Source organism: Paramormyrops kingsleyae, chromosome 4 (assembly GCF_048594095.1).
Source record: "Paramormyrops kingsleyae isolate MSU_618 chromosome 4, PKINGS_0.4, whole genome shotgun sequence".
NCBI classification, from domain to species: domain Eukaryota; kingdom Metazoa; phylum Chordata; class Actinopteri; order Osteoglossiformes; family Mormyridae; genus Paramormyrops; species Paramormyrops kingsleyae.
The window spans coordinates 23,038,391-23,182,569 of record NC_132800.1 but is presented as its reverse complement, the minus strand read 5'-3'; the positions used below and the strand labels follow the sequence as shown (position 1 = coordinate 23,182,569).

The 144,179-nt window shown below is 42.5% G+C and overlaps 4 protein-coding genes across 6 annotated transcripts; 3 read left to right on the top strand and 1 right to left on the bottom strand.

Moving 5' to 3' along the window:
* The first annotated feature begins 61,334 nt into the window (after positions 1–61,334).
* LOC111859232 (amyloid beta A4 precursor protein-binding family B member 1-interacting protein-like) lies at positions 61,335–75,536 on the top strand. The gene is made up of 14 exons (XM_023841744.2): positions 61,335–61,474; positions 65,695–65,754; positions 65,976–66,033; positions 66,190–66,419; positions 66,523–66,600; positions 67,085–67,244; positions 67,757–67,878; positions 68,865–68,939; positions 69,156–69,299; positions 69,378–69,488; positions 71,682–71,780; positions 72,108–72,225; positions 73,748–73,833; positions 74,732–75,536. The coding sequence occupies exons 2-14, from the start codon at positions 65,695–65,697 to the stop codon at positions 75,083–75,085; spliced, it is 1,695 nt and encodes a 564-aa protein (XP_023697512.1). The 5' UTR covers positions 61,335–61,474; the 3' UTR covers positions 75,086–75,536.
* A 3,737-nt stretch (positions 75,537–79,273) lies between these two features.
* Positions 79,274–110,951, bottom strand: LOC111859234 (abl interactor 1). Of its 2 annotated transcripts, XM_023841748.2 has the most exons (11): positions 110,720–110,951; positions 100,302–100,469; positions 92,553–92,729; positions 89,296–89,310; positions 88,649–88,752; positions 88,277–88,417; positions 87,411–87,514; positions 85,036–85,248; positions 82,908–82,994; positions 82,244–82,426; positions 79,274–81,538 (listed from the first exon to the last, which is right to left on the bottom strand). In XM_023841748.2, exons 1-11 carry the CDS (start codon positions 110,834–110,836, stop codon positions 81,363–81,365), a joined length of 1,485 nt encoding a protein of 494 aa, XP_023697516.1. In that variant the 5' UTR covers positions 110,837–110,951; the 3' UTR covers positions 79,274–81,362. The 2 variants fall into 2 exon arrangements, with proteins under 2 accessions (XP_023697516.1, XP_023697515.1); XM_023841747.2 differs by lacking the exon at positions 82,908–82,994 and having other exon boundaries at positions 110,720–110,950.
* A 422-nt stretch (positions 110,952–111,373) lies between these two features.
* Positions 111,374–122,194, top strand: LOC111859233 (uncharacterized). Its single transcript, XM_072710892.1, has 9 exons — positions 111,374–112,266; positions 112,749–112,823; positions 112,911–113,049; positions 114,138–114,272; positions 114,729–114,800; positions 118,024–118,152; positions 118,526–118,716; positions 120,473–120,582; positions 121,209–122,194. The coding sequence occupies exons 1-8, from the start codon at positions 112,264–112,266 to the stop codon at positions 120,482–120,484; spliced, it is 756 nt and encodes a 251-aa protein (XP_072566993.1). The 5' UTR covers positions 111,374–112,263; the 3' UTR covers positions 120,485–120,582; positions 121,209–122,194.
* Positions 122,195–123,172: 978 nt separating this feature from the next.
* Positions 123,173–134,091, top strand: LOC111859238 (ATP-dependent zinc metalloprotease YME1L1-like). Of its 2 annotated transcripts, none has more exons than XM_023841752.2 (18): positions 123,173–123,343; positions 123,799–123,921; positions 124,378–124,510; positions 124,662–124,763; positions 124,898–125,007; positions 125,357–125,507; positions 127,832–127,915; positions 128,809–128,961; positions 129,927–130,079; positions 130,187–130,319; positions 130,413–130,475; positions 130,905–131,017; positions 131,129–131,284; positions 131,378–131,529; positions 131,727–131,853; positions 131,941–132,014; positions 132,126–132,212; positions 132,681–134,091. In XM_023841752.2, the coding sequence occupies exons 1-18, from the start codon at positions 123,245–123,247 to the stop codon at positions 132,822–132,824; spliced, it is 2,157 nt and encodes a 718-aa protein (XP_023697520.1). In that variant the 5' UTR covers positions 123,173–123,244; the 3' UTR covers positions 132,825–134,091. The 2 variants fall into 2 exon arrangements, with proteins under 2 accessions (XP_023697520.1, XP_023697519.1); XM_023841751.2 differs by having other exon boundaries at positions 128,788–128,961.
* Positions 134,092–144,179: the final 10,088 nt, after the last annotated feature.

Genomic DNA, 144,179 nt, shown 5'->3' with positions numbered 1-144,179 from the left:
TAATTGAAGTCACAGATTGTTATAAAATGAGTTTCCCCTTGTGGGGGCCAAAGAACTGCTCCCCACAATAAAATAGTTTATTTTTTTAAATCAGGTTTTAAATATATACATAACACACACAGATGGGAAACGAACCTAGAACCTAGAAGTGGTGGTGGGGTACCATGCTACCCCATGTAGAACATTTCTGTCCAGAACCATAAATGTGGGAGTCAATAGCGTCAATTCTCCCGAATCAGGAAGGCGTCCCGGGCTTCTACAACGTAAGTGAATTGGTGCGAGTTCTACATAGATGAAAGGAAATGTATGAGGACAATATTTTGCAGAGTGCTGAATTTATGGGAATGAAGATTGAACAAATTTACAGTTAAATTATTTAAAGAATATTTAAGCTGGTTCATTATAGGAAATGATTTATATTGGAAACTCTTTGGGAAATATTAGAGCTATTAGGAAATGGCTGAGGAAAGAATGCCAGCTGAAGAGTTAATAGCAGGCCAGGCTGATACTCTGCCCTAAACCTCAGCCCTGCATATGAAGCATTTATTTCATGCCCAGATTGCCGCAGTTTGGCGTGAGGGAGTTGGGGAGAGGGTTAGGGTTAGGTTTAGGGTTACTTAAAAGAGGCAAACGACATAGACAGGAAAGTCAAAACGATCCCTGAGTGACAAACATGGTAAGTAACACCCCCCCCCCACACACACACACACACACACCCCTTTGTCAGTTTGGTAGAACAATGTTTAAAAGGTAAATGGCGCTTCACAGCCATGGACAGAGCGGAGAGAACTCGGCCAATAAGGGGCTGAAGAGGTTCACTGCAGGCTGCTGTAGAATGCAGTACTGAGACATTGGGATGGATATATATAGGAGACACAAGCACAGTTCAATTATTTCTTTTATATTTATATACACTCTATTTATATAGTTCATGATAAAAAAGAAACTGTGTTAGACTAAAGAAAGCCCAGAATTTCTAGCATTAAAGCTATGAATGGCTACATTTACACAGCACTTACCTGTAGAGATGTAGGAAGATGGCAGCTGGGGTTTTAGGAAAATTACCCCACTTTCCCCAGTGCTGCAATGTCTTCCCTTTTCACCATTCATCCATCTAACATAACCCCACGTAAATGGCAAAAATAAACCCTGTAGATGTGTAGGTATCATGCATCTTGTCCGATGATGACTTCCACTTCTGTCTCTTGAATGGATACGATGTAACAATGAAGTCAACTGTGAGAGAGCTAAAGCATCTATTTGCAGCTGTTTACTGCTGTGCTTGCAGTTATGGCTATAACTCTCCTCTATTGTTTGAAACCTTTGAAGCACCTCTTTCCCCGAGGTGTGTCATGCGAAGACACTGTGTTTGTGTGCAAATTTCCCACAATTCTTTAACCCTCAATGGTTCCTTGGGGTGCGTTCTGCACCCCATGCCCATTTCTATGGCTACTACCATGTTGTTATTAAAATTACAGCAGTTATCCTCTAGGACATTGTAAGTGCACCAGTTTTACATACAGTCATGCAGAAAATGATAGAAAAAGTGTTGACGTCAATTATCGCTGGCATACTTTCTTCGGGGGTGCAAAATGCACCCCAAAAAAAACTTAATTTATGACAGATGTCTGTGGAGATTCTCAGTTATCCAGGTCATGGTTATCCTAAAAAAGGGTTATGCAATAGCAACTGGACTTTGTTTTTCATAGAAGAAGTGTTGCACTCCATCCAGAGTGCTTTCTCAATTCTGACTGACTGGTTGGCATAGCAGGTTGATGAACCCTGTAGAATCCTCAAGTCGTTAGCACTAGATGGTCACCTGTGGGTTGTTGTTGTTCCCCCTGGCTTTCATGTGTTTCACTGATACCACCTGAGGCTGAGCGTGAACGACTGTGGAAGAGTCTGGGCAAAGTTGAAAGAACTGCATTGTAGGTAGGTGATAGACGTCTTAGGCCACCTCCTCTGTTCAACGACGGTCGTTCATTTGAAGCAGTTGTCCTCCCGGTCCACCTACAATGCAGTTCTTTCAACTTTGCCAAGACGCTTCCAAAGTCGTTCACGCTCGGCCTCAGGTGGTATCAGTTGCTATTACATAACCCTTTTTAGGGTTAATTTATGACATTGATATGATCGACAAATTCCGTTAATTAGTGATAATTGCTACTATAATTTTTTATGTTATTATATTCTAGAACATTTTCGGATATAAAAAAAAGTCAGCCATTTTGTTTTGTTTACATTTCAACTGTTAGAAAAGATATAACACCATGGCTAGGTATTCCACAGCTGAAGCTCTTCGACACATTCTGCAAGAGGATACAGTCGGAATGTGCATTATATGACCAGTCCCCTCTGCTGCCCCCCCCCACTGCCGCAACCCCTTTAACTGCACTATCTCACTGCGTAAGCTGTGCAAGCATCATTCAGTTAACTAATAAATGTATCTTAACTTTAGTTAATTGAATTTGAGCTTGGTACCATTGAATTATATATGCCAATGGATAGGGGTGCAACTTGAACCCCAAGGACCTGGAACGTAACTTTCTGACAAGGACCCATTGAGGGTTAAAACAGTCCAGCGAACCTGATGCTGGCCTATCGCGGCCTCCTTACTCCTCATATCATTCTTTTGCAGGTATGTCAATATATACCACATGATCATACCAGGTTATGCCCAGAATGTGCTGTAGATACTTAATGTGAAAATCTCCCGTCAGTTTGACGAATCCAAGTTCCAATGATCTGATAAACAGCAACCTTAGGGTATAGATAAAGGTCTTTATTTTGAAGCATATTTTTTTCTGAAACTGCTGCAGAAAGTGTGCTTGATCCTGTGATATATTTCCTGATCCTACAGTCTCCTGAGAGGATATGTTCTGGATATTTGAAAGAGGAAACGACTGAGGTAGGCTTCCCATCGCTTGTGAATACATGGACCCGTGACAAGGTGCTCAAATTCGGCTCTGTCTCATTTCGATACAGTGCGAGGGGCTTGTAGGGCTGGTTGTGTTTGTGCCTCACAATTGCAAAGTAATCTGATGTTGCACAAGTATATACACTGGTCTTCGTTAAACTTTGGTCTACTGGTAAATATATTTCCATACAGTCGGTAATCTATCATTACATCTACGCTACCTTTAGTCTTGAGTAGTAATGGGTAGGAAACAGAAAGATGTTAGAGCACTTGTTTAGGTACACTACCCCTCCAAAAACATTAGCGCTTTTTCCAAAGCCTTCAACAGATTAAGAAAACAATGACATGCTGTCATATTGCTCCTGTAATATCATGTCCACTGTGGTGCTGACATCATGATGCATTTTTGGACCACAGTAAACTTAAGACATGGTACGAGGGTCCCACTAAACACACACACACACACCTATATGGACAGAAGTATTGTGATGCACCACTCAGTCATTGAATTTAGGTGTTTCTTTCAGACTCTTTGCTCAGGTGTATAAAATCAAGCACCTGGCCATGCAGTCAGATTTACAAGCATTTGTGAAGGAATGGGTCATTCTGGAGGGCTCAGGGAATTCATGCGTGGTACGGTCATAGAATACCAGCTTTACAATAAGTCAGTTTGTAAATTTTATTCCCTGCTGGATGTTTCAGGGTGAACTGTAGGTTGGAATTATTGAAAAGTGGGAGCATTTAGGAACAACAGAAACTGAGCCACAAAGTGTCAGCCCACATACAGTAACAGAGCAGGTCACCGAGTGCTGAGGCGCAAAGTGTGTAAAAGTCACCAGCAGTCTGACTCAATAACTGCAGAGTTACAAACTTCCTCTGATATTAACTCCAGTACAAAAACTGTGCACCAGTAACTTTATGGAATGGGCTTCCATGGCCGAGCAGCTGCATGCAAGCCTCACATCACCAAGCGTCGGATGGAGTGGTGTAAAGCACACTGCCACTGCACTCTGGAGCAGCGGAAACGTGTTCTGTGGAGTGACGAATCACGCTTCTCTGTCTGGCAGTCTGATGGGTGAGTCTGGGTTTGGTGGACGCCAGGTGAACATTACCTGCCTGACTGCATTGTGCCAACTGTAAAGCTAAACTTTGTTGTAGGGGACGTCCGTTCATTTCTATGAGCATAATCCATATCCCAACATGACGACCTTAACCCCTACCCAGCCCTAACCTCAACCATAAGTAACCATGACGACCTTAACCCCTACCCAGCCCTAACCTCAACCATAAGTAACCAAACAATCAAGACTTCTAACACTTTTAGGTTTTTAATTGTAGCCACAGATTTTAATTAAATTGACTTTCCCACACACACACACACACACACACAATGCCTATGGGCTTATGGGAGGCTGTTATTCCTACGTTAGCAGCATTATGATCAGACTCTGATTCAGAACCAGCTTTATTTGTTCAGTACTTCGCCTGCACGCGACCATTTCGTGTTGCCGGCTGTCGAGGTTAACAAGATCTGATACTGCAGCTACGGCCTTCGTCACTGGCAGCTCAGTAGGCATGTTTAAATTCCTGACTGGCATAATTCTGGATCAGTTTCAGCAAAATGCTGACGTTGGCACTAAATTAGATCTCCTTTGCATGCAATGGAGGCTTCACCTCAGCTGTCCACACTGCCACTAATGACATAAGGTCTCAATTTCCTGAGGTGTTAAAAAGGAGCTTCATATTCATCCATTTTCCAGACACTAATCCTGGTTAGGGACATGGGGGGGTGGAGGCTTTTAGCAGCACAGGGCAGAAGGCAGGGGTACCCCCCAGGTGGGACACTAGTCCATCACAATTCGGCGGTATCCAGTAATATAATGGCAGGTCTTTTCACTGTTGGTGGAATCGTGCATGACGGGCGGAGATCATGCAAACTCCGCACGCAAAGAGTAGGATCCCCCCCCCCCCACTGAGCAGCCATGTCACCCGGCTTCAGAGTGCAAAAAAAAATCAAAGAAACATGTAATGGTACCTCAGCACCAAAAGTGTACCTACAGCTCACGGACCCCCCTAAGTTGCTAGTTACTAGGTGATTCTCTTTCATTTGCATAATCCCCATGACCATATTCAGTATTTGTAGTTAGCTAGTTAACTTTTTTTCCTTTCTGACTTGAATTTAGACAATTTTGATCTACATCTGAATGTTTTCTTTCACTCGCTGATTCTGCTGGGTTCTGGTCCAGAACAATGACAAAAGCATATATCTGGTTTAGAAGCTGTTATCCAATAATGTTCTTTTCTCATCAATAAGTCATTTTTTTCCCTTTTCCATTTAATTGCCAGATTAGTGGAATTATGCATCTCAATGGATCTGCACAGCCTGCTAGAAACAGCACTGTGGAAAACTAAATGAACCAGATATTCACAATCATTCACAATCGATAATGCACTTCCGGTCAGCATAAATAGTATTATACATTAAAGCAAAGTTCTTTGATCCTCTTTAATGCCTGGAATTATTGGATGCACATCTAAGATCGATAACATTACAACAGTCAGCCAGCAGCTATTGACAATCAAAAGAAACTTTGTGCAGAAAAGACAAAGCAGACATCTGAACCAGAATCCGCACCTAGCATAAGGATTTTAAATACCTCCGGTCTCATTTACAAGTGATGATGATGATGATGATGATGAAAACGAACCTAGAACTTCTGAAATGATGTTTCTCTGCTGGGTTGCTGGCCTCACACTCCATGACAGGGTTAGGTTTAGGGTTAGGGGTTCAAAGGCTTGCGGGGGGGACTCCTTTGGCTTGAGAGGAGCCAGATGAGGTGGGACAGGCATCTTAATAGGATGCGACCCCGTCATCTCCCAGAGGAGCTGTCCCGGACATATCCCACCAGCCACGTGCCCTCAGAGCAGGCCCTGGACTAGCTGGAGGGAGCCAGGAGCTGATTAATGCACAGGGATCTGTCCCACCTCGGGACAAATGGAAAGGCTAAACTTACTAAATCTGACCGATTGATCCACCAAGCCAGCAGGCAAATTGTATTACAAGATCCCCCCCAGTCAGTAAAGCTTAATTGTCAGCACCCTGTGGGCTGATTAGTGGGCTGATTAGCAGATTATTGCCACCGCATCATTTTCAATTCTCTCTCATGGCTTCCTCGAGGGGCCTCCTCGACATGTCAGCCTAGGGCCCCCAGAGCAGTTAATCTACCCCTGGGGGGAGCGAATCTCCTACATGACCTGGGAATGTTTAGAGATTCCCCAGAGTAAGACTGAGACTACGGCCACAATAAGGAAGGTCTGGTCAGATCTGCTCAGTATGCAGCCGCTACGACGCTCACCAGGCAGATGAAGATGACATTAACACATATTCATAAACTATTCGCACACAAATAAGCTTTTCAATCAGAAGACACTCTGCAATTGACCTAGCAAATAGTTTAACTGAAGAGGAAGAAATCGATGAATGAAAATCAAGCAAACATCTTCAGAACTCCAGGCAGTTCTCAGGGTACCCAAAAGAGGGTGAAACATCTTCAGTTCCAGAAGGTTCCAAACCATCAAGTTGGATTAGATCATACTTATATTCTGTTTCCTGCCCCTCAAAGTCTCATTGACAGATATCCCACATTAGGCATATTGATTTCACGGAGGCAGAAGAGGGAGTTTGGGTGGGGGGGTGGGGGTTGCTGGCTAGGACTGGATGGTATTACTACAGTATTTTCCTTATAAAACACTCCAACACCCCCTGGGCACCCCCGCTCATTAAATTTTATAAGGGAATATCAGAATAGTATTACTATATACAAAATGTAATCAACAGTCAACATACCACAGCACGCAGTGCAATGTCTGCACGGTGTGATGGTATTTAATTAGATACTGTCCAAGCCTAGTTCATTCTACCACCGCTGAACAGTTGTAGATGTCAGGGAGCTGCTGTTGATTTCTAGAAAATTCCTGGAACTTCCAGGATAGGTGGGATGCCTGCAGTGAGTGTTTTGCTATGTGTTTTAGTGCAACCTACATGTGGAACTATAGACTATTTTGATTTAATGCAAGTCGATCCTTAATCTCCTCTGGTAAGTACTCTTGTGTTCTATCATGTATATTTTTATGTACTTTTTGCTCTCCCCTGTCAAACAGTGCATGGTGTATTTGAACATTTTTCTACTAAAGATTCTCAGTTAGCGATCTGCTGTCACAAAACAGGAGATTTGTTGTTTACAGGTAACATTTCTGCCAATTCTTAATCCTCAGGGCTTACCTTTTTACTTTGCGTGGTCAGCTTGAAGCTTAAGTTTAACCTTGGACACAGATGTAATTTAAAAATGATGTTATTCAGACATGTTCCCTCCAGCGTAGATATATGGACAGACTAAGGCACTTTCTAGCCATTTAAGACACTGAAAAATGAATCCATCTTACGGCATAGCAAGTTAGATTATCAAATCGCACACACCCTAGAGCAAATTAACAGATGTGGCAGCAAGAATTGTAACCATAAGCAGAAAATATGGACGTGCCACACTCGTCCTGATATCCCTGCCCTTGTTTCCTTTTAACTCCTGAGAGAACTTCTAGATTCTCAGAAGGCATTCAAAGGTCAGCTCTCTACTTATCTAGCCGAGTTCATTAATGTGTATAATCCTGCCCCCACTCACAGATCGTACAGTAGGATGCAGGCATTCTTGTAAGACCCTGAATAAATAAACAAAATGTTGGAGGTAAAAGTTTTAGCTATAGGCCTTGTAGTCTACATACTGTACTGATTGGATTAAAGGGTGCTGAAGGGGTAGTTTATTAGCTGTTAAGCTGTATTCTGATTAGACTGTAGTGATATCTTTATATCACTTCTAACTATTTCCATCACCATTTGACTAAAAAATCTCCAATTGTAACCCTAAATGAAATGTTTCAAAAACATTTTTTTTTTTGATTAATGCAGCCTAGGGGAAAGTGAACATAAGCTGGGACAGCCAGAGTCCCCTGAGGCTCTACACGCCTTGAGAACATGTGCAATGAAAGTGATTCTAAAATAGACTGCCTGTCTACAAGCCTCCAATCAGAGACCGTATCTATTACACGAATATGAAACGTAACTTTTACAGCTATGACTCACCGTGTAGGCCTGCAGGATATGCGCAATAAAGGAAAATGCGCAATAACATTGTTCAGTGTTGCGATGATGATATAACTTGCAAAACATAAATATTAATGTGTGCATAGTCGTACTATAATCGTTATTGAAAACAATGCTTATAAGCTACGTCATATTTTAATTCCAATGTTTTTCTGTGATTCTATTGTACTAACATTTTCAAATACAGGAACATACAAAATGCAGGAACTCCATGCTACATATTACAGATAATAACTACTATAAGCATCGAATCCAAGTTTTGTGTGTGTGTTTGATGGATAAAGGAATATTGAATGGGCCTTGAAGTGTGACAACTTCATCTAATACTGAATAATATGTGAGTGAATGAATGAATGAATGAATATGAATAGAACTGTCACGATCATTCGATTAAACTCAAAAACTCGATTATTTAAAGGCATCCTTCTCGATTACACGGAAATGCGGTAGGACAACGACCCCGCCTTCATTGGTCGCTGATGTCATCTTGAATTGGGGACTGGACTGGCAAGGGCGGCTTCAGAACCCACTGCATGGATCCAGGGCGGGACCAAGGATGGGGCGGGACCTCCTTCACCTGTTGGCTGTTGGCTCTAGTACGGGCTTCTGGGCAAAGGCGTCCCCGGTGTCCGTTCTTCCTGCAGTACCAGCAGACAAGCTTCCTATCCCAAAGCCTGCGATCCTTCGCCGACCTCCCCACCAAACAGCATCAACGGCGCCAGCAGAACTCCGTCAAGCATCCCACTTATGACATCAACAAGGAACTTGCCAGACCCAAGCACGGTTGTAACAGAACTGGGATAAATCTGGCTCCTTTTTTTTTCTTGTAAACCTTACAAAATCTAAACACAGACACAATGAGGAAACACAGGGAAGTCAGACGCCAGATGATTAGGCAGACACACGGTTAAAAATCTAAAATTAGCAGAAGCAGCTGGGTAGGGTATCCAATAATATCTGTATAATGTGCAGCAAAGGACCATATTTAGCTTATGGCAAAGCCGTAAGGACCCTAAATAAATTGAAACTTTAGAACCATTTCTACAATATTTCAGTTACTGTTTATATGTTACAATTACAAGGAACACACATAATATGGCAAACACAGGGCTAACTGTATTCTATGTTTATTGGGCTTAATTTTGGGCTTGATTTATCCAGCTTACTATGCACAGTGGGCGTCTTTGGGCATGTTTTCTGCATTGAGGATCCTTGTTTGTCTTGAGAGACTTTGCAACAGCAGAGGGCCGGAAAACTTAATGCAATCCGGACTAGTGATCCTCAGTATGTTTGTTCAAATTAGAGACCGAACGTTTGAATGATGATAAAAGTCGGAGAACGGCAAAGCCAAAATGGTGTCTCTTGCTGCAGGCGCCATAATTATTTGTGGCTATTTTTAGTAACTATTCAAGCAGCTACTGAGTTTATTTGTGATTTGATATAATAGACTATGAACAGTCCAACCGCTGCCGACGGAGTCAAAAGAAGCGGGAAATATGAACCAAAACTGGTTTCTGAGTGAGACGTAGCCCACACACTCGGGGGATAAAAGGCAGACTGAAAGTAAAATTACAGTACTTCATAGACACTCAAATATAAGGAGAAGTACACCAATTTTAAACTATCTAATAAAGTACAAAGAAAAAAAATCAGGTGCATTAAGTAGTCTATTTGTAGCTCATAATTTACTCCCCAGCTACTACACCTACCCAGCCTTACATATAAGCATGTATTCCAGTGTACTAGTCCAGACTTTCTGCCCCCTGGCTCCAGGGGATCTGTGTGTGTGTGTCTGTGTTTTTTATTGCACTGCAATGAGCTGACGTCCTGTCCAGGGAATCCCCTGCCTTATGACGTCCTGTCCAGGGAATCCCCTGCCTTATGACGTCCTGTCCAGGGAATCCCCTGCCTTATGACATCCTGTCCAGGGAATCCCCAGCCTTATGCTCTGTCCTTCCTAGCACAGACATAAGCTCACCATAACCATGTACTGCATAAGCGGTTTTGGAAGATGCATCAAATTCGAGGGTGCTTTATGCATGGGTTTTCCCGTGAAAGCTAGTCACAACTGACCTTTGATTAAAGTTTTATTACAACTACACCATTATATAAAATAGTAGGGGGGGCTATGACCATGTTAATGTGGACATATAATATGCGGTAGTACTTTACATTCACTGCATCTTCATAATACATTCACAGATCATGAAAGTGCACTTTCATAATGCTTTTATAATGCATTCATAGAACATTCATAAGCAAAATTGCCATGTAAGCATACACGATACTTTCAATGAACAAGACATGACAGCTTTCAAATACATTAATAACATCATCGTAATCATAAAGTGTTTGTTATTAATGCATGTTAAAGTTGTTAAGGGATGTTAGGATGTTAAGGTATGCTTACACGCTGCTCATGAATGTTCTGTGAATGCATTATAAAGGTATTATGGAGATGCAGTTAATGTAAAAGGTTACCTAATAAACAGAACCCCTCACATTCAAACAACGTTTTCATAGGGTTAAGCCATAGTTCTCCTTTTTGGACACAGGTTTTACTTTTATCTTATGGCTTTAGCACATAATTCTAACATGGCCAGGTGGACTAGATAGTTAGAAACATTATACACCCAGCTCTGGATCTGAGATAACAGTCAACGCTATCAACCAATTACTCGGTAAACTGCTGATTTAATCTGTGCTAACAGTTAATAGTACTATCACACAAGCCTAGTGCAACACAACACAAAAAATGTTTGCAGCTTGCAAAAATATGTTATCATTAACGAGAGTGCTATATAAAAAATAATTTAACTTAAAGATGCAAATATTTCAACCCAAGACACAACAATGAAAGATTACCAGGACACTGATGTCTGAATATTACAAACTTGTTTTATTATAATACATAAAGATTTAAGCAGTTCCCTTTTTAACCCTCCCTCCCCAGCTCCAGCTCATCAGTCCATGCATCCTTGATAGGAGCTCCTGCTCCGATACAGGGCGCCTTTGGCCTCCCTCCGATTGCCGAGGGTGGCAGCCATTGAGCTTAGCTGCTTCCCTACACATCCTCTCGAGGAAGACTATCTGGGACCTCTTCCTCGTGGCTTCCACCTCCTCGTGGGGGGGTGGCATCTCTCTCCCGTCCTTGAGCTGAGGCCTTCGGCTACCAGAAAAGCCTCCAGCTTCATTCTGGGGCAGCTGATTGGAATATCCCCATTTTTCAGTCTGGTCTCCCTGTTATAAGACAAGGCAAGTTCATAGTAGTTGTCCATTTTATACACAGATGCAGGTGTTAAAAAACAATCCAGTGCCCCTTTAATGCAGGGCATCACCTTTGGCCTGTCCCTGCCGTTTCTTAGCTCAGGCCCTCGTCTGCCATCACTTCTCCATACTCCATTCTTAGGCCGTGGATGCAAATGTACATCAGTCTTGTCAGCCTGTTTAAAGACAAGGCAAGTTTGTAGAAACAGACGATTTTATTTTCACTATGGTTGCTTCCATCACCTTCCTCTTGTCATTGTCTTCCAGCGCCTCACCATTCTTTAATATTGTGTCTGTGATCTTGAGGGTTATTTTAGCTTTAATGGAAATTTTGATTTTAATTTTGATTTGTTTGATTTCTGTGTTCTTCATTTTTGAAAGACTCGCAAAATATATCCACTCGCATTGATGACCAAAAGAATAATGAGGATGTATCTCGACGAGATTCTGTGCCTCTTATCTCTAGCTGTATATGAGAAATGTATTTACAATAAACCCTTTACATTCTGGAGGGTTAGGGATGGAAGATTTTGACAATTGCCCCCCATCTTCAACCCATAACAGTTTTCTAGTCTGAATGATAACATAAAAAGTCTATTTACAACCAATTTCTAAACAATCTATACTGTACGGTATGATCTGCATGTCAAATGTTGTTGTAATTTCCTGTCAAGACCTTTTTAGATAACACCATTTAAAACCATTTAAATGATGCCCATTCATGTACAAATTTATAAGGCCTACTGAATGCACTGCTCACAAGCACTGCATTTCCCTCATTATTATATATAATATATATTATATTTATTATTATATAAATGGAAAATTAACGGCACTGAAATGTCTAGAAGTTACTCCGAGAAATGTGATATTCCACAGTCGCAAAGACTGAAGTGGACTGATCATCATTATTTACGTTTAGCCAAACGCAATTTCGGTCAAATTGAATATTCTTCCCAAATTCCCATTTCTCTTCCAGCACTGAACAGACGACCATCATTCAACCATAAACTTAGTTCTAGTGACACCTCCACTCGTTTCTGACTCAGAAACAGTTAGCGTGTTTGCCAGGGGTCGGGTAGCCACATGAACTCAGACCTACAGAGGCTGTCTTCCCGTTCACTGCCTATAGGAATTTTAGTTTCTCCGTCTTCTATTTTTTCTTTCTTTCCACTCAACTTTTCGTGCTGCATGACACTTACAGCTATACTTCGCATAGACACTGAGCATACCAGTGCCACAGGCATCGTCCTGAGTAAGTCTGTGTCTCCCTCATACTTAGCATTTCTTTGTGGACACCTGACGGGACTCTTAGTAACAGAGAGCGTGCATGCCAGTGAGGAACGGCTTACTCACAGAGCGTCCATCCCAATTTACGTCAGCCGCGAGCCGTAAGAGGCTGTGTGCCATTTTCCTCTACTATTAGCTACTGCACAATGTGCATTAAATGCACGGTGAGTCACCAGTGTGTCATGTGACATGCAGTGTAGAGGGAAAAAAAACTGTGAAGTATCCAGCCTGGATACTTTTTGTAATATTTATGCAGTGTTAGCTGTGTCCTCCTTGGACAATGTTGCTGCCGTCACATCACTATGGAGGAAAGTGACAGGCACCGAAGCTCCTTCATTCCCGACACACCAGAAAAGATCCTTTTTATCGCCAACACAACAGAGAAGACCCACTCCAGTCTACACCTAGAATTAGACTGTCTTCAAGCTGACAGTGACTGACAGCTCGGAAGGGCCGTGTTGGTGTAGCAGGCAGGCTATAAATGCTTAAAAAAACTCCCCAGAACAATATACTAGTGATACAGCTTCCATGTCTGTAATATTATCTAATAAAGAAATTAATGAAAACAATGCAGTCATTAGAGTAATTTAATCCAGTGAAATTTAAAATAAATGGACCGTAAGAGCACAGAAATTTACTCACTTGTTGACATTTTAATTCATTAATTGATGTGTCATTCCCATTTTACACCTCTCATTTGTTGCTCCTTATGCAATTTGAGTACACAGAGTATAGTCAGACACACATGGGTACAATTCGGGTACAGAGGGTAAGGTCACACACATACTGCTTCGTGAAAATTCCGAATTGTTATGAATTCCTTATGCTGTGAACTGTGAACAAGGCTCTCCGTTTCATTCGTGTTACTCCATGTGAGACAGGAAGAGGCGGGACTTTGTGATTACATGCTCTGAGCTCATTCTCTTAAGGGAAGGGTAGCTTAATGGGTGACAATGCTTAAAATACCCCTTGACTAAGAGACTGTGAATGAAAATGCAGTAAGTGCAAATTGATACAGTAAAATCTGACAAGTTACTGACTTATCAACGGGAGGAATCTCTTAGACAAACACTGAGTTTTTGTAGTGGGATACCTGGGAGAGTCTTTCTCCATAGTGACTATATGAGTAAAATCTCAAACAGGATACATACTAAGAAGTTATAATATGCAACTCACAAAAATATTTGTGGGCTATTTGGTTTTTTTCATTTGGGAATTGAAAATTCATAAATATGCGACCCCAAAATATTGCAGTTTTCATGTTTAATAATTTTAGAATTTATTTTCTGCATAGTTTTTTCATGTCATAGATTATACTGCAAACAAAAAAATGCCCCTAAACTAAAATAAATAGCGATTTCATTGATTTAATTGCACACATAAAGTGTTTCCATACATTTCTACTGGGCTACAAGCCTGCACCTGGTGCAAAACACGCATGAAAGCGTGCATATTCATACATGGATTTTCCATGACTGTAGCCTGTCCCCAGAAGTGCATGGCGCACACTCTACGCACAGAGGGGAATTTCAGGAACAATAATCTACCTAAACCACACGGGGGGATGAACCCCAATACCCTCGAGGAAACTGTCGCAAACTACACACATACAGACAGAGCCAGAGCTGTGAATCATACCCTTTTCTCCGGTGTTAGTGTTATTTACCAGAGTGGCAGGACCAATCAAGAGGTTTCGCATGTGTGACATCACCGGTGCTGAGGAAGTACTGCAGTTACAACAGTGAAGGTTTGCTTCTTGTAAATATTTTAAGGGTGTGTGCTGATTCACACTCTGTGTTCACTTAACGTGCTTGGAGTGACGAGCCTTCTTTGTCGTATCCAAATATCCATCCATTCATCTTCCACGCACCGTTAGAAAAAAATTGATACAGTCCTGGTACACTTTTGCTCCCCAACATTAGTGTACCCCCAGTGGTAGCAAAATGTGCCTTAGAGTCCATTTCTGTACCTTAAAAGGTACATTGGCCTCAGCAGGGGTGGCAAACCCGATCAATGGCGGGCCAGTGTGGGTGCAGGTTTTTGGGAAGATCTCTCCATGAGCCAATAATAAAACAGTGGGTCTCAGCTCCAGTCCTGGGGACCCACTGTGATTGGCTGATTGAGAGGCCGTCCCAAAAACCTGCACCCACACTGGCCCACCATTGATCAGGTTTGCCACCCCTGGCCTTCAACTAGGGTGCAACTGGCAGACCCTTGAGTGTACAGCCCCAGTGATGAGTGATGGTACCCTCAAAGGCAGAAAGTGGCCCTTTATTCTGATAGTGTAATGAGTTATGAGGGTCTCGAACCTGTCCTGGAAGCCACAGGCCTAAGGCAGGGAATTGACCAGGACAAAGCAGCAACCCATTGCAGGACACACACACTTTAAGGCAATTTGGTAACTCCAATACACCTTAACATGCTTGGAGGGAATCCCCAAAATGACACGGGGAGGAACCCCCACGATGATACGGGGAGGAACCCCCACGATGACACGGGGAGGAAACCCCACGATGACATGGGGAGGAACCCCCACGATGACATGGGGAGGAAACCTCACGATGACACGGGGAGGAACCCCCACGATGACACGGGGAGAACATGCAAGCCCCACATGCAGAGAGCCCGGGCAAAAACTCGAACCCGGGTCCCAGGAACATGAACCAGCAGTACTACCCACTGCTCCACTATTCTATCCCCAGCCTTAACGCTACAAATCTGACTGTGTAACTACAACTGAATAAACATGGAATGATGAAACTGTCAAACTATCTTTATTGTCATCTTCAGATATATGAGGCATGGGTGAAATACTGAGGTGAAATATCATTCTTGTTGGTCATAATACAGATGAAAATTAATACATAGAAATAAATAAATATTGAGACATATAACCATGACATATTAAGACAGTACGGCAAAAGAGATGCAGTTAATCTCCAGATTGGTCGGGAAAGATTGTGTAAATTTGCCGTGGAATTGTAGGAGCAGAAATGTGGAATAATAAATAGATTTTAATTTCAGAGCTATGAGTCCGGAGTTATTAACCCCTTTGTCAGACTCAGTCTTAGATAGGGGGGGGGGGGGCAGACTGGAAAAAGGCTGTTTTTAAGCCTTGTTGTCCTGGTCTTGAAGCTGCAGAATGTTCTACCAGACAGCAGGGGGGTAAATAGATAGTGGGAGCGGTGGGGTGGGTTTTTGATGATGCCCGTGGCCCCCTGGATGCGGCGGCCATTGTACTTATCCAGCAGAGGAGGCCGAGTGGTGCTGGCCATTTTCCCAGCTGTTTTAATGATCTGCTGGAGGGACTGGCGGTCTGAGGCATTGCAAGACCCAGAGCAGGATGCTCTTGAAAGGTGCCTGTACAGAAGGTTGGAAGGATGGGCGGCCTTGTCTCAAGTGCCACAGGAAGTGAGTTTGCTTCTGGGCCTTCTTCACCAGGAGGATACGCACCCGTTCTAGGAGAGATCCTCCCTCAGCCGCACACCCACAAATTCAAGCCAGGTGTTTTCTGATGAAAATGTTGCTTTACAAACCCTCACTAGGCGCTAATGGCACCTTCATGTAAATCGAACTTAATTGGATTAATGAATTTGTGCACGACAGATTGCAAAATGTCACTGTTAAAGGTTTTGTTTATCAAGTGAATTGATTTTAAATTGGTTTGAATTGGATTCCTATTTGATCTCCTCGGCTCAACATGTGCAATTCCCATTTTCAATACCTTAGACACAGTGTAATAATATTAATTCTTCTGGGAAATAAAAGGTGAAATGAGTTTAGCTTATTAACAGATCAGTTTTAAAAAAGCAATGTACACAATATGATTTTGTAACCATGGATACATTTTTAATTCCTATAAGATGTCCATTTAGCCTTAATGACATAGTATTCCCTGTGATTTACTGTAAGCTAAACACTTGCTGTATTACTGGCAAGAAAATATTGAGATGTAGAAGGAATATGTACCAAGGATTTTGAAGTAATGATATATCAGGATAACTTCTTTTTCCACATGATTTAATGTCATATGTGGTGCTTTTGTGACAAGTTAAAGGGATAATACATTAAGGGTCTGTTACAAATTTAAAAAGTCAGTGAATGTCTGTCTGTTATAACATTAAAAGAGTCTGTAATAAGATAAAAGAATAATATGGTTATGAGAGCAATTCATAATGTGATTATAAAACCAGTAAAAACTCATATTATGTTAATAGAGACAATACATGCAAAAACCCTTAATTCATTCCATGTTTATTCCTTTTTCTGCTGTTTAAAGTGATTGTCTTATCAGTGACCTGTAAAATACTCTTGATCTGTTAGTCTGGGTTAGATTGCTTTTGTCTCCCACCCCACAAATCAAGGAGAGATTGTGGTATTTTCTTCATTCGACTAGATGCACTTGCAAATAAAACATTGCCCTGTCTCTCTTGTGATTATTTCTCCCATTTTCAGGGGCATAAGACAATATTGTTTAGTGGTTATTAATAGCTTCTGGGCAAGGCTGCAATTACTTTAAACATGCAATGGTGGACAAAATATCGGCACAGGAATCAGTACAGGAAAAGGATTTCAACCTTGAAGTAAGTATATTGCGAATGAAAGTAAAGCTACAGAACTGAATTATTACACTTCAAGTGCTAATTAGCTGCACGCATCAGCTATGAAAGAGGTCTGCCTATCTGCAACAGGCCAGAGTTAATGCTCAAAGCATAGATGCATCAGTCCCGAAAAGGATCAACGTGTCAAGCGGAACAGACTCAAAAATCTTGACAGAATTCGCACAGGGACAAACTGCATCGGAAAAGAAGAACAATGGAAATTTGAACAGAAGAAACTTTAAGCCCACCAAAGGACCCAGAAAAAGAATAATTCCTGGATAATTTCTAAACTTCTTCAAAGATGGCTTGAAAAATGACAAGAGAACTGAAGCAGCACCTCTGTGACACAGTCTATCAATGTATACTCCGCACTTGCCAAAATTCCCGCTATTCAGTTACTGTAGCTGATGCACAGAGGCTCATAACAGAGGCTCATAACCTGGTACAAGGAACACAGAACCATGACCATGTAGTAATATTCTTAGACATGAATATATTGTCAGGTGTTTTCATCTTGACAGTCCTTATCTAGGATATAAAATATGCCCCGTGATTAAAACCAAGTGGCTTTCAAACGATATCTGTGATAGCTGTACAATAATGTAGTCTCTGTCATATATTAAGTGAATATAAATAATTTCAAAGAAATGTTCTAATTATCTCCAGGAATGAAAGCCCTATGTTCTGTAGTGTCTCGTTGGTTTTTTGTGCGGTTGGGAGGATGCCAGTGTGTATTGGCCTTATGATGCATTATATCAGCCTCAGCACACAATCCAAATGCACTGTCAGCCTTTGCAAATAAGCCAATTTACAAATAAGCATTTTACGTGTTATTTATCTAACAGCCGCTCTTACCCAAAGCCGCGTGTATTGTGAAATAGCAGTGTCAGACAGTCCCTGCAGCAACTGAGGACTTACTGACGGACCTAGCGGTGAGATCACCCCATTTTATTAATCGGGGTTTATTAATAGGCTGAACGATGGCTCAGTGGGTTGTGGGTTCAAATCCCACCTGCACTTTGTGTGTGTGTGGCATCAGCGTGTCTTTCCCATGTTGCATGGGTACTCCAGTTTCCTTCTGTAGTCCACTGGTATCTCTGAAGAGCCTGTAGTGTGTATGCGTATGTCCTGTGATGGAACGACATCCTGTTCCTGATTCTCCCCTTTGCCATACACTGGCTGCCATAGGCTCCCCTGGACCGCCGCACAGAATAAGCAGTTAAAGGATGGATGTCTCTATTAATATCCCTACTGAATTTCCACAAGGGTGTATTCAGGGGGTGGGGTCTTTTATTTTTGGGTCCCCACTTTGATGTCCCCCCTACCCAGCTAGTGTAGTGACCATTTGTGACCAACAGGGGGCCCTAAACCTCAGGTGGCAGTCTGAGTGGTGATAAATACCAGTGCTGGATGTATCTCACCACTTTAAAATGTTGGTCGTGTTGAGCTGCATGCATCCCCAGGCCCTCCCCCCCCCCCGTCGTAGCCCTGTCTCAGCTGCCCGTGCAGAGGCTACGTGCTTTCCAGGCCTCTAACTCACTGTGCCGGCAGCTGAATGATAATGAGACAAAACAATATATCTGGGGGTTATTTATTTATTTATTTGCTTCTGAAAGCTTCCGCTTTGCTAGCTCTCGACCCTCTGTGATGCCGTGCCATGGAGGGACAGCCTGCAGGCTCCATCCGCAAGGCCAGCGCTCTCAGCTGGAAAGGCGGATTACGAACGAGCTGAGACCGTTCAGTATATCGATGCCTCTGCAGTTACCATAGAACAGTCTCCTTCTAATCATCTTTAGGCCAAATCTTCTTTCTTTTCTCCCCCTGTTCCTTGTACTGCTTCCTAAACTGCCTGGTTTATGCAGCTCATTGATCTTCATCAAGCTATCTGCTCCCATCGGCGAATGTCATCTCCTGGTATCGTCACCAGTCCTTCATCTAGATGGCCTCCTAATCTCTCTGTTCTTTCTCCTCCTGTTCCGTACTTGTGCAGGCCCACAGGACACGGGCTGTAGTGACACCCCCAGTCCAAATCCATGATGAAATGAACACTAAGAGACTTAACACTCAGAGGGCTCATATGAAAACTACTACCACTAATTACTGTCAACAGCCCTGTAGGCTTAGTAATTACCACAAAGGTCCTTATGCATTCAGTTCCCCAAGACTTCATACTTATCCCTAACAGCTCTCATTCACCACTATGGGGCTTAGTAATTACCACAAAGGTCCTTATGCATTCAGTTCCCCAAGACTTCATACTTATCCCTAACAGCTCTCATTCACCACTATGGGGCTTAGTAATTACCACAAAGGTCCTTATGCATTCAGTTCCCCAAGACTTCATACTTATCCCTAACAGCTCTCATTCACCACTATGGGGCTTAGTAATTACCACAAAGGTCCTTATGCATTCAGTTCCCCAAGACTTCATACTTATCCCTAACAGCTCTCATTCACCACTATGGGGCTTAGTAATTACCACAAAGGTCCTTATGCATTCAGTTCCCCAAGACTTCATACTTATCCCTAACAGCTCTCATTCACCACTATGGGGCTTAGTAATTACCACAAAGGTCCTTATGCATTCAGTTCCCCAAGACTTCATACTTATCCCTAACAGCTCTCATTCACCACTATGGGGCTTAGTAATTACCTACAACAACCCATTTTGGTTGGGGATCTTCACACATGGTAATTACCCCCACGGCTCTTGTACTCACTACTCCCAAGTTTACTAAGACCCCATGCCTTAAACTGTATATCAAACACTCAAATTCATGCATGCTTATTCAACAAATGGTACCACAAATAGACTATAAACTTCTAGAAGTGTCCATTCACTAAAACATCTGAAGTTGTTGCTTCTTTATGTCTCACTGCTTGATGTTCCCATATATATTCCTAAATGCAGCACGTTTTCAAACAGATGCAAAGTGTGAGCTCAACATGAGCAAATGAGGTTTGGTTATATGCCAACAATAATATAATTACTGCTCATAATTAAGACGTCTTGTATTTACTCTTACAAATACTCAGAGACTTCAACACAATCGCTGCCGCTACTGTAGATGAGACAGCGGGGGCCTGGAGGGGCTGTTTTCAGTGACACAGCAGGTAATTTAGTGGGGCCATTCACTTTTCGAGGAACAAGTGCTCGACAGGTAAAATTCTCCAAATGCCCCTCCCCCTCGGTTAAATTAACCTCATTTTTTGTGACCAGAAATGGGCAGGGGGTCTCCCAGTAAAAATTGAAAAGGGGCACTATCAATCGTTTGTGCAAAAACAGCAGGTGCTTGGCCAACCCCCCCAAAGCCTTGCAGTCCCATTTGTGAGATTCAGCTGGAATGGTTTCTGTCCTAAGTGCTTCATATTGCGATGTAACGGCCATGTACCAGACGGTGGTCATTAGGACCAAGCAGGCCGAGAGCATTACTCAAGAGCATTACTCAAGAGCATTACTCAAGAGCATTACTCAAGAGCATTACTAGTAGCCAATGATATGTTTAGATATTCGCCCCTTCTGGAGAGCCAATGGGACACCATGGCAACTAATGATTGTCCAACCAGGGGGTGGAGCTATCGTTCCTTTTTAGGTTTAAGGATTCAAGTATTCAAACACTATATTGTCATTGATTGACACAACCAAGATACTTTTATGATAACCCCAAGGTGCATTAATAAATACAAAATAAAGCTAAAAATTAAATAAAAATAAATAAAATAATATTACAAATTATCCGACGTAACTTATTGTACTTATTCAGTGAGATGTGGGAATTCAACGCTGGGCTGAAACCAGAGAAGAGGAATGAACCATCTCCTCGTAACAGGGGCCCCCTTTCGTGCAGTGTTCCCTCAATAAGCCTCGTCCCTTGGGGGACGTTCATCGGCACCCTTGAAACCTTTGTCCGCTGTGTGGAGAGTTTATCACCACGCTCTGGCAGACGCCTGGCAGTGGATGGCGAATGGCAGAGATATTCGCTTCTCAGTGCTCTGAGCTTAGTGAAATTCATACATCCCTACAGAGGAAAATGAAAAGGAAGCTTCTCCCCTGAGAAATGACAGCTTCTTTCTGTAGCCCTTCCTAAGTAGACTTTCTACTCATTGTGCCATGGAGCTCAGCAGTGAACAAGCTGTTTTGTACCATGAGTCATGTGATCTTACAAGTTCTACCTATTTTCTTCGGCACAGCAGCTCCAGTGAGGTGGAACATTGAACTGATCATATGTAGCCCTTAAATTTGGGGCCGTTCATATTTTCATAGTTAGGGGAAGGTTTTCCACTTAGAGAATATTCAGGTATTAAACTGGGATTAAACACTGCTGTTCAATTTGCTCGGAACCTCATGCCGTAGAAGCAGATATGAATATACTGGTCTGTCTCCAAGTCCTTCAGGAGATATAATGTGTCTCGTACACTTCTCAGACATTTTTTATTTGTCTATCCCTGAAGGATAGATACCCACTAGGTCCAAATGCTACCTTATGCCTCCTGCATTTCATCAACTGCCTTTTGATGATGCGGAGTCTATTCCCAGTGCTACAGATGTCTGCAATAAAGGGGAAAAAAAAACACAAGATAATGAGGAAGAGAGGAAATTGAAAAACATCACAAAAGACCAATTAAAAAAAGGAGCATCAAAACAGGAAAATGAGTGGCAAACAGGAACAAAAACTCCATATACCAGAATGCAGCTACTGTCATGTTCGCGGTCCTTTGCTAGGCATTAGGGCCCATTCTCCTGCTCCATGTGGGACAGAACACCTGTGTTATGAGTTATTTCTGTGCTGTTAACCCTCCGGGACAGCAGGGTGCGTCGGAATTTGCACCTTTCGGCTGTAGCACAAAGCAGCGGGACGGGGAGGAAGCAGGCGCACTGGATATGTCACTGGCCAGCTGCAGTAGCCACTCCCAAAAAGCGGGAAATATCCACTGAACCGACACTGGTAGCCTACAGGGAGCCATTGAGGTTGTAAAAGGAACTGTATTCTTTTTTTTTTTACCAAAACAATATATAAGCACTGTAATTTAAATAACTTAATCTTTAAAAATATTACTCCTCATTTATGTATCAGGTGTCTAATTGTCCTCTAATTACGCATATAAACAGAAAAATGCAGTGGTTAGCACTGTCGCCGGACACCTTTGGGATCAGGGTTCGAGTCTCTGCGGTGGCTCCCTGTTCGGGGAGTTGTGTGTTGTCACTGGGATTCTTCCAGGTCCTCTGCTCCCCCCCCAACAATGTGCTGTTTGCAGGTGTGCATGGATGGTGAATGTGCTTTGGAGTGGATTGGTGCCCCACCCTGGGTAATTCCCTGCCGTTCACCTGTGGCACCCAAGATAGGCCCTGAACCTGTACTTACTGTGTGTATCATCCATGGTTTATGAAACGGCAGAAGATAGTGACATTAATCACTGAGACCCTGTAGTATTTTATACCATCGATAAAACTAACATTCTTATTACTATTTTGACTGTCTACTTGTTGGACTAAACCTAATTTTAGGGACCTTAGATGTAATATGTATCTAATAAGCTCAAGATCTGAAACAAAAAAGATCAAAACAGTATTATTTTTTTTTATTTGTTGATGAGAGTGAAGGTGAATTTAAGAGAATTAATGTTCTCAAGAAAATGTGTTTCCTAAAATTGCACTTAATTTTTCACAGGCTTTTTGTGGCTAGAGGAATGTAGTTGCTTTTGTGAACACTGCATTAATTAATTAAATATGCAGTCTCTAGTAAACGCAATACCCATTTGCAGTCTGAAAATGGGTTCTCCTCGAATCAGTAATTTCAAGAACAATCCTGCCTTTTATGCTAGTAAATTGGCTGAGTATCTGTTACTTTGTGCTTCTATGTGACTACCTTTTACAGAATAAACATGTTTATTTTTTACAAATCACCTTCATTGAATGTTCCACAGAGAAGAGCCGCTGCACCTGGAGATTGTCAGTTCTCTTAATAGCTTCTCTTTTCAAAATAAAATTTCTTCTCTAAGTAGATAAGAAGGTGCTTACATCCTGAGGGAAGTGATGACTGTCCCGAGAGATGACAATCAGGTCTTCAACTCTCCTTGATGGAAGCCACCAGGCTGTTGACTTAAATACAGAATTGGCTTGAGTATCACAGTTTGATTACTCATGACCAAGCCTGTCAAGCAGAATATGGACAAGACACATTCTATCATATGGCTCTTAAAGGGCTTTGATGTTGGAATTTATTTTTGGAATGCAATTCTTCCACTGGAATTATGGTGCTCAGGTTGATTGCTGTGACACACTTCAGTCATTCCCCGACCTGCCAGATTTGACTACATGTCACACGGCTCTGCACTGACTCTGCCCTAAACATACGTCTGTAAAACATGCCAAGCTGTGTATTACACTGAAAGGGTGTCAGTTATTGTCCCAGTGTGATCAAAACAGCAATATCTGACTTTAATATCTTAGACCTGCTTGTTATGCAAAGATTTCATCTTCGCCATTAAAGTATCTATTTAATTATTGCATCTCTACCTGCCATTCATGAAAATTATAGTACTGCAAAGAATTGTCCTGTGAGAATAACCCTAGGGCTTCAATATTCAGTGGAATGAAAGCAAAAAAACTTTAATTAGTTTGGTATTTCATGCGCTGTACTTCATTTCTAGAACAAGCAATTTTTTTCCCCAAAAAAATCTACATGCATGCCAATTGCTTGAGAGGTATTTGTTATTTAATGGCTGTTCTTTGTAGGACATGTTTTATTCAGCGTGTAGAGGTTCTGTTGGGCTTTTAAATAAAATGATTTTGTCTGCACAGGTCAAACAAAACAACAAAAGGGTCGAAATAGAAAGGAAATCAGACTTTGCTTTGTGTCACTTAAGCGCTGTTTTTCCAAGTCAGGAGAACGGCGATGATATTCTGCTGGCCCACACTGCATTCTGCCCAGTTACCCCCATGCACATGCAGTGCTGCACTGGGTTATCTGTCATCTCCTTGTATCCCGAATTAAGATGGAAAGCGTGGTAGTAGGCCGCACAGCATGGGGCACTGTGTGAATTAACCCTCTGACAAAAAGGTCAACTTGAGTGAAGACTCTACTTTGTAAGAAATGAGTGTTTGGTTGCTACCAGAATACAGATTGAAAGACTTCCAGAATAGCTCAGACCATAATGCGTTCTGCTAGGTGCCATCAGTTTCACATGAAATATGGCATTAAACACCTGCCAGTTACATTTGATGTCTTCGTGTAGAACATTTGGTTGCAGGTGTTATTGGTTGCGGATACAACACATATCAGGTGTGCGGCTCAGCGGATCAGGATCCAGATCTGCAGCTGTTATCGGAAAAATCACCAGTTCATATCCCAGGGTCAGTGGAGTGATTTCGCCGCTGGGCCTTTGAGCAAGACCCCTAACCTTCAATTGCTCCGGGACCTGACTGGAACCCGGCTTTCTCAAGGAAAATATAGCTTTAGTCTGGGGTCAGTGTGTATCTCAGCAGTTCGGGGATTTGTGGCAGTTTCTGGATCGCGATGGGTTCAGATCCTGTGATTTGCCAGAATTAACCTATCCTCGCTGGTCCTTAGCACAAACCGCTCCCTGGATGCTGGCCGACCCTCGCATGCATGTCACATGGCACCAAAGTGTCCTCAAAATGCATACATGTCATTTCTTATTCTGCTATGGTGTTTATAGAAGCACTGACAGGACTGGACTTTTCGTGTGTTTAGGTTGTTTATCTGCCCTAGAACCTTCACTCTAAATTCTCTTTGAAGGCGCTCAGTTCTCCAGCCGTCCCTGCAACTCCTCATCTGAGTTCAATTGATACGTGTTCTAAAACTCAGGATACTAGCTCGCTTTCCCAAACTTCCCCAGTGAAGTGCGTCTGCCCTACTATGACGTTTTAACGTGCAAATAAAAATTTGTATAATTGTGTCTCTTTGGGGAAACCTTCATGAAATCGTCTAACAGCACTTCAACAAGAAAGCATCGTGAAGATTGTTGGCAGTGATTTCCGGTTGAGGCTGCTCCTTCTCACTTGGCATTTTCATGATGTGTACTGGAGTGAAAACAAGTACATTCTGGTCCTTTTAAAAATCTTCTCAAGCCATTATCTTATTTGTGAAATCAATAACTTTACCTGCAGGTTCTCTTAACCATGGTCATGAATGCAGCTAATGGATCCATTCTGCATTACTGATTGTTTGTCTGTCTTTATTTATACATATACATGAATGTGCTTCTTTAGTTACACCATTTGCTTGCCCTTTTCCTTGATAATTTTAATCTCAATCCATTTACTAATTGATATATGTATATGACTCAAAAATATTCAAGTTTAGATCCAGCTTTTATTAGTTCTTTATACCCTGTATCCAGGGTTGTGTGGTTCTGTGTGTGCTATCCCAAAATTAGGTGTTTGCGACAAGATTGCCCTTAGTATTCTCTGCCCTTAGTATGCTTGTGTATTCTCTGCCCTTATTATGCATGTGTGTTCTCTGCTATTAGTATGCATGTGTGTTCTCTGCTCTTAGTATGCATGCGTATTCTCTGCCCTTATTATGCATGTGTGTTCTCTGCTATTAGTATGCATGTGTGTTCTCTGCTCTTAGTATGCATGCGTGTTCTCTGCTCTTAATATGCATGTGTGTTCTCTGCTCTTAGTATGCATGTGTGTTCTCTGCTATTAGTATGCATGTGTGTTCTCTGCTATTAGTATGCATGCGTGTTCTCTGCTATTAGTATGCATGTGTGTTCTCTGCTATTAGTATGCATGCATGTTCTCTGCTATTAGTATGCATGTGTGTTCTCTGCTATTAGTATGCATGCGTGTTCTCTGCAATTAGTATGCATGTGTATTCTCTGCCCTTACTATGCATGTGTGTTCTCTGCTCTTAGTATGCATGTGTGTTCTCTGCTCTTAATATGCATGTATGTTCTCTGCTCTTAATATGCATGTGTGTTCTCTGCTCTTAGTATGCATGTGTGTTCTCTGCTCTTAGTATGCATGCATGTTCTCTGCTCTTAGTATGCATGTGTGTTCTCTGCTCTTAGTATGCATGTATGTATGTGTGACTCTTCTTTTTCACATTATCCATTGCCTTGTTACCTATTCTAGGATTCGAGGATAGGAACATATTTGCCTTTTATAATAGATATATCTAACTGTATTTGATTTATGCATATAATTTGTAACATGGTCAGTCAATTTAAAATCATTAAGAAAAATCACTCGTCCATCTCTCAGTCACTGCTTATTTTAAACCAATAGGAATTAATGACTGAATTAACAGGAAGTGGGTTAAACCATTCGGTGGCTGAGAATGATGATCCACTGTGGGTTTTTGAAACCTTATTCCCCCTTACCTTCATTTGTTTTCTTTAAAAGATTGCCTCCACATCTAGGCTGATCAATGCAAATGTTCCTTGTTTACAAAGGCTACAGCAAAGGGCCATTACGGTCCGCCACAATCAGGAGGGTTTATGAGTAAGTGATTGCATTTCATGGGTCTGTCTATAGAACTGGTTCAATCCGGTCCTGTCATTGTGATCTCAGGTGGTTTTAGACACATAACCGTCCCCCTTGAGCTACACTTATATCTTGTGTGGCTTTTTCGGTTGAAAGCACAAATGTGATGCTTATTTTGCATAAATACGCTCTGAACTGTCCCACCCCAGGTGCGAGTCACCATTTTCCAAATGGGCGACATAACGATTACCACTGGTTATTCAGGTACCTGGGCATATAAGGGGAGTCACATTTGACACCTCCGGGGAAAGACTGCATGAGGCACAGTCTGGATGTATAGCTATTTGGAAGATGGGAAAAAAACATAAAAAGAAAATCCTGAAAAGGGTTAAATGTTTTAAATGTGGTTGGGGGGGGCGGGGGTTAGGACCTTTGTATCTCATCTCGTCTAAGACATCTGCTCCACTGCAGATTACCTACACCCTCCCACTGGGTTCCAGCGTCCACCCTCCCCCCTGCATTACTGCGTACAAAAACAACTCAAGCTGGTTTACATCCTGACCTTTTGTAGCAGCAGATATGATGGGAAAGGACGGAAGGGTAGTCAGTGGAACACAAGGCTAGAGAGGGTGACAGCAGGGTGAGGCATTTTCAATGAGGAGAACACAAGAAAAGTTTGTCCTCGGAAAAATCCAAGCGTGAACTTGCGACGGCATCAGGAAAGTAGTTTGTTGCCGCGCATCTCATTGCTTGTAGAAATCGCTGACCCAGACCAGAGGGCTTCACTAACACCGGGCTTTTGTCATTCTCTTGACGGAGTTCTGCTTCAAACTCTTGCCCAGGAAGCTCATTAGCTGGGGAAACGGCAGGGGTACGATTTGAAGGCACCCCACCTTCGTGCAGCGTGACTGCAATTTTTGTGCAGAAAGTTTCTATCATAGCACTTACAGCTATATGGTATCTGACAAGTCTTTGTCGTGTTTGGCAAATCTACTGCAAGCAGAGAGTAAATTCTTATGTTTCTGAACGTTAAAGCACGCACACATACTGTACATGCTTGTAATTGTAACATAAAATATCAGTGTGGTGCAAAATTAATGCTGACATAGAAAGTGCGATTGCATATGGCTGATTTTCACATGACGATATTCTCCTTTATATAACAAGAAAACAAAATAATCTATAATCACATTTTTCCCTTTAGGGAAATTAGGAATCAGGTTATTATTGTTATTATTGTTATTGTGCTTTTATGGTATTTTTATTATTTTTTCCCCCTTCATTAGATAACTTAGCAATGAGTACTTAACCACATAGAGAGCTGTAACTGCAAGTGTGTTAATTATCCAGATTAATTTATGTTTATTGCAATAAAGACAAACTTGAAGTTCCCCTGGTTAATCTTTTCTGAAAGGTTGTCGACTTCCTGCCCCGATTTTCTTCTTGTTTTCATTGTTGAAGTTGCAAAATGATTGTTTAATAATGAAATCATCTTATAGGACCAGATACCACCCAGGAAGTCATAACCATACCAGAAATACCAGACAAAGGGTTTCTTTAAGAGAGACATTTAGCTCGGATCCCCAAGTATAAAACAGCTTTTAAAAGGACTCTATTTGTCACATTATTGTCAGGAAAGTAATACTGTTTCAGCTGGAGCAGGGTGGAATAAATTGTGTGCGAGGGAGGGAGGCAGAGACATAAATCATAGGAGAAAAGGTGATCTTTCCTTGGCTCCGGGGACGGCATGCTGGGGCCTCTTTTCCAGGTCATCACAGCCACCTCGGGGTAGCAGAGCCGGGCAGAACCAAACACCCAGACGTCGGCCACCTTCTCTATTATCCCCCAAATTATGTAAAGCAAGCATTCAAAAGGGTCGGTCTCACTCCACTGGGCCAAAGTCCCACATAACAGGGTGTGAGAATCCAAATGAGGCAGAAGAAGATAAGAAAGAAGTGATAAGTACTGAGGCAGGTGAAGGAGAAGATGAAGTTTACATCGTATGGTTTGAAAACGCTGGACTATTCAAATTTGTAACTTTGTTTTCTTAGTAACCTATTGTTTAATATGAATATGGATATTTATAAGTAAATACTTTAATAAACATCCTTTGATCATTCTGGTACTTCCATAGTTTCAGAGGTGGAAATTTCAAGTCCAGAAAGTACGAATCCAGACCAGGATTTTGTTTCAACCAACCAGTGGAGTACTCTGTAACTATGACTCCTTATGCTCAACTGGTTGGTTGAAACTAAATCACGGTCTGGATTTGTACTTTCTGGACCTGAAATTTCCACCTCTGCATAGTTTTAACCAGTACATGCTAGTTTTTTCTATTGCGGTTGAATATTTTGACCAAATAAACAGTGACTTATTAGGTTCATGTTACAAAGGAGCACTACAAGTAGTGATGTTAAAGACATTGACATGGGAATACAGGAAGAGATGGATCATTTTAATTTGACTTTCACTTCAAAGTCGAAGGTGCATTATTTACAACCAGCAGCAGTAAACCAGATAAAAATTGCTACTCATACATTAAGCACCCAGCTCTTCATATAATTCCCTGGTACTGGAAGCTTCCTCCAGTCCTCCTGATCAGGAAAGAAGCCATGCACAGAATGTATAAATTACGATAGAATGATGAGCTTGGTGTTTATATGATATAATAGAGATTCTCTTGTGTCATTGCTGAGCTGTGCCTAATGTGGATTACACTTTGGAAGAATGTGTGCATGCTAATTAATGAATCTTATAATATTTATTTACCACTGCATTTAAATTTTACTTTCTTTAATGGTCTTCTTCGGTATCCCGTTAATTATCTGACCCAGCAGCAAACAAACTGAAATATTCCTCGTGCAGCTTGCAAATAATTTTCCTGTGATTCAAAGATGAAAGCATGAAGCTTTGCTTATTAGCAAACATGGACTAGTTTAAATTAAATGAATAGCTTAATTTAATGTGATCGCAGAGTGTAGCAGTATTACTCTCTGTGTGTGACACCACATACTTGGATCGAAGTTAGATACAGAACATAAATATTCATGTCTGCTTACTCTGATAGAGACTTGAAGCAACACTGAATATGTATATAGTAAGTGCTAATTTTGCAGCTAATCCTACATGAAATTGCATTTATGGATCTATGAACATTCCATAACTAAAGTGCAGGATCATAGTGAGGCTCGAGCCAATCACAGGAAGCACAGGGCACAAGGCAAGGAATCCTAGCTGGGATACCAATGCATTACTATGCAGGGGGACACCCTGGACGGAATGCCAGTCCATCACAGGGCACAGGGCAGGGGGACACCCTGGATGGGATGCCAGTCTATCACTGGGCACAGGGCAGCGGGACACCCTGGATGGGATGCCAGTCTATCACAGGGCACAGGGCAGGGGGACACCCTGGATGGGATGCCAGTCTATCACTGGGCACAGGGCAGCGGGACACCCTGGATGGGATGCCAGTCTATCACAGGGCACAGGGCAGCGGGACACCCTGGATGGGATGCCAGTCTATCACAGGGCACAGGGCAGTGGGACACCCTGGACGGGATGCCAATTAATCACAGGTACATGCATACAGACGATTGAGAATTTATAAACAACAATTGACTTAATTGCAATTTTTAGATTGCAGGAAGAAATCAAAGAATCCTGGAGGAAACGGACACAAGACTCATTACATGAGGTTAAATGCTTGGTGGGGTGTCAGAGATTGGAGACATTTGAAGGATTTTAGAGTAGTAATACTTGAGCATTGTTTGAGTTCAGTTACGCTAAAACTATATTATCATTATCAATTATCATCATAAAGGCCAGACTATATGGTATGTCACTACCTTTACCACATTAATATGGATGAACTATGTATAAAGGATAGACACCAGTCTCTTGGATTTTTAATGGCATGAAAAGCATGGGCCTGTGAATACCAGCTGTGCTAAAAGAATCTTAGTAAGCCTTCGCTCATAGCGGCTTGGCCTCTGATCCCCTGTTCATAGACCTACAAAATCTGGATGGGTCTAGTGTCAGATGATATAACAAACCTCCTTCTTTTAATGAGACACAGAAAATCAGGGAGGACAGAGATAAAGGCATAAAAAATATATGGGCTCATTTTTTTCCTGAATCTGGTAAAAAATAAAGGTTTCTTCTTAAATTTATGAAAAATAGAATACTAATATTTCTGTCTTATTTGTTGCAGTGACTGAAGGGTTTGTCAGTATTCTCTGAATTGTAAGAGTGATTGGATAATGCTGGGGGGGGGGGGCGATGTAGCTACTTGATTTAATGGCTGTGATTGAGAAGCTTATCAAAAGCGATTTAGGATTTAGCTGATGACTGGTCATAAACATCAGCCATAAGCGTAATGCTGTTGTGAAAAGAAAATTGTCCGCTAAAGACTGAAATCCTACGGAGAAAAAAAACTGTTACTATTTGGGTCTGGTGAACCGTATGTCAGGGCTGTAGAGGTAAGCACAGCACAGTTAAATTGTTAATTATGTACGTGTTTGACAGCACAGTCGTACTCCACGTTACAGCTCAGGTAGGTATTCTGTGTGTGACAAACAGTGATTTTCATCAGGCACATGCTTCCACTGTATTTAATCCCAAAGAAACCAAACGTCGTCCATGTAGCGCTGGGGGACGAGAGGGAAAAGACTGACTTCGGCTATAGAGGAAAATCAGATATGATTCCCAGGTCCTATTGATGAAAACCAGTGTTTCTCAATCCAGTCTTCAGGGACCACCAGACAGTCCACATTTTTGCTCCCTCACAGCTCCCAGCCAATCAGGAACACCGAATACCTGGTACAGGCATGCTGGGAGCCGGGAGGGAGCAAAAATGTGGTCTGTTTGGGGGTCTTGTCGTGCAAGTACAGTACTGCATTGAAGCACCAATATTTTAATCTAAAGCTCACAGGCTGTTTATTAACTCGGTTATTATGGTAAATAACCTGGATTCCTCAAAATCCTTTTGCATTCTAGAACAGGGGTAAGCAATCTTTCCACAAAGGGCCATTGTATGCGCAGGTTCTTCTGCAACTCCCTAATTAGATTACTAATTAGAGGACTGATTGGCTGAAGAGTCCTCACATCTGGGATGGAACTGCTGATCTAAAGGTTATCCCAAAAACCTGCATACACACTGGCTCTTTGAGGATAATATTGGCCACCCCTGTTCTCGAACACATGGACCTTTGCGCGTCTCTGATTCGTGGCAGAATGAATACACTTCTGCTAAGTTGGAAAAGTACAAAGTCATGGCAGTTCTCCATCAGCAGCCTCACTAGCCGTCCCAAAAGTGAAGAAGTAAGGCTTTGAAAACTATTCTCCCTGCATTACACCTTCTAGGAGGTTGTATCTACCCTGCTGTGCATCTGGTAAGCAGATATTCTTTGCAGAAAGTGCCGTGAGTCGGAGAACCAGCCGTTCTGATCATTCTGAAGATATAAACATATAGTAGGAAGGTAAGCAAACAACCGCTGGGTATCTTTCCCAGGTAAACAGTAAGAAGAGATACACACTGATGTACAGGGGAGTTTCTAGCTATCAAAAATATCAGAGAGAGTCACGTTCACCTGGGGCTTGACTTTTTATTATTATCATTATTTTATTCTTGTTTTGAAGGAAGATTGCCATCAGGGCTGAAATACTCGGGGCGAGGCTTAAACTACTCAGGGCTACTCGAGACCTAACGACCCGATGTATTTGGAGAAAGTGGGTGTTTATATCCAGAAAAATGAAAGACAAACAATGTCTATTATCAAGTATCCAATCTCCAAAGTCTACGTGATACATTTAATCTGAGAATTAACTGGTCATTGGAGTTTTACCTGCACAAGAATGTTCTGAGGGCAGAATGAAAAATGAGTGATAACCAATTAGATTGTAGAGGAGGTGGGTCCAACCAACTAGAGGAGGCGGCACCAAGATATCTGATTGGTTGGCCCCATCTCCTCTAGTTGCTTGGACCCACCTACTCTACAATCTGATTGGTTATCACTGTGAACCAATCATTTTTTGTTCTGCCCTCAGAACATTTTTGTATAAGTAAAAGTCCACTAGGAAACTTTGCGTTCATCAGGTGCATATTTTGTATCCCAGTACAGTGTGTTGGATGACTGGATGTGGCCACTGGGGTCTTTCTGAAAGATTTGATAAATGAACTATATAACACTTCTTGTTTGAAGATGTCCCAAAACTTAAGGCTCCAAATGATTGATTAGGCAAGAACTTACATAAAGGTTAAGGGGATCATATGGCTGCAGAGTGATTAATACCACATCCCAGATTTGGTGCAGCATTTATTCATAAGTAACCAGGTGAGAAGATGTATTCCCCAAAATAGAGGAAAAGTTTCTTTGTTCGTTGTTCTAATTTTGAGTCTACTGTATAAATATGAACACTTTACACCAAATAATATGCGTTCTTCTGAAGAGAGTTCTTGGTTTATTGTTTTGGGCAGTGTCACAGATGATCATATTTATGTGATAAGTGCATGTTGTGTTTTGTTTATTTTTGTTGTCATTTTTATTTGCAGAGTGGATCACCGGGAGAATAGTCACAGCTGCTGACAGTGACGCACATTAGATAAACGGTCTCCTACAGCTTGCACGTGTAGCCTGTTAGAACCCAACAACTACTGCTGTTTGTGATGGTGTAAGGCAGGTTTACTACTGCATTTAGGTTAGCCGGGCATCACATTCTGTGTAGATGATTATATGTTTTTTTTATATGTCTCAATTAATCAAAAACAAATCAAAAGAATACCACAGAAGAGTAATTGAGTCGTGTCTGATACCCAGGTCCATGAGTTACACACTGTATATGTAATTGACATGTCCCATATTGGTATAAAACACAAATAAAGGGGCTCTTTCAGAAATAATTTTCAGCTGAACCGATAACACAAGACTGCAGAAATATTCTCTAACACAGTGTTTATCAACTTAGTCCTTGGGGACCCACAGTTGGTCCAAGTTTTTGCTCCCTCCGAGCTCCCTGCCAGACAGTTCAGGTTTTTGCTCCCTACTGGGAGCTGGGAGGGAGCAAAAACATGAACTGTCTGTGGGTCCCCGAGGACCGGATTGGAAAACTCTGCTCTAACAAAAATATTGTATAGGCAGCATGAAACATGAGGCAGAAAGACTTTCATCCAGCAAATGTGAGTAGTTGCAACAGCTTTACTGTCTCACACATCTCCCAGGAAGCCAGAGCTGCTTCACCAAGCCTTCTCAAGGTTCGTCTCTTATATCACAATCATTCTCCCATGAACCATTCACTTCTAACCTCGAAATCCAGCTTCTTTGATACTGTATTTTTCTTAGTCATTAGGTGTCCTCTTTTCCGACCTTTCAAGTGGCACCTCGTTCAAAAACCAAGGAACAAATTTATCTCCTCTATTTACCTTCACTATACATTGTGCTGTAACCTGTTAATATTTCATTCGCATTATCATTTGCCGAGATCCACCTTCACTACTGTATACTGTCGAACAGGTTAGAAATATCGGTTATTGTCACAGAACTCGTAAAGATGTCACCCCCTTCAGAAACCACCTCATGAATCATCCCAGGTGCACATACAGATAGTATATCAATAATCGGATTTGAATAATCAGTTATTCTGAATGCCTAACTTTGTTTTAATAAAAACGTGCAAACAGAACTCTCACATAACACTTTGTCTAGAAGATTCTATGTGATATCGTTTTTAATTTTTATTATTTAATTAACCAGCACTTGTTTATCCTGTGGGGGGAACCAGAGTATCCCATATAATTTTCACAAGTTTGGACCAAATTTCTATTCCATCTTAAGTTTCAAATTTCAAAGTTTTGTTTGTCACATACACCAATATTTCTCAACCCAGTCCTCGGAGACACCCAGATGTAATACAAACATTAGACGTCAATTATCCATTAATATAATCAATTACCTACGGTGTGCAAAACTGGCATTAAGTGTGGGTAGTACAAAAGTCCATAAGTAAAGAAGTATTTATATATCTGCATGTGTGGGTTACTGTAAGTAGGCTGCAGCATACTATGGTGTGAAGGTCTTAAACACTCTTCTCGTTAAGGATCTGTATTGTCTGTGGAGAGAAGCTCTTCCTAAGCCTTTCTGTGCTGACCTTCAGGTGGTAGCACGTGCCCGACCTCTGCGTGTAGAAGAGGCCACGACTGGGGTGGCTGGGATCCTTAATCATTTGCATGGTGTTTTGGGGGTTGGGGGGGGGGGGGGTGCAGGTGCGATTGTGCCCTCAGCGGTCCTGCTAAGTGCTGCTCTTCAGCCAGGGGGTGGCGCTGTCTCTCAGGATGCTTTAGATCATGGCAGTGTAGAACTTCATGGTGGGACAGGCGTCGGTGACCGTTCTCTATAAGGAGTCAGTGTGCAGGAACTGAGTCAAGTCCTCAGGTATGTGAACACGGAGGTACCAGAAGCTGGCCACCTTCTCCACTAAAGCACCATCAGTACTGATGTGATGGACGTCTGTCTGCTGTTTCCCCCTGAAGTCCACAATCAGCTCCTTTGTCTTGATTATATTGAGGAGGAGGCTATTGTCTTGGCACCAAAGTGACAGCTTATTGAACTCCTCCTGGCTGACCTGCTCATTGTTATCATTACCATCATAGCTGTATTGTCTGCAATCTTGACAATGATGTTGGGCTCAGTACACCGCCCTGGGGTACCCCCATGTTGAGGGCTGGCTAGGTGTTACAATCCATTGGGACGACCAGAGGTCAGTTCATCAAAAATTTGTATACACTGATACACAAGGAAACATTCAATCCAAGGTCACTGAGCTTAGTTATGAACCTGGAGGGTTTTATGGTGTTGAATGTAAACATGGTGTTGAACTATAATCAATGAACTGCAGCCTCATATACAGTAATTCCCTCTCCTGTTGCCCAGAGGGGCCAGTGCTGTGTGAAGGAGGAAGATTATGGCATCATCAGTGGATCTATTCGGTCAGTATGCGAATTGTTCTGGGTCCAGGTCTTTGGGTAGTGAAGTGTGTACGAGATTCTTCACGAGTCCCTCGAAGCTCTTCATTGCTAAATGGGTTAATGCGTCTTCCTCAGCAATACGTACGTGGATCTTTTAAAACGTATATATTAGACTTTTGACAAACAGAAATATATGTACAGATATACAGTATGTATCTGTATATTTGCAGAGATTCACAAAGTAAAGAAAACTTCCGTTCCATAACTATAATATGATGTTCGGAGAATTACAGGCAATCCCCGGGTTAAGACTGTCTGACTTTTGGACAACTCATACTTAAGAACAGACTACTATAAACTCTATTATATTGAAATTTTTAGTTGATTTTTTTCTTGTTTATCCCAGTAACCACCTGCAAAGCATAAATCCAGTCCAGGTGCTGGTGATGCATCTGAAAATAAGGCGAAAATAATAAAGCGATGGGAATGAGGTGAAACGCCCTTAGTCGTCGCAAAATCGTTAAGTTACAGTCGGTCAACGATGAAGTCAAAGTAATTATTATAACGTACTGCATTATTATGTTTAAGGTGTTTTACTGGTTTTGGAAGTGTTTCTTAAGTGTTTTATATGCACAGAAAGCTAAGATGTTATGTACTAAGACAAACATTTGACTAGTTGAAGCTAAATAAGAACCGCATGCACTTATGACTCACCTATAAATTCGACTTAAAGACAGACTTAAGGACACGTCTCGTTCATAGCCTGGGGACTGCCTGTATTTGCCATGAGTATTAGTTATGCTAATCAGTAAATAATGCCATACCAAAATGTTGCTGCCGAATTTTAAGATAAGATGCCAGAATAATGACAGGAAGACGGACAAACAGACAGATAGAAATGGCAATAGACGGATATTTGTGTCACTGAATAGGATGCAGAATATCTTACTTCCTTTGTAGAGAATTTTCTGGGTGCCCATGAAATACCTTTATTGCGCATTTCTAACAAGATGTGGGATTTTGCAAAGCTCTGAGGAAAGGCTTGAATGAAATTACATAACCTTACATGACGATATGGAAATCCTCTCTTTGGAACAGAGTTCTGTGGATAAGGGGCTTAAACCATCTTGGGCAACCTCTCCCCATCTGATGATAAAAAGTTAATGAAAGCAGTGGACCGGATACTTACCCACTTCATTACCTACCTAGAGGCAGCAGAATGAAAAACAAACTGGTCTTTATTACATTCTAAATCTAAGTATACAATCTGCAGTAGACCTGACTCTGGAACAAGGGGCAAAATCAGGTGAGTGAGGATTTAGTGAAAGCTTCAAAATGGCTTCTTTGTAAAGAATCCAGACTTTCTGCCTGCCACTAGGTGTCGAAGAAGATACTTTGTAATCAAAAAAAAAAGGTAACTCTTTACTTAAGGCCAGGTTTTTAGTCATTTATAAACACATTCATAGTGCATTATAATGCATTCATAAAGCATTTTGAACATTTGAAATATTTAACATTAAAGCCATGTTTATTGTGCATTTTGACAGCCTGATGAAGCTCTCGTCCATAATGCACTATAGATAACTGTATAATGTAGTACAAAGCATCTGTAATGCTTATGCCGACAATTATAATACATTCTAAAGGTATCTATAGTGCGTTATAGATGAGAACTTCGTAGAGCATTCATAATGCATAATAAACATGCCTAAATGCGTTATGCCTATTGCTAAACATTTATAGCCATGTTTATAATGCTTCATGAATATATTATTATGTCTTATGAATAATCTTATAAATTACTAAAAAAAATGGGCTTTATTTTAACAAAAAAAAGAACACAGTCACAAAAATAAACTCGTGTATCTTGGACATTTCAGGAAAAGGACAAGCAGATATGGTGCTTCTTTCTACACTACTAGAAGTGAGAAGTTTAGAGAATAACAAGAAAAAACTATGTGAAAAAATCTATGAGAGGTTACATAGGATAGTTGTCAACACTATATGCAGGACAGGATTGATAGCATATGGACTGGGATCAGGTTCTTGGTTCTTGACCAGTGGAAGGTCATTTTATGGTAGCTGGAAGCTAAAAAATGGACGGCATTCACATTACGATGAGCAGTGCAGAGATCTAAGATATAATATATAGCTAAAAAATTGGTGCACAGAAAAAGGAGGACTAATTTGTGTAACCTTCCCAGCCCTAAAGGCAAAATAAGGCACGCAGTCGGTCTACTTCTTTAAATTAAATTACTGTTGTATTAATGATGAGAACAGGATGGTCCAGAACTGAACTAATTCTTCGCAGTGTTATTTTTGAACCGTAATTTAAAAGAAGCATTAAAGCAGCTCAGGAATTGTTGAGAATAGAATATCTATGTCATGATGGGATCCAGTTTAGGTAAGAGAGCAGTGATAGACTGACCATAGTCCTTTACAGACATATTCAGGCTTTCTTTCAGTGGCGGGGCAAAGATTGAAGAGTCCAGAGCTTCATAATAAACGCAAACAGCCCACAGTATGGATAGTCAGCATCTCAAAAAATGACAAAAAGGGAACAAAATTAATGACCACACTAATGTAACTGTTTACCAGGTGAACAGACCCGGGACTGAAAAATTCCATATTGGAATCCAATCATCATCAACATAAACATGATTTCCCGCCGGGTCAACAGTCCAACTAGCCCCGATGCTGGAAAATTCATTTTTTGTTTTCCCTGAGTGATACAGGGGAGGCTTGTGTGAAATTAGTTGAAGAGGAGACCGCAGAGAACATGCATTTTGGGACAACTGGACTGGAAATCAAAGATGTTTAGAGCATGCTGAGTGACCAGCCAGCTAAAGTCAAAATGAGCAGCCGGTAAGGCACAGGAATCCAAAAATTGACCTATGACCTATGATGCTCTAAGGCAGGGGTCTTAAAATACCGGTCTACAGACCAGATCTGGCCCGTGAGACAGTTCTGTCAGGCCCAGAGCGTGTTTCTTAATCATTATTAAATCCAGCCCACCAATCAATCAATCATTTCCAGAGAAAATTAAAAACAATGCACTGATGGCAAATATTACCATATTCTGTTTAGTCGACAGTATGTATATTGTTTTTTTCTTCTTATTATTATTTTTCAGCTAAAAACGACCTCCTGAAGACTGCCAGTGTGGTCTCCCCGAGGTCATGTGAGTTTGAGACCACTAACGAAAAAGGAATTTTGAGAGGTACTGTAGCACAGTGTTATGTAAACAAAGGACAGTATACCTGTCAAATTGTTAAAGGAATTTTGACAGCTTTCTTTAACCTTTTCTCATATAGTAACCAAATAAAAGCTCGTTATCATTTCCCTTTCTTGAAAAAATATAACATTAATATCCTTTTTGATATGGTCTGAACAAACATTCAAAATCGCTCCTGCAGAAATATGCAAAATAGTTGAAAATCAAAGGTAATTAAGGATCATCAGAAAACAACTGAGTTACTGTAGATTTAATCACATTTGGAAATAAACTCCACAGGGGGTAATTCTCTGAACATGACAGGCTAGAGGTATTTTAGCAGAAATCGAGACAGACTGATAAAAAATAAGAAGTAAAAAAGTGAGCTTCTTTGTAAATATAAAATTTCAAAGACACACTCCAGTTTCTGTGACTCATGGTAGAACTGAGGGGGAGAAACTTAAAGTATTGCAAGAGAAACAGGCCACAGAACAATAAGATATTCTCTAAAAGAGAAAAACAAACAGCAAAACTGGGAACTCCATAAGAAAACAAACATCCGGGAAGCTGAAATGTCTCAAGCAGCGGATTGTCTGGACACTGGTGCATTTTACTTTGATGCCAATTTCTCATAAGTTTTGCTACAACAAACACTTCCAAGAAGTTCTAAGGCCTTACTCACAATTGGCCCGGTCGTCTTGTACTGTGCCCAAGTAGAATTGCTCCCTCTCTCCACTCCGCCGCTAGTCTAACGATCCTGGCCTGAGCTTTTTTTGTGTTGAAGAAAACATAGGAAGGGCAGCGCTATTGCAATGCAGAATGGAATTTAAGATTAATGTCCTTATTTTGTGGCCTATTTGGAGTCGTTTTGGCACGATGACACACACAAAGTTGTTAAGTATGCAACGCATTCGTGTTGCACCAATAACAAGATAGTCCCACATTTGATCAAATATCTTAGAGTTTGTGTAGACTAGTGTTGCATGGGATTCTGGTATGGAAAATGTGCAGTAGTACCGCATTTTTTTAGTACCGGTCTTAAGTATACTATTACAGACATGGCTAACATTATATATCACTAACTATCAAATCATGACCATGGACTCAATACTGTATGTCTGAACCACTGCCAAAACTCAATTATACCCTACAGTATGTCAGAATTGCACGCATCATGCTAAGTAGAATATTAAAATGTCAGCTAGTTATGTTGACTTCTTTTTCAGCTTATTATTATTATTAATATTATTATTCTCCCCCCCCCCCCCTTTCTATACATTTCCACCATCATTCTTTGTGAGGACCGGTCAAATACCTAATTTTCCCTTTGACTTTTACTGGGAGGATTTTCAAATTGTTGCCCCTCTTACAACTTTTAAGCTAAAGCCACCAAACTTGAATCACACAGTCATGGGTTTAGTCTAAAGCAACTGGTGACACTTGGTGGATATCCATGAGGAAGTGCTCTCTCCTGCACCCTGTCAAATTTTATCCAATCGGAATATAGGTATATAGCAAATCTTTCAACTATGTCATCATTTACTGCTCAATGATGTAATATGCCATTCTATAACAACTTAAACTGCTGCCATTGTCACATTTTTGATGGGTGGGTCCCCAAACTTTGCACCATTGGGCAACGGGTGACTGTGGTTCAAGGTTCGAAAGGTGGGCGGAGCCTAAAACGGTCCATAACATTTCAGCCATTGACTTCAATGGCAAAATGTGAACCACTGCTATTTTCACACTTTTGATTGCATGTTTGAATGATTTCCAATTGTTCCAATGGTTCGCATGATTCCAATCATCCAGAGTTCCAATCCTTCCAGTCATTCCAACATTCAAATCATTCCAATCATTCCGAAGTTCCAATCATTCCAATCGTTTCAATCATCCCTAAGTTCCCATCCTTCCAGTGTTCCAATCAATCCAATCATTCAGATTGTTACAATCATTCCAATGCAATTTAAAAGATGCTATTTAAATTCATACAGCTAGCTTCTTCAAGCCAACATGAAGTTTGTTCACAAACTTCCCTTTCTAGTTTAATATGATCTCCCTAACTTCAAGTCAGTAATTTATGTAAGGGATCTTATAATGCAGCAAACAAGCTACATTAAAATTATCAAGCTAGCATCTGTACCTACAGGTTATGTATTGTAAGCAGTTAGGTAATCAAGCATAATACACTGCATGGGAAGTTTTTTTTATGTTTACTGAGCAGAGGAAAGGAAGTAAGCAGAGGAAATTGCTGAAGCTGGGTGCTTAAATGATTTGTTTGGTATTTTTTGATTGGTTGGAACTAGAGATGAAATGGTATGAAAACTTAACTATAATTATAGTGACCAAAATTATCACAGTTATCAATATTATCGCGGTATTGTTCAAATCTGCTGAAAATATTCAAAAAGTACTGACACACAACTGAAATTATTTCATTGAGTTTTATATTGAAAACCAAAACAAATAACCAAAATCCCAATAACATTAGCAGCACTATGTGCTTTATGTTTGCATGAACATTAAAATGATCACATAGTCAGAGTAAAACATGTAAATATATGAAAACCATTATCAAAAGTGCATTAACGTTAAAAAACCCCAGAGCACTGTCACTGCCTTCTGGCATGTTTAACAATACCGTGATAATACCGATAACCGTGATAATTTTGGTCACTATAATCGTAATATTAAAGTGACCAATCAGAAAAAGGCCAAGGTCTCCCTTGGTTTCCACCCCCAAATTGTCAAAGGTAAGGTTGATTGGTTGATTTGCGCGAGCAGACCTCACCTTCGAGAGCAGAACTCACTTTGCGTGAACAACATTTCTCACTTGCAGCTGCCTGTACTACTCTGAAATGTTGAATTTGTGCGCAAAAGCCTTTCATTGTGTGTGTGGACATGTAATACTTGCACATGTGAAATAATATCATTTACGTGTGGCTCATGGTCTTGGCAATGAACTTCCTTCAAATTAAAGATGGTTGCTTGGGTCACATGAAAGCAAACTGTGTAATGGTTGTTGGCTTGGGCAGTGCAGGTGCGAGAAATTTGGAAAACTCCAAATTCACAAATTTCGATCCGCACCCCAAGCGAGTGCAGGCTGTAACATGATGGAATCTGCCAGGCCAGGACATGACTACTGCCAAATGGTACCTTTGCTAATAAATGCCTCTTTCGTTCGGAGATATGAAAATAATGTCTGGAAGTACACGCGTGTAAGTCGAACGTGCAGTAACTGCGGTATTAGCGCGTTAATTTACAGAGTGGTCACTGCAGCAGTCAGACTCTACAACAGCAATCACCACTGCTTTCAGAGGACACTCACACATACACTGCGATTTCAGAGGCCACCTCATCCTCACTGCATCACTGCACTCTTATTGTTATTATAATCTTTAATTCTAACTAACGCTACCTCAAATTTTAGAGTAGAGCTCAATTTTAAAATTCTGAAAACTTAAAGGTTAGGGCTGGGTAGGGGTTAAAGGTGTCACTGTCGGGATTAGGGTTTTCCCCATAGGAAAAAATGGACAGTCCTCACAAAAATAAGAATACAGACTTGTGTAAGTGTGCGTGTGTGTGTGTGTGTGTGAGCAGGTATACCTTACCTTATGGGGACACAATGTCCCCACAACATGATGAATACCCATTTTTAACTCAATTTAATAAAAATCTTTGACTAAAAATGCAAAAACCCTTGTATTTTGTTTGGTTACTTATGGTTAAGGTTAGGGCTGGGTTAAGGTTGTCATAGTTAGCATTAGCATTTTTCCCATAGAAATGAATGAGCGATCCCCATAAAGATATGCTTACCCAACGTGTGTGTGTGTGAGAGAGAGAGAAAGAGAGAGAGAGAGAGAGAGAGAGAGCATTTGTGTTTGGAGTTTATCCAACACAGCAAAGTAACATTCAAAAGTTTGTTTTGCTGGGACATTGATTATGTTTGTCATGCTGGGAAATTTATTATGCTGATCATTTGAATCATTCGACATACTAATAGTGCATTACTGCATGCTGATTCTAAAAAGTGTTTCTTAAAAACAGGCTGAGTCAGCTGTCTCCAGCAGACAGATAGGTCTCACTATTGGGCCGGTTGACGCACATGTAGCTATTGTGAGTAGAAGCCCAAGATTCTCTGCATTTCCTTTCAAATATGTTCTTCCAATTTTGGTTAGTTCACCTTGAAGATCAATTAGTTTTTGGGGGGCTCTTTTTATGCTGTCACCATAAATTAAATTCTTTAGTTACACATTCTGGAAACACTAAGAATCTAAATGTGCCAGCCCTTGATTCAATTAAAACAAAAATGTGTGCTCATTTTAAATTACCTTTCCTGCGTTCAAGGTCAGCCTGTCTTTGTATTCAAGCTTCGTTTACACAAAGTCATATTAGAGGTGTGACTGTGTAGACAATGTAATCAAATACGTCTCATGCTACACAGGAGTTATGGGTGACAAATGAATTTCTGAAAAATATGCTAATGAGTGAAAGAATATTAATCCCCATAAGACGCATTGTTTTCTCTTTAAATAAATTAACTATGACATCAGGTAATTGGATTTTATTGGAGGGTCGTTTCTTGCCCGTTGGCTGCATGTCGGACACCTCCAGTACACTAGCGGAATGTCCATAAATCTCTTATCAGTGAAGGCCAAGACAAACATGTACCCAGAATTCTGCTGTAAGCTCAGTGGAAGCTTACATTTTCACCAATTTATTTTACAGCATTAAAACAAATCATTTTAAAATGCTCTTAGAGTAATTTAAACCGTCGGGCCGAGGTTTTATCCTAAAGTAATCCTTAAATAAGAAGTGGCACATCAAAGTCACTAAAATCTCGAAAAACACTGAACTAATCAAACTGAGTGGGACTTAACTACAACACTTTACATCATAATTACGATGGATAGCTAATATGCCTAATATTTGTATTGCTACATAATCTCATGTTCTCTCAGGGTAAAGTGGAAAAGTATGACAAAACCAAATTATTCTGCTTGGAACCCAGAGGAAATTGAGATCTTTGGAGCCTGATTTAGCATCAGATTTGTCTTGGAGGTCATTGTATGGCAAATATCGTAGCTTGGCATCCCTCCTGAAGTTTACCTGAGGGGACACAAATAATTTATTATTTTGCTATTACTTATGTATTAATTAACCACAGATTAAGTGATGTCATGTTTGTTTGTTCATCATTAATGAATTGTCACATCTTTTATCTGAAGCAAGTACTATGTTTGTAACTGTATCTGTTGATTCTTTAAACCTTTATGAACTTCTGAAGGATCTACTGTATATTTGTTACTGTATCTGTTAATCCTGTAAATCATATTGAACTACTGAAGGAACTATTGAAGGAACGAATAACAGGAAGTAATGAATAACATAAGTGAAATATCGATGTCATTTTTGTTCGTCATTAAAGAATCGTGACGCTTCTTTGATCTTAAGTAGTGACTATGTTTGTTCATGATTTATTCACAATTTTTACTTCAGTAGTAACTTGGATTACTAAGTATTACTAAGTATTTGTGTCCTCTCATGCAAAATGTTGCCCGCCAGCCTATATCCTTCATGGTCCGACCTGCATAGAATCCACAAAATCAGGCCAGGTGCGCCCAAAAGCTTCACAGAGCTACTGTCATCCTTACTCTTTTCTAGGATGGAAAGCTCTAATCCCCAGTATGAGAAGCTGTGTGGCTTTGCACGTTAGGGCTCCGTGCCCCTGATTGAGAGATCGACAGTTCAAGTCCTGTAGCCCACAGAGTTGGGCTATTGAGCACGGCCTTTAACCCCGATTGCTCCGGAGGTGCTAGACACTGGGCGACCCAGAGCTGTGACCCCGAACCTTTGCTTTCTTCTCTGTGTCTCGTAGGAGAACGTGGGATATGTGAAAATACAATTTCCTAATAGGGATGAATAAAAATCTCTATCCTAAAAGTCACACATATACTACAACACTAAAACTGTGCTGCTAGCCTAGTTTACTCTACTTCTCAACAACACACTCATTACACTATTCACCATTCTCTCCACCTACCGATACCTTGAGCTACCTAACGGACTCCAGTGTTTGCTTCTCATTTGATTGATCTTGCATGAGGTCTTCTCATCATTCCCCTTCGCTATTGTTCTCTCCATAGTTTTCCAGCATCGGAATCAATTAGCTCTTCATATCAGAAATGCACCATTACTGATGATCCTTAGATGCTAACTGACTGGTTTCTAATGATACCATTCTGGTAAATTGAATTTATTATACTCCTACTGTACCATTAACCGTAGTGCCGTAAATGATTTCATATTATGTTTGTGGGTCGTATTGTTGCTGGATATTTCTCAGGTTCCAGGTTTACCTGGTACACATGTATAGGAAAGGGGGATTTCTTCTTAATTTGTTCTCTGGTGCCTCATTTTATTTTGACTTACTCCCCAGTAAGTGTGTTAGGTAACCCTACCTCCATGAGATATTTTACTCCATGACTTGCGTGCCCATTTTCACCAAAATAGATGCATTATTTTTCAGTTTTATTTGTAAGAGATCTGTCAGTAAAATACTGTTAGAGTTACTCTGTTCACAAGACCAAACATTCACACAGTGCTACTGCTTCGGTTTGGGGCAATTTATCTCAAAATGAAACCAGCTGTAGATCTTCGTCCATGTGATGTTTTGTTGTGAAATAGTAATAAGATCCATCAAATACTTTCTGAACGATCACAGTCATAATGTCATATGTCACCTACAGTCACTCTTTGCTTTTTATGAACCATGACTGGTTGCGTGTCTGAACGATGGCAAGTTCTGGGGGGGGGTTCAAACGCATAATTTTACTCGATTCGAGATTCAAAGCCTTTATTGTCAAATGTACAGTAGAAAAGTGCATTTCTCTGTGCAATGAAATTCTTTCTTTGCTGTCTACACAAAATGCTGAGATACAACGATATAAAATACTTTGAAGTGTAATGTGCAAAACTACGTGACTATGTGCCTGTCAGAATGTGATGATTTCCAGTTTCTCCCCCATACAGTGCGTCTTTGCCATCACTATGTCATGTGTCTGGGTTTTAAAAAGCACTGTATAAATCTTATGTGTCATTATTTTCCATGGGTGGCGGATACATGTGGTTTTGGGACAGGTCTGTTGCTGCCATGGACACTTTCTTGTTAGCATGATAACTCAAAAAGTATTTGACTGACCTTGCATTGTTGGGGTGATGAACTAGAAGCAAATTTTAATAAGGAAAAAAAAGCAGAATGGCGAGAACTAGAAAGCTTGGGAGAACAAAAATTAAGATTTCATGGTCCACTGCTCTAAAAGACAGAACTACTTCTGATGTATCTTTGTGTTTCTCCTATGCAACACATTTAAAGACTAAGTTTTATGTTTAAGTGCCCGTAAACAAAGAGCATTGTGTGGTAGCATATTGGCTATTCTCTAATTCTCTCTGTATAGCCTGTTTAATTAGGCAAGCTTAAGAGCCATTATAATTACTTGTTCTTCCATACCAATTGATCCAACCTTTAAAGGATCACCTGGTGCTTATGCTCTATACAAGCAGCATAGGGCGCGAGTGAAACACCCTGGATGGGATGCCAGTCTATCAGAGGGAATAGGGGGAGAGTATGCAGACAGAGTGAGACACACACAGAGCGGAAGGAGGATTCAAACTCAAAAACAGAAAGTTTAAAATGTCATTTTAGTTTTCTTATGGATGGGTGTTTTGCATAAAGCACTAGCACACACACACGCACATATATATATCACATATTAAAATCAGAGTTCAATTGCAGTGCAGGGATCGTATATTTAGTCAGCAGTTGATCCACACTGCTGGGAGATGTGGATCGAGATCAAGTTGTAGGCTTGATAAGAAGCTTTGAGCCTGAGATGCGACAGGTGAGAATAGCTTGAGGTTTATTACAGTGCTGGAAATCCAGCTGTTTGAGAGAAGTCTTCTACCAATGTCAGCATTATATTTCAAGTAAGACCGGATCTGTGTTTTTTTTTTTTTTTACTGGTTCTTTAAATTGATTAATGTGGTATTTAACACAATCGTTAGCCGTTATTGAAATGTGTATGTATGGGAGAGGCTATAGACTGCTCTCCAGAGGGATTTAACTAGGTCAGTGTTTCTTGTCATTTTATTGCCAGGACAGGGGCCTTGAGCTCTGCCACCCAGGAATCGCTTCAATACTCATAAGGATCAAACAATAAAACTTTAAATGAATTAAAAATCAGCAATTCTGCTTATTGATATAATAGAAATCAATTGCCAGTGTATGGGCTGTGTAGTTTGCTCTGTAAAATATTCCAATACATTCATCTTTTTGAAAATGTCTGATAAATGAGTTTAAACGTACTAAATGTTACACTAAAAAGTATAACTATTGGTTTTAATGAATTCATCAAAACGGTAGTTAATATACTAAAGTACTACCAAAGATAAAAGTAAATAATTCTGCTTTAAATTGTAATGCAGTGAAAACTGTTTGGCCGTGCATTTTAAATGTATATTTTAGCAATTTATGAAATGAAAATCTCTAACATTTACCCTTCCTAACTTCTGATTGGTAAGGGAGACTGTTTCAGAGATGCTTATAAATAGCAGAGCTGGTCATATTGAACTTAGAAGAGTAATATCTATTTTTAATAACAGAATTAAAGCAGATGCCCTCTGCTACACCAAAGCACCAAGTCTCAGAATTAATCAATCATGGGAATCATTCCCTACATACCAGTTATATTGTCCTCTGCCAGAAGCTAGATGATGTGCCACAGCTCTGAGTATCACAGAAAACAGACAGCGACATGTTTACATACATGAGCCTCCAGACACTGGGTTTCTGCTCGTTCATGCCCATGACATCCCATACACGCAAATTTCTTGCTCCCGGTCTTCAGGTCGCACGTAAACCCCAATACTCAACTATCGCTTAAATGTCCCTTCACTGCCCTCTTGTGGCGGGATCATAAACCGGCATTCAGAAGATGTCACCAAGTTACGGAATGGGACAGCAGTGTCTACGGTAATTCCAGCTGCGTGATATGATTAACGGTGGCCAAAGGCACACACTGCTAAATGTCATCCATTTCTTCTGTTACCCTGTTATCAGTGTTGTGTCTTTTTAAAAAACAGCTTTGCTCCAAGTCTCTTGAAAAACACTGTGCTATCTTGCTTTGCACCGAGGGAACGTGCTGAATGTCTATATATGCAAACCAAATTTCATTGTTTTTACTTTAGGTTTTATTTCTGTGCATGTTAAAATTATTTTTTTATTAAATGGTCGCAAAATTTTGTAAGTACTGTTAATTTTCATAATATTTTTGCTGACAGATACATTGATTAACATCTGGTATTTGTTCAAAATGCACACAATTATTTATTTATTTATTACTAATTTTACCTGCTTTTAAACACATTTTAAAGTGTATTTATTGCTTCTTTATTGGACTGTTTTTTATTATAATTTGACCTTGACATATTCGCTTGGTACTATATGGGAATCTCGCAGCAATTGAGGCAAGTATTGCTTATCGATGAGTTTGTAGTACACCAAGCTAAGCGTACAGACACACCTCTATCTATCAGTCCATCTCCTTTCACTGCTTATCCAGTGCAGAGTCACGGTGATCCTGTAGCTGACAGCAAGATGCACAGTGAATGAGGCAGGGGTCACCCCGGACCCCAGTCTGGCACAAGGCCCTCATGCAGCCTCGCAGTCTCACGCTGAGGACAATTCAAAGCCCTGTAACTGCGTGCTGTTGGACTCGAGCAGGAAACTGAGATGTCTGGTGGAAATGACCACAGACACAAAGCACTGCATACAAACTCGCCATTCTGCCCAGAAACACTGCAGTACTGAATACAAATAAATGAATAACAGGCCTAGTATAATTTGTTGATTATCCTAGATGCCCATTATAAATAATTTAGTAGCATTGTCCAGTACTTGAAATGAAATGACATTAGGTACGTGCTAATCATTTAGCGCCAGAGGAATAAGGATGTCTTTATCCTCTGTAGCGTGGGAGTCTTAAGTACTTTGAGGCAGAAACGATGCAGTAACATCCTCACGCTGTCCGTACTTAGAGTGCATCTCTTGCTGCAGTAAGGATTACATGTATAGCTATGGGGCATACAAATGCTAGGCGGGACATAGTAAAGACTTTACATAAACAAAATTCCTGCAAAGGAATATGCTCATTGCCTGGCGGTGTGATTGTTTCAGATGCTTTCAAAGAACAATGCAGTGTTTTTTTCCCTGGATTTGCTTAGTGGCTCGTGAGGAGAAAAAGGAAGAAATTGCTCGTGGGTAGTAGGTAGTTTCAGTCAATCTCCCTGTCAGAAAATCCCTCTCAGTCTCACTGGCCCTTACTGCCAAGCCTATAACAGCAGCCAGTAGGTTGTGGGTTTGGAAACCGTGAGTTATTAAAGAAGCCCAACTCTTCTATTAATGATGCTGGGGATGTGTGGATTGGACTTCACACTGGGGCAATATTTTTTTGTTCCAGTTCAATCCATGTGTGTTAGGTAATGAAAAAGCAAAGGTTGACTGGTGCTACTGCTGTCATTCTGCATTTTTCTGACACGCTTGACTTTCGGTATCACATTAAGTGACGTGAATATTTTTAGCGGGAATACAGATTTTTGATGCCAGTCAAACGTCATTAAATGGTCATTAAATTCCTACTGGTAAGAGGGCCGATACAACAACACTAAGTGTAAATCATATGTTGAACTGCCGATTTTCTGATGTGTTGTGTTGACCAAATCACGCAACGCAAGGCACATGATTAGAGAGTATGATTTGTAAGTGATTAGCAGGTTGGGCTTAGTGAATTTGACCTGCCTCTTTTACAAGAAATGCATGTAACATTGAGCATATGTATTAAAATTATATGGCAAACAGAACACATTTTCACTATAAATCTATATGGTTAGGTTCTGCCTGTTATATTTTAAGGAGAACAGGAGTGTGTATGATTTTGGTACCAGGTAACACTGATTGCAAGTTTCATCGCTTCATTGTTAGTAAATATGAGTAAATTAACAAAAACCAGAGCTGTAGGCTTTATAATCTGTTTTGTACCAAGTATGAAATGTAAGCTGCAGAAATATAATCAAAATTGACATATAGTATAATGCTGTCATATTTGAAATCTCTCTTGCGTTTCAATTGATCATTGCCTGTTCCTGTAGGGGAAGCATTGATCAGTCTTGTGAAATGTCAGATGTTTGTGTGAAAATTCATTCTCATTTAAAGCTGGTGTCTGGACAGACTTTCTCAGAAATGTTATTCACTTCACTCTATTTTTTTCCCAACCCTTCTGGTGGATACATTAAGAGAGAAGCATGGTGTTACCACCTCCCCCCCCCCCCCCACACACACACACACACACACACACACACACAGAAATCTGAAAAATGTCAATAGTATGATTGATTGATTGATTCATTCATTCATTCATTCATTGATGCAAATTTTTAATGGTCTGTTTTTAAATGAACATTTAGTGTTATTTTAACAAACCCGCACATGCTCTCTAAAAGGTGTCAAAGTCGTTGCCTAAGTCAAGTATGCATTTAATGAGAAAGGTCGACCTTCAACAAAAGTAGTATAACCCAGCATGGAAAGATACTTTTCATTGAATCAAATTTCTGGCACTTTTACTTACCAGGCAAGGCCCCCAAAACGAAAGCAGATTAAAGGTGAACAAGTGAATCAAAAGTCAAAAGCGCAATTTGAAGGGAAATTCAGAGAATCCGCGGCACCCGCCGTCGTCAGCTACGACCCTGCAGAATCCGGCCATTCTTACACCAACGCCGAGACTCAGGGAGACTGCAGGAAATCGCGCGCTTTCTTTATAAAGCCAGCGTTTGATATGAGCGCGCAGAAGTGTGTCATGGACATTTACACGAGTGGTTAAAAAGCGAAACGAAGGATGTCACATGTTTCTCTCTTGCCCTGGGTGAAAGGACAGAAGAGGCTTCCGGTATTCATTCGCGGTGTCATAGAAACATGCCAAGTCGATCAAGAACTTCACTCCTGCCCTTGCATGGCACGACAACTGGGAAAGACATTTTCTATGCTAAATTTGGTATGGAGTATGTTAGTTTCCATGACTACCAATGGCACTATGGCACGCCAGCAATACAAATACTTTTATCTGATGCCTTAAGAGGCAGCGCAGCCCCAATATCAGTCAATCAACTAGAAATTCAGTCGTTTTGGCCAGACACGTGTTCAGACTGATTTATAGGTCTGTGTAGAATCTACACCATCGATACCCACTTAGCCGCGTATCCTATAGCATAGCCTGACTCCTGTAGCTACATTTCTGTGGGAGGTGCACATCAGGCTACGTCATAGGGTACGAGGCTACGGCATTCCGACACTGCACCGGTGGTATACATTCTACACAGAAATATAAATCACCCTTCCCACTAACGGTGATATTATGTAACGAGGGAGTGAATCTATATTGTTATTCATTTACTTAGTTTATTTATTCATTCGTTTGTTTGTTTATGTTTTGTCTGTTAATTTTGTTTTATCAATATTTCCGACTGGATAATGAATTTAAGACATTTGCTTGACAGCACAAACATATCTATACCACCAGGATTGATGGTCTTGTCTTTTCGAAAGATCTAACCAGGCCCTTGAGCGACCTAAGCCTGGAATTGCGCAGCTAAGGAATACTGATCGCGATAATGCAACTTCGGCGATGTATGCATCTGAAACAAACCTGACCTGCTTTTGTAAAAAGGACCTTTGCCGTATGCAAAGATTGGCTTTTTCAACTAAGCGCCAAACAATGACCAACGTGCCCATGCACTCAAATGCAGCAGATCAGAGCAGTTCAGTAATAATGGGCTATATTTAACAGGCTGATTTTAGGTCCATTTCCTGTGGATCTAAGAAGTTTTCACTAATACGTCTTTGTAAAAGTGCATAAGTTGGTTTCCGTACTTAGAAGCACTTAAGTATGCAATATTAATGCAATTACATGGAGTGTTTTCACTAATTAGGTCTCCCCTGCGAGCAAAATGAAATCTACCTTCAGGCAGAACAAGACTAACAGTAATGCATGCAAATTGTGTAATATTCAGACATGCTTTGTATTCCCAGAAACTACTACTTTCCCATAGGATGATGCCTACCTGTATTTGATTGGTCGGGGTATAAATATGGGCGTGGCCAAAGGACAGAATTTGTTATAATGTCCCACATAGACATTTTTTAGTAAAACAAAGCATTTATTTTTAATTCCCAATGTCATGTGAGCCTGTGCTGCATAAGAGTGGATATGGATGTTGCAGGTGACCATCTCGTTGGATCCAGACATTAAGTCGATATGAGAAGAGCTGAAACTTCTGCAATACATACTTATAACAAAGAGCTTGTCAATTCCAGATAAAAAGCATGTCTTGTTGGATGGATGGATGGATGGATGGGCAGGCTACCAAAGGGAGTTTGATGAGAATTTATGCAAGAACAAATAATGCATTGTGACATGGATGTCTGATGAATCCAGGTTAAAATGTCACGATCTCATTTTCTCAAACAACAAACTGCTACCGATAAATTTTGCTGGAATGAAATGAATTTTTTTTTTTTAACTTCGCTAAGCTTCAGTTTTGCTGCAATTTCTCTCAAAATTGTATTATATCCAGTGTTTCGACTATACGACGCGTCTGTGTAGTGACGCAGGGGTTAGCGCTGCTTCCTCACACCAAGAAGGTCCTGGGTTTGGTCCCGGGTCCTTTCTGTGTGGAGTTTGTGTGGGTTATCACGGGGGGGCTCTGGTTTCCTCCCACAGTCTGATAGTGCGCAGTGCCAGTTCATTCATTCATCTAAATGGGCCCTGCAGTGGTTTGTTGGTCCCTGCCTGTTCCCATGATAGGCTCTACGACCCCAGTTGGGATTCAGCAGTTTTGGAAAATGGATGGATGGACAATATGTCTGCAAAGTTTGAAAAGCATCTGTCAAATACTTTTAGAATTACTGCGCTAACAGGATCAAGTGTCTGAAACCTTTTCCCCATCCAGGAAATACATAATAGTAAACCATTAATAATGCAACAACTTAACAGAACTGCGACAAAGCCAAATACAATGCCTACATTGGATGCCACACTCAGACAGCTAGCTCAGAGGGACCCAAAACGTTATCCGAAACAGGAAACCGCAGCTCATTCTTTAATTAATTTTCAGCTTAATAACATTAAAATATTCATGCTTAAACCGAAGATAAATATTAAGCCAGAATATCAACGGAAACTACAAAATGTTCTGTTTAAACGAAACCCAAGCAGTTCCTTATTCTTTGGTAAAACAGCAAAAGAACAGATGTATGACTAACAAGGAAAGCCCTTGGGCGGCTATAAAAACCTCCGACTGTGATTCAATCCAAGGAGCACATAGAAGACTTAAAGTTAATAAGAAAATGGTGAAAAATGGGCATCGATGGCTCAAGGTCAGGGGTCAAAAAGTTGGCCACGCCCACTAGAATCCTGGCTCATGTTCTGTCACGTCAATAAATGTTGATAATCCTTGGAACCTCGCACGTCATATCATTGACTTGGGGACTTAGCTTGCTAGCTTGCATTGCAAATAAATTATCTTTGGATTCTGCTTGTTGTGCACAAATTAAAACCAATTAGCAAGCTAATAGAGAGAGACAAAAAGAGAAAACGTGGTCGTGCATTATCTCGGTTTTTTAGCCCGGGGCAGTTGACCTCAATAAGAGCAATAATGAAACTTTAAGTGGATCTGTTGTCTGTTAGATGCATCAAGGTTTGAGAGCACAGAAGGATGTGAGTTTGCTGAGGCTGGCATCTTAGCAGCAGTCTGAAATGAATTTCATTTGAAAGAAAAAATAGGCATATAAAATATAAATATTTGGTAACGCTTTACATCAATTGCACCTTCATAAACCATTTATAATGCATTCATAGAGCATTAATAAGCAGCATGTAAGTATACCTTAACTGCATTTGCGTTGCAAAAAAGAGGACGGTGGCCAGGACGTAAAGAGAGGCATCAAAGCAACACAAACATGCACACAGAAAGTGACTATGGAAAGCAAATATCAACACCAAGCAAAAAAACAATCCTGGACACTTCAGGCATTTTTAGGTCCTAAAAAAGAGTATAAGTCCAGGAAATAGATGACATATGGTCTTAGTATTTGGAGTGACGGCCGTAAAGTACAGTATTCTAATAATCTCCACAAATCAAACAGGCCGCCACCCTAAGCAGAGTAGGATTCCATATATCTTTATATGAAACTAAAAAGATCAAAACTAAAAGAAAAATCTAATGGCAAGTTCAGTAATTTAATGTCATTATTGTTGGTGCTGCTTTTATATAATTACATATATAAAAAATTTTAGAAGGCACAGATGCATACGCAGAATGAAGAAGTTATAAATCTGTTTGCTGATGGAGACGTCACACAGAGTAATGCATTTTATGCCCCCAGAAAGAATCTGATCTTTGCTTACTTCTGACCTCTGACCTTTATCAATAGTTGATGCAGCATTAGCTCAGTCCGCATAAACTCTGAGGCACCTCAGCATAACTGGCAGTTGAATGGCCTTCTGGGGCAACATGGACCTTTACACAGCGTGAGATGCAAGCCACAGCCTAAGGGTGTAATGCAATAATACCAGTGTGAAAAACAACCGCTGTCAAAAGCCTTGAGCCAAATCCTATTCCCTTAAAGAAAATATACGGAAAGTGCATTTCCGTCCAAGGGAAAGAGTAATGGACCCCAGGAGAAAATAAAGAAAGGGCTGTCCGAGTCGTAAGCCATTCCATTGGGCGTTACTGTGTTACGTATCTGAGATGGAACCCAGTATACTCTCCGTTTGCATTCTGTATGTTCTCCCAGTCTCAGCTGTATTCCATTTGGATGCTCCAATTTCTGCTTTGCAGACCAAAGACATTCATTTAGGCCAGTGGTCCTCAAGCCTTTTTTTTTCCATGCCCCCCCCCCCCCCCCGGAAGCAGAAGTAACCTCGTGCCCACCCACCCAGCCAACCAAACACCGCAACCCCGCATGAATCTATTGACATAACATCATAAGCATCGCAAAAAATGTGAGGTGTGAAGATACAAATAATGCATTTTGAACATGGATCCAGACGGACTTGTAAACTTGTAAACTTATTTCTCGAGATTCAAGAGGTTTATCCGTCACGTACGCAGTTGTACACATACAACATGTAGTGGAATGTGACCCTGGTCACTCCGAGCAGCTGTGCATGATAAGAATAACAAACAAAATAAAAAATATATGAAATGTTCAGCTGTACATAGTCTATACATAAGTGATAAGGTAAACGTGATTGTGCTGTGCAATATAAGTGCAATGTGCAAGAGGCCTGAGAAATGTATCGACAATTTGGACAGTATGACCTGAATGTAAGCACATTGTGCACAGTGATGTCAGTGTTACAGTGACTGAAGAGTCACTGTAGAGCAGGGGTCTCCAACTCCGGTCCTACTATCCAGTAGGTTTCCTATCCTTCCCGGCTTCTGATGAGCCACACCTGTTCTCAGGTAAATACCAGGAGCAGGTGTGGCTCATCAGAAGCCAAGTGGGATAGAAAACCTACTGGATAGTAGCTCTCCAGGACCGGAGTTGGAGACCCCTGCTGTAGAGTTTGGCGGGAGACGTAGGGGCACTGAGAATTGTCCGGGTTTAGGAGCCTTATGACCTGGGGAAGAAATCTCCTCCTTCACCTTTCAGTTTCTGGTCATTAGGCTGCGGGAGCGTTTGCCTGAGTTCAGCAGGCAGAACAGAGAGTTATTGGGGTGGCATGGGTCCTTGGAGATTTTTGTTGCTCTGGTCCTCTGTGAAAAGGTGCGATGTCACCTTTCAAAAGCTTGTAAAACCATCACACAGTTTGAGATCCACTGATGTAGGCTAACTGGAGTCTCTGAATTGCCCGTAGCATTTAATTGCATCTGTGCGCGTCTCATGTCCGGCATCCAGTCCAGGATGGGCTTCAGCCTTGTGGTTTGTCCAGAGCAGGATAAGTAGCTAGAAGATGGATGGTTGGATGAATCAGAACTGAGGTATATTACATGGAAAATGTATTTGTTTTCCCAATAAGTGTGAATTCAACCCAAAGTAGTCAAAATTTGATAAGCATAATTGTATTGTTCTACCTCCACAAATTACTATAAAATTATGCATGTTTATGAGGAAACATAAATGACGCAGCACGCAGAAAACCCAAAACACTTACCTCTCTTCTCATCTTTGTGTGCCTATAAGTAACCATGAAAAAAATTCACACTATATACAAATATACGGTAACACTTCACAATACAGTTCCTTAGTAACTTAGTAGTAACTCATTTACTACTCAAGTACAAATCATGAACAGATATAGTAGCTACTTGAGATAAAAGATGCAGTGATTCATTAATAATAAGCAAACATGAGATCAGTATTTCACTTTATGGTGTTTTGGTTTGTTCCTTCAGTCGCTCACAAAGGTTTATAAAATAAAGAGATATAGTAACAAATATAGTAATTGCTTGAAATAATTGATCCGTCATGATTCATTAATGATGAACGAACAAGAGATCAATATTTCACATCTTGTGTTATTCATTATTTTTATATATATATATAGATTAATTAATACAGTAAAGTCCAGTTATAACGGACTTCAAGGGACCTGGCAAAACAGTCTGTTATATCCAAAGTTCGTTATATCCAGAGTTGCTGTATGCCCAGAACACAACTACAGGACACCATTTACTCATGCCACACCTCAGTAGACACACTTGTGGTATAGATTATTATATTGTACATGTAGTAATCCAACTTTACCTGACCAGATGCATGAGTATTAATAATCCTCTTCAGGGTTGTGGGGTCCTCAGCATGTTTGTGGACTGTGTGGAGAACGCAGAGGAAACCCCACAACGACATGGCGAGAACAGCAAACTGCACACACATGGAGCCCCGGCAGAGACTCAAACCCTGGTCCCAGGAGAGCCAGCCAGCAGTCCAGACCACCCAGCACCACAACGCCCCCCATAGGAATGAGCCTGCAGCAAATGGTTAATTAACAATAATAACTAAATGGCTTTAGTGAAGATGAACCCCGAAGGGAAAACATTATTAATTTGCCCGCCTATTTAACATGCCGTGTGTTCTGAATAGATGGATTAGCTCGATATAAAACCAGACACAAGTTGGTTGAATGTTCTCCCACTTACTGTGATTTCTGTCCACAGTCCAAACACAGGCTTAGTCCACTGAGTCACCCATCGCCCCAGGTGGAAGAATTATGATGGATAGCTTATTTCAGGCAGTTACTATATTTGTTACTATATCTGTTCATTCTATAAATCTTTGTCAGCTACTGAAAGAACAAATAATGAAAAACACAAAAGGTGATATACTGATCTCATGTTTATTCATTTTTGTAGCCTCATCTATGGTCATGAGCTGTGGGTAGTGACCGAAAGAATGAGATCGCGGATACAGGCGGCCGAAATGAGGTTTCTCCGCAGGGTGTCTGGGCTCTCCCTTAGGGATAGGGTGAGAAGTTTGGATATCCGGGAGAGTCTCAGAGTAGAACCGCTGCTTCTTCATGTGGAAAGGAGCCAGTTGAGGTGGTTTGGACATCTGGTGCGGATGCCTCCTGAGCCGCTACCCGGAGAGGTTTTCCGTGCATGTCCTACAGGGAGGAGGCCCCGGGGCAGGCCCAGGACTCGCTGGAGGGATTATATCTCTCAGCTGGCCTGGGAACGCCTCGGCGTCCTCCCCGAGGAGCTGGTGGGGTTAGCTGGGGAGAGGGAGGTCTGGGAGTCTTTCCTGAAGCTGCTACCCCCGCGACCCGAACCCCGGACAAGCGGATGGTGATGATGATGATGATGATGTTTAGTCATCTTTAATAAATCATAATGCATCTTTTATCTCAAATAACTAAATTTCTTCATGACTTGTTCTTGAGTAGTAAATGACTACTAAGGAATTACTACTAAGTTACTAAGGAACCATATTGTAAACTGTTACCAAATATATTTTTTTCATTTTGGGTAAATTTATGTACCTGACATCCTTACACACTCAGTGCTGAAATCAAACACATTTATATGCTTTTGAAAGTTTTTTTTTGTTAGTTTTTCTGCTTATATCCTCAGAGAGAAGCATTTTTTTCATACAAAAAAAAAAAAATCTGATCCCTTTGTTTTTCCCCATCAGTGTGTTGATGGATTTGCATTTCAGATTTTTTGAAAAGTCAGATGTAAACTGTAATCAGTTCACATCTAACCTTTAATTTCCTACTCCTATATAATTATTTTAATTATATAAATGTAATATTATTTATAAATAATCATTACGGTGTTGTTGCATTGGTTGTTATGGTGTCCTGTCATTTTTGTGTGCTTTTATTTTGCACATTAGGTTTTTATATCTGTGACATGCAGACAAAGGAATACATCTGTGTATCTCTAACTTTTATGCACATGTCTACATAAGGGAATAATGCTGATCTGCTGTGATTAAGCCCAACAGCCAGAATGAAATGAAAACTGTGTTTTGGGAATCGGGGTTTGCAGTTGTGAGGCTATGACTTCTTTTATTCCTTTTTTGTCTTTTGGAATCTGTCCTCACTCAAACTGCACTCGCTGAAAGATCTCAGACAAAGAGGTAAGTCCTGTTTCTTGGTCAATCCTCCCAGTAGACAGACATCAAAGAAAGAAGATCTTGCAGTTGCTCATTCTCACTGTCCTCCTGAATCTCTGAGAAGCCTCACCATATAGCACTGGATCTCTCACCTCCACCTAGGTCTGTGATCCCCCCCTGGGGAGAAACACGCACCTCTGGATGCCAGGCCGCACAAACAGCAGAAAATAATTCAATTTTACGTGCAGAAAAAGAAAAAAAAAATGTAGAACCACCATCCCCACCTCCCGCTCTCCCTCTCTCATCTCCCCCGAACCCGTGCTACAGTCTCGATTCTGCCATCTCTGTCCTGCTCCTTCATGTCATTCTCATCCCTCTATACCCTATAGAGTGTGCATTATGAATGTCTCTCGACCAATGACTGCTTCAAAGAGCTCATGAGTTTGTATGATGTAAATCCAGAGAAATTGCAGTACTTAATAATAATCAAGGATGGATGGATGGATGGATGGATGATATGATGACAGTATCCTTGTAGTAACTTGAAACAACATCCCTGCTGACTGATAGCACTCAACCATCAGACTTTACATGCATGATTATATTATGCAAAATCTATCCAGTGATTGGTTTCTTCAGATGGAGAAGGTCACAGTACGTTATATACTGTGTAAGACCATTCGGAATAGTGTTTAACTTTAATAACAGGGCTTCACCGTTGATATGCATGGTGTCATGTTAGTGCAGAAATCACCCTAGTTGCACTTTGAGTAAGTGGCATCATCTTATCATAACTATTTTAGTGCATGGCTGTTTTTTTTAACCATAGAGAGGCTATGAAGGTTCCTGCCTGGTCTGGTAGAGGCATGAGGACATTAATGGAAGCTAAAGGTCATGTATTCAAGTGCTTAATATATCATCACAACGTTTTTTCAGAGGAAAGCTGGATGGAGTGTGGTGCAAACAGTGTGTGCTACCAACCAGAGCAGCGCAAGGCAAATTTATTTTAGAGGGTAATATTTAATCCAACCATCAGAGATAATTCCTTTTTACTGAATAGATTGAATTCCATAGGCAAGGCCTATATGACACGAGCAACAGGACAGCTAAAATCCTTCTGTTCCAGTACAACAAATGCGTTCGTATGTGATAAAATTATTTTAAAGGGGACCACACCCCTGTATAAGGATTACTATCATTCCTGCGCCCACGCCCCGCCCCCCCCCCCCATCCGGGCTGGGTCCAGGACAACTTCCCCATTTGTCCTCAGACGCCAGACCTCTTCATCAAGTTCTCCATTTCAACCACCAGGGGGCAACATGTGCTTATGTCTCATACCTCTGGTTTGAAATAATAAATAGGCAACAATCTGTAATGTTTGAAAAGTTTATAATACATATTTGCACATCATGTACTGTGCTGGAAGTAAAATCTATCATTTTCAGATATATCACAAGTATTATGATAATTTTGAGATAATAGGTACAAAGTCACTCAACAATTCGGTATAAGCATCCGGACTGGGACCCTAAAACCTTAGGTCTGATGTTACTTTTCTCACGGTAGTAGCTTTGTTTGTCTTTTTTTTTCTTGCAGAAAACAATTTCACTAAATTTTTTGTGTGAACATTTTCCTTTTTGTTTTAATTGATTCGGGATAAATGTTAAAGGAAATGTTACAAGGTTACATATATTCCAAGGGTGCAACGCAAATCCCCCAGCTGGTTTTCAAACCGGCTGTTTCTTTGAATATACACGCAAACATACACATGCATGTATAACACACATTAGAGCTTAGATCGGGCCCAAAAAATTAAACCCGACCCTACCCGAGCCCGTGCACCTTGTGTCCGAGCCCGACCCGGTCCGACACATTAACTGTAATTATGAGCCCGAGCCCGATTTAAACCCGACTATTTTTTAATACGTGAGCCGTTGTAACAGACGTTCTCAACTACAATTCTAAGTTGTTTGAACTACAGAAATTAGTTTAGATTTATCTTAATGAAAAATGCAACAAGGACGAAGCATGTAAACTGCATTGTTTGTTTATTCAGAATGGATTTTTGAGACACGTTTAGAAGAAAAGCACGTTTTCACTTATCCAGTTCGCTTGCTGCTGGAACCAGTTTGTGTGCTCGGCATCGAACTTTAAGTAAAGGGTTAAGAAAAAGGTTAAATCTTTCCGTAAGCAGCCAACGAGGTATGTGTTAATTAAGTTTTAGTTAAGTTTGTTGTATTTAGCCATGTAAATGTAAATGCTAACTGAGGTTCGTGTTAACTGTATATGAATTCTCTAAGCTGTCTTTATTGTTATTTATGTTTATATTTCATTTGAATTTCAATGTTTGTTAGCTAATATTGTAAGTAAATGTGCTTGATTTTGTGTTTCCGTATCTGTATTTAGTTCTCACGTCTGCCATGATGGTGATAATAACGAAGCCACTGTCTTTCGAATAAACCGTCGGCTCAGTTAAATGCAAAGGACTCTTGTGCTCGTGTCTTACGGGAGGGAGCTACATTTATAATTATGGCATAGCTCTCCACCCAATTAGGCTAATTAAGTAATGATTTAAAAAAAAAAAAACCACACACAAATGCTTGATCATGGCCCCGCCCAGCCCGGCCCGGCCCGGCCCGGCCCGAAGATAGTGGCAGGAAATATCGGCCCGACCCGGCCCACGGGTCGGGTCGGGTCGGGTCGGGTCTGGGCTCGGGCTCGGGCAGAGAATCTAAACTCTAACACACATGTCTGCATGTGCTTCAGCAGCATATGCATATAGGCGGCAAGATGGTTCACAGCTTCTGCAAAGCACAGGAAGATTAAAAAAAAAAAAAAGCCACACACACTAACACTTCCAGCCCAGCAGAAGTACCTACGCAGAAGTACTGCACACACCACTCTGCTAGTGATCAGTCAGAGGAGCCACAGAAGTCACATTAAAGGTAGGTTTCTGGTGGTTATAATTTGAATGATTTTCATTTACAAACGGACAGCTGCTTTGTCCACGTAGTAGAACTAAGGTGGTTTAAATGAATTACATGCATCTTTCAGGCTGTTGCTATACGATAGTAACACGGAGCTGGAATTCGCTACCAAAGAAATAGCGCGTCTAGCGGCTGAAGGAGTTTTAGATACTTCGTGTCCTGTGCTTCCTGGGATTGTATCTAGGCGCAACATGACACTTATGCAAAATAATAATTTGTGAAGTCAGCTGAACTTGGTCGGGATTTGTCCCTGTCGTAGATATGAAGTATGGAAAATGGGTGGATAGAGATGAAAGTATCAGAAAACAAAATTAATCTCTACAAGAATCATACCTCTGTATCAGTTCACTTGTAGAATTTATTTTTCACGTTGTGAATGCTATCAATCAGCAGGGAAGTAGTTTCAAGTTACTGCAAGGATATTGTCATTATATCATCCATCCATCCATCCCTCCATCAATTCATCCCTCCATCCACCCAATAATGGAAGCTACCAGGAGCTTGGAGATAGCAACAACGGGGAATGTCTGGGATCACCGAGTACTGGGATGGGAAACACTATTATGGAGGATAAGCAGGTGGTGACAGACAGACAGACGGATGGACAGATGGACAGACAGACAGACAGATGGATGGACAGACAGACGGATGGACAGAAAGACAGATGGACAGAAGGATGGACAGACAGACGGACAGACAGACAGACAGACAGATGAATGGACAGAAGGATGGACAGACAGACATACAGATGGACAGACGGATGGACAGAAGGATGGACAGACGGACAGATGAATGGACAGACGGACAGACAGACAGACAGACAGATGAATGGACAGAAGGATGGACAGACAGACATACAGATGGACAGACGGATGGACAGACAGACGGACAGATGGACAGACAGACAGACGGACACACAGACAGACAGATGGATAATGTTGATTTAATAACATTCGATAATCTGAATTATTTATGAGGATATCGCAGGACAGTTTGCTGTTCTTGCCCAAACTAGCTGTCACACCAAAGCTGCCACTGATATTTCTAGTGCCCTACATTTAAACTGTAATCACTTCCCTCTTTGAGATCATACATACAGCGTGTGGCTCAGTGGGCTAAGCCTGGGTGCTTGTAATCACAAGGTCGCCGGTTCAAACCCAGCCTCAGCATGTCTGTGGGTCCTTGAGCAAGGCCCTTAACCCCCAGCTCCCTGGGCGCCCCAACAGATGGCTGCCCTTCGCAGACAGCTTACTCTACAAAGAGCAAGTTGAGGGAGGCATAAAAAGAATTTCCCCATGAGGGACAATAAAGGTTAAACTAGTTAATATATATATAATAATAATAATTATATATATATATAATTAGTCATTACATTAATGATGAACAGGCAGATAATGAAAGAACAGAAAGCTTTTTGTTGATTTTAAACTGGACTTCCACAAAAGTTTCCTCCCAATTGTCAACAGGCATTGGGGACATTGGTAAGTCTGGGACGTCATGTGTCTTTGTGACAGCACAAGGCCAAGTGACATCACGGAATACACCCTACCCCCTCTGTCTACTCAGAGGTGACTAAAACATCCCGATTTATCCAGACATACTGGCCACTAATATAATCATAAATTCAGTCAGTCATATCCCCAGGATTTGACCTTATTTAGTAACTCATACTATCATACCATCAGTGGAAATGTTTTCTGCCACCCAAGCCACACGTCTGCATGGGCCAACCAAGGTTTGGCCCCCTGTTGGTCACAAACAGTCACTACATTGAAAATTAAATAAATGTGTATATCATTTAGCAGACCCCGAAGCACCATGTTCTGTTATCCAGTTACAATCTAATGATTTTAACCACTAGCTACTTATTTAGTTTTTGAAACATCTGAAGAAGGGATGAAGGGCCCCAAAGTGACGTCTTGAGGGGGGTCCCAGGAACAACAAACATGCATTATAGAAAAATAACTAAACTTTCAAAGTACTAATTCCAGTTTGTCTATTAATATTGTACAAATAGTGCAGTTAGAGTAAGCTCATTGCATTTTGTTCTCTGTTGCTCATTGTGTGGCATGAAGTGTGAAAAAAAAAAATATATATATATATACAGTATAGCGCCTTCCTGTGCATTTAGTTTTTAGTTTATCTGACACATTTCATGAAACATAGTTAACATTCTCAAGACTAATAAGGGCATTTTCCAAAACAATTCATGCATGTAGCACAACACTAAGGTTTAGCTGCAAAAGCCTGTTATTTACCCAAAACAATTAACTCATGTCTCAAACGCAAATAATTCCACCAATGAACTAGCACAATCAGCATCGTTTTAACCATGAGAGTCAAAATGCTTAGATATATTGTCCAAATATTTTAGTATAGGTATGCAAATGGCTTTGTACAATTGTCACCATTTGGGACAATTTTCAGTTGCTTTAGAGTAATAGATCATGTAGAGCCTTGATATGTTGAAACTGGTATCTTTGACTTGAATACGTATCAGGTCAGCGACAACGAGAAAGTGGGAAACGACTGTAATTCAGAATTATGGAGGTCAGGAACATACATTGACATTTTGACAATATATCTACACATCTTGACTCTCATGGTTAAAACGATGCTGATTGTACTAGTGTTTTGATACTGCCTTGGTCCTGGCTTATGAACAGATGGATGGATGGATGGACGGACCCCTCAAACATATGAAAACAAAATGTGTGAGTGTGTGTGATGGTCATTATATATTACATTGCAGGGACCAAATGTCCCGATATTGTGATAAAAATCTGTTATTTTGACGTTGTGGGGACTATTTTTTCAACTCAATGTCATAAAAATTTGTGAATGCAATCGAAAAAGTAAAAATGCCAAAAGTCTTGTATTTGGGTTGGTTACTTATGGTTAAGGTTAGGGATGGGTAGAGGTTAAGGGTGTCATGATTGGGTTTAGGGTTTTTCCCATAGAAATGAATGGACGGTCCCCATTTAGATAGGAAGACCAACTTGTATGTGTGTGTATGTGTGTGTAAATGCTGTTTTTTTCCATCCTGTGCATCAAATGACGACATATTTACATTTAGGAAATCATGGGAAGTCTACAAGCAATGTGGCAACCCTGTGACTCAGGCTGTTCATGTCACGCAGTAAAGCCACTTGTGGGAAGGCATGGTTCTGAGGCAGGGTTTCTCAACACAGTTCTCAGGGACCCAAAGACAAGCCACGTTTTTGCTTCCTCCCAGGTGCTATCAGGTAGGGAGCTGTGAGGGAGCAAAAACGTGGACCGTCTGTTGATTCCCGAGGTGTGTTTCCCAGTTGCTTGGGCAACACTCTTCACGGGGGAAGGATGCATGGATGCATTATGTCATTGTCCAACGTCTGTCCACATTGCATACTTTCGTTTTGAAAGGCCTAAATTGCAATGTATTAAATACACCTGCATGGGTGTATCCCGAAAGAAGGCATGCGTGCACTTGACACATGCAAATCGACAGAGTTTACCAACAAAAGCAGAAGTAAAGAAGAAGATACAACTCTGTTACAGTACATACAGAAAATAGCAGCCCTTTATAGTCATGTTGAAGAGCTATGGTCAGAAGTATGTTATGCAGATGGGCGGAGTCTGCCGTCAAAAGGAGAAGCAAGGTCGGCAAGACAAACTTCATATATGTGATAAAGCCCTTATATCACTGTACACATCATCCCTTCACCATGCTCTGCAGTCCTATGGGCACCTGATTCTTGGTCATGGACCTATAGACACACATACACATTCATTCATACATATATATATATATATATATATATATACACACACAAGATACTATAGCATTGGGTGATAGATTACGGATGTAGAATGTCCATCTATCCATCACCATAACTGCTTAATCCCAACTGGGGTTGCAGGGGGGACTGGAGCCTATCCCAGGAACAAGGGCCAGAGGCGGGAACCAACCCTGGCCAGTTGCCAACACACCCACAATTACAGACTCACCAATCAACCTGCCCTGCATGCTTTTGGACCGTGGGAGGAAACCCATACTAACACAATGAGAGCGTGCAAACTCCACATAGAAACGATCCGGGATCGAGCCCAGGTCCTTCTTACCGAGAGGCCGCAGTGCTAACCACTGCACCACCGTGCCGCCACGGTAGAACGTCATTAATATTTCATTTCTCCATCAGATGGAAGACATAGACGCCATGTTTAGTGACCTGCTGGGGGAGATGGACATCCTAGCACAGGTAAGTCTTCCTGCTCAAGAGGAAATTTGTCTGTCTTCATTAGAATCCAAGGTCAGAATTTTACTTCCTTTTTCTTTTGTTTTTTTTTTTTTTTTTTGCATCGGACCCTTGATAGTCTAAAGTGCTACTGGAGACCAAGCAAGCATTTACCACAGGCTGCATGCACATAGCAGACTTAGCTCAGATAAGCATCTCAGTCCTTCTCTTGGTGATTTTCGCAGAGCTTGCAGGCGGAAATTGAACCGCCGGAGCCAGACTTTGAACCTCCAGGTTTGAAAGGTAAGTCAGATGAATATCTCTGAAATGGTTTAATAATAAAAAATATAATCCAAACAGGGAATATCTTTCACGATATAATGTACATTGTCATTTGGCTTCCCTGCTGTTATTGACAGCAGATTGCTTATTCCTGCTGGTTTTTTTGCCTTTTCCTAGCATTCTCCCCCTCAGTCTTCGTCTCCCTGAACAACCTAGCCGACAATGATCTGGATTCCCTTATGGCCGACCTGGTCGCCGACCTGGGCCTGGTGGAGGACGAAATGACGGCAGATAAAGGAATCCTCATCCCACCACAAGAGGGGCCACAGTTTCCTGCTCCGCCATCTCTGGGCACCATCAAGCCCTCAGAGTCTCTCCTTCCTGCGGCCCCCAAGCCGTCACTGCCGGTAACTCACAGGCGGGGGCACTGGCGTCTGTCACAGTGCATTTCATCACTGGTTTGCTCAGCGTGTGTTTTATTTCATTCATTCGCTCATTTGTTTTTCTCAGGAAGAGGCTGAAGCAAAGGATAAGGCTGACAAAATTAAGCTCGCGCTGGAGAAGCTGAAGGAAGCCAAAATTAGAAAGGTAAGGGGATGACGGCAAGAGGCCACGTGCAAAAGGCGTTTGGCTCATTGGCTCATTTTTTCTCTGTTTCGATTGTCGCAAGAAGGCATTGGTTGAAAAGGATCAGAATCCAATGAGGTAATTTAGATCCATTTAGATTACAGCTGCTTATCCGGCAATGGGTGGTGGGCGGAGCCTGGAGGCAGAAAGCAGGGTTACACCCACGATGGGATGCCAGTCCATTGTAGGGCACATGAAATAACATGCACTATGGGCAAAGTCACCTGACCTCATGTATTTGCATTATGGAAGGAAGCCAGCGAGGAAGAGGAAACCAGTGAAATATGTGGTGAACACGCAAACTTCCAAATGAAAATCTATCAGCTACACTTGCCGGATTGCTGATTGGCCAGAGAGATCCACACTTTGTGATGTAGGGCCCACTCTCGCAGCTCTCACTCAGAATGGTTGACAGGGTGCTGAACGGCTGTTCTGCTCTCTGCAGCTGGTCATTAAGGTGGTCATGAACGATGGCAGCTCCAAGGCGCTGATGGTGGACGAGAAACAGACGGTCCGCGACGTGCTGGACAGCCTGCTGGAGAAAACGCACTGCCAGGCCAGCATCGACTGGACCCTGTATGAGACGAACCCTATTCTGCAGATTGGTGAGAGCCTAAGTGGGAGCTGGTAGGAGGTCATGGAGCTCCACATTTTATTAGGGGGGGGGGGGGTACATATAATATGCCTAATTTTTCAGTCAAAAACCTAGACCAGTGTTTTCCAATCCCGTCCTTGATGACCCAGGCAGTACACATTTTTGGGGAGCTGGGAGGGAGCAAAAATGTGGACTGTCGGGCAGGGAGCTCAGGGGGAGCAAAAATGTGGACTGTCGGGCAGGGAGCTCAGAGGGAGCAAAAATGTGGATTGTTGGGCAGGGAGCTCAGAGGGAGCAAAAATGTGGACTGTCGGGCAGGGAGCTCAGAGGGAGCAAAAATGTGGATTGTTGGGCAGGGAGCTCAGAGGGAGCAAAAACCTGTTATTGACTACTATGCTGCCCAGGCACCTGCACACTAATGCAATTCAGACAAGTGATTTCTCAGGTGGTGCTAGAACTTACAGTAACAACTGCATGGATATTTTCATACCTGGTAACTTTAATTACATTCTCTTCAACCAGAAAGAGTTTTAGAAGATCATGAATTCCTGGTGGAGGGTCTGTCTGCGTGGACGCGAGACAGTGAAAACAAAATTCTTTTTCTCGAGAGACCGGATAAATATGCTGTCTTCAAAGATCCCCAGGTATTTACACTAAAAGAAAAAAAGATGAAGATCGCTAAACCTCTTACAGAAAACGAAACATCTGAATACTCTAGCACAGGGTTATTCAAATCACGGTCCTCGAGGTCTGAGCACTGCTGGTTTTCCAGCCTTCCTTTACCTGTCAGTCAGGTGTGAAGCCTCTGACCAATCAGAATCAGTAATTATTAAACAACTACCTGGGAGAACTGAAAACACGGCCTGGATTTGGAATCGAGGTCCAGAGTTGAAGAACCCTGCTCTAGCATTTGGAAGGTCTACATGCAAAGCCTTCATTTATATACAGTAGGTGATGCATTTCTTTTGTAAAGGTAATGTAGACAGATTAAAGGCCAGCAGGATTGCTTGTATATTAACAGAGAGGTAAGAGGCCTCACTTCTGTATAAAGTGAATAGTGCAGACATGTCTAAAGCAGAAATATATTTTTGACAAAAAAAAATGAATACAGATTATAAAATCATATTTTGGAGGAAAAAAAAAACAACATTGGCATTTCCGTTGATCTACATTTGGTGCATTTTGAAGATGTGAACTGAAAAACACAGAAATATTAAAAAGAGATATCGTGAAAAAAGGACGTTTTTAGGTCGCTTCAGGTGATTTTTGTGGCAAGTCGAAAAAAAATTGCATTGGAAACAACATTCACAAATTAGTGCATATTCAGGACATGATGATTAGTTCTTACAGAGCTACTAACTCGTGGAAAGTCTGCTCCATGTTGAAATAGGGCAAGAATTATTCATATATCCCTAATGGAAACACACCCAGTTTGCATCTTCAGTTTATTGGTAAATTCACAGAAAACTTTAACAGAAACACAATTTGTGATTTAACATGGACTCAGGAGGTGGTGGAACATTCACAGACACAATCCTGGGCACTGAAATGGCGTGATTCCTGTTTTTTTGGTCGAGCCGTGGTATAGACTTTTGATCTCTTGTACTTTTTGTTGACTCTATCCATAAAGAACTTCTATATTTGGAAAAAGAACAAACAACTTTTAAAAGATGTGAACCAGAAAGAAAAAGAAGTACTCTTGACGGTGAGTTAAGCACACCTTCACTCACAAACCCTTATTCAATCCGGATTCAGACAATGAAGCTGTTGATTTGTATATAATTCATAGTCTCTCAGGTTGCTGATTGAAGGTCCTCGATCCAAAGTTATGCTTCCACCAAGATGAACATGGCCATGGCTTTTACTATCGCTGAGAATCGTCTTTTTTTTCCCTGCCCTTGGTTCTCACCTTCAACCACAGGAAAATTTCTGTGGGCCTTCCGTCATTGTGCCCGACCTTGAAGGTATCCTCTACTTAAAAGAAGACGGAAAGAAGTCTTGGAAACGGCGCTATTTCCTTCTAAGGGCTTCTGGAATTTACTACGTGCCAAAAGGAAAGACGAAGGTCAGGAGGTGTGTGTTATGCATCAAAAATTCTCAGAAGTACCAGCAGAAGTTTAATTGATTTCATTTTATGATACAGACATCGTGCGACCTGGCAAGCTTCATACAGTTTGACAATGTGAATGTCTATTACGGTGTGGACTACAAAAACAAGCATAAGGCCCCCACTGACTTCTGCTTTGTCCTCAAGGTACACCATTAATATACTCTCTCTCATTGGTTGAAGCAACGGAAAATATCTATTTTTGTTTTTTAAAGGGAACATTTCAGTTTCGTGATCTTATCTGTGGTAGCTTAATAGAAATACAGGCTATAGCAGACCTTTCAGAATAAAAGTACCTATTAAGAAAATATTTTAAATCTTGTTCCTACGTAATAACAATGCCAATGCCAGACTATGACTACCATTTTTCTAAGTGTGTTTTTAAACTGTTTTATGCTCCTCTCATGAGTTTGTCACCAGAGGCGCTGTGGTGAACTGTGGTGAACAACACCCCCCGACCACAACATTAGCGTATTTGCTGCCCCCCTTCCTCAGAGATTGTATCTTCCAGCTGCTAAAGCACCCGTTCGGTTTGTGTTACACTGGCCAGTTTCCTCGGCCTCCTGGATATAAATGACTGCTAGATCAGCTGGAAAAAAAAAACCCTGACTACTAAACACTTCAGTGGTTTCCTTTAGAAATATCAGGAAGTGTATTTATAGATATTTATCATAATTCATTAATATGCTGCATGCAAGCTCTGTGAAACGTGGAGCGACTGGAAATGGCATCAAGCTTTCGGTAAAATCCCGGGGTCTTACAGTTTTTCTCGATTGCTTTGGCACATTTCATGAAACATGCTTAAGAGCATTTCTCAAAACACTTCATGCACACAGCACAACGCTATGGTTTAGCTGCAGAAGTCTCTAACTTACCCGAAACAATGAACTCATGTCTCGAAAGCAAATAATTCCACCAATGAACTGCCACCAAAATGAAAAGTACAATCAGCATCTGTTTAACCCTGAGAGCCAAAATGCTTAGAAATAGTCCAAAAATCAGTGTGAGCATGGTCCGGGGGTTCACAATTCTGAAAGATAGTCGTTCCCTCTTTCTAATTGTCACTGACTGATACAAACTGATACTTATTTATGTCAAAGACACCAGTTTCAACATTACAAGGCTCTGCAGTACAGTATGTAAAGTTCATTGACAAGAGAAAGCATTCGCATGCTCATGTAACTTCTTCAGATCTCAAGACAGTACAATATCAAACAAAAAAGTCACACAGCACTATATTACACACATACAATGATCATATACATACATAGTTTTGGGTGTAAAATTATTACAATCGGAAACAACATAATCTATTTAGACCAACAAGATTAAAGCAACTGAAAATTGTGTCAAGTGATAACAATTGTGCAAAACCATTTACATAAAACTGCATTTATGTGAAGCAATGAGACATGATATTCTGCTGTGCTAGAGTGACATTGTGATTATGGGGATTACACTTGCTGTTTTGCAAATGTTAATGGTCATTTGAGGAATGTGCATAAGCAATCACGAAAAAGTGTAGTGAATTGCCAAAAAATTATTTTCTTTTATTTGTATGTCCAGTTATTCTATTTTGGCTTTAAAGGGTAAATTTAGCTGCTTGTGTTATAGTGCACACCAGTTTTCAGCTACACAGAAAAAAAGTCACAGTCTCTAATCTATTACCAGTAAATATCAGTATTGGTATATAAATTGATTTCAACCTAGGGGTTGATATGATTTTATTTAAACATTGCATGAATCACATGAATAGAATAAAGATGGAACAGATTTTTAGTTCGCTTCTTGGGGATAGTCTTTGTTTGCCAGCAACTCAGTAGGGTTTTCAAAGTCTGCTGCTTCGTGAGCAAAAGGGCGAGCTAACGCTGTTGGTGTTTTAGGGATGTGAAATTCTTCCTTCTTCTTTTGTTTTGAGTACTCAAGTCTAATCTAATCTGGCAAATTTAAACGAGAGCAGTCTTTTACAGTTCATATTGTATTTCCTTACTTTGCTGATAAAAAAAAATTAAGCCAAATTTTCATTGATGAAAGGAATCATGAATTATGCATGAATATGCCGTGTCTGTGGTCATACTGCCATCTGGTATTACCACTGAGAAAGTGCAGTGCAAAGCAGTGTGGAATATCTGTGGTGAGGATCTACACTGCATGTTGCAAGAAGGAGTGCTGTACTGTTGGTTTTTATTTCATATCGATATGAAGCTTTAAGGACCCCTTTGAAATGTTATATTGATACGCAGCCATTTGCATTAGCACAATTCACATATCGCTTTCCTTTCATGAAACATCATCGCGGAACGTGACGACTTCGTTGTGACTGACTACTTCTGTCAACAGCATCCCCAGATCCAGAAAGACTCCAACTACATCAAGTACCTCTGCTGTGAGGACAAGCCCACATTGGGTTTGTGGGTGACCTCCATTCGCATTGCAAAAGTGAGTCCCCATTCGAGTGAATCATTTCCACTCATCATGAAAGTAAACATTAGACAATGTGAATGTTTAAAGCTATTTATCTGGGTAGTAAGTGCATATATGCTTTAAAAAAAACAACATTTAACATTACAGTACATGCAAATGAACAGTAACATCATAAAAAATAGCAAAAACTTCTTCTGCTCTGATATCTAGTTGGATGAGCAGATGAACGCCGCTTCAGTTCCCAAACCTCTCCTCATGGCACCTCAGCCATTCCATGGATTCGTTATATCTTACTACCAGCTCACCTAATTAATTTTTCATGCATTTTTTTTTGTCCATCAGTATGGAGTAACGCTGTACGACAACCACAAGGCCGCCCTCTGTAGAACGACATCCTCCTATAGCAGCTGGACAAACCGGGCTGCTTCCAACCAATCAGCACAGCCCAGAAGCCCAAACGGTCAGTGCCGTCCAAAGCTTCAGCTCTTAACATGCAACACGCAGGTATCGATTGGAACAAAGCAAAAACGAACTAAATCGAGCAATAATTCATTAAAAACTGAAAACGTTTCATCTTAAAATATATTTCAGTTGCGTGATGAAAACAGTGGACATGATACTGTTGTTTGTTATTGTTTATCCCGAGCGCGAATAGGAAGGTATGGTTAGAAGTAGAGTTACCATACGTCCCAGTTTCTCTGGAAACGTCCTGTTTTTTTGAGCCCCTGTCAGGGCGTCCGGGAGGTTTTTTCAAAAATCGCCGGTTTGTCCGGGTTTAGCGCTACAACTCGTATGACCCAGTGTTGCCAGTTACAGCGCAGTAGCAACCAGGGGCGCATTAACTTCTCTGGGGGCCTTAGGCTGACATGGGTTAGCCCCCCCCCATAAGTGGGTCATTGGAGATATTTTTGGATCCCAAAGAGAAATGAGAGGGAATTAAAAACAATGGAACTTCAGTAATATTCTAATGAAAGTGTGGGATGATGCTAATGCGGGAGTGCTGTTGGTGGGGGGTATCGTGTCGGTAAGGTTACCCTTCGATTTTTTTTGCATATATTCGTTTAATTGTGTTCTCTCCACGTCTGTTCACAAGTTGTCTACCACTCTAGTGAGACAGACATGGGAGACGTTAGTCTTGGGTGTTTATGCCGTTTTCTTCTTGTTCAGCTACTTAGTGCCACTTCGCTTGGCAGCGAACAGCTGGTATACTCCAACGTTAAGAAAGATGGGTAGCGCAAAGTCTCAAAGTGGAATAGTCCATTACAGCTGGCACGGGTGGGGCAATTCTCTATCCTGAAAACTGTCGCTAAAATATGCAAATAACATACACGCTGCTATCATTTAAATGATCGTATTATGTTACATCCTTAAATGTAACTTCTGGAAATTCTGTCTTCGTGGGGCCCCTAGTTTTCAGTGGCCACAGCCGACTGCCTACCCCCTGCCTTAAGTCCGCCCCTGGTACCACGTGAAAATCATCATCGCACTGGGATTACAAGGCTCACGTACACGTCTACTTTAAGAATTAAACGATGTGCACATCCTTCTGTGTCACGCTGCTCACGAGTGATGCCAAGTTCCGGAAACCATTGGCACATTAACACTTCATTTTTGTTTTCATGTGAACAATGAATCGTGAAGTTTGCTTGAAGTGCAACAAACCTTAGCTTAGCGTTCTGTAACTTTTGTTCAAAAAGACACGTATATTGTGTCAATTGTGTGTGGATTGTAAAACAAGAGTAAACTGTAAGGGTCCCATACGTCCAGGACTCCCCGGACGCAACAGGGTGGTTAATTAATATTCATGAGAGAAGCGCTACCTGATTGGTCGGTGAATGTGAAACCTCATTTTATTCTAATCCCCAGACACGTCCTCTTTTTCATCTCACCAAATATAGTTAGAAGAGCTATGAATGCTGGATCATATGTGACTAATATAGAATCGGATTGCCGCATGGTTCTTTTTCATCCATGTGCTACAGTTGCTGTTAAAGCTAATGGAGCAGCCCCCCAGACTGCCCCCCCGCCAAAGCCTGCCACCACACGCTTCAATGAACCCTCAAAAAAGGTATGAAGGACAAATGTGTTTATCTCAGAATAATGAAGCTGTGGTCTGCTCTAAGGTATGGGTTTGTATGTTTGAATATGAGGTAAAGGACGGAGAAGGATCTTTTGGTTCTGAGGAACGCTGAGTGTGTTCCCATCATCTGAGCACATACAGTCATCTGATTAAATAAACGTTGTCATAACCCCAACTCTGTTGAGAAATGCACACAATTCCCTCCATTTTTCCAGCACAGTAACTGCAGCTGCAGACCAGTCAGACTAAGTGTGTCTGACGTCTGCTTCAGCTGCATGAGTGTGAAATGCTGGGCTCCTGGGTGTTAGCAGTATTTATGAACAAAATGAGCAACCAATACAAGTCATCTTTATGTGCAAAAAAACAAAAATCCATATATCTTCCATACATCTTATTCAGTATAGTACAGTAACAAATATTTAAAATCATAATTTCTATAAAACATCCATCCATCCATTTGTCTCCTTGTGAGGTGATGATGGAAACACACTCAGCGTTCCTTCTCCGTTTCGCCTAAGGTGTCCTTTACCTCATATTCAAACGGGGAAGATGGTGGCACAGGAGGTAGTGCTATCGTTTGGCATCTCGAGGGTTGCCAGGTTCAAGTCCTGGTTTCTCCTGACCCCGTCAAAATGTCCTTGAGCAAGACACTAAACCCCAAATTGCTCCCGCTGTGCAGGTTGGCACTTTGCATGGCAGCCTCTGTCACCAGTTCATGAATGTGAGTGTGGATGGTGAATGTGAGGCATGTATTGTAAAGCGCTTTGAGTACTCATAGGAGTAGAAAAGCACTATATAAATGCAGTCCATTTACCATTTAAAACCTTTGAATAACAATAATTTAATAGCAAAAGATGTTTTAAGAGTGTATTGTGTATTTTTAAAGGGTGATGGCAATTGGACAGAAGTTCCGTTTTTCCCCCCCCCACCTGCCATAGAAGAAATCTTGCCCCCCCCACCGCCCGATCCTCCTCTACCTCCTCCACCTTCTCCTCCTGGCCACTGTTTCATGGACACATACAAGCAGCTACCGCGCAGCATGCTGCCCCCTGCAGCTTCGGATGACCTCGACCCGCCTCCGGACTTTATCCCGCCCCCCCCTCCAGCGCATCTGCTGAGCTCAATGGCAGGTGCACCCCTAGCCAGACCTGTGGCTGGCCGGGGAAGAGTGCCCCCCACACCCCCCAAAAGAACCACACCTGTCGGAGCACTGTCTACTAGTAACGGCAATGTGATGTAAAGGGCAGACAAAGGCCATGCAAAGGGAAACAAGCCAGCGATTCAATTAATCGGCCATTACTGCCAGTTTACTCATCCTCTGCCACAATGTGACAATTTATGAATCGTAGCTGCATCACACATGAGCAGCAAATGATGATAAATGTCATGAAGTATGTCTATATATAAATGCACATACCTTTCCATTTTATAGACAAATGCAATCCATTTGTAATGCATTATATTTAAAATGATTATACATATAGTGTATATACAGTATAGTGATGTTTTTGTTAAGAGGAGGTAAATTAACAATATAATAGGAATGATGACATTAATATATCTTAGGACTTGCAATGAGACCATATCGAGACTCTATGAATGCAATGAGACTCTACGTTAACTTAATTTTCAAAGTGCTGCATTAAACTTGTATGTGTTACTTGAATTATGGAATAAATAACTTCACATTATTTTACTGTGTCTTACAAACATTGTACAAAGCAGAAATAAAACATAGAGGAATGTTTTATGGACTGTTTTGGGGTCAGACCATGGTAAGCACTGCCAAGGATAGTCAATTGTGGCAACCAAAGAAAAATTAGGTAATTACCTCCGCAAATATTTTCAATTTACACCAGTTATTGGAAAAAGAAGTGTCTCACTCTAATAGAGGCATAGAGGTACTTTAAATCAGTTATGGGTGATTAAAGTTAATTAAAGTTGTGACTAGGCAATGATATTAGTTTAGTTTATTTATTTATTTGAACAGGGAAAATGTACAAAATACATTAACCTCAAAAAAAGGAGAGATGCTTTGTACCAGGTTCACTATTGCTAATTCACACTTGTAGTCCCTATATATAGTACCAGTCAAAAGTCTGGACACCCATGGAAATGTTTATTTGTACTATTCTCTACGTTTTAGAATAATTATAAAGGCACCAAAAATATAAAATATGATAAATGAAATTATGCACTGACCAAAAATGTATAAAAAAATAATAATTTGTTGGGGGGGGGGGGCAGCTCAGTGGGTAGGGACTCAGAAGGTTGCTGGTTCAAATCCCGTGGTCGGCAGGGTGATCCCACCACTGGGTCCCTGAACAAGGCCCTTAACCCCAACTGCCCCAGGGACTGGCTGACCCTACTGTCTCCTCCATGCCAGGTCCATGAGGCACCTCCTGGGATGCTCTTCCAGCTGTCCTGAAGGAGGTCCCACATAAATGCTGAGCAAACACTGGCCGCTTTTCCTTCACTCTTTGGTCAGACTTCTCAAACCCCTTTCTACTGTGTCTAGATCAGGCGGCCAGGTCATGTGATGCGACATCATCACTCCCCTTTTTTGGGCGGCTTGGCGTGTCCAAACTTTCACAGCTGAGCTGAGTTCAGTGTTATAATGAAGTATTACCCTGGATGTATAACACACTAAAGAGTCCCACCCCCAAGGAATAATGTGACATGAGCACCACGGTACCAGCAGGTACTAGAGCACTTCACTTGGTACTCGTCACTCTTACTGGTGGCATATAACTCCAGCTGAGAATACTACAACCCCGGCCCAGTGACCCCCCCGTTATGTTCCAGACCCATCAGCGATAGGTGAAAATCCGCGATATAGAAAAACCACATAAATAAACATTTTTGTTATAGTTTAATCCTTAAAATACCACCCCCACATGCTTTAAACACATGAAAACTTAGTAAAACACACTTTGCAAACACATACATGTGGATGTCGGGTTAAGGATATGAGTAGCATAATAATAATAAAATGTAATGTATTTCCATATATACACACACATCGCAGAGAACTGTGATTGATCGGGGACAAATAGCGGGGGCCCCGCGATATAGCGGGGGCACGATAGCTGAACCGCGATATAGCGGGGGCACGATAGCTGAACCGCGATATAGCGGGGGCACGGTAGCTGAACCGCGATATAGCGGGGATCACTGTATAACCATTCTCCACATCAATCTGGTTTGTACCTGCAGTTATTAGTACTTACTAATTACCCATACGTAATTACCCATAGTTATTAGTACTTACTTATTAGTATTTACTTAATGTCTGTTACACGGCTAGTTTCTGGCTACCTGTCAATCTCTGGGTGTGCAGGGCTACAGTAATGTATGGAATCAACCACAGCATACATTCAGTAGTGATACTGGTGAAACAGCACAGGTTCAGTGAACAAATGTGCTCAACACCTGACCTGACCGTGCCCCCCCGAAAGACATAAAATGGATATATATATTTACATATATATACATTTATATATATATATTTACACACACACACACACAAAACAAAACCAGTAATCAAAATACATTTCAGTTGACCTTGCAACCAACAAGATTCAATTAAAAAATAGATAACCAGTGGTGTTCATTATTTTAGAAAATGTATTTATTTAGAACAGTGATCAGATGTCATTAGGCTTTTTAGCAGATCCCAGTAAGGACAGATTTGATCTGCACCACAAGGGTTCAAAGGTTACTGAAACAAATTCAGAAAAACAGTTACTACAGTGTTACCATTTACTTAAAAAAATCATACTTTACATAATACATTTTATATTACCACAATATAAGTAAACTTAACATATAATAATGCATATAATAAAATATTATTATGATCATACAGGTTCAATAGATCTAAAAAAACATGACATTAGACTGCTGGAGACAGTCCAAGATGGTTAGATGCCAGTGTGAGGCAGCACACCAAACCTCACTGGCAGTGCTACCAGTTAGGATCCAGTGCAGGTCATATTTAAACTGGTAGCTGAAGGTCATAGGAAGTCTCATAATGGACCCCTATGTGATGGTCCAGCGCGGCTGTGGTGGTACCGAGGTTCCCCCAGGTTCATGCTCGGTGTCACAGGGGAACCAGCTGGGTTCTACGCACCCTTCCCTACAGAGAAACTTCAGCAGGTAGTCGTCCATTTCATTGCCCGTGTATAATTCCTCGTCACAGGACTAGGATGTGCCAGTGGGAATGGGACTATGATTTTCCAGTCCATATAAGGCAATGGGGTGCTGCGGTGATCCCATGAACCCAAACCCCGGACTGCTCACAGCTCCGTATAAAAGCTTTTACTGGCGTTCTTTGGGGGCTGACATCGGGCAGCTGCTCAGCCACCTCATTAGCATTATTAGAGGTCGTCACAAGCCCCTGCACCTGGACGCAGTTGCTGCAGTTATCAACATTATGAGCTCATGTTGCCACCTGCCCTTTGGGCTTCATAAAGCTGAAGAACCCAGGTGAGTGAAGCAGGATCCGATACCTTTTCTAGCATACACCCAGATCTGCTCTGGGGCTTCTCACTGCATTCAGGAGCCCCCACAAGATAACTGAGAAGTTCCAGGTCTGGGCCTTCCTGGAACAGCACTGCCATCAGCCCCATCTACTGGCATTCATGGTTACAATAACAGATATCCCAGTATGAGGATAATTTAGGCCTTTCACAACATACTAAAAGCTGCAACAATCTCCAGTCGACACTCAAAACTTTATAGGAGACCTCTCTGTCTACCTCCTGTCATCCCAGGAATCCCAGTAATGTTGGAGCAGGGTGGCCCTTGATTGTGGAATTTCAAGCAGATAGCGAATGATGTCGTGAACACTTATCTCAGGTTGGAGAAACATCATTGTAACAGACAGCCACAGGCATCTCCTTAGTGTGGAAGTGGCCAGAAGAAAGGTTAGTTGAACCCCCAGAGACCTAGAAATGGCGCCATCTTGATAGGACATTCATCTGAAGTGCCAGTGTCTATGTCTGTCCTTTTACTGGTTGGACTTTCCAGTCAGTATGGAGTGGAATGATGGGAATCCCATGTAGCTGTTCACTGGTGTGGGCTGACCGTAAACTGGAATTCAGTACACAGGCTGAAAGTGGTGTACTCCAGGCATCGATGAGGATCAAGGACCTACTGGCCCAGAGGACCTGAAAGTCCATCTGGTCATCAGGACAGGGCAGGAGGATGCCAAAGTGGACTGCCAAGTCGACGTAGAGCTACAAGTTGATTTAACTGTGTGTTTATGGACTATAGGAGCAACCCAATGTTCCCAGACTAAACCGTTACAAACCCAGAAAGAACATGCATGCTTTGCATCCGCAGAGCCAAGGCCCAAAATCAGACCTGGAGGGGTGGGAGTCCTTCCAACATTAATCACGACTTTTTAAAGTACTTAAGATATATATCAGGTTGGATTGAATTTATTTTACCGCATTTACAAAAGCTGTGCTTTCTGAGCTTATATGGAAATGTACTAAGGAACATGAAAAATGGCTGAATATGACAAGTCAAACATTGACCATAAGAACATCATACAAGAAACAGTAATGAAAATAGTAGTTCGAATGTCTGCACAGTACACAGCTATAGCATTTGAAAGTTTGGGAAAATAATATTGAGATTTTGAAATTTCAGAAAGAAAACACATTTAGACATCAAATTTTAGTATTTTTTACACTTGCCGTGACCACAGTTCCATATCAGCACGTGAGATGATATTTAACATTGCAAAGGTTTGATGATAAATTTCTATATCAACAGTGCAATCCATCCACCCCCTTATCCTGGGCAGACGTGCCCATCCCAGGAAGCATGGCGGTTAGGGTTACAGTATTATCATGCGTCTCAACCTCAGGCAGAAAGCGGCAAGGAACCAAATCCGTACAATCCGTAGATGTTCATTAAGTCTCCTATTGTGCCTTTTTCATCCATACTGGCTTTATAGCAGTCATAACTGTCAATCAGTGATGTCACCCTTATTAAATCTTCTTAAATTAAGAACATTGGGCCAGCGCTGTTGGGAAGGGTACCATGTAAATTTAATTCAAATGACTGATTGGGAATAAATCCTATATAATCCAGATGTTGTTGTGGTTGCACCTTAGACTGAGGCTCTGATAACCAAGCACACGGTTGTGTGGTATATCTCCAGCCACCATTATGACAATTCACATATAGGAGAATGATTTATTATAAAAGACTGTACATACATGTACAAATTAATAGATGGTGACAATATTAAGTTCCCTCACCATTACAGAACGAAATGGTTACAGAATACCTTTAACTGCGAATGTAACAAAACAGACAAAAAGTTTCAAGGCAACAACGTTAGCTGTAAAATCCTGTGTTTTTTTTTTTTTTACATTTATGGTCAAGACACAAACTAGTTCCTTGGGGTTGATTGCCTTAGGAGTCAAACAGGAGATGAGAAAGAATATGCTACAGGTAATAAGAGATATTCCCAAAGGTTTAAAAACAGCTGGAAATCTGTAAAAGGTATTGAATGTTTGAACTAAAAACACACAATGACAGTGACAAAATGGTCATGATGTGCATTAAACTCATTAACTCATTAAATCATATACAAATGCAAATCAGCCCCATTGTCTCGCTTATGAAACACAGCGCAAGATCACCTAGCATTTTGTACTAACAATTCAATATGGCCATTCTTTCAGCCAGCATGCTCAAAGACAAAACGGAGTAGAGGTTAGGCATTTAGAGGACCCTTACGTATGGCCTATATTTACATTTCAGAATGCTGAAGAACCACTGTTAGCAGAGCTACGGGACATCTGATACACCGCAAAGACCAATACAGAAGCTGTCCGTTGTTAGAGAAACATGGTGATGTCGTGTGATTTTGGATTGGTCAAAAACAAGTGTCAGAATGAACATGAAGACTACCAGACTTACGACTCTGCAATAAGCTCTATAAATATACAATTACAGCATAAAACGTCCATGGGGCAAAAACAAAAATTAAAAATTAAATTGAGTGCTCACTGTAAATATTACATCATCTTGGAAGCGTAATGGATTAAACGTCTTCTAAACTGCTTACACACGTCTCAAGCAAGATAAATACATTTCATAAGCGGATTGGACATTTGAAAAACTTTAAACCAGTAGTTCTGACAAAAAAAAAAAAATGATTTGTATTTCACACTCAGAAATCTGGCCTTCTGTCAAATGAATTGCTGTAGGTGACAAATGGCAGTTTAAAACCTGATTAAAAAAATAAAAAAGAATTTTAAAAAAGCAATCCTCGACATGTTGCATATGACATAACTGTTCAGCATAATCAACAGGCACACAGCATTGTACTACCTACAACCTACTGCTCACAGTATATAGAATTTAGTCACATGACAAATTACCACAGAAGTAAGCAGGTTGTCACTCTTTAACACACTCATTCCCTCATCTATCCTTCAATGGTAGGTGTGATTCTTTAGTCCACCGGAATGTTCCAGCTGAACGCTGTCCCATTAATCTGCGTAATGCATGATGGATTCCACGTAGTTTCCAGGAAACAGACCCGTCACACCATTGCAGACACCCTCGAACCAGCCGTCGTCATTCTTCTTGATGATATAGATGATCGCACCCTCCATAAAAGACAGCTCGTCGTCTTTGTCCTTCGAGTAGTCATAAATCGCAACAACTGAATGCAAAACATTAAAAAAGATCACTATTAGGTAGGACCTGTCAAAAACCAAGTTCATATCTGCAGAAAAGGCTGCCTGTCTGGTTACAGCCGCATCTCCCGTTTAAATTACGTAACTGCACCTATTCAAAGCCACACAGAACCATTCGTCATAAAGTGCACGAGAGTCCAGGTGCAACACAAGGAACAGCACTGTGCAAAAAATCAAGTCAAAGCAAGTGTTTAAATCTATTCATCTGGGTACTAAGTGCACTTTTGCTCAGAACAAAAAACACAATTTAACATTGTAAAATGTACGCATATTAAGAATAACACAAAAGCTAGTAAAAATTTCTTCTGTTCTCCAAAATGTTACTGATATCTAGTTGGATGAGCAGATGAACGCCACCTCAGTTCCCAAACCTCTCCTCATGGCACCTCAGCCGTTCCATGGATTTATTCAATTTCACCACCAGCTCAATAAATGAATGTAATTAGTTAAATAAGTCAATGAGATTTTAGCTATAAACGGTGTGCCAGTGGTCGATTATTCGATGTTTGCTGCAAATACTAGGTTGAACTTTTGAAACGGCCAAGCTGACACACGTTGATGGGCATGACAGTATAATTTTATACCTACATGAAGATCATTTAAACAACCTTCCTTGGCTGCCTAAGACTTTCGCACAGCACTGAATGGCTGCTTGACCCGTTGGCTCTTACCCTTTTCCAGGTAGCTCTTGGGGGCCCATTGGGGGTCCCCATCAGCATAGGGGTCGCTGTAGTGCACCATCGCCGTCTCCTCGTCCTCATAGTCCACGGGCGGGGGAGGGGGCGGTGGCGAGTCATCGAACATCAGCCCGTCATCGGGGGGAGGAGGGGGGGGCGGGGCGGGGTTATCTGTTACTGGAGCAACGTGCGGACAGGCACAGCGGTCAGAGCTCGGGAGCAGCGGTAAACCCAAGGAGACTGACAGCGAGTGTGCATGCAGACGCTCAGGGATGGCCCAGTGCCCCACAGCCTGATGGGTAACAATAACCAGCTAAGATGGTTCACCGGCTGCTATGCAGTCCTTCGTATCACCGAAAGTTAACAGCAGAGAGCATCCCAGGGGTCAATCTCGGGCTGCTCTCATCCTAGTGATACCAGGGGGATGTTCGAAACACACCTACAACTGATAATTGTGCGGGGTTTGTGGGTGATTTTCCTGTCATTGGCAACAGTGGCAACGTTAGAGACGAGACACAATGCAGACAAAACTACAGAGTACGAACAGAGGCGGCAACGTCGGCTGACCCAGGGACAGGCCTCGTCGCCGGGCATTCCCCTCAGACACAGCTAGGTGGCACTACTTGCGTCATGCTAAGTGGCATCGATGTTGACTTACTGTTCTCCTGCACCCTGGCCACAAAGCCTGTGAGGGGTATCTGGGGAGTCAGCTGAGGCATGGGAGGTGGAGGGGGAGCAACAGACACTGGAAACAGAGACGCAGAAGTCTGAGGGAGGGATTCAAACGAACAACCGAGCAGCCAAACGAGGATCAAAGGGCTACAGACGAATGCAAGGGTAAACAAAAACAAAAACACTGACGGGGGTACAGAGGCAGTGGCCCTCGGACACACTGAGTAAAATAAATCGATATTAAATAGCCATTTCCTGACAGACATTCCTGAACATTAAAGACGAGATCTGAGTATTGATTGCCCGAGTGTCCACTGGGAAAAAAGCATTCATATTCATTTTTCAGTCATTATGGGCGTTAAGTCAGTTTCGGTGTGGCCAAACTTAAATATGCTCTGCATATCCAGCTTTCCGCTTGAGCCAGTCCTTCAGCTGAGGTTCTGCAGCATGATCTCTGCTGCTCTCTAGCCTCCGGCAGATGGCTGGGGGCAACAAAAATAAATAAATGGCTGTCTTTCCCTAGGCTACACCCATCATGAACAAGTGACCCTTCTCCAACACCCCCACTGACTCAAAGATGAAGGTTAACTCCGCTCTTAGTATCTTCCAAACCTCACACCCACATTAAATATAAATAGTGCACACACCCCTGTTAAAATGGCAGGTTTTTGTGATGTAAAAAAAAAAAATGAGACTTACTTTTCCCACCTTTAATGTAACCTATAACAATTCAGTTAAAAAACAAATATGTCAAGGGGAAAACCTACACAAAATAAAAAATAAAAAAAATATTTAAAAAAGTACAATAAGCTGGCTGCATAAGTGTGCACACCCTTAATCTAATGCTTTGTTGAAGCACCTTTTGATTTAATTACAGCATTCAGTCTTTTGGATACACACCTGCCATCAAGTAAAGTGACTGATTAACCCTAAATAAAGTTCAACTATCCTAGTAGGATATTCCTGACATTTACTCAGTTGCATCCTACAGTGAAAGTCATGGGTCGCAGAGAGCTTGCAAAGCATCAAAGGCCATCTCATCGTGTCAGTCAGGAGAAAGGTACAAAAAAAATTCGGTGGAATTACATATACACAAATATATAAACAATTTGTAAACAAAGGTATTAGTTTACGGGTGTGCACACTTATGCAACCAGCTTATTGTACTTTTTTATTCTTTATATTTTCCCCCCTAACACTTTTGTTTTTTTCCCCCAATTTAATTGTACAGGATATTGGTTAAAGGTGGGAAAAGTTTTGAAATGATTTATCGTGGTCTCATTTTTTTACATCACAAAAACCTGCCATTTTAATTTCATACCCATCGCAACATCACATGAACAGACATAATGTCCACAGACAACAAATGTCTCTTCATTCTCACAAGTTCACAGTCTGTTTATTCATCTATTAATTTCTATTTATATCATATTAATATATGTATGTGAACCTGAGGCCAGATTTGCCTCGTTTAAAGCCAGTGCCTTCAGTCGTATTCTGAACAAACACGATGTACAGAATGCAAGACCAGGACAGCTTCCATCGTATTTCCTGTTTCTCTTATCGCGCTAATTATTCATTCATGTTTCAGCATCTAAATCTACGGTTTATCGGCGCACTGGGAATTCAAATCAAATTGGGCTAGAGGCGGATCCTTATAATATCTTTACTTAAAATTACTTAAAATCTGTGATATTTTGCTCATTGTTGTTTTTTTTTTTGGAAAAAAGGCAGTCCTTGTATCAATTCCACGTGCCTGAAAATTTTATACTCGCTTTGTAGCGAGACAAACACCGAAATCTAAATGTTATGGTATTTGTTAGATAAAGCTCTCTTTAACAAGAAAGAGACACATGAAAGTTGCACATGAAGCCCACACACACTCAGTAAATGTGCATGCAGCTATGGTGGACGGTTCAGATCCAGGAAGTACAAATCCAGACCAAGATTTTGTTCCAGCCAGCCAGTTAAGTATAAAGACTCAGCTGGTTGCATGAAACAAAACCTTGGTCTGGATTTACACTTTCTGAACCTGAACTTCCCACCTCTGGATAGGGGCTCGGCATACTTCAGGGGAATCTTGTACGTGTTGGAGCGTGGGAGCTGGGCCTTACTTGCGTTTGGAGGGTAAACGGGGCCGCCGTTGACATGTGGCTGGGGCAGCGAGAACTGCGAGGAAACAGAAGGCGCGCGGCGGTATGTGCCCGTGGCGGACAGCGTGGAGGCAGACGAAGTGCTGGAGTTGTGGCGCGAGATTTGCCGGGAGATGGTACCAAACTGGGACATGGGGATAGGTCCGAGGCCAGGCCCTTGAGGAACCGAGGATACTGTGAGGGAAAGGGAGAAGCAGAGCATCCGGTCAGAGAGCATTGTAGGTCAGAGCAGAATATGGCAACCCATCAGCAAAAGCAAGTGGGAACACCTCTAATCAGGGTGTCTTGGAGACCACAGAAAATCACATATACGATATGCAAGAACCTCTCTCTCTATCATCCTTAATGAGGCTACCGAGAATCAGCTAAACCTGCAAGCCAAAACCACGGCGTAGCTTTGTCTCCTTCAAGCATTCGACTAGTGTGCAAAACAAATTGCCATTAATCATGCATCGTAAAAATTGCCAAACCACCGCATAACGAATAGGCAGAAATATAGGAATATGAGGAAATAAAAGTTAAAATTTCACTACAGTTCTATACAAATCATTTCCATCAACTCTTTCATAATGCTCTGCTAGCACGCAGAAAGGAGAACACGAGACCAAGCTAAAATAGCGCTAATACCTTGGGAATAGAAAGCGAGCGTTTTCTGAATCTCACACAGAACCCACACGTGACCAAAATAAAAACTGCAGGCAACAGCATGGTTGTTAATTCAGTGATTTGTTGCGGTTTAATTTAAAATAAATTAATGAGTCCAGCAACTTAAGATTTATAAAGTCAATGCAACCTATCCCCTCCCCCCAAGTCCTACTAGAGAACAACCTGCGCTCCATTGTCAATGACCTGGATGTGTTACTATGGCGACAGGGTCCTCTGCGCAATGGTTCTATTCCTGGGGTGTGGCCCCATCCTGTCACTGGTAGGGAGTGCAGGTTGATCTGTCCCACACCTCTCCCTCTGACAGGCTGGACAAACGTCCCCACATCCCTCACAGGACTGCATGGCCCAATTCGCTAGACACACACATATGCGCGCGTACACACACACACACATCACACACACACACACACACATACACAAACTTCCGCGTTTCTTACTTTTTACAATTACAATGAGCGTTGAATGAAGACGCAGACATCATGGAAGGTAAAGTTGTTGTTTCAAAATGATTCTGGCATTTATACAGCTATTTTAATGATGTATTTCAGATCAACAATCTGCATAAAGTGGTTAGATTAAAAGCATCAACTACGTGCATAAATAACACACATAACAGCAGACATCAATAAACCCATAGATGTTAATTTTATAGTAAGTCCATTATTAAAAAGCCACTGTATTACAGAGAATGCGATACACAGACAGTCAGACAGACAGTCGGGCATAACACAGGTTCAAGACTTTCAGTGACTGTGTTCATCCAGATATTCACCTTGTGTGTCCATTTGCCACCATTAGTAATATGTGCTCATTCACCCATAATGCATTTGACCACAGTGTGGTGTACTGTTGATGAGCCCACTGACTGCCAATTATCTGCATACTGCTAGATGCGTTTGGGGAATCAAATACCTAACATTCTTTCCACAGCAGGTCCAGAAGCCAAAGATTAACATGAATGTTTGTCAAATACCTTAAATGCGCGTGGAAAGTTTTCACTCTCCCAGAAAAATCATGAAACACTAGGGTTAGCTAAACGTGGCGATCCCTGACTTAAAGAATACATTTCACGTGGCTCCTATCAAAATGACAAGAACCTTAATCATTTGTGCTCGTCATATGCAGTTTGTAACCCCGAGCTCAGAATCCAAGATGGCTGCGCATTTTATCAACAGAAGTTAAAGCTGTAGTTTTATACTGTTTATTAGCACTTATGTCTTATTTGTGGCTCATTAAATCGGTCTTACACACAGTTTTGTCCAACCGCATGTGCGAAATACAGAATAACATGTTATCAATGGCTAACAGTCAACCTGAAAGAACTGGGGCTTATCTCACAGAGCAGGATTTCTTGCTTAGCCAGTTAACTTGTCAGATTTAAGGTGGTCTGGGCTAAATGCAAGTGAACGAAGATAAAGGCCATTTAATCTGGGGTACCTTAAATCTAACTAGTTGTCCAGCTAAGCATGAAATCCTGCTGTTTGAAACAGGTACCTGGTATTGCTAAATGTCTTTCCGACTCGTACGAGAATGCGGGCGACTCAAGTGTGACGTCTTTCCCAGCTCTGAGGTAAATGGAACGCCGCATTGGGTTTGGGAAAAGGTGTGGCCTGCTCTGATTGGATCAGCACGGACCACATGACAGAGACTGCAACGTGGTCGGGGCTCACCAGGGGGCATGCTGGGAGGGGAGGGTGTTGGCACAGCGATGGGCAGTCCGATGCCGCTACTACTCCCACTGTTCTCACGGCTACCGCTGCCCCCGCTGCTGCCACTGTAGAGAGAGGACAGAAATGTGGCTAAAGACTAGAGTGTCTCACACACAAGGTACCGCATACTCTGGGTGTCAGCGATGGGTTAATTTTCCTCTCACCCCCAGTGGGGGCCCCAGGAATGAACCATGAATCATCTCACCCAAATTCTCTCTGTAAGGTATATAACAATGGGGACAGCTCACTATTCTCAGAACTTCTCCATTCCAGAATTTATTCCTGCCAACATCTTAATTATTAGTGATATAGAAGTATTAAGAATCTAGAGCTTGTTACATGTGTTACTGGCCAAAAGCCAACGAAACGTTCGACCAAGTAATATAAATTAATATTCAACGCATTCATAGCAAGACCCTAAAATGTTTGGAACTCGTGTGTGCTTTAAACAGAACTCAAGGTTTCTGGTACAAAAGAGGAAAAAAAAACCCAAACATTACAGTTTACATGCATTTATTTAGCTCTAAGTGAGAAAAATGTTGGGATCAAACAGCAGGGTCACCCCGAGTCACTGGAGTGATTGGGGGTTAGGGGGGCTTGCTCAAGGGCCTGGGGGATTTGAACCGATGACCTTGCGATCACAGGCAAAGCGTTCCAACTCACTGATCCAGTGTCAGGGTCTAACAGGAGAGAGCCTGTTAATTACAAGGCTGGTCCAGAGTAAGGTCTTGTCGTAGAGGCGAAATGAGTCAGGCGGGGGGGAGCTGAAGCTTGTGTTACATCAGCTATGGGGAAACCCCAGAGATCGAGGGGGTGCGGGACGGTACCTGTGGGTCCGGGGTCTCTGGTTGAGTGAGGCGGTGCGTCCCGGACTGTGCTGACTACCCAGGCGAGCTGGACTGGTCATGTAGTCAGTGGGAACTGTGGGCGGCTTTACAGGCTCCAGAGTTTTATAAGGCGTGTTCCGCCTGACGGGGAACATACAGCATGTGAAGCAACACCATGTTTTAAAAATAAATAAATAAAAATTAAAAATGATAAAGGAACAGCCTGCAGAAAAATCACACGCATTCACTAAAGACAAATGCATCGAGAATTTATTGCAAAGTTCAATGAACAGGGAACCGTTCCTGATACTGCAACCCGTACACAGCTTGACAATGTGCGGGAGTCAGGTCGAGGCTGTATCATTCGCCTACCCGAGGGTGCCCCGTCCTGCCATTGGAGGGCTGGGCGGCTTCTGTGTGGGCGGATTGGTCCTCGAGAGCGTTCCCCCACCTCTGATTGGTTGGTTGTTCCCATGCTGCAAGGCAAAAATGATGGTAAGACTGCAGAACTCTCAGTGTGGTTGCCAAAAAAATAAATAAATACAGAAAGAAATCCGGAATCTTCATGGACTAGAAGCGGATGCCAAATGACGTTTGCCAGATACTGCGGTACAACGGAAAACAAAAAAGGCTGACTAAATAAGAATCACACTTGAAGAAGATGACTACCTACTGGACAGCAGTATTACCTAAAAGCCAGTTTTTAAATATGTGAATTTGATGAAAATATATATTCTTCGATATTCTAACTATTCATGGGGAAAATGGAAAACGGATCATTATAGACAAAAATTGTGTTAGAACGCAGCATGAAAATGGTCCTTTTTTTTTTTAAATACAAGCACATTTATGATGTCTTGTCAAAACATGAATGAATTCTGCAGCTGTATCAAACTCTCTGCTCGCTAAGCAGCCAATGGAGGTGCGAGCCCGGGGCGGGTCGGATGCTTGCGGCGAGGCATTGCAGGGGCTAGTGCAGCATACCTGTAGCAAAAGCAGCGTGGATAATGAATTCTTACCTTAGCCTTTAGCCACTTAGCATGGGTGGGGGGAAAGGCAGCGAGAGAGAGAGAGAGAGAGAGAGAGAGAGAGAGAGAAAGCACATGTCAAATGGCTAGCCTGAGAAAGACAGTGCAGCTACTGATATACAGAACCCCCCTCCCCACCACCCCTCCCTGTGCAACCCCCTCAGCAGTTGATATAACACAATGCTGCAGATACACAGTTGCGGGTTACGGCACGACTAGACAGAAAATAGATATATGGATCCATCAGAATGCACCTCACTCCCTCAAACTTGCTGTGGTGGGGGTGCGGGTGTCCCAGCATTTAGACCCGGTAGATTAAGGATTTCCTACAGAGCCAAAGCCACAGGCGCAGGAACGTGGCTTACATGCTGAAAGAGTCAGAACAGATACCCCATCGGACGACATTCTCAGTAGAGGGTAAGTAGGAACACAAAATGGTGTGTAATTCCTGCTTCTGCCTAAAACAGCCAGAATGGCATAAATGGTCCCATTATAAACGATTTACAGAATCTCTCTCTCTCTCTCAGGTTTCCTGCAGACTATATCAGACAGGACGAAATCGGCTCATCTGAAAGGGTGCAAAGAAGCACCAGACAGTCAGTCATTTACGGAGGGAACAGTATCCCGACCAACAGTGAGTCAAACAGACAAAACGTGTGGAGATGTCCAGTGAATCAAGTGCACATCAGTTCCCGATCCTTCAGCTCACTGTCAACACAGGAATGATGCATTGAAATAGGGAGTTATGCAATCAAGCAGTTAAGGAACTGTACTTAGGACCAAGAGCCTTACAAGGTTCCCTGTTGGTGTATCCTGGAGTTCTGCTACAGCAGGGGTGCCCAACTCCAGTCCTGGGGGGCCGGAGCCCTGCACGTTTTTGGGTTTCCCCTCATTTAACACACCTGATTCAACTCCTAGTGCTAATTACCACACAACTCCTGAGCTGAATCATTTATGGTGGAACAGGGGAAGATCTAAGCTACACAGGGCTCCGGCCCCCCAGGACTGCAGTTTGACACCCCTATGCTACAGCAATATACAGTTGCACAAGACACAAAAAAAAAACAAGACAATATTTAAATACAACAATATTTTGAACCATATTTAGAATGTGTCTAAATTGCTAAAGTGTTTGTAGATCCTATGATGGACTGGCATCCTGTCCACGGTGCTTGTGCTTTCTGGAGAAGGATCCAGAATTATTATCAGTGATTAAAGAAAAGTGGATCGACATGATTAGTATAGATAAAGACCTACTGCGACGAACAAAAAAAAAATAAATCTGCTAAAAAATTAGCCAGCCAATCGTGCCTGGTAGGAGTTCCAAATATATACTATGACATCATCGTGAAGTCTTTCCAAGCGAACACACACTGGCTCCAAGGCCTGGGCTTCCTGGCATCGAAGCCTGCATCATATCAAATGCAATTAATGTAATGCCTGCTTCTGTCAGCAACAAGATCCTCTTTACAGAAAGTAGCACTACGGGGGGGGGGGGGGCCTGGTGGAAGATTTTTCGCAAAAAGAGCATAAAATGAGAGAAGGGGGAAATGCAGATGAAAGAAACCGATTTAAGACTATCATTTGCGTTTTTTAGATCTGGTTAATACGCATGAGCAAACAGGCTGTGCTAAACGGCGCAAGGCGAGCGTTTAGCGGCTCCGTGTCAGACGCACGAGGGACGACCTCCTTTTCCAGGCCGGCCGAATGGGTCTAGGAACGCGTCAAGGTCAAAGCCGTCCCCATCAGGAAGGGAACCGAGATCTGTGAGGAGGAGGAGCGGCGTCTAGGCACTGGGCTCACCCTCCAGAAAGCGCTGCGACGCCGGAAGCTTCCCTGCACTCGCTCCACTCCATCACAATCACAGCAGATAGGCGTCCCAAAGAAGGCGGGACTTCCTGTCTGCGCATGCGGCCCGCATGTCACTGAGCTACCTCGTCAAGTTTCTTCTCTCGTTTACGTTTATACAGCCTGGGGGAAATTTTTGTATTTACTCATAGCCAAAGAATCCTCTGTTCAGTGTCTCCGTTTAGTTTTGAGTGTCAGTGACACTTCATAGCTTGTTTATTATGTTGCTTAGCAGGGCATTTTAATCCAAACCTAGAATTTTAGCCATTTATACAGCTGGGAATTGTTTTGTGTTTTTTTTTTTCTGGAGCACTGAAGAGATCACGCTCTTCCCAGCAACCCAACGGTGTCCAAGAGTCTAATAGAATGAAGCATGAACCGTGAAGTTGCCAGAGCGATGTTGAGCTCTCCATCTGGAGAGCTCGAGACGTTCTCACACACAAGCGAACACTCGAGCCAGATCCCAGTGAATTTTCTGCCAAAGAAATAGCAACAGGTCCGAGACACAGTGTCCCGTGAAGAACGCAGTAAGCACTGGTAATAAAATGAGAGAAATCCAGGAACGTGACCCGTTTATAGCATCTTCATATATGACATACGAGAATATGATATGATACGATGTCTTTATGATTCAATAAAGGGTGATATGGAGCATAAAACCTTTCCGCTTACCCATCATCTACATGGAATGAGATGCCAGGCAGTAAATTGCTGCAGGATTCGATCAGTCTGACAGGATAAATTGCCTCTGTGATTTATGGATGGATGAGACTAAGGAGTAGACCTTATAGCAGGGATCTCCAAATCCGGTCCAGTCGGTTTTCAATCCTACCCGGCTTCCGATGACCCACACCTGTTCTCAGGTAAATAACAGGAGCAGGTGTGGCTCATCAGAAGCCAAGTAGGATAGAAAACCTACTGGATAGTAGCTCTCCAGGACCGGAGTTGGAGACCCCTGCCTTATAGAGTACAGTCACAAGGTGCTGATGTTATTAGTGACAACCATGCTCTGAGGTCTGTCCAGTGCGGGTGTCTACTTACAAAAGGCTTTCTTGGCAAATAAGGAAGCCTTCAAAAGAAAGAACGGACTCCCGGAGAGGATGTCGGAGAGACAAGGTCAGTCCTGCTTGGCCATTAGGAGACAAACCCCGCAGCCTTTTCCTGTATCTGGTAGCGCTGCCTTCCTGCACCCGGCCACAAGCTCTGTCAGCAGATCTCCTGGCTCTATCACAACACCTATGCCCTGCTCATCATTTCTCCTCTTTGGTCACAGGAACATATCAACTGGAATCGATAGATGACTGGAATCGCTAAACTCAACCAGAAACCCAACTAAAATGAGAAGATCATTGAGAAGTATGAAAAAGTACGGACAAGCACATATACCGCTACTGGCCTACCTTGACCCCATGGCCCACGTCATCCAGCACAGTGTAGTCAATGGGTTTCCGGATGTATCTCACTGGCCGCTCCATGTTGGCGGGGGCGATGATTTTGTGGGTTCTCGATGTGTTCTTATTGGTGGTCAGGATGCCGATCTCGCGCCTGGCCACCTTCTCCTTGTGGATGTCCACTGTCTGTAGAGGAAGAGAGCAGCAGAGAGAGAGAAGCGACCAGGCTCAGTATGAACACTGACTGGGAGCTGGTTTTACTCAGTTATAGGCTAGTTAATGGGACTGAGCACGGATGCGATGTCTAGGTACACTGCAGAGTTAATAGACCACAAAAAATGCATTTCAGGAAACAACCGAAGACTAGTTGTATGAAGACCACGATGGCGGCAGAACACGGGACTCCACACGATGGATGGGGGAAGAAAGAACAAACATTCAAACGGAGATCATGTTGATGGTCAAATCTACATCTAGCTGATCAGTAATCTGGTAACCATCAGTCTGATCCATGCATGCAGCTGTACTGCCCCTTTAGTCAGGGGAGAACGGTCAGTGATGTTACTGATCAATCGAATAATTTGCTGCCGTTATGTGTCTGCTTTATTAAAACCGTTAAATATAAATGCGTGATGGAAATCCAAATAATTTAAGACATAACAATATACACCATACGTGGGTAACAATGAAAAGGTGCAGGTGGGTTTTAAGTGGGAAGAAAATACTGCTTGACTTGGAATGTCATATGGAATGATGGATATACCTGCTAAATTGTGTGTTTTCGGACGTACCTGCTAAATTATCAGATTTATGGCAATCTATGCTGATCTGTGTCACTGTATACCAACATGATGTAGACTATACATAATTTACGACACAGGTTAAGCAACGTCTATTTCTAAGAAGTGCAGTGCAATGTAACGCGAAATAACATTCAGAATATCCCGCGGTTTGTATATCTTTGTATATTTGAACTAGTGGCAAAACAAAAAGCGTGTTTGTTGTTGTCACGCTTCTCTGGCTCCAGTTCCCGTGATGTGTTTAACGCCATTATGGTTTGGGGAGTATGGTGCTATGGAGGGGAATTGGTGCCACCTTGAAACGCAAACACGACTCCGGCATGATGGAAAAACAATCGACGTGACGTATAGTGATCACGTCTGTCTGGGTGAAATTGATCACTATAAGCGGACGATCATTATAACAGGGTAGCAGTTTGTGGATTTTGGCCTCGTCCATCCAATGGTCAGTTACAGCCACCGCCTGCTGCAAATTACAAAATCCTCACTTATAGCATCACATTCTACCTGCTGGAGCAGGGAGGATATTTCTCGCCTAAATATTTCTGTAAAAGACATTCAGAAGTCAATTTAAGAGCGACTCGAGACGTGCAAATACACGAACACAGAGTGCAGGCAGAATCCAAAGCACCAGCCTTGTAATGCATTGCATTAATAAATTTCTTGTTTCAATTTCTGTTGTCAGGCATAACTGGGAGATAATGTCCATCAATTTCAACTCCTGAAATGGCTTCAAAGTGTTACAAATTATAATTCAAATTTAACAGTTTGAGTAAATAATTAGCTGTTACACTTGATTAAGAACATGTTTTATGTTTACATGTGATGCAACCGGGGGGAAAAAAATTGAGAGACCGTTCATGCTTGGAGGAATTCTCAGTGAACTATATGGAAATCTGATTAAATACATGGTAAACCTCCATCAAGCTAATGCCTTCTGAGTGAATGATGCTAAATCTAACATTTTTCGAATCCCTTTGTTCCAGGTGCAGCTTATTTCATCGGCGTGTCAGAACTGCACCAGGTGCACGCTACGGTGGCCTGTTCAATGAGCAGATCAACACGCCAGGCCCGTTAACTCCAATGCGTCGCTTCTGAAATCACACGCTGTCACTGCCTTAATATCCACGAGGTCTAGAAATAGCTTCATGGCATTATTTATAGGCGAATGGTCACACCTGGTCCGACGAGCGACAGAACCAGCATGGGTAGGATTTCTGCGGTTTCCGGTGCATGAAGACGGACCAGGCCTCAAGCCAAGAACCCTGCTTTGCAGATCGCTATGGCTGTATGGAGGTCGGCGCATCCTTCCCGGAGCATATGCACACACACACACACCCACCCTTTAACCGCAGCACACAGAGAAGGGCCAGCACAACACAAACACTCTGTTGACACGCACGCAAAAATTCAACAAAGCATCTTCCCACTCTCGCCACGGTCTATGGTGAACCGCATGTCACACTACAAGTAGATCACAGGCACACAACGAGGTCAGGCATTTTTCTTCCTTCTCAGGTCAAGCTTTGAATGAGCTGGCAATACGCATTTTGTTGGAAGACCCTTCCATTGCAGCGAGACAACATGTGATATCAAACTAGAGTATGGGAAGAATTTCCTGGAAGCAAACACCAGCATGACACCTGTTGTCAACCACAGTGGAGTCCTGCAGGTTCCCAAAACCCTTTTTATATAGCAGGCCTGCCAAATTCAGAACAAAGGCCTTCTGTGTATATGTGTTAAGCGCATAGCATGACGAAACAGTCCCAACACGATTCCCTTTAAACGCCATTGGCGTGATTCAGTTATGAGATAAGAACTACTCTTAGAGATGCGCTTTTTTTGATGCTGCACAGGGCAACTAAACCAATAAACACCAAATATTATGCCAGAAACCACAAACTGCTAAAACAGAAGCACAGAGAAACAGTGACGGTCACAGGATACAAAAAGCATGGGGAGCCCCAATCACCCCTGGGCCTATTCGCGGAAAACGAAGGGCGAACGGGTGCCGGGTGGAAGTGCCAGTACAGTACAACACACCCTATAATTTCACTGCAAAATAAATAAAGACAACATTCTCCCTTGGCCATATCAAATTATATAGCATAATTCCCCAACCCTCACACTGGCTGCCCACCATATATACCATTCTTGGGTGCATGTGACCTTACAATAAAGCTTCACTGAGATATTTTGCCCCAAGGACATACAGTGTGAAACGAGGCTCGGAGCAGCACAAAGATACAACCAGCGATGATCTCGGCAGTTTGCACGTGCATTAGTCACAGGGACAGGAACTGGAAGCAGATACTGTCTGAGTCACACACACCTCTGACTGCTCGAAGCTCACCAATGGCCGTCCAGAAAGAGGCCAAATCACTGCCACACTCTGATTCCCTCACTGCATTAATGGATATCCGCCACACTGGCAAATTACACACAGTGAATTACAATTACCTCACTGTAAACTTAGTACTAAACCGTAACATTGCACCGCTGGAGCCATCTTATGAACCATATGCACTATATATGCATATTAGGGATGCTCCTTTTGACCGTTTAACCGTTAACCGAAATAATTAATTTTGACCGAATATTACTATCAGTTAAACGGTTTAAAATGTTTTTATATATATTTTAATTATTAGTAGTAGTATGAAGTTTTGTGGCATCTCAGCTGAAGATCGCTTTTCACGTTCTAAATACACTGGGTTTGAATCTGCGACTGTGATTACAGGCACACAGGCTTAGCCCACTGAGCCATGAACACAGGTACGAGCTTTGCTGCTGAAAATGGAAACATTGGAGCAAAGCTTCAGCGGCAGAGACGTATCCGTGTGCTATATTGTAGCCGATCGGTGTAAACACTACCCAGACATGTGCTCTTGTTTTATTTCGGTTACAATGGGCGTATTCACATATTTCTTTATCCAATACTAACTGTCGGATTATCATGTTGTTATCATGAGAATAGCGCAATTTGCAAGTGGGAAGGCGATCAGAGCTGCTTCGAGACGCAGACGCTTAAGTCAGTCACTCTTGTTCTTTCTATTCGTATCACGAAGCTATAAAAATATATTTAGTTTCTACCTATATATATATTTGAAAAGTAGACCGTCCAAGGTTTCTGAGGGTGTTTTTTAAATGTGTATATGATAAAACCTCGCAGAGTTATTTAAATGGTTTGGCGAAATTTCTGTCAGATCCCGCCGGCGGGACCGCCGACCCCAGAGGAATTTAATATTCTAATCTAATCAGTTAACGGTTAATGTTCGGTTAACGAACGGCGGTTGTCGGTTGGGAAAATTAATCGAAATGAGCATCCCTAATGCATATGCACATATACATTGTATTGATGTCTTCATATTGTATATTTCTATTGTTTTTAATTGAGTACTACAGGGAGGAGTTGCACATAAAGTAATCCAGTTCAATTCAATTCATAATAAATATAAATGTGTTTCAATGAAACATGGCTGTCTCAGACTTAGCCTGCACCGACTCTGTCCCATTTACACTAGGCAGAGGCAAGGGAAGAGCAAGGGGGGGATAGTATTGGTTAAAAAGAACCCATGAAACTGAAAGTTTATTGGTTCAAGAGCTCAGAGCACTAGCGGTGAACAGATTCAGTGAAAATATACAGTTAGGAAAGAGAAAATACAGTAATAGGCACTGAGACAAGTCCACAGTGAGAACAATTTTTGTTGAACTTTTTACGAAAATGTTCTGGCACACATACTTCACCTTGCTGTTACAAAAGGAGGTCAGATCACCAGCTCTGGAACTTCATTTGGAATTTCATTTTTACCTCACTGCAAAGTAAAATGCACCCTGGAAAACACCTTGAAGCTGTCCCATGTTTACAAACACTTGGGAAGGATCAGGCCACTTGAAAAGACGAAATCCTATAGGGACGCGGCAAACTGTGGCAGGACCCGAGATATGCATATTCAATGAGACAGCCGTGAGAACTCCCAGGAGACACCAAACTGAGCGCCGAGGATTGTGTGTGCGCGCGTGTGTGTGTGTGTGTGTGTTTGGACAAAAGATTGAGCATGACAGAAAATGAATCCTCAAGAGACGTGAACGACATTGAGAGCTGTGTAGTCACCCAGATAAACGCCCGGCCTACATTACAGAAAGTACTTCGACAATCACGTGCATGATAAGGAGGGAGAGGAACGTGGGGAGAAAAAAAATAACAAGCGAAAGAGATTAACACAAGCCAGGGACTGGATGGTCAGAGCCCACAGAAGTCCAGCAATGTAAAGATCTCTGTACACTGCATTCTCGTCGATCAGGGTATTGGTTAGAGTTGGGAAAGATATTTACGGATTCCCCCGAAGGACCAATAGAAGTATCACAAAGTGTGGAACACCTCCGAATGCATGAATCAGTGGGGGGGCGACTGAAATGTCCTTATTACCAACCTCTAATGGGCAACTCTAGAGGTGTTTTAGTGACCTGATAAGACAGTTGGGTGTTTAGTGAAGGAAAGGAAAGTGGGAGGGAGAAGGGGATGATTCTGTGCGTCCAGGACCCTAATGGCGGGTGAACAAAGCTCTTGCTGTTCAGTGCTCTTTTGCAGCCAGTTCATGTAGTGCGGTAGATACCAGAAGTTCATTTAACAGTCGAGTCTCCGCCGGCTGAAAGAGCCGCAGGCCCCTTCCGAGGTACAGAGGTGCCACTGAGGGACTAAGTTAAAACTTTAAATAGCAAAAAAAAAAAACATGCAGAAATTGTGACTGACGACACAGCAATGACACATCTGGATCGCAGGCCAAAAAACGAGAGTGTAAAATCTCGTGTGGGTTGTGGGAATCCCAATCCGGTCCTTGGGGACCCACAGCCGGTCCACATTTTTGCTCCCTCCCAGCTCCAAAAACATGAACTGTCTGCGGGTCCCCCGAGGACCCGATTGGGAAACACTGCTCTAGGGATAAGGAGGGTCACAGTTGAGACATCTTGGAGAAAACACTAAAAGCTCCTTTAACCCTTTATGTCTCAGATTCACCATGGGGCTCCATAAAAATTGCATTCTAAATAAGTGGAAGTCCAGGAATTCCTAAGAGTTTCCCGAGGAATGTAAAAGACAGCATATGCAGTACTATAAAATTTCAATCCTTATAACTCAAGGCGAAAAACTAAAAGCCACTTGAGACCTGTGAGATATTAAATAAAACACCATTACTAAATGAGTCACTAGCAGCCCATGTCCTGCAGCATTTTCCAAAATGTTATCTGTTTTCCGCAGCGAGGAACACGGACGACTGCCTGCGTCACCCCCCAGCAGACTGTCAGTCAGCTGTAACCTCCCATTCCCCCCCAGCTGGCTTTAGCGCAGGTTGCCATGGATACACGCTCTACACATGCATAGGCCCAGGAACCGAGGACCAGAAAGGCTTTGTGTGTCCTCAAGGGTTCTGGATCTCATCACATAAAGAAGAACACCAAGCAATGACAGAGCGGCTGAATAGACAGGGATGTTTAAAAACATATTTAAGCATTAAAGCAGCTGCACAATTGCTCAATGAATAATTGACGACAGCACGACATTAATAATTGAATATATCCTTCCCTCCACTTTCACGCTCCAACAAAAGACCAGGCTAAAGAACAAGACCTCAACATTTCTATTTCAGAATGCCATTTTCAGTTTGAAAGTGAGCCAAATTCGGGGCAAAGTCCTCAACCCCCTTGGAACCATTCTGAAAGTTCTGTCCACCCCATTTGTCGCCACTCTCTCTCTCAGCCTCTCACTGCCTCTTCACCTCCATATGACCTTTGGGCCACTCAAATAGCAACCATTCAAATTAAATTATACTTGTGCATGCTCTGCAATTTAAATTTTCTTATTTTCTTTCAAAAGGCTCTGCCTTTTGCCAGGTCACAGTTGCAAATAAGAAACCCGTTCTTAATCTGTCTTGCCTGGTTAAATAAATCGTAAATTAAGAAGCATGTGTACGTAAAATCGTGTGAGAAGAATTTAGACCAGGGGTCTCAAACTCCAGTCCTGGGGGGCCGGAGCCCTACACAGTTTTTGGTTCACCCTCATTTAACACACCTGATTCAACTCCTTGTGCTAATTACCATGCAGCTCTTGAGCTGAATCATTTGTGGTGGAACATGGAAAGAACTAAGCTACACAGGGCTCCGGCCCCCCAGGACTGCAGTTTGAGACCCCTGATTCAGACAAACACTATGAACTAAATTAAACGAGTGTCTGCAATCCAGTTTTGAGAATGCAGCAACGTGTAGCTCAGCGGCTTAGACATGTGTACGTGCCTTGAAGGTTGTGGGTTCAAATCCCACGGCTGGCAAAGTAATCGAGGCCCTAAACTCCAGCTGAGCTGAGGTTGCTGCTTGCTATGTGTTTGTCATTTTGGACAGAAGTGTCTGTTCATTGTGTAAAATAAAAAGACGAAACGTCTGTGTCACGTGCGTGCAGGCAGGCGAGTAGAGCCGGTAATACGCACAAACAGGGTTTATTACGGGATCCGGGCAGAAATCGACCATCAAACATGACAATACAATGACAGAACTGGGGAATACTGACTGAGACACGGACTAAATACTCAAGACAGGCTGAACTGAACAAGCAACAGGTGATCACAATCAGGAAATAACACCAGGTAACGAGGGGGGCGTGGCACACAGGAGGATCGGACGAGCCGGGCGTGACAGTCTGACAGAAATGGTATGTAGTGCTTCAGGGTTAGCAGATTTTATCAGACGGTTTTTGATGTCTTGCGTATGGTTGCAGCACAGAGGTCACATCAAAAGGGGATCAGCTAATGCTTGTGTCACTGTATATTTTCGAAGGAACACTGGCTTGCTTGGAAAAAGTACAATAAAAAAGCTCTGCTTATTTTTGAAAATTGTTTGGAACGAAAAGGACAAGGCAGAGTAAAGATGTCAGCTGAGAGCAGTCTGACCACAGCAGTGCAGCACTGACCTGGGAGATGTGGTTGATGGAGGACTCCATCCTGCGCAGCTGCGACGCCTGGATGTCCAGCAGTTGCAGCACGTTGTTGGCCAGGGCATTGATCTGGTAGGCGACGCTGGCCAGGGACTGAGTGGTATAGGCCTTGGTCTCCTCCAGAGCCTTCCTCTTATCCTGCGCCTACAGGCACAGGATGAACAGGTCAGTCTAAGGTTACTAACCGCAAGGCAGCCCAGAGACACATGTACATTCAGCGTAACTACAAACCCTGCGAACCTGGTTTTGAACAGCAACACTTAAGGTAAATTCCTCCAGGGGTCATGCTACATGTCATAGGTAACAACAAACAAACAAACAAACACTCCTGAATTTCACTGACCGCAGATTTCAAGATAATTTAACAAGACAGAAGAACCACATGGAAGAGGATTCCAGTCCATCGCAGGACAAACACACACACACACACACACACACACACAGGAAATTCTCAGAAGCCAAACTGCCTCACTGCGTAACCGCATAACTTTGCACTACACGAGGATATCAAAGTATCCTGGCGATTCAAGCTAGAGACGGAACTGATCTGATAACCACCGACGATATTGGGCCGATACTGGCAAAAAACTGCTCGATCAGATTTCCGGGTGGGGGGGGGGATGGGTTATTGCGGGGAGGGCGAGTGAGAAATTGATCCAATCTTCCATCAGGGATAGGCCTAGCCTGAAAAATCGGGAAAACGCTTGTACCCACGACGCAACACCCCGTAAACAGAAGTGAGGGTCACGTGATGGCTAGTCGTTCAACACATGTGTCGGAGCGGTCATGCCGGCTGTGTGGAAAGACAGTAACCCCTTAACATTTACGCATTTCACAGTCTCAATTTTGGCTATTCGTGAGTTTGGTCAGGGACAATTAAACAGAAATATTTTTGGAATTTATTAAAAGATCACAGAAACTCACACATGAGCCAAAAACAATACTGAGAATGATTTGGATCATATAAAATATAAATATTAGTAATAAATAATGTTTGAATGTAAGTGCGTACCATATCTTTAATATTAAAAAATGTTACCTATATTTGTGACCGTGGAATCTTGATTTCTCACCATAACGTTTAAACTTTTCAGTGCCATGAATTTAGTATTTTTAATAATGAGTCCAAAACGTTTTACTCCCAGTGTGTACAGTAGTAACTTTGTCAACATTGAAGGTAAATAAAAGTAAAGCACAATGTATGTAACTACTTAAGTCTGAACACAGTAACATGTATACAAACCAGGTGTCTTCAGACTTGTATTCTTTCTAAAACCTAGTTAATTAATACTCAAAAGTTCTATCTGTGATCAACTGCATATTTTGTACTGGAGACTTGTGTAATTTTTTACTAGAAATGGTTAATTACTCTACAAAGAGCAAATTGGGGGAGGCGTAAAAAGACAATTTCCCCACAGGGATCAATAAAAGTATGAATTAATTAAATTAATTAATGTATACAGTGACATTTTTATGACTGATTTCTTTATTATATTTAATTTGGCAACGTATTGTACAAATTTGTACTTTAAGAAATATCTGTTGATTCCTGAAGTTGTTACTGAATATTTAGACATTTATGTTTTTAGACAAATATCTTATTTAATTATTAGCAGCTGATAAAGGGGAAAAATATATCGGATTGGTATCGGCGAACTAACTTTTAATATTGGTATCGGACTGATAAAATGACATTGTGCCATCTCTAATTCAAACCCTAAAGCGGTTGTGTGTCAGACGACAGCGTGACCTACAGAACTATGGCTGTCAATCCCTCCATAAACTGTATAAAGTCATAAATCACTTGTCTTCTGTATTAAAGGTATTATGAGGATCCCAAACTTTAGAGAGTCGCCCAGCACTAATCCCAGTCGCCCAGCACTAAATGTTACAGTTGGTTCGCTGTGGAACCAGAATGACTGGACATGCTTGTAATCTAATTTCAGATCTCGGTAAACAACCAACGTCATTTTAAATAGGAAAACAATTTGACTTCATATCTAGATCAAAGTGTGGGAAAAAAGGAGGTGAAAAATTACAAGAAATCTATCCAGCACACTTTTCCAAGCCTCTGAGTTTGCATAAAATTCATACCAAGAAACCTAAACACTTAAAAGCACTGAAAAGGGTGAAAATGTATCTGGCTCATATTTGGCCCTCAAGTATTAGGCTGGCAAGCGGGAGGATAGATTTATAGGGACCAGGCTTCATTGTAAGGAGCTCCAGTGCATGCAGCCTACATCAAGATCAAAACCCAGTGATACAAATCCTGAACAGTCAATATATAGGACATACGTGACGGCTCGGAAATTCCTCTGTGGGGTACAGCTGCTACTGAGGTTCTTGCACGGATTTACCAGCATCCCGGCGGCCAAATTTATGGCAGTTGATAGAAGTCCGCAGAATGGCACAGCTGGAGCCCACAGTGAACCGGAACCCAGCAGAGAAACAACCCAGTTCAACGCAGAGGAAAGACTAGTAATCAGCCTTTCCGGAACTTTCAGGATTTCAGAAAACCTCCGAGATCTCACACATCTTCAGAATCTGCTCCATATATATATATATATATATATATATATATATATATACATATATACAACAACAAAAGTTGTATAAGTCAATGGAACGATTATGCACGAGGGAGAAAATTGGAATATATGTGACTGAAATGCATCTTTTATATATATATATATATATATATATATATATATATATATATATATATATATATATATATATATATATATATATATATATATAAATAAAAGATGCATTTCAGTCACATATATTCCAATTTTCTCCCTCGTGCATAATCGTTCCATTGACTTATACAACTTTTGTTGCAACTCAGCGCATATGTGCTTGCAGTGCAAAGAATGGGAGATTAGTATTCAATTTAACAGACTATTAGCTCACACTCACTCTGATGTTCCGTTTGAAGGTGCTGTTGTGGAGGAAAATCGGGTAAAACAAAAGGAAGTCTGTTTCCACTGATACATCACAACACTGCTTTGACAAAGGGTGCCCATTTAGAAATGCAACGCTGCGTGATGGAAGCTGCGGCAAGAGCACAGCGCCAGTGTCATCCTCCCGCTCATAATCTATCAGTCAAGGAATCCAGCTTTTAAATTGGCTGCGTTTTTTTTACGGAGGGACCAGAGGGAAGAGTGAGTATGAAACATCATCTAACTACAAAGCCCATAAAACCTTTTAAGTATATGTAAGATTGGTTAAACATCGTTTTTTAATGACCATTATAAAAGAGAAGGCTGACAATTTGATATCTTATCAGACTGCAGCCATCCAGGAGAAGGGCTCGATACCCCCTGATCACAGGGCTGCGGGAAGGATTCCACTGTGCATGAATAAAAGCTATATTCAGATACAGGACAGCCAGTTCAGAGGTGACCATTCTGTCTTCTTGACTATTCATGTCCAGAACCTGATCACATGAACATCTCATATGCCACACATACAAGATAACTGGTGTTTGGGCTGTAAGGATGGTCGAAAAGCACCTGAACAGCTACACGTCGATCATGATCCAAGGTGTGCCCGACAAAACAAAAATGTACGCATGGAAAGCACCTAAACGGACCTCCGGCACGTGAGTCACGATATCAGGTACTCAGGGCCGGTTTGGTAGAGCTTTTAAAGTGGGTAAACGAAATGAGTGTTTTTAAAGCGCACTACCATGTTATTCCCAAATCACAATGTCATTAGCCAGTCAAGAATCACATTAGATTTTGTATTTATGTGATTATTGTGATGCAAGGTCGGAACAACAGACAGCATCCAGTTGGCAAATGAAGGAGCTAGGACCGCTAACAGGCATGAATGGCCGTTTCGCAAAATACTTAGCTTTAACGTCAGGCCAAATAGCTAACCTTTACATATGTGCACAGCCTACTCAGCTCATCTTGGGGGTGCTGTGTGGTTCAGAGTGTTAGGACTCTGTGCCGAAGATAGGAAAGTCACTGGTTTGAATACCCGTTAGGCCCTTGAGCCCCAAATACCCCCAGGGTGCCGGACGCTAGCTGACCCCACACTGTGACCCCCCCACACTGTGACCCCCCCAAGCTTGCTCTCACCTGTATGTGTGTGTCTGTTTCATGGAGAGCAAGGTGGGAGACAAGGCAATTTTCCCATTAGGATGAACGGAATACTGTAGCCTCTCCAGGTTGGAGTTGGCCGTGAACAATTAAACGGGAATATTTTTGCATGTTGCATAAGCTAAAAATATCTAAATAATACTGAAAATGATTTGGACCACATAAAATCAACTAATGCATACATTTTAGTGTCATTTACTATTTGCTAGTGTATGTTCATATCGTATCTTTAATATTAAAAGTTAATTTGGGTTAGAAAAAAAACAGCAGTATCTAGACATCTTAGCTTAAGTACACCATACACCTTTTCCATGACAACCTGCCTCACTCGCGTGTTAACCGTCTGACCATGGGATCTCGCATTTTTTACAGTAACTCGTAAACTTTACTCGTATACCATTAATGCAACGGTTTTAGTAATGGACCCAAATATTGCTGGTGAATTTTCACATCGGCAGGGATCTTCCGCCCCAAACCCTCGCAAAAATGTGATATCCACAGTGGTGACATTTCCTGCCAAATTCAAATGCTCTGCATTTCACAGTCAGGCATTAAAGCTAGTTATGCATTCACCAGTAAATCCCTCGCCATGCCTACTTCCCTTAAGAATACTTTAAGACAACATCCGAAGTTTAAGACGTTTGTAGCTATAACAATGCTATACGATACGCATGCGAGGCCAGATGATAGACAACGGCCTCTGCCTTTCCTACGAAGCTTATCAGCATTTGATTAATTCTGGAGCGCCAAAATGGAGTGTGACCTGGATTCTCTTATTACAGCGAAGCCATTCATGTGCATATATATTCAAGCTTATATTCATGCATGCCACAACGAGCAGCATTCAGCTCATTTTCACTGTCATTGTAATCATCATCATTTTCATATCATTTCATACAGCAGGTGAGTCCAGACGGTAGCTTGGAGGATCTCAAACTGTCCCCAAACCAGCTATTTAGAGATTTTATTTCACTATGTAGATAGCAGTTTGTCTAACATTCCAAATCCAAGTGTTTTAATAAGAAGCTCTTCTGCCATGTGTTGCTGTAATAGCCTTTGCTCTTCCGAGAAGGCGTTCCATTAGCTGTTGGAACATTCCTGGCAGGATTTGCCGCCGTTCCATTTGGGAGCTGGTGTTGGGTGATCAGCTCCCATTCTGAGAGTTTGTGTGGCTTCCACTTCACAACTAAATTTGCTTCCAGATGTTTCCACTTCATCTGCATTAGACCGAAGGATTTAGCAGGGCAGAAATTCTGCATGATGACTAGTTAGAAAGATGGCGCCCTACGATGATGCTGGGCGGAATTAGCAAAAATTTGCATCACATTTTTTGTTTTTGCGAGTTTCTGACTCTTTCATGGTATATCTCGGTATTTTTTATTTTTTTTAAATGCTCACTCTTGCTGCTAGCAAGCGTTTACGTCAATAAAATACGTTTAAGATTGTTTCAATAAAAAGGTTTGTTTTAATTAATTATAATATGCAAAATCATTTGCATTTAGCTTAATAGTATAACTGACATGTTTCATAACATTATTCATGTTTATTCATCTCAATAGCAACATGCTATATTGATTATAAATGTATATTTAGCTCCATAGAGACATGTTTTATTAATTATTACTGTATCTATTGCTTGGTAACAACATGGGGAATTATTGCGTTATAACGTTATAATTGTTAGTAAGAATGGAACGCACTGATAACAGGGGTCCCCTCTCAATCCCTCTACACAGTGATCCATAGCGCTTGTAACAGTGTAGAATATTATATAATTTGCGGCCAACTGAAACGTTACAGCTGTTTCAGCTATGCTACGCTATGGCGGCATATGAAAAATTCATATCATACGGGAAATTAAAACCGCTGTAGTGGATCAATCAGTGCAACGCTAAGCACTAGTGCCAAGTATAAAGTCACCGACCTCTTCTGCATGACCACTACAGCTGAGTGCTTAATTAGGCCTATTCACCTATGTCAACAATAGGTATGGCTTAATTAACCAATTCCTATAATTAATTCATACATCAACATACTTTTAGCTATATAGAGTGTATAGAGATGTAGTGCCTGCAGCGTGTCCTAGTTCCGCCCCAGGGTCTCCGCCTAGTAGAATGTGGTCAGAACAGCTCCCTTCAAAGATAGTCTGGTTGTATCCTTATAAGATGTCTAAACCATTTCAGCTGACTCTTCTCAATCCAAATGAGCAGTGGCTCCATTTCAGAATCCGCCTCCATCTCGAAGGCTGCGCACCCTGTCACAGACAGTGAGCAGAGAATCCCCATTCTGTCTGCTCATACCCATAACCCTCTTCTTTCAGTCATTATCCATAGTTCACGACTATGAACATGGGATGAAATGAAGACAGACCAATAATCCGTATGCGCCAAGTTATCTCCCAATTCTCCACCACAAGCCTGTGGCCACCAAACTGATATGCCTGTGAATCTCACATTCCCTTTTCCTGTCACGTAAACAAGATCCCAAGGTATCCAAACTCCTTCACTAATGGCAGATTCTCCTCTCTCATCCGAAAGCAGACATTTGCTCTATTTGCTCTAAATAATTGCCTCATATTTGCCTGTGCGGATTCTCCCCCATGTTGCTTCACTGTTCTCTAAATACATATTTTTTTTGCTGAGGTGTTGGACTTGATTTTTCTGTGGTATCAAGGGCATCAGCGCACTGGCTCTAGCAGTTGGCACTAAAATTTGCAGCCAATTTGCCAAGCAGAGGCATCAAAGGCATTATGTCAATTTTGGACTCTTCCAGACTCTTAATATAGACATTCATCCTGGCGTACATAAACTTTTGACCCACTGATAATATGAAATTGTAAATAAAAGCTGAAACATATCTGTGTCTTAGCTATTATTTTGCCATAGCCGGATTGACTTCACACAGGAAACACGACGTGTAAAGTTGTGGAACACTGAGTTTGAAAGACTTTAGCCTAGTTGTAAACTTTTGGCTTCAACTGTAGGTCACAGCTGGATTGCAGGCAAAGAACTGCACGATGTGCAGGTAGCAGAGATTTCACTTCTTGCCCCCCGTACTGGACACCCTTCCAGCCAAGCCAGCACAGGAAGTTCCCTTACTGGCGGATAATACTCACTCTAAACAATTTCAACTCCGCGCTAAGTTCATGGACACAACTCTTTCAGTATTCACACAGGAACTGAAGAGCATGCAGCAGCAGTCTGGGATCCTCTGATTCCCTTGGTATTTCCCGCAGCATGTACTGTACCTCGGCACACCTTCTACCAAGTCCATAAGTCAAAAGTAAACTATGTTAGTATACTCCCAAAAACCCATACATCTGCATGAGAGAAGAGCTAGTCTACTGTTCCACTGGCACGACAGAATCCACATTGTTTCTCCTGAATCCTAGGTTTGATTATCGTGTTGAGTCCCCTTCCCTTTCCAACGGAAGCTGAGAAGAGCGATGCCCTATGGTCGGAACAAACCGTCTGGTGTCAAGATTTCAGAATTCGGCTAAGCACCACCGTTTGCAAGTCCAAACGGTATTTTACCTGCCTTTCATACATCACTGAAGGGGCATGTCAACCATATCACCCCGACGTCATTCAGAGGTCGGAATGTCAAAATATATCAGATCCACGGTGTGAAGATGAGAATAGTAGAAGCCAAAAGGAGCACATGTGGAAATCAGATACCTGGACCTACAGCTTGAACCTCAGGTCTGTTACTATCTGCTTGATGCTGATAGGTGTGGACCTGGCATTTGACTGTAACACGTGGAATGTAGATAGGGTCAACCCACACAATAAACCTCTAAACAGGGTTGGGGGGGGGGGGGGGTGAAATGTCGTGGGGACCATCCTCCCAGTTTGGTGAGATTTACGGTTGATTTACACTTGTGTAGTATCTATGCCATAAGTAGCCTCATACCCTTGTGCCGTAGCCTGACGCGCAACTCCGCAGAAATGTAACTACAGTCATCAAGCTACGGCATAGGGTATGCGGCTACGCAGCCACCTATGGCCTACATTCTACGCAGGAGCATAAATCAGCCTTAAGTGGGCATGATGTGAAAACCTCATTCCTATCTACTCAGCCAGGAGCGCTTCGATAGCGCCTTCACGCTTCCTGCCCTTTCTACACTCGTGCACGATCTTCCTTTCTTGAGAACGCTGAACTCATCCGACCTGGCTCCAAAATAAGGCTGGTAATGACATTCTAATGAAGTTCCGCGGAAAGACTGTAGGCACATACAGTACCACGTAAATACAGGCACTTGCGAGTTAAGATGGGCTGAGATAAGCTACAGAATTTATAAAGATGTCTATGACCTACTATCATATGCCTTTTCTTAGGGACAGGCATATAGAAACCAGACAGAGGATCACAAGGAAGGAACAGACTGTGACTTTCCATGGAACAAGGTTTCTTATCTTAAAGGCGGAAGTGTGCAAGAAATAGTAGAGACTGTGACTAAGCTTAAAAGTGCAACTGTGGAGTATGCAATGTACTAGTGATATTAATTTCATTATTTTAATGGGTCCATTTTTTGCGGACATTTCAGATCTGTCATTTGGAAAATAAGTATCTTCTAAGCATCCAGTCACAACTTGCTCTGATAATATAATAAAGACCTCCATCTGCTGTACACTGCAGAATGAATTTCATCAAGACAGAGGTCGGTCACACCAGCAAACAGGCCTAGTTACCAAGACAAGAGAGAAACTCAATGAGACAGAAGAAATCAATAACGATGTCTGCAAAATCACGTCTCACGACAAGATGCCCCAGGCTACGGCAAAGACCCAATTTATGATACAAAATGTACGTTTTGTACAAAGCGGACCAAATCTAAGGAGCCCAAATTTTCTAAATGGTTTAGACAAAACCTCTGGAAATCGGATACATGAATGAAGACAAAAATGTAATCATTATAAATTCAAAATATTAATTCATTTGGAAGAGGTGTACCAAAAGACATGACACTTTTCTGGAAAGAGTCAACAACAGCAAAACACTGGCTTTGCAGGAATGGCTTGCAGGCATGACACGACCAACACGTGCTAGGTTTCCTCAGTCTGAGAGATCATTAATCCTTCTGAGTGCTGCAATTTCACACATCCTCTGGGACAAGCCCACACTCATTAACACTGCTACGAAATCTATCATCTTTTAAAATATCTGTTATGATACCACTGACAACAGGGTTGGGTGAAGGGATGCAGACATGAAGCAGCCAATGTCTGCAAAATAAAGCGTGCTTGCAGGTTACACCGAAGCTGAAATCAGAGAGAAAGTGCACATTTGCTATTCCATCCCTACTAAGGAGCAGCTCAAACCCAGTAACAGAATTTGTAACATTGATTTACAAAACAGTACCAAAATAACCAGTAATATGATTTTACACTACATAAAGTTCTCAATGACACAATAAAAACAGATGGTTTATCAATTAACTGAATTAACTCCAACAACCCCGAATATTTAAAGAAAAATAAATGACGATGTAAACATCGAGCAGCAGTAAATGTTATTTATAATAATGGCGCGGTATTAAATATTTGTCTAACAGCAGATCTTTCTCATACACCAAGTAATAATAATAATAATAATAATAATAATAATAATAATATTCTAAGCTTCAGGCACCAAAAATGTCTGTATCTAAATCACCTAAATAAGAAGATTTAAAATACGATATAATTACATCCAACTTGTCTCTTGTGCTTAAATCATACTATAATCTACCTTGGCATCCAACAGAAAACAGTGTTCATTTAGCTGACTGGCATTAATAATTTAAACGATAGTGCTCAATCAATTCAATTTAATACGGTTGATTATTTTGCATGTCAACACTTTTTCCCCTGATAAGCGATTACCTAGTGGATCAAATCTGCTATATTTTGTATAACACAGCTTTCACAGATAGCAAGGGATAATAATAATAATAATAATAATAATAATAATAATAATAATAATAATAATAATAAAATTGAGAAGAATAAGTAAATCCTCCATATCTAACTGTACTTATAATAAACGGTCTTTGTGAATGAATGAAAACATGAAAACGGCCGTGTCCATGCAATCAGAACATCCCGGGGTCAGTAATTGTTATTTTTTAGCGCATATAAGCATCTCTATCACCAGAAACCACGTAGTCTCTGCTGATAATGCTTTCAGCCGCGTTATTTAAGCAACGCTCCATGTTTCCTGCCTGCTGTTTTCTACAGATCCATGACCAAAAAAAAAAAATCAGTGACAAAGGCTCTGATATTTACGCCGTTGCTTTCTTACCTGGACATAATTATTTTCACAGTAATCGGCTACCCTGGTTAGGTTCTGGTAGCTCTCTAGCAATGCTCTTTTACCGGCTGGGATTTCTTCCTCTAACAGCATTTGCAGCTCTGCCATCTTACATCTCTCCGCATTTCTCTTTTTCCTCCTCCTTCCCTTTGACTGAAACCACAGGCTCTGCCCCGAAAGCGGAGATTCCTCGCCTGGTATTGTAGGAACCCCGGCCTCGCTTTCGCTACACTTGCGGCTCTCCGCTTGGTGTCGACGCGCGTGCCGTTTCTCATCTCGCGTAAGCGCACTCTCCGATGATTGGCCAGGCGGAGCGTGAGAACCAGGCGGACCTATCATAAGCGAGTGAGCGTCTTCCGCGAAGAGAAACACAACGAGTATAGAGGAAGCGAAGTGCATGCTGGGACAAACAGTTTTGCGAAGTAAATACGGAGTATTTTCATACAACCATTCCCTTAAATAAATGTCATATAAGAGGAATTTATAATAATTAAACATTTTTATATATGAAAACCTTCATGTAGTGCTAAAATGTAATATCAAGTAGTTTTTCTGCCTTAAGAGAACCCCTAACCTGAAACAGCAATATTTACTACAACACCCATACTCATTTGCGCTCAGCGTAAAGGCTCTTATTCCAACATTACTCCGAAATCATGAAGTGTTTGGCGCTATGAAAACTACAAATCCCTTAGACACCAAGAAAAGCCCAAATCTGGGATTGAAATGTCTTAAAGGGTTCGTTTTATTACAGGAGATTATAAATTTTGAGATGTGAATGTTTGTAGGACTTTTTTTCATATCCTTGCGTTTTTACTTTGCTCTGTCAGATGTGACAGGAGTTACTCGTTCAGTATTGTTTACTATTTTTAGGATCCATCCATATGTCTATGGTTCAGTTTAATGTACGATAATACTCTACTATTTCATGGCATGTTTCAATTTCATAGAAATTCTTACAGTGTCATTTTTAAATGCATTTTGTTTTGAACAGTATCGGTAATGTACATTTAATTGCCCATAACACGTTGTTATTCTGATATGTATTCTAAAGAGGCTAGGAGGAGTTTCTGTCGATATTATCCACGATGGAGGATGGAAAATCAGTTCATGAGGTCAGGTTTGAAGCTGCGGTAAAAGTAATTCAGAGTTTACCTACTGATGGTAACGAGGTTAATGTAACTTCAGTTGATGTACATTTTGCCCATAAATCGAAAGAAACTGGCTACATAATTAGATTGAATGGTGCATTGTCCACATTTTAATTCATGCAGTCACTGTTTCGTTGGCCTTCTGCCATTAGATGTTGTTAAAATATGATGTATAAATTATGTTTTGTAATATTGATTTAGGATGTTCAATTGCTTTCGAAAGTAGATTAATATGCATAATACAATTTTGTTTCACTAATGCCATTTGGGATCCTTTCAGCTGTCTGATGATATAAAGCTCAGGTTTTACAGGTATTATAAGCAAACAAAGGGACCTTGCAGTATTCTCTGACCTTGGTCCTGGAATCCACTTAGGAAGTCCAAATGGTAAGACAAAACCTTCATGCCAAATTGCATAATTATTTTTTTAGCTTAATAAATCATTCCATAGATGTGTACTGCTGCCGTGTGTACTGTGCGGGGTTGCCACATCTCACACATCTGGCGTGACGCTCACACTTTCTGACTTTCACGCCCACGCAAGAAATCTTACGGCAGATCTGTACTATTCCATTATAAACGTAAAATTAGCTACTTCAAAAGTGTTGGGGTAGTTTGCAAACCCTACAGACTATTTATAAGGTAATAAAACAGTCACATACATGAAAATGAGCACGCAAACTTAAAATCTCACACCAGCCAGCTGACCAAAGTTAGCAGCCCCAACTGTGCATTTGTAATGTGCAAGAGGAATATTTGTAATGATTAAAATGTATTTAAAAAAAAAAAACGTGAATTTAACTGTCTGTGAACCTATCTGAGATTTTGAATTTAACATGACAGGTCTCAATATTCTCCTTGGTTTGTAGGGAAGCCTGGAAATCTCTTGGAAATATGCCAAACGAGAAAGCGATGATTGCATACGTGGAGGAGCTCAAGAAATTGTGCGTTGCATTTCCATTTCATTATATAGTATCATGCGCATTGCAGTTGCTTTGTTTCTGAAGATAAATTTGTAGCAAATGTTTTAGATTTTGGAAATGATTCCAATGACGGATGGAGTAGAAGAGCTGATGGATGTCCTGGAACCGTTCTACGAGATGGAAGAAGATGCAGACCATTCAGTGGAGGAAAATAAGAGAAACATACAGATATCGGGTGTAACAACAGGTGCTGAGCGCATGTTGTTGTTTTTTTTAATTCAGCATGTGCATGTACTCACGTGAGTCCTGCATGTACTCACGTGAGTCCTGCATGTACTCACGTGAGTCCTGTAACCATGTGCTGTGACATGCTTTACAGAGGAAAACTGATACTTTATCGATCCCTATAGGGAAATTCTCTGTACACCTCCCCTAACTTGCTCTCAGTAGGTGAGAGCAATCTGGCCGCAAAGAGCAGGCACCAGCTGTGGGCTGGGTGTTAAGGGCCTTTCTCAGGCACCTGCCGACATGCATGCGGTGGCTGGGCCTAAACCAGCAATCGCTGGCATAGCGGATCAGCGCACTGAGCCACGTGTTGGACCTGTTTCCTGCCTGACACACCAGTGAACTTTGGCATTCTTAGCGAAAGACAAAAACAAAACTTGTCACCTTAATAAAGATTGTGGTGTCCAGACCTATACCTGATAATGTTCCAATCGAGGCAAAGCCTTAAAATGATGAACAGAGAGTATATAAAAATTATGATAAAAAGTATGGTATGATAAGGGAGACATAGCCAGCTGCAATGTAACATTGAAGTTCTCTGTATTATCTGTTGTTCATTTCCTTTCATGCATATGTGTCATTGTTTAATTTTCATTCGCTCCAATAGTTGATGCGGTAGACATACTGTGTTCATTACACCATGCAACATGGATTTTATGGAAAATAAGCATCCTGTGTTCCGGCTTTGGGAGCAGAGAGGGATAAAAGTCAGGAAGAGAGGAGGAGGGCACCAACGGAGGACAGAAGAAGTGGAGGAACAGTGGGAAGAATTAACTGGAGAGAGGCACTACTGCTCCACTGCCCCCTTCTGTTGTAATTGCTGAAAAGAGGGATGGTTGTTATGAATGGGAGGGAAACTGTTTGTTTTTGGTTGTTTACCATGCAGTGGCAGATCTGCGTTATTTTATTCCTCGTTATCAATCGGACAGGGCACTGATTTCGGGGGCATGGTGTTCCAGCTGTCTGCCACGCTTTTGCTAGAGTCCTGTTACTTTCATCTTCAAGTTCAGCTTGCTTGTCCTTCTCCGTTTTTTTTTTTTTGTCGGGAAGCCATTTACGTGACGAAAGTGCCGAGACTCGGAGCCTTGTCCTCTGCGACCAACAGCGGGGCCTCTGTAGGAGAATTAGTCCAGATCGCTCAGCGGTCGGCGAAGGAGCTCCATGACATCAGCAGCTGTTGCCTTGGTAAAACAATGGTTTCCATCAGCTATAACCCAGCCAGACACTGCCTCATTTGTTATGAGCAGGGAGTGGTACAGTTTTGGAATAACACTACTGTGACTTCTCTGTGATGTCAGGAAGTTGCCCAATGAGTAAATATTTATCGTTTTCAGTTACAGTAGAAAATGTTGTGTTTCTATGTACTCATCAGTATCAGCAGATACATGTATATGATTTTCTTCCTTCTGTGACATTTCGCAGTCTTTTTATCAGACATGATTCTATCAGTGCAGACTGAGGTTCTTGATTCTGATTCTGAATCCACATTTTTGCTGCTATAGTTCATTGATTTATTGATAGCTTTGGACCTTTAGTTCTCTTTAACTCATCAGATAAAGAAGGCCTCTGCTGGCTATGATGGGAGGGGAAGCCTCTCACTGGCCACAGAATAAACACTCAGCGGACTCTCCTCTTTATCAGGTCAGTACAAAGGGGAGCATCTGGCCGACGAATCGGACGGCGAGGTGTCATGTGACTCCGTGGAGCGGTCTGGTGAGAGGCCTATGCTCCGGCACGTGTTTGACATCTGAACTCACTCCTTGCACACAATTGCACAATTTCTATATTTGTCTGTCTGTCTACTCATACAGAGGCTCCTCAACTTACCAACTTTCAGACATACGAACGAAGAGGACTGTAAGTCCAAATTGTGTTCCTTGGGCTCCCGTTTCCTGTCCGCAACATCAGTTTTTTTTCTGTGCGCCAATTCCGCCTAGTATGACTTCTGGCCGCTACTCCCGCCACGCAGCAGCGTAGCGTGCGTACTCCCAGCATCCTAGTTCTTTGTACTTGCGTATACCCTTAAAACGATGTTGAATAACGACTTACGAACATTTCAAGTTACGAACGGCCGTTCGGAACGTAACTCATTCGTAATTAGAGGAGCGTCTGTATTCTTGTAGTAATTTTTAAAGCATGACGGCAAAAATGCTAGACGTTTCCTAGGCGTTGGCCACTCCACTGGTGTATGTTCATGGACATGGGAAGGAAAACGAACCGCGTAGAGGAATCTCATGTGGACACAGGGAAAACATGAAAACTTCAGACCCCCAGCTGGGGGTAGAAATCAAACCGATCACTCTTGGGGGTGTGAGGCTACTGTGCTAATTACCAGTGTTGTGTCTGAGGACATACTCACACTTGGCCCGGTTGCCTTATACCGTGCCCGAGCACAATTGATGCCTCTTCCCACCCCCCAGCCCCCCCTGCTGGTCTGCGCTCACATTGCACTTAACGATCCTGGCCTGAGCACACTTTTGTCATCACCAAGCATCTTCTCGTGTTGAAGAAAACTTAGGAAGGAAAGCGCTATTGCACTACAGAATGTAATTCATTATTATTGTACTAATTTTTGACATCGTTTTGGGCACGATGACACACACACACAGATTTATCAAGTATGCAACACAGCTCAGAATATCACAAGTTCAGGTCCAGAGACTACAAATCCAGACCAAAGTTTTGTTTTAACCAACCAGTTGAGTACTCTTTAACTGACTCTTTATACTCAATTGGTTGGTTAAAACAAAACTTTGGTCTGGATTTTTACTTTCTGGACCTGAACTTCCCAACTCTGTCTGTAATGGATTACATTTGTGAGTGTAACTTCCCCAATACTGCTGCCGGTTTGATTCCCGCTAATGGCACATGAATCTCAGCACCATTAGGTCCTTGAGTAAGATCTTTAAACATAACTACTCCAGGGGTGCTGACCACTGACTGACCCTGTGATCTGATCCTAAATCTCTGATCACTCTCACCTATATTTCTCTGGAGACCAAGATGAGCAGAAAACATAATTTCTGACACAGAGATTTATAAAGTACAACAATAATTATCATTATAAGACCATGGCTAGGTAACTGGATACTTATCGGTATAGATTACCATGTAAAACAACTTTTGGCTGGACACCTGACCAGTCATCGCCTCTCTACAAATGGAGATCACTAGGATTACGTGCCTGTCTAGAGGTTTCCTTTCTAGATGTTGATCGAAATCCTAAGTCGTGCCAACCGCCCCGGTAATAGCTTCTACCCGTGGGCAGTCAGAACTCTCAATGCATCAGAACTCTTAATGCACCAGATCACTAACATTACTCCTTCAATCCTCCCCTCACTGCTATCTTTTTAAGCTTATGGTGTCCATAAGTATGTATGTGTGTATGGGTGTGGGTGTGTGCGTGTGCACGTGTTTGTGCAGTTTTCGTCCATACGCCATACTCACTGCTGCTACTGACTATGGCTCTGTGCAATATCTTGGCAAATGTGCAATTACCAACCTTCCCAATAGTGTCACTTATCTATGACAAAAGCCCTTCCCCCTTATTTATTATATTTATGACACCCTTGCATATACCCCCCAATGTCTCTTGTACCTATACATTGTATATACTGTACTGTGTTTCTTATTCTTATATCTTGTACTAACACTTTCTTGCATCTTTGTGGTCTTGCTAGCTAATTCCGTTGTCCAGGCAACTGTACAATGTCAATAAAAAAGTCTTGAAGTCTTGAAGTAATCGACATTTTGCAGTATTTGCATTTCACAGTGCTTCTTTTTACTGGGTGTTTCGTACAGAAACTCCTTCTGGTTTATGTATGTGAGTCGGGTGGTTGCTGACTCAGCAGACATGATGAGGACGTGAGACAACTGCGCAGACGCGTGCATGATGTTGAAGAACAATGAAGCTCATATAAAAAAAAAACTGCATGCCGGCTGCAGACATATGCTATGGACTCAGACAGAGTCAAGATCAAGTAAGAATTCTCCTGAGGGCATAATAAAACCGAGTCCATTCTTATGCGCACTTGAGACCAGACTTGAATAGCAGAGCTCTGCTGTTTCCTGAGCCAGCAGGCTACACTCATGCCGTTGATCGGTTCCTTATTCCCGTTCACCATATGACTGATTTCTGTGTTCCCTTTCCCCCAGTAAACGCCCCAAGGCTCTCATGTCTGACCTTTCGCTTTGTTGCGTTTCTCGCCTTACTGCGCTTGTAACAGCTGACGTTTGCTTACATTCCCGCTCGCTGCTTTTCTTTACGCTCATCTTCCATTTCTGGGTGAAGTCCACTTTGCTCTTCCAGCATAAGTGCTGCGATGCGATTGTCGTGAATTGTTCCGGAGGATTAAATCCAATGTCAAATGAAAGGGCAATCTGCTCCAAAAATGATTAAATAGTTTTGTTCATCAACAGAGGATTTTCTGTGTGACAGAAGGAAGCAGTGTGACACACGGCTCTGAAAAATGCAATATAAAATGAAAATTTGACTTCTCATTTGCACTGAAGTGCTGAGGCAGCAGAAATGATAAATCCTGTAAATATCAGCTCTCCCTTGTTGTGTTTTTGTTGGATTTTATCTTGTCAATAAAAGTATCTGACCATGGAACGCTAAATAAATTTAACTGGCACCTCAATGGGGTGATTCACTACCTGAATAATTTATCAAAGACATTTAACGATGGGATTGATCGTAAAATCCCACATCCTTCAGAATTAGGACCAGTCTGGCAGTGATTGGCGGGTAAATCTTATCTTCCTCAGTTTGGTGATTTGAAGCAGCATATAAATCCCGCTACACTGAGCTTGCCTTACACTGCTAGCGTACGGAGATTCCTCAGCCACAGACAGAAGGCTGCCGATCAGGCTCCCAAAATGCATCTGTACGTATACACATAGCGATTTGACTTTCTCCATCCCCCGGGTTCCAAAGAGCTCCCTAACCAACCCCTTCAGTGGACCATGGACACCAAACCTCAGGTGTCCGCAACAGAGATGAACATGCTGGAAGACGAGGCTGGACAAGAGGATGTTCAGGGACTCAAAGGGGTCCAACTTAAAGGTGAAAATCTGTACCCAGCTAGCAATGGCACAAGGAATGAAAGGAGTACATACACATATACATACGTATATAACATTAATACATATATTAAGCAAATGATGTCCAGAACTTAAAGTGTGTGTTTGTCATGTTATTTACATTCATTCATTTTTTTTATCATATATAATTTATGACTTATCATTTGTTATAATTTTTTTATGAAACTGCATACAAATAATATGATGATGAAAGCACACTTTAAATACAGGACATCATTTCCTTAATATATGTATTAATGTCATAAAGCCCCCCCCATCCCCCTCCCCTTGTACTATAGTCTTCATCCTTGTGGCATCCCAGCCTAAGCATATGCCGCACCTTCACCCTGTTTAAGGCTCCAGGTTGTTCAGCTTGGGCTCGCTGAGTCACTGGGACACGGGGGATGATTGTGAGCACTGCGGAAAGGACGGCAGGACCAGGTGCTGTTTGGACAGGCGGGTGGGCGCAGCACTCATTCGGCTACAGGAGGATGTGAGGTCTGCAGTGCAGAGGCTCCACGCCCTGGATGCTCTGACAGTGCCGCGGGTGAGTGGCGGGACCTACAGGAGGACGTGAGGTCTGCAGTGCAGAGGCTCCACGCCCTGGATGCTCTGACAGTGCCGCGGGTGAGTGGCGGGACCTACAGGAGGACGTGAGGTCTGCAGTGCAGAGGCTCCACGCCCTGGAGCCTCTGACAGTGCCGCGGGTGAGTGGCGGGACCTACAGGAGGACGTGAGGTCTGCAGTGCAGAGGCTCCACGCCCTGGATGCTCTGACAGTGCCGCGGGTGAGTGGCGGGACCTACAGGAGGACGTGAGGTCTGCAGTGCAGAGGCTCCACGCCCTGGATGCTCTGACAGTGCCGCGGGTGAGTGGCGGGACCTACAGGAGGACGTGAGGTCTGCAGTGCAGAGGCTCCACGCCCTGGAGGTTCTGACAGTGCCGCGGGTGAGTGGCGGGACCTACAGGAGGACGTGAGGTCTGCAGTGCAGAGGCTCCACGCCCTGGAGCCTCTGACAGTGCCGCGGGTGAGTGGCGGGACCTACAACAGCAGGGCAGTCGTGGTCCTGGACAGCATCCAAGTCTTTTCCCAAATGGGCTGGAATCCCTTGATTCTATTACAGTTCACTTGAGCTCATAATGATTGTGGTGCTTTTTAAAATGCACTCAGTGGCATTGTAACTAGACCCAGTCATTGTCTGAGTACCGGCATCCAGTTACAGTCCCTGTCACTGCAGCTGGACCCAATCACTGTCTGAGTACCGGCATCCAGTTACAGTCCCTGTCACTGCAGCTGGACCCAATCACTGTCTGAGTACCGGCATCCAGTTACAGTCCCTGTCACTGCAGCTGGATCCAATCACTGTCTGAGTACCGGCATCCAGTTACAGTCCCTGTCACTGCAGCTGGACCCAATCACTGTCTGAGTACCGGCATCCAGTTACAGTCCCTGTCACTGCAGCTGGACCCAATCACTGTCTGAGTACCGGCATCCAGTTACAGTCCCTGTCACTGCAGCTGGACCCAATCACTGTCTGAGTACCGGCATCCAGTTACAGTCCCTGTCACTGCAGCTGGATCCAATCACTGTCTGAGTACTGGCATCCAGTTACAGTCCATGTCACTGCAGCTGGATCCAATCGCTGTCTGAGTACCGGCATCCAGCTAGAGTCCATGTCACTGCAGTTGCCCCAGTTCCAGTATCTACTTGTTTACTGTCACTACATTCCCAATAGCAAGATTTATCAGGCCACAAATGTTTTGTTTTATTTCTGTACTTTAGGGAAGATTATTATCCCAACAAAATGATCCATCATTTCCAGAGAAGGTATGATGTCAATTATTCACCCTCGCTAAGATGTGCACTGTTTGAAAGACATTATTTTCAGTTTATTAGTTTGTTGGAACAGAGAACCAGGAACTTTTAATGGGCTTGTTAGAGAACATATACAGATTATATTTTCAAAATTCTGACCTTTTTTTTGTAATGGAACCAGACTCAATAAACCATGGAACATGGAAACCAGAAAACTATGAATCCATCATTAAATAATGATGCCATTACCATATTTGGTCTGACTATCTCAATGCTTTATATGAGAATAATTAATTTTCTGTATCCGGGATGTTATCCAATCCGGTCCTCGAGGACCACCAGATAGTCCATGTATTTGCTCCCACCCATATCCCTGCCAGACCATCCACATTTTTGCTCCATCCCAGGGAGTAGAACCTTGGGCTGTCTGCAGGTCCCTGAGAACCGGATCTGGAAACTCTGACCTAAAGGATGCTTTGATTTCTCAGGAACCATCCTAGTGGCCTCCTGGTGTCTCTCCAAGCACCTCTGCAGTCATCGTGGTTTTGCCCTTCATTGCGCATTGGCTGATGCAGCTCTGCCTGCAGCGACACAGAGGGTAAATACCTTTGATCCAGAGGGACAACAATACAGATGCTCCTCTACTTACGAACTTTCAACTTACGAACTTTCAGACATACGAACGAAGAAGACTGTACAGTAAGTCCAAATTGTGTTCCTTGGGCTCCCGTTTCCTGTCCGCAACATAATTTTTTTTCTGCACGCCAATTCCGCCTACTACGACTCCTGGCCGCTACTCCCTCCACACAGCAGTGTAGTGTACGTAGTCCCAGCATCCTAGTGCTTAGTACTTGCGTATACCCTTAAAATGATGTTGAATAACGACTTACGAACAAGTTGCGAACGGCTGTTCGGAACGTATCTCATTCATAAGTAGAGGAGTGTCTGTATTTACATAAATTAGCCCAGTCGGCCCAACTTTCAGTGCAGAGGCGGGTTTGTTTACGCACATCTAGCAGAGGTGGAAAGATCAGGTCCAGGAAGTAAAAATCCAGACCATACTTTTGTTTTAACCAATCAGTTGAGTATAAGGAGTCAGTGTCTGAGAATGTTCAACTGATTGGTTGAAACAAAACCATGGTCTGAATTTTTATTTTCTGGACCTAAACCTTCCACCTCTGACACCTGGTATATCCTTCTGACTAATGCTTATTTCTCTTACAGAAAACTGACTTCACAATCAGAGGGCCCTTGTAAGTCTGCTCCAATGATAACCACTGTGCAAATGTTTGTGAATTATCTTTTTCTGCGTGTATGGTTCATAAATTTGGTCTTGTATACAGTCTATTCCATAGAGATATGGCAGTGTAAAATGTGAGTGGTAAAAAAAAAGATTGTCTTTACTATTATGGACTTTGATGTAAAGATCAGGTGACATTCATGAAGAAATGAAGAAAATTAAAAAGGTTCACAAACTTTTTTTTTTTTTTAAATCCCCCCTCTCCCAACAAATGTAGTTTGCTGCTGAAGATGCAATTGGACCTTAAATTGCTTCTCATTGTGGAGTTAAGGTGTCTCAGATCACCGTGCCTAACTTTAAAAGACTGAAAGAAAACCACTGCTAAGGATATTTTTATATGTGGTTTGGCAGCAGCAAACAATCCCCAAATGCAATGCATGTGCAGTAATCATTCTGTGGATTTTCATATCGAGTATTCAGTTAGCTTACCCCTGAAATGCTTGGTTATAATGAGATTAAAACAATGCATCATGCTGAACCACTTACTCAAATAGAAATTTTGTCAGTTAGTGTTTATGGACAATCTGTTATAATGACTTGGTCATGTAGGTTTCATGATTTATCACCAATTTTTATCGCATACTGCTGCTTGGGCAGATATCAGGTGAATGTGCACCGCTGTGTTCCCTCACAGGTGCATCATAATCATGCAATGTTTATGAAGATTGTGGTAATGGGATTTCTTGATGAGATCTTTGGCTGAAGGCAGCACATGGAAATAAAGAGTTTTGGTGTACAGTAAATCTCTGTTGTGTAAATTGGTGAATAAACAAATGGCACAGAAAAATCTGTAATATTATAATTAAAATGCATTATGTCGTTGCATCTTTGTAGGAATGGCAATTGTAGGAATAGTCCTTTTGCAACGTATGCTATATTTCACTGTAAATTAAAATGGCCATGCTCTAAAGCTGTTTCTGTTTTTATTCATTCTGTGTCATTTTTAAATATATAAAATTATATATTTGGTGTTTTTTTTCCATACACCCTAATACTTTATAGTTGTAGACGTTTCTAAATCCCTCAACCCGAATAGGATAAGCGGTCTCAGGAAATGGATGGATGGACGTTTCTAAAGGTCGAAACATGTATCGCAGTGACATCTAGTGGCCAAATATTGCTCAATAAAACCAATATGTAAAAGAAAAGTTAAATGAAGTATGTATAATTTGCTGTATGCGTTTAATAAATCATAATTGCGGATAAAATGTGTTGCTATCCATATACTTTAATTTGTTGTACTGATCATGCGAATATTTAAACGTACTGTTTGTCTAAAGGGTTTTGTGTTTCTAAAATGAATGGTCTAATAATCTAATGGGCTAAATTGTTTGCAGTAATGTGTTCTGATCCCTGATTCTGATCCCATTCATTGCATAGTTTTTCTTTTCTCAATTTCTGTACTGAAACGAGGCAAAACATTTTAAATGTTTCGAAAACTAATTCAATGAAGCCCACGAACAGACTTTCATTTTGATAGAGACTTCAGAACAATGTACCACAGCATTTAAAATGAATAGGAACAGTGTTCCGAGTTTGACGGCACCTTGAAGCTTTCGGGATCAAACTAATCCTTGCTTTGCTCGTAAAACCCGAACCGAGTCGAACGTGATTAAATTTCTTCTGGCATCGCATTAATATTACCAATATTACTATTCATATCCTCTATTGTTGTTAAAGAAACAACAATTAAAATGTTCAGATCGGTTCGATGGTAATAATAATGTTGAATATTATATTTCATCCCGCGGACTTTACTGCCAGATCCCCAAATGATGATGAATTTGCAGTAAAACACAGCTCCACGTTCACTGTTAGGCTTAACTTCAGAGTTATTCATCGGCAGCTCGCACATGCACCGACCCGGTAGTGATCATGTTAAACCCGGTGACCCACAGAAGCCATTTGCAGTTTCGTGCTGGGAGCCGCAGTCCGGACGGCGAGGACTGCAAAGCAGCGGATGCCAACACGGGTATATATCTGTACCCTGTTGTCGCCGATCGCCGATTTCTACCCGGAAAAGGAGATGTTTTCTCTGCCTGCTACGGTCCAGCCACAGGTAAGACGGGAAAAGGGGAGCTGGTACTGTCCTACCCCCGGCTATAAACGCTACAGTCCGGACAAATTGCTTCGCCACTTCGGCCTCTGGATTCGTGATATTTGCAAAATCCTTAATGTCACCGCGCCGTCGGTCAAGTGCAATAATCCACCAGATACCGGTCCGGCTGATGCGGCAAACTGCAGATTTCTTAGCTAATGATCTTAGTGCATTTCACAATAACGACCGCTCGTTTGCAGATTATTTTTAGTTTATATGCTGCGCGTCTGAAATTATGTAAAGCTTGCACACCCATTCTTTGCCAGATAATATATAACTATATGCCCAACCCGTGAATTATGTGTATTTGCAAAGCTTTTCGTCTGCGAAGAATGTAATAATTTGAAAGGCTTTCTTGGTACAGCCCATAAGTGCCTCGCGGATGTGTCAGGTTAGTCCTTCGCTGCCTTTGACAGGTAACTGTCCCCCTGAGTCACCTGATCAATGCCCTCCATTCCCTGAAAAGTCCGCTATGCAGCGCGCCATCGGAGCGTCAGCCGAAGGATGCCGGTGTGGAGAGCGCCCAGCCCCCCCGGGAGGTAACGCGTCTCCACCATCATGCCTGCCTCCTAAATGTTTATTTCTGAGTTCATCAGTGCTCCTTTACATATGTCCCTTAATAATTTACCTTATTTGAGGACATTGGCAGTGTTTGCCGTCACTCAAACTATGCGTTTGTGTGCCCTCCGAGGTTTGAGTGCCCCCTGTTCACCACAAGCAGTCACTGCACCAAATAATAAATAAAAGGCGTTCCTTATTTATGAGATGCCGATGCAGTATCCTCCACCTACTAGCTATTTACCTAAAATCTTCAGACTCTACCCACTACCTGTTTATTTAGATTTTGAAACTTCTAAGGGGGGCAAAAGTGAGTTTTGGGGAGGGGCCCTTGGGACTTTCCTTTTTTTGGTGACCTAATCCACTTTGCCTGCATTACGTGGCTGCTGGTCAGTGTTTGCCCACATGGTGGCGTCCTGTTACACCTGTTTCTGTAGTCGGGTGTCAGTCTGAGGGACCTGGGCTTGGGGGACCTGAAGCCAGACCACTTCCCGCAGCTGGGGGACGCCGGGCTCGCTGGCTGGAGGACTTCCTATATCTCCTCAGCGTCTTTCTTTCAGAACAAGTATGGTGAGTCAGAGCCTGATCCTTCCCTTTTCCTTCCATTTAACCGTAATCCGCGGTCCTGATTACAAGCTAAGGCCTTTATAACGCCGTTCGAGTGCATACGACCGCTTAGGCCTTTTCGTTTTTCCAACAGTATCCTTTTTGTCACTTTCAGGGTTCCCCGGAAGCACGATGGGCCTTTCCAGCTCTCTCGCGTTTTGTAAACAGAGCGCCACACCCCTTCAGCTGGTCTGTGCCGGTCTTCAGCACTGGCCAGGTAAAGCAGAGAGCCTTGACTCTGCCTCTATGTCACTATGGAGGTTGTTTTATAAACAAAAGCGTATGGTGAATAAGCAGTGGGATTGAAAACACTCATTAAAAACTAGTTTATCAGTCTTTTTGTTTTGATAGTTTGGACCCAGAGTCGAGGCTTTAAGACGCTGAAATCCAAAACGCGACGGCTACAGTCCGGTCAGGAGCGCCCTGTAGAAAATGATGGTTTCACGCCATCCTTCATGAAGGTTGGTTGTGGCTGTCCAGCCGTCGTACGGCACCTTCAATGTGGTTGGCAGCAGGCCAATTAAGATTTTAATTATAGTTAGATCTTCATTGGCATTTTCTGTATGAAAAGGATGTTTTGAATATACGTATATTATATATTTTTCTAGAATTTTCTGAAGAAATTTCTAGTGTTGTGATTGTATAGTTTGATCAAGACAAGTGAGAGAGGCCAGCGATGCAGCTCGGTCTCGTGTGTCAGGTTATGCCATTTCTGTCAGTCCACCCCACCCCCGCCCTCGCCCGCCACCCCCTGTGGAGTTCCGTGACCTTTTTTCTCGCTACAAACTCCCAGCGACTTTTATCTCCCAGGGCATCCTCACGAGAGACAAAGGATCAGAGTTGGAAGCTCTGGACAAACTTCTGAAGACCAAGAATATCCCAGAAGCACAGCATGATGCCTTCAAGATGGGTTTCGCTGAGGGATTTCTCAAGGCTCAGACTCTCGCCCAGCGAATGCAAGGTGGGCATCTATACAAACGCTCCCGGATACTCTGTATAAGCTGGAAATCCCAAACATTACCTCGTCAGATATCAGTGACATTAGCCACGTGGCTTTTGCCTTTAACAGCACAAAGTTGTAAATTGTATAGATATTTTTAGGGAGCTTGTAAGATCTGCTTGCCATGTAGATTTGCTCCAGGTTCTCCTCACAGTGGAACACATTATTATACAGCTCTGGAAAAAATTAAGAGACCACAGCAAAATTTTCAGTTTCACTCATTTCTCAGTGTATGTCTCTCATTAATGAAGGGCTTCTTCCTTGCTTTATGGGTCTGCAGTCCTGCTTCTAGCAGCCTGTTATGAATTGTCCTAGCAGTGCACTTCATACCACTTAATGTTTCCCATTCTTTTTGAAAGTCGCTTGAGGTCATCCTTTTATTTCATGAGGGACTGTTGAATAAGTTGACAGTCATCTCTGGCATTTGAAAGTCGCTTCCACCCTCTACCTGGCTGGTTTCCAGTCGTCCCCAGTGTCTCCTGCTTCATATTGTTCTTGTCTTTCTCAGCCTGGAAGCAGCCAGTCACAGTGTAACCTTCTGCCAGCAGAACCAGGATTAAACCAGGAATTGCAAATGCAGATTTTTAAAAATATAGAGTGGTCTCTTAATATTATCCAGAGCTGTAGATTTTGCTTCAAGTTTCTGACTGTGTGAAGGGATGAGCTGGACCAGGAGATGGTTGGAATTTCCCAATAGGACCCTGATGACAGCCTGGTATACATCCTTGATGGTGCTGTGGCAGGGGTCCAAGATTCTGTCTTCCCATGCAGAGTTTCTATAAATTGTTTATATTTCTGGAGTCCAGCACTGATGTTGGTATGGTTGATGTCTCCTATGATGATGAACAGTGAGCCGGGTGTTTGTTTTTCATCAGCATTCTGGTCAGCCAGCTGTTCCTGCACTGACCATGGGGATGGATTTGCATTGCGTGTACCTACTGTAGCACTTGTGTTGCTATCAACGTCTAGTATCCGTGTCTTTTTGGATTTGCTGGTTCAAAATCCCATTCTATAACATTCTATTCAATTCGATTCCTTTTATATAGCGCCTTTCACAACAGAGTCGCCCAAAGGTGCTTAACATGAGTGTGTTGTGATACATTCCTACATCATTTATACAGAATGATAAAAAAGAAGAAGAAAAACGGGAAAAGAAAGCCAAAGAAATGAAAGAAAGAAAAGTCAGATGATTACAGAGTAGAGAAAACTAAGACTCCCAAGTCAGGAGTAGAAGAAACTCTGGGGATCACAGGTCAGCTGGCTGCCCAACCACCGAGTTGGTATTTAAAGACTGAGACCGATTTCGGCATCCAGAGCATGAGCTTGCAAACATTCCACAATATAGTGGCCCTGTAGGCTTTACTGCCATCAGTGCCACAGTGTTCTGTGATCTGAGTGCCTTACATTCTCATTGGAGAACTTCGACGTCAGTTCTGAACTTACCAGGAAGCCAGCGCAGAGAATTAAGGGTTATGTGGTCAGACTTCCTGTTGGTGACAATATGAGCTGCTGCTTTTCGAATATGTTGCAAGTTCACCCAAATTCAGTTAGGGACGATGTCCATGGCCTTGGTGGTCTGTACTCTATCAGAGGTGGATACTTCACATCTAGAAAGTACAAATCCAGACAAATCAGATTTTGTTTCAACCAATGAGTTGAGTTACTCTGTAAATGTGACTCTGTACTCAACTCATTGGTTGAAACAGAATCTGATTTGTCTGGATTTGCACTTTCTGAACCTGAACATTCCACCTCTGTATACCATAAGAATATAGATGGGCAGGTCAGATGCCATTTGAAGTAGCATTGCTTCAGGTGTTGTAAAATCTTGTGATTTTTTTGGTTGGATTTTTAACAGTGAATTAAAATGGCCACCAGGCAGCTATAAGCCTAGAGCCCCAGGTATCTGCCTGAAAGAAAAGACTCATTTAATCTCATCGTTGGGTTTGATATTAAGTTATCGGTACAGGAGCCCCTAGTGCGACATTCAGGTTTAAGTCTCGCCCTAGAAATAGTTACTATATTCTTTCTAGTTTCATTCCGTTGTTTCTAAATGGTTCTTAGACTTAGGGGTTGCGGTTTTATAAAGCATGAGAAAATTCATTCCCATACAGAGAATCATTTAGAACTCGTGCTCTTCTCATGACCCGGTATTGTACTGCACATTTCAGAATTTAATTTCTTTCTGGCTTGGGGGAAATGAAATGTCGTGATGTGAACAGATGGTCGTTTGCCTGCTTCCTGGATGCTGAGCGTCACTGGGTGGTTCTGCCTTTGTTTGACAGACTCTCTGAGGAGGACCCGGCTGGTTCTGCTGGTTCTCCTGCTCCTGGGCATCTATGGACTCTCCCGAACACCCTTTTTATCAGGTAAAGGAACCTCGTCGGCTGCTTATGGTCCCTCCTCCGCCACAGTCTGTGTCCCCATCGCATCTTATAAACTGTCTTGGGGATAGTCTGTTGTGTCCCATATGGACAATCTTTAAGAATCTTTATGTTCAGAACAGACAACCCTGGCTTTGCAAGTAATTTGTATTAATTGAAACTGAACTAGACTGAGTTGTTCCCATTAACCATGAACTGTCTGATATAACCGAACTGAAAGAGAGCATATTGTACATTGCAGAAACACTGTTGATCTACAGTGTAAATGTTCATAGTGGGTAGGGTGTGGGTCCTGCAAGTTAAGCAGTGGGTTCAGAAGATCGTCGGTTCTAATCCCGTGGTCAGTAGTGTGATGCCACTGTTAGGTCCTCGTGCAAGGCCCTTAACCCCAAGTGTTCCAATGGGTGCTGGATGCTAGACGATCCTGGGCTGTGACCCCAAAACTTGCTCTTACTTGTGTTTGTGTGTCTCATAGAAGAGCAAGGTGGGATATGAGAAAATGCAATTTCCTCATGGGGATGAAATAATGAATCTCCCATCCCATCCCCGTCCCGTCCCATCCCATCCCATCCCATCCCATCCCTATCCTGCACAGGAGTCACAGTTTATCATTGTGCATCAAAGTGTGAACAAATTAATACAACTAATTAATACCTGTTCTCTCTGTCTTGGAGATTAAATTCTAACAGCAGATACAAGTGATCTTCCTCTAATAAGTTCCTATTATTCACAGAGATTGACAGTGTAGATGCTTTGATTGCACCCTTGTTTCACAGGAAGTGTTAACCCCGTACTTTGGGTTTGATGTATGCATGGCACTGTGGGAGTGTGAACTTTGACCCCGCTGTTCCTGACAGTGCGATTCCGAACCACGTCAGGCCTGGATGCCGGCGTGGACCCCGTCCAGATGAAGAACGTCACCTTTGAGCACGTCAAGGGTGTGGAGGAGGCGAAAAACGAGCTCCAGGAGGTCGTGGAGTTCCTCCGGAGCCCTCAGAAGTTCACCGTGCTTGGTGGGAAGCTGCCCAAGGGTAGGAAGGAATTCCCCCGGCTCCCAGAGAGCTGCAGGACTGGTCCTCACTGTGTCTCAAGGCGTTTGTTAGTGCTGGACAAACTCACCAAAGCAAATCAGCAGCGAGCAGCAAACCTTTACATCAATATAATACATTTACAAATGTTCTTATAAAGGAGCATTTTTATTAATTACAAAAAACTGTTTACTTTTATGTAGCTTGAAACTGACATGTTTTATTAGATTATTAAAGTATATTCAGCTCAATGGCAACATTATAACTGTGTACTTAGCTCGATAAGAATTGTCTCTCTGACATGCTTTATCAGAATAATAATGTATATTTAGCTAGATAACAACATGTATTATTCATTATTACTGTATATTTAGCTTGGTACCAACGTTTGCTCCACCGTCATGATTTTGATTTTTACCATGCTAAATTGCCTTACTGATACGCATTTAATTACAAACCTAACTATATTACTCATAAATCCGAATTTTCAGGCGCAGACTGAAGCAGTAGCTATAAATCATATAATGCTGAACAATTAAATATGGAGAATTATTTTGTTCTAACATTATAATCGTTGGTAAGGTGGCTACATACAGTTAACAGGGTGTCTATGCTATGGTTTGGCGGCATATTAAAAATTCATAATTTTTCAAAATTAAAAGTGGTATACAGGATCAAGCAGTACGCCGCCCAACCGGTATAACGCCAAACACTAACGTATTTCATGTTATTTAAATTTCTTACATTTATATTCAGTTTATTACTGTTTTTTGCACTATGAGCAACGAGATTTTGAAATTTCAAAGATAGATTGGCCTAAAAAGGTAAAAAATATTTGAAATATAGACGAGGATGGGTAGGGCAGGGGGGGAATCAGACTGAAAGGCGCACACGGTTGAGCAGAAATGGGTGGGTGTAAATATCGGGTTTAGCTGCGAACCTGCTGACATGTGCGGGCGTTCTGCCAGGCATTCTGCTCGTGGGCCCCCCGGGCACGGGGAAGACCCTGCTGGCACGAGCCGTGGCGGGGGAGGCCGACGTTCCCTTCTACTACGCCTCCGGCTCCGAGTTCGACGAGATGTTCGTGGGCGTGGGAGCCAGCCGCATCCGGAACCTCTTCCGTGAGTCACCCTCCCCCGGGTGCCACGTCACACGTCGGGTAACTTTCCGAAAGGGTCCCTGGTAGGAACGCGTTCCACGTTCCAGGTTCTGCCATTTTCACCCTCAGGGGAGGCGAAGGCCAACTCGCCCTGCGTGGTCTTCATCGACGAGCTGGACAGCGTGGGTGGGAAGAGGATCGAGTCCCCCATGCACCCCTACTCCCGGCAGACCATAAACCAGCTGCTGGCGGAGATGGACGGGTGAGAACCCTCCCCCCCCGCCCCAGCAACAGTTCCCAGGGAGCCCATTTTAACCGAAAGTGTTCATTCCAGTTAATGTTCTAACACCTGCAGGTTTAAACCAAATGAGGGTGTCATCGTCATCGGCGCTACTAACTTTCCAGAGGCTTTGGATAAGTATGTCGATGCTTTTTTCTTTAAGCAGACTATTTATGTAATTAATGTTTATGGCTACAAAGATTGATAGTATTTTAACACGCATCCATCCAGCTATCTTCTAACACCTCATCCCTGTGTTTCGACGGACTAGTAAAATACTTAATAACACTTCAGTTAGTTAACTACAGAGGTGGTGATTTCAGGTCCAGAGAGTATAAATCCCAGACCAAGATTTTGCTTCAACCAACCAGCTGAGTACTCTGTGACTGTGACCCATTATACTCAACTGGTTGGTTGAAGCAAAATCTTGGTCTGGGATTTATACTCTCTGGACCTGAAATCACCACCTCTGGTAAACTAGGCATGTTACCTAGCACTGCGGTAACACTGGAGAGCTGCAGAGCTGACCATGATCACAAGAGGCCTTTAATATCCTTTTTTTTGCAGTGCTCTGATACGACCAGGAAGGTTTGACATGCAGGTCACAGTCCCCAGACCAGACGTAAAGGGCCGTACTGAGATCCTGAAGTGGTATCTCAAGAAAATTAAAGTGGATTCTGGTACGTTTTTGGTTTGAGTCAGAGTGCTGAGATGTATCCCTGTAGGCGCTTGTTTGCTTTATGGTTATGGTCTGACTCTTACATTCATCTTTGTGGAATTTTTGGCTGTAGCTGTTGAGCCTGAGATCATCGCCAGGGGGACGGTGGGCTTTTCTGGGGCCGACCTGGAGAACCTGGTGAACCAGGCGGCGCTGAAGGCGGCGGTGGACAGTAAGGACATGGTGACCATGAAGGAGCTGGAGTTCGCCAAGGACAAGATCCTCATGGGTGAGCGAGGCGTGCCCGAGCTTCCGTGGGCTGCTGGGAAAGCGGAGCTCTGTGGCACGGAATGACAGCGGCACCGTCACCTGTGTCCGCCAGGCCCGGAGCGCAGGAGCGTGGAGATCGACAAGAAGAACAGAACCATCACCGCGTATCACGAGTCCGGCCATGCCATCGTGGCATACTACACTAAGGACGCCATGCCCATCAACAAAGCCACCATCATGCCACGCGGGCCGACTCTGGGTCATGTGAGTAACCCACACTGTGGGGCATGTGCTGGCGTGCCAGTATTCTGCTTCCTGCTCTTGTGGTTGGTGGGGAAGGAGCTAACCTACATGGTTTTGCTTGCCCCTGGTGGATATGTTGTAAGGACTTGCATATACGCAAGTATCAATCTGTCCTCATTGGGTGTTTGCTGTGCGACTGTCCCTCCATCCTCCTGTAGGTCTCCATGCTCCCAGAAAACGACCGCTGGAGCGAGACCCGCTCACAACTGCTGGCCCAGATGGACGTCAGCATGGGCGGCAGGGTGGCTGAGGAGCTCATCTTCGGGAGCGAGAATGTCACCACTGGTAGGGACGGCAGCACACGCGGGGGAGGAAGAGAGTGAGGATGAAGATCCTCTGGACTTAATTCTGGGTGTCTGCTCTTTTCGGTAGGGGCGTCTAGTGATTTCGATAGCGCGACAAAAATAGCAAGAATGATGGTGACCCAGTTTGGAATGAGTGAAAAAGTAAGGGACATCTATCTTCCTGTCTAGTTTTGTCTTCAGTGCCATCAATTTTTGCTGCCTTATTGCTGCTGTAAAATAGATGCTGGTAATTTAGCGATTTCTCCTCTGCAGCTGGGGGTCATGACGTACCCTGACCTGTCAAAGCAAAGCCCAGAAATACAAGCTGCAGTCGAGCAGGAAGTGAGAACGTTGCTGAAGGTAACCGCCCGCATCTTCTTCAGGTGCTCTGTGCAGTGAAAAGAAGAATGTTTGTTAAGGGAAAGACATCCGCTTTGACAGAACAGGCAGTTTCCAACTTAAGTGAAACAGTCCAGTAAATGTATACTTGCACAATAAAGATCTAAGATGCATAAAGTTTACGGAAGCTCTAATACAATAACGTGACATACGCCTTTAAGTAAAGTTATACTTGATCTTTTCATTTGTATAATGTGTTCTATGTTCTTTAGTACGTATTGCTAGTATATTTTTGGCGTATGTGTTTTCGCTTTAAGGTGTACTGAATCGCATGGGAAGGTAAATCGGGCTTACGTAAAATGTGACGTGCGTAAGGGTTTGGGGAACGGATTACCGCCGAGAGCCGAAGCGGCTGTTTGGCCAGAACTGTTAGGATTCCGCAAAGCTGTCTTTGTGTCAAACAAACGGGGCGTGATTCTCTCGGTACAGGAGTCCTACGAGCGAGCCAGACACATCCTGAAGACGCACGGCAAGGAGCACAGGAACCTGGCGGACGCCCTACTGATGTACGAGACGCTGGACGCCAAAGAGATCCAAACGGTCCTGGAGGGGAAGACGCTCGACAGCAGATGATGCCCTCGTGCTGGGACAGGAAGGTGGAGTCTCTGCTTGGCCTTCAAGGACCAATCATGCGGCTTAGACCACGCATCCGAACCTGCGGCTTCACGAGTGGCAGCCTCTGCTCCTTCATGTTGGGGCCACTCACCTGCTGTCTTCCTGGCCCAAGGAAATTGGTGTTTCAGGCCAAGGTTGTCTCAGGGTTAAGCTTGTTTGTTTTCTTTGCTCTTTTGTGTTTCTTGGTGCTCATGGAGCCCTGTTTTGGTAATACTCTTCGATTATTCATTTCAAATTCATGAAAAAGTGAACCTTTTATTTCAAATACCTCTCATCTGCTACTACTGTATATCATATTATCTAATGTTCCTCAGCAATCTGTGTTATATGCTGCTGCCACCAGAGGGCGCTTGTGGTGAAATCATTATTAGTCAGTGTTTGAGAATTTAATCAGAGGGTATGCCCTTTCAGAAGTGTGATTTTTCTGTATATGTATAGGAGACCTAAGCAATTTAAGAAATGTTAATACATTTGGCACTTTATTAGATGGGAAAGCATATTTATTTGTATTCTTGTTGAGAAAACAAGTTAGTTTACTGTCTTCGGTCATTTCAAACGTTGTATTCAATTATGTGCATTGGTGTTTTAGTGGTGTATATTACTTTTTTGTTTTCATTTCTGTTGCTTCAGGAAATGAGACCTTGATACTTGTATTTTAGAGGAAGAAGGAATAAGAAAAGTCTGCTAGGAATAACGCTGTCTGTAGAAAGGTAGTTCGTAAAGGTGGAAATGTTCAGACAGTCAGCACTGTGGAGAAAAGAAAATTCCACTTATCAATTCATGCAATTAAGTTTGCCTCCATATTAAGGGTCAGTGTGATTTTTTTTTTTTGCCTGCTTTTAATGACTGAAGTTTAGAATTTTTATTTCAGTCTTCAGAAGGTTAGTGTTCCTGGAAAGGAATCCTGCAGAACCTTTAGAACATCCTGTCCTGTCAGAGGTTATGCTAAAGTTTTCCTCAGTCCCCATACAGACCCTTTCTGATTGTTTCCAGCACAAATGTTTTCACTTACCTGAAGCTAGTTTTAAATTTACAGCATTATATTTTTATTTGGCGTTGCACAGATTAGGATATATAAAGACATGTAAAAGGAATGCTGTAAATAAGGCAAATGCTTGAATGAGTATTTTTGATTATGTATGAGTTGTATATTGGCTTTCCGTGCTTTCCCATTTATTACAATCGATTAAGAAAAAATGACAAATAAAGCTTGTTAAAAATCTTGTGTTTTAAGGCTTGTTTCTGATAGACCGCTTATATTTAGTTTGCAATTAAGTCTTATTATTGAGTAAGGGTGTAGCGCAGTGGGCTGTGCCTGTGATCAGAAGGTCGCCGGTTCAAACCCAGCCTCAGCACGTCTGCTGGCCCTTGAGCAAGGCCCTTAACCCCCGGCTCCTTCGCGGACAGCTTACTCTACGAAGAGCAAGGTGAGGGAGGCGTAAAGACAATTTCCCCATGGAGATTAATAACGTATCAATTATTATTATTATTATTATTATTATTATTAATAAAATAAAATCGTTGAACATATGGTCTGTCACTAAGCATGTTTACTGTCACGTATTTCATGCAGTGAGATTATTGCTGGTCTCCTACCAGTCGTCAGTTAACGCAAATTTAATGATTGACAATAGATAACGACGTCAGACAAATAGGACTTGGCAACATTAAGTACCACACGAAAATAAAACAACATGAAACAAATATTAATGCATAATAAAGTGTGCAAATGCCCAGTAGCCTTATAAGGTGACATTAAACCACATGGTTCAGAAAGAGAGTGTAAGTGCTGATGTTTACGTGCCGTCTGTCAGTGAGGCGGGAGACCAGGGCCTGCGTAGGGAGACTGCAGTCACTGGCGACGCTGTCCGCCTTTCCGAGGCAGTCTGTCAGGGAGGCGGGAGACCAGGGCCTGCGTAGGGAGACTGCAGTCACTGGCGACGCCGTCCGCCTTTCCGAGGCAGTCTGTCAGGGAGGCGGGAGACCAGGGCCTGCGTAGGGAGGCTGCAGTCACTGGCGACGCCGTCCGCCTTTCCGAGGCAGTCTGTCAGTGAGGCGGGAGACCAGGGCCTGCGTAGGGAGACTGCAGTCACTGGCGACGCCGTCCGCCTTTCCGAGGCAGTCTGTCAGGGAGGCGGGAGACCAGGGCCTGCGTAGGGAGACTGCAGTCACTGGCGACGCCGTCCGCCTTTCCGAGGCAGTCTGTCAGGGAGGCGGGAGACCAGGGCCTGCGTAGGGAGACTGCAGTCACTGGTGACGCTGTCTGCCTTTCTGAGGCTATCCGCTGTGTAAATGGCCTGAAGTGAGGGCAGATGTGTCCTGGTGATGACCTTACCGCCCTCTGCAGGGCTCTGCGCTCCCGAGCTGGACGGTTTTCAGGATGAAATACATTCCCTGAGGATGGATTTCATTGTGCATCTACAGAAGTAAGGGCAACACTGAGGCTCAGTAAGGAGCACTGTTGCTTCATAACTCCAGGGATGGGGGTGGAGGTTGAATCCCTCTTCTGCTTTGGGGTTGTTGGGTTTACATGTTCTCCCCGGGTTTCCTCCAGGTTCTCAGGTTTTGTTTCTGTGAAGACAATCATTTATGCTAATTGGGATTGTGAAAATGCTCATAGTATTGTATTGTTTATGTGTACATTCCCATGTAGGATGTACTCCAGCGAAATGCTGCTTTGGACAGGCTCCAGGCCCTATTGTGACTTTGACCACAAGTCAAGACAAGTCAGATGGTTCTGTAGAAAGTGACAGGTACTGGTGTCATATGTAATTTTCACTGAGGAAATAAAGAAATTGTTCCTTCTTCATTGTTCCTGTTGTGAAGTAACACACAAAAAACCCACTTACTCCCCCCCCCTCCCCCACACACAAATTCCTCTATAGATGACAGCAGGACAATGGGTTTCTGTTTCCTGGAATTGATGTCCCACTCTGTCATGTTAAGGGTTAGGCTGCTGTACTGGCACTGCTCCCACGACGGAATTGGGGCTTACTCACTGCCCTGCAGGGTCCCTCTGTTAAGGATCTGGGTGGAGGAGGTTACACATACATTAGATGAGCGGCTCTCTTTGGGCCATTCGGATCATTTGATTCTGCACCGACCCGGCCGTAAGTCCAGGTGCGGTCAGTAGTACCGGCAGGGGCCCCGAAGTGGACTTGTCTGAGTCTCCATCTTGCAGAGGGGGAGACTAGGGCACACTATCCGTTACCCCAACTGTCATCTGTCCGACATTGCCCCCCCGGGCAACTCTCCTCAGCGCCCTCCTGCTCCTACCCTGCAGTTCCCTCCTGCTCCTACCCTGCAGTTCCCTCGGCACCCTCCTGCTCCTACCCTGCAGTTCCCTCAGCGCCTCCTGCTCCTACCCTGCAGTTCCCTCGGCTCCCTCCTGCTCCTACCCTGCAGTTCCCTCGGCGCCTCCTGCTCCTACCCTGCAGTTCCCTCGGTGCCTCCTGCTCCTACCCTGCAGTTCCCTCGGCGCCTCCTGCTCCTACCCTGCAGTTCCCTCCGTGCCTCCTGCTCCTACCCTGCAGTTCCCTCGGCGCCTCCTGCTCCTACCCTGCAGTTCCCTCCGTGCCTCCTGCTCCTACCCTGCAGTTCCCTCCATGTCTCCTGCTCCTACCCTGCAGTTCCCTCGGCGCCTCCTGCTCCTACCCTGCAGTTCCCTCAGTGCCTCCTGCTCCTACCCTGCAGTTCCCTCGGCGCCCTCCTGTTCCGGCCCGCTGGCCCTCCAAGGCCCTTAGGTCCTGCAGTCTGGGTGGACCCTGCCTCGCCAGTACATCCCGGACACTCGCTGTTCCCTCCGGTCATGCCTTGGCCCCACTCCCGGGACACTGTCCTGCCTTTGTTTTGTCCTAGCCTGTGTCCCCTATAGCCCTCTCCTGTGTTTCCGTTCCTGTCACCATGGTTCCTCACCTGTCCACTCTGTCCTGCTGTGTGTATTGTTGGGTGTCCTCTCTGCTCTCCCTGGTTTTGCCTCAGTCTTTTCCGTGCCCCTAGTCATGAGATGTGTTAGGTCCCTTGTCCTAGGATTTGTCTCTCAGGTGTTCCCCGGTATAGTGTGCTCAGTCTGTCTTGGTCTCCGTCTGTCCTGCTCACTGGTGCACGTTGATGTCTGTCCTTTTCTTGTTTCAGTCCCATGTCTGGCCCCGGCCTGTTCCATGTCCATTGTTGTGCCGTGTGTCCTATACTGTCCCACGGTTCCGGTACTGTGTGGCGTTTGTCCCATTTACCCTGTCGGGCCTACCATGCCCTGTCCTGTCCGATGTCCCATTTGTCCCCGGCCCTGTGTGTCCGCCCCTGCGTTAGGTCCCCTTGGTCCCCTACCCTGTACGTCCTCTCTGCCCAGAGGGCACGCTTCGGGGGGGTACTGTTACGTCCTGCCCGTCATGTCCTCCTGACCCTCCTGTCTCCTCCCTAACGTGGTCCTGATGAGCCGCACCTGTTGCTTATTACCTCTTGTTAGTCTGATCATTGATGTCACACCTTCCTGTTGCCTGTGCCCCTTTCCTGTACCACTCTTCCCGTTTTTCACCCCTTGCAGTCCTGTGTGTTTTCCAGTCCCTGTTTAGTTTCTTTGATTTAATAAAGCCCCTTTTGTTCCCCTTACATTTGCCTCCGAGTCCTTCGTCCCGCAAGTAGCGGCAAGTATTTACTAAATGATGCAATAATGCGCATTGCACAATAAAAGGATGTTACTGCACAAACACATAAATTTGATCATGTATTTAATGGTTTTAAGTCTTCAAATACTGGAATGTGTTCTGCTAAAGATGCACATTCCTGGTGAAGTTTTGCCATTAACACCATGTATATCAGTCCAGCAGGTACACTAATTGTTGATATTTTACTTTCTTGATGCAAAATTTAAAACAGATATTATTCTTATAAAAAGGATATGTACGTCTCTGTAGCACATTACTTGAGTGCACAATGTAAGTTCACCCCTACTTAATGTATTAATAAACCAGAAAGTTACGTGTTAGTTATGTATTGTTCATCATTAATTAATCATAACGTTCATGTATTTCACAGTTACTCTATTTGTTTATGATTTGTATTTGAAAAGTAACTGAGTTACTAAGTTATTTGTGCCCGCCCCGCCCTGCCCCGCCCCCCCCCCCCCCCCCCCCCCCAAGTAACGTGTGACCAACTTCTCTCTTAAGAAGCAACAACATTTGGTTTCACAGTAAAAATGAAGACACACCTACTTCACTTCAAAGGCTGTTTGGATTTCATAGCAAGAAATGCACTTACTCACAGCTCATTTTGTAATGGATTGCAGCTTCTGCTCTCTACATGACTGAAGCTTGTCTAACATCTTGAGCACAAATAAACATGACAAAGGAAGTGTACATCCATGAGTTGCACAAATGGGACGATGCTTACTTATTCTGCAGGAAATTGGTCCATCTAGTCATTGCATAATCTAGTTATTATTAGTGATACAGGGATCACAGTTATATCTGCGGCGGACACTAAAAAAGAAAAAAAACATAAAAAGTAACATTCTGATTAAGAGTGGATGGGTTGCAGGTGGGTGAAATATATCATACAGTCGTGAAAAAATATTTAGTTCTTTATTAAGAAATTTTAACATATAAATATTAAATCATCTTTCAAATCATATCTGTAGATAAAGGTGGTGTAATTGCATCACCTATGCAAAACAAGAAACAAATTCACTTATTTAACAAAAGAAATTAAGTAAGATACCAGTACCTACTGAGGGAAAAGTTAGGACACCCTGTGCCCTAATAGCTAGTATACCCCCCCTTGCCTGAAATAACCTCAATAAGACATTTCCGATACCATTTATCAATCTCTGAAACTGCTGGCAGAAAGTTTCCCCTACTCTTCAATGCAGAATTCCTTAAGCTGTGTGATGTTTGAAAGGTGTCTCGCGTGCACGGCCTGTTTCAAATCACCCCACAGCATCGCGATAAGTTTCAGATCTGGGCTTTGCCTTGGCTATTCCAGAACTCTCCGTGTCTTTATTCTAAGCCTTTTCGTGGTAGATTCGCTGGAATGTTTTGGGTCATTGTCATGATGCATGTTTTCATTGCACAACAGGGAAGGGTGTGAATCTTTTTCACACGGCACAGACCATCACCCGTTCCTCCAAGCAGATTTCTTGTCTTTGCTCCAGCAAGACATTTCAGAGATTGATATATGGTATCAGAAATGTCTTATTGAGGTTATTTCAGGCAAGGGGGGCATACTAGCTATTGGGGCACAGGGTGTCCTAACTTTTTCCTCAGTAGGAATTGGCATCTTACTTAATTTCTTTTGTTAAGTGAATTTGATTCTTGTTTTTGCACAGGTGATGCAATCACATCACCTTTATCTACAGATATAATTTGAAACAAGTTTTAATATTGATATGTTGATATTTCTTAATAAAGTACTAAATATTTAATGGGTGTCCTAATTTTTTCATGTAACTGCACATACCCCATGGCATTATGGGGGTCCGGACAGCCCCCACCATCACAGGCACCATGCGACCCACAGCACCAAGCAGCCTGGCTTTCCTGCAAACCCACCGGAACACAAACACACAGAGAACCCTGATCACCGGGGACTCGATAATCAGGGACGTGACTAACAAACCTTTCAAACGAAAAAGTCTGCTTTCTGGGGGCCACAGTCTGTGACATAATGGAGAAAGTACCCGAGATCATACCAGAGATCAAACGTAACCTCAGCATCACCAACAGGAATGATACACATTTGGACAGGAATAACATTCCAGAAGAGCGATCTGGTGCTCTGCCAGGGCTCCTAACCTCTCTCCCAGTTCAGGTGCACGTACTGGGCCCATTGCCCACAACTGGCCAAAGGATCAGCCAGTTCAGCATGCTGCTGGGACCAGACACTTGGCTCACAACTGCGTTTGTGACTCACAAAGTACATTTCGTTGACAACTTTAAACTGTTCTGGCAATGCAGGTGTGTCCTTAGGCATTTTCCGGGGCATAAAGGCTTATATCAGGTCTGTTGTACAACATCTCGCATCCACCCAAAAATCATATCAGAGACAGTGTCAGTCTGCAAAAGCCAGAGTCACCTGTTAAAAACATGCTACGCATATGTAGAAAAGTACTTGGGGGAATGGGTGAGTATCTGTGCTGTGTGAATGAGATTTATACCCGTCCCCGTCGTGCAGTGAGTGTTAGAAATTGATGTGCACTAATCCATGTCACTAGCCAAAATATCTCCGGTATTTGTGATTGCAGGTGGCATGGCAGCGTGAGACATTTGGTGATCAGTGGTGACACCACAACAAGATGCATCCTCTGCATTTAACCCATACTTGACATAACAGGGGGCAGCTAATTCAGCACCTGGGGAGCAGTGCATGGGGGCGGTACCTTGCTCAGGGTATCTCAGTGGTGCCTTGCTGGTCAGCGATTCGAACCTGCAATCTTTTAATTACAAATGCACTTCCCTACCCATTAAGCCACCACTGCCCAATCGAGCAGAGATGTTCAGATAAGTATAATTTAATTAGTGTGAAGTGTCTTAACATCAGTGAAGGGAAACTAAATCCCCAGGTTCTTAAGGCTGTTGTACTGAATGTCCGCTAAGTCAACAACAGATCTTTCATAGCAGACTAGCTGATTGAAAGCCAACATCTTGATGTTGTTTTCCTTCCTGAGACCTGGCTTGATAGTAATGGTGCCCCTTAACTCAATAAAACACATCCTCTCAGTCTTTGTTTTTTCAATATGTCCAGCTTGAACAGAAAGGGAGCTGGTGTAGCACAGTGTTCCCCAACCCAGTCCTCGGGGAACCACGGACAGTCCACGTTTTTGCTCCCTCTCAGCCCCCAGCGCACCTGTACCAGGTATTCGGTGTTCCTGATTGGCTGGGAGCTGGGAGGGAGCAAAAATGTAGACTGTCTGGGGTTCCCCGAGGACTGGGGTGGGGAACACTGGTGTAGCATATCTATTTCATAGTACTTTCATAGTACTGATTTTTTTTTTTAACTGATGAATATGTTTTAACAACTGGTGATTTTAACATCTATATAGACATGGCCACGGATCCTAAAAGCATAGATTTTATCATATTACTAAACTCATTCGCTATACAATCTCTACCTCCTCTCCTCGAATGGATAGGGAGGCAACCGGAGACTGTGATCTTCATTCGACTGCTACCAGTTCCTTCGTCTTACCGACATTAAATTTGAGATGATTCCAGTCGTCAACAAAGCTGTCAACCACCAAAAACCCACCAATGAATCTGCAGGCTTATCAAGGCTTATTGATTTAGTTAATAATAATATGACCCAAATTCTGCAGTCATTTGTCATTTTTACATTTACAAACGTGACCTTTGTAGTAAACCTTATTCCCGCAAATTCTTTTTTAAAATAAAACTGAACAATGATATACAAAAATCTCTCAGAAGATACAGAATTAAATCAAATGCTTTCACTGGGCTGTTGAACTACTATTTACTCGCTTTTGTCTGACCTTGTCCACTGGATCCTTATTTTAAGTGAGGAAAAGGCTGAGTTTAGTCTCAAGAAATCAAAACAACCAACTACAACTAGAATATTTTGCTGAATTTTACGGTGATTCGCTGTTCTTGAGCTTGTCAGTAGGGGGGATGTGGGAAGAGGAAAGGTGTAGGGCAGATTTGCACAGGATACATTTCTTGACACAGGCAGAACCTGAAGTCATAAGTAAACATTCAATACAGAAAGCATTTAGCTAATTGAGGTTGTGAGTTAGTTACGGCTAATGCTGGTTAAAGTCAGTCATGGGACCCAAATATTGTGGAAGAGCCTGCCAGCTCACGTGTGGAACGCCAAACCGGTCTCAGTCTCTATACCCCAACTAATGATCTGCCAGCTCACGTGTGGAACGCCGATCCGGTCTCAGTCTCTATATCCCAGCTAATGATCTGCCAGCTCACGTGTGGAACGCCAAACCGGTCTCAGTCTCTATACCCCAACTAATGATCTGCCAGCTCACGTGTGGAACGCCGATCCGGTCTCAGTCTCTATATCCCAACTAATGATCTGCCAGCTCACGTGTGGAACGCCGAACCGGTCTCAGTCTCTATATCCCAGCTAATGATCTGCCAGCTCACGTGTGGAACGCCAAACCGGTCTCAGTCTCTATACCCCAACTAATGATCTGCCAGCTCACGTGTGGAACGCCGATCCGGTCTCAGTCTCTATATCCCAGCTAATGATCTGCCAGCTCACGTGTGGAACGCCAAACCGGTCTCAGTCTCTATACCCCAACTAATGATCTGCCAGCTCACGTGTGGAACGCCGATCCGGTCTCAGTCTCTATATCCCAGCTAATGATCTGCCAGCTCACGTGTGGAACGCCAAACGGGTCTCAGTCTCTATATCCCAACTAATGATCTGCCAGCTCACGTGTGGAACGCCGAACCGGTCTCAGTCTCTATATCCCAGCTAATGATCTGCCAGCTCACGTGTGGAACGCCAAACGGGTCTCAGTCTCTATATCCCAACTAATGATCTGCCAGCTCACGTGTGGAACGCCGAACCGGTCTGTCTCTATATCCCAACTAATGATCTGTTCCTGAAATCTTGTTTTCCGCATCTTGACACATAATAGAGTGATCCATGGCTGTTGGTGCTGCAGAACAAGACCCCCACCTGTACAGATTGTGCCCGGGGTGGGTACTGTCTGAGCTGGAGTCCTGGTTCAGTCCTATGGAGGGGTAGCATCATGGGTATAACTTATGACGTCGTGGGGGCAGCTTTCGAACTGCACCCTGCACAGACCAGCATGGAGAACTGACTCATTGTTGGACTTTGGCTTTGCCCTCGACCACATTTTACACATTGCTTTTTAGTAAGCAAGCCCACTCTTTCCTTTTCAATAATGTTGGCATAGGCGGGCGGGGGGGGGGGGTTCTTCTTATTCTTCTTCTGACTCAGGAGTTTTTAGTTCCTCTCCTTTGTTGTCTCTTGGCTTTTTTTTTCTCTTCTCCATTTTCCTCTATCATGCATCATTTTGTGTAAATCGTGTAATAATGCATTGCCAAATGCCTGTGAGCGACTCTGTTGTGAAAGTCACTGTATAAGAATACATTAAAATTGAAACATACTGATACAAAACGCAGGGCTAAAGAGAGAGAAAAAGAACTTGTAGACCTCTTCCTCATGCATACCTTGTACGCATACAGTCCTTGTTTTACTCGGTCACCATAAACACTTGTGGCTGTTTGCAAAGTGTCTAATTTGTTTCAAGCAGTAGCCAATTCACTAAAAGGTGGCCTGAACAAGACCAGTCAGTGAAAAATAATGAAGCTAAAACTTGGGAAATTTCTACTTGCTATTAAACAGTCCGTATAATTTCATCCTACTTCATCTGAAATTAAGTTTGGCAGTTCCTAAATGAAAGTCTAACATGTTATTTCGGTCAGGGGCCTCTATGGTGGAAAAACTCAAGGATAGATGATGTCCATCCAGTGATTCTGAAAACAATCAATGTTGTTTGGGTGACATGGTTGACATGTGTTTTAAGTGTTGCACAAAAAGAAGTTAAGTAGCTCTGAACACACTATGTTGGGTTCTGTGTGGTCTTCTGCATGCCTTTCCAGGCTGTCCATTCCTACCCCAACTAATCATCCATCTTCTGTAGCTGATTGTCCTATGTGGGGTGGTCTCAGTGAAAGGTATGCAGCCTATCCTGGAGGCTATGGGTGCAAAGCAGGGAACAACCCAGGATGGGCCACCAACCCATCACAGGGCAACACACGCATCATACACACCTATGGGCAATTTAGTAACTCCAATTAATCTCAGTTTGTTTTTGGACTGCAGAAACTGGAGTACCTGAAGGAATCCCATTGATGACCTGAGGAGAACATGCAAAGTCCACACACATGGTGCCATAGCAGAACCCTGAACCCAGGTCCCTGAGGCAGTAGTGCTAAGCACAGCTCTACCCTCCCGCCCCCCCGACCTCAACCAGAAGCCCCTTTATCAACACTACTGTTCACCTGATGCTGAGAGAACAGACTGCAGCTCTCAACCAACATGTACACATTTGGATTGGTCGGGGTGGGGGTCCAATCAGGAGCGTCTGCAGCTGTACACATGCACAAACTGTGTGTCCGTGTCATTTAAACCTCTTATTATCTGGTTCATGTCGTATGTTCTTGTTTTCTTTCGTTATATCTGCAACAGAAATGTAAAAAGAGCACGATTCCGGGTAAAAAATGAGTCAATATTTTCTCTCACAATTCTTAATATTTTTTCCTCTTTATTATTATTTTGCATTACATATTTGTATTGACAGAATACACCATATGTAGA

Excerpts from the sequence above, each read along its gene's own strand:
- LOC111859232 (XM_023841744.2), top strand. The coding sequence starts at position 65,695 with ATGGAAGACATAGACGCCATGTTTAGTGACCTGCTGGGGGAGATGGAC. Across the intron at positions 67,245-67,756 it reads GAACCCTATTCTGCAGATTG|AAAGAGTTTTAGAAGATCAT; the intron begins GTGAGAGCCTAA and ends CTCTTCAACCAG. Across the intron at positions 67,879-68,864 it reads CTGTCTTCAAAGATCCCCAG|AACTTCTATATTTGGAAAAA; the intron begins GTATTTACACTA and ends CTATCCATAAAG.
- LOC111859234 (XM_023841748.2), bottom strand. The coding sequence starts at position 110,836 with ATGGCAGAGCTGCAAATGCTGTTAGAGGAAGAAATCCCAGCCGGTAAA. Across the intron at positions 85,249-87,410 it reads CCCTCCCAGCATGCCCCCTG|TATCCTCGGTTCCTCAAGGG; the intron begins GTGAGCCCCGAC and ends TTTCCCTCACAG. Across the intron at positions 81,539-82,243 it reads CAAGAGCTACCTGGAAAAGG|TTGTTGCGATTTATGACTAC; the intron begins GTAAGAGCCAAC and ends TTTTGCATTCAG.
- LOC111859238 (XM_023841751.2), top strand. The coding sequence starts at position 123,245 with ATGCCAACACGGGTATATATCTGTACCCTGTTGTCGCCGATCGCCGAT. Across the intron at positions 130,476-130,904 it reads TTTCCAGAGGCTTTGGATAA|TGCTCTGATACGACCAGGAA; the intron begins GTATGTCGATGC and ends TTTTTTTTGCAG. Across the intron at positions 132,015-132,125 it reads AGTTTGGAATGAGTGAAAAA|CTGGGGGTCATGACGTACCC; the intron begins GTAAGGGACATC and ends TCTCCTCTGCAG.
- LOC111859233 (XM_072710892.1), top strand. Across the intron at positions 112,824-112,910 it reads GTGGAGGAGCTCAAGAAATT|ATTTTGGAAATGATTCCAAT; the intron begins GTGCGTTGCATT and ends CAAATGTTTTAG. Across the intron at positions 114,801-118,023 it reads TGACTCCGTGGAGCGGTCTG|AGCTCCCTAACCAACCCCTT; the intron begins GTGAGAGGCCTA and ends CGGGTTCCAAAG.